This window comes from Pristiophorus japonicus, chromosome 26 (assembly GCF_044704955.1).
Source record: "Pristiophorus japonicus isolate sPriJap1 chromosome 26, sPriJap1.hap1, whole genome shotgun sequence".
Taxonomy (NCBI): domain Eukaryota; kingdom Metazoa; phylum Chordata; class Chondrichthyes; family Pristiophoridae; genus Pristiophorus; species Pristiophorus japonicus.
Genome location: NC_092002.1, coordinates 19,955,842 through 20,100,020, shown reverse-complemented (window position 1 = coordinate 20,100,020; position 144,179 = coordinate 19,955,842). Strand labels below are relative to the sequence as shown.

General features: G+C 48.3%; 2 protein-coding genes across 2 annotated transcripts in view; both read right to left on the bottom strand.

The window, feature by feature from the left end:
* Positions 1–8,190, bottom strand: part of capns1b (calpain, small subunit 1 b) — a 33,686-nt gene extending 25,496 nt beyond the window's left edge. The window contains exons 1-3 of the mRNA XM_070867622.1: positions 8,103–8,190; positions 7,554–7,675; positions 467–485 (exon numbers count right to left, since the gene is read on the bottom strand). Coding sequence (XP_070723723.1) covers positions 467–485; positions 7,554–7,639 — 105 coding nt within the window. The 5' untranslated portion in view covers positions 7,640–7,675; positions 8,103–8,190. The remainder of the gene's footprint in view (positions 1–466; positions 486–7,553; positions 7,676–8,102) is intronic.
* A 57,254-nt stretch (positions 8,191–65,444) lies between these two features.
* Positions 65,445–134,356, bottom strand: LOC139239049 (homeodomain-interacting protein kinase 4-like). The gene is made up of 3 exons (XM_070867554.1): positions 133,840–134,356; positions 97,428–98,581; positions 65,445–65,516 (listed from the first exon to the last, which is right to left on the bottom strand). Exons 1-3 carry the CDS (start codon positions 134,354–134,356, stop codon positions 65,445–65,447), a joined length of 1,743 nt encoding a protein of 580 aa, XP_070723655.1.
* Positions 134,357–144,179: the final 9,823 nt, after the last annotated feature.

Here is a 144,179-nt window from a genome sequence, read left to right as displayed (position 1 = left end):
CACCACTGACGACTGATGCAACAGTGTCCCCCACGGTGCACAAACCCTATAAAAAAGGCGGCCAGTCACCCCAGCTGTTTAATCCCGGAAGTCTTCTCCACTTCGAGGCATCCCGGATCTCCTGAAGGCACCGGCTCGTGCTGGGACACGAGCCCTCAGGCACTGGTTACCCTCCGATAACTCAACCACCGGCCTGCTCTTCATGGTCAAGCATCGACAGTGGGTAGTGATGGCTTCAGTCACTTGCACGTTAAGGGTCACGGGACAGGAAGCAACAATCCTGGCCGATTTTCCCACTACCATCCCAGGGCACTGAAGACAATTGTTTACCACGCCCATCTGAAGCAGAATCAGAGGTTACAGCAAACCTCAACATAAATTACACTTAAAAAAAAAATATATATATTTTACTTTGTGCAGATTTGATTGGCTTAAAAACAGTAAAGAAGATTCAAGAGATACTTACTGGGCCTGTTGCCATGTTTCTGAGGTGCGGTTGGGGAGGTGGGAAAAAGAGAGAGAGAAAAAAAGATATAATTTAATGCTGTAATCTTCAGTTACACATCTAAGCAGATTTTAAATGTGACAATTTAAGCATAGAATGGCCTGTTTCTGTGCTGCACATCCAGCCCACTTTATGCTGCACACAAACCTCCTCCCACTCTTTACTTCACCGCAACCCATTGACACCGTTCCCCCTCGTGAGTTCTATAGGCAGATGTGCTGACGGAGCCCCCTCAAAGATCAGCTTGTCCAACAAATACAAATAATGTGAAACATTAATGCAGCAAATGCTGTGGCTCAGTGGGCAGCACTCACGCCTCAGAGTCAGAAGGTTGGGGGTTCAAGTCCCACTCCAGGGACTGGAGCACAAAAATCCAGACCGACACTCCAGTGCAGTGCTGCACTGTCAGAGGTGCTGTCTTTCGGATGAACCAGTGTTATAAAGCAAGTATCATCTGACTTGCCAAGAGCATTCCTGTCTGCACTCTCAATTGGAGTAAAAGATCCCACGGCACTATTTCAAAGCAGCTGGGGTCCTGGCCAATATTTATCCCTCAATCAACATAACAAAAAATATGATCTGGTCATTATCATATTGCTGTTTTTGGGAGCTTGCTATGCACAAATTGGCTGTGGTGTTTCCCACATTGCAACAGTGACTACACTCCAAAAGTTCTTCATTGGCTGTAAAGCGCTTTGAGATGTCCGATGGTCATGAAAGGCGCTATATAAATGCAAGTCTTTCTTTTTTCTTTCAAATGGCCAGAGATGATGTTTTGACTTTGCTAAAACCAACGTTTAGACTGTGCATCTGAACTATAGAGTTTTATTTATATATTTAACAAAAGTTCAACATTGCAAGATACACATTCAGGATAGATACTCTGCAGAGAATGGAGAGATTAATGGGTTGGTGATATTAATTGTACCAATTGAGAGTTTATAGGACACAAGCCGCGATGCTCAGGGCAACAGCAGCAATGTGATAGCATGTAAAGCACAGTGAATTATTACACTGCGAAGGTGAAGCAGTGTCCCTTTTAAAGTCACAAAGTCAAAACTACCGTTCAGTAAACACTGTTTGAGGTCAGTTTAATTGCTGTTTGGTGTAAGTTTCCAGATTACAAGTTTCTTGTAAGTTTTAGGCTGCAGGTCAGAAAAATAAATGAAATACTGGCTTTTTAGAAAGAAGTACGATTGCAGACATTCTGGCTCCTGTCAGTCCAGGTGCTTTGTGTCACTGGGTGAAATTTCTTTGCACGCCACAAATAATTTGTTTTAAAACTTTTGTTTTGAAGTGGGACTGAAATTTGCATTAAGGCAGGCAGTCACAACTTAAGCTACATATATTATTACAAAATGTAAAGCATTTGGATACTGAATTTACTTTGGCAGTGACAGGTTTAACTGCAACAGCTTAACAAGTTAAATGAGAATATGAAGTTGGAGTTTTCTATTAGGAGGCTACAATGACTATCTTTCTCCAGTCACATTCCAACTAGTATAGTAGGGCTGCCACCACTCCAGGATTGCCCTGGAATCTCCAGAAATTATAGACTAACCTTTGGGACACTGCTGAAAGAAAGATTATAGGGGCAATAAAGTGCTTATTTTATATAAAGACCTTTATTTATTGGTTTTTAAAAAATATATTGGACACGAGGGACGAAATGGCTGTTTGGCTGAGTCAGGAATCATCCAATCGGGTAAGAGACTGTTCGCTTTCTGATTGACCTGGGAAGGTAGGGCACCGAGGATGGACATGTTGGACGACCAATGGCAGGTGTGGGGGAGGGGCAATTGGAGGCAAGTGGTCACATGATGGCACCTCCAGGAAAACAACCAACCAGAGTTGGTAAGCGCAGGTACAGGCCAATGTGTTTTCCTGCTCACTGCTTGACCAGACCATCGCAAGCAATCCTTGGGAGAGAGAGAGAGAGAGAGAGAGAGAGAGGAGGAGAGGAGGAGAGGAGAGGAGGAGGTAATGAAAAAAAAAAAATGGTAAAGGGGAGAAAGACTGCAATTCAACCAACTGAGCACGCTCCATAGAATCTACCCCAGTGTCAACTGGTCAAAAAACAAAATCCACATCTGCAGGAACCAGTTCTGTGAAACCCAACACAAGTGGGACGTCTCCAGGGTGGAAGTGAAGGAGAAAGTGGAGAGTGCGTTTTGGAAAATTGTTCAGTCCCTCTCAGTACTGCACTTCAGTGTTAGCTTAGATTTGATGCTCAAGTCTACCAACTGAGCCAGACCCGATACCTTGTAGAGTGATTGCTATTGAATTCCAACAGCCTCCCATATGGCTCTCGCCTTGAGCGAGGAGGTTGTGGATTCAAGTCGCCCTTCTGAGGTTTTAGCACATCATCTGGGAGAATCGAGGGATATGGGGATCGGGCAGGAAAGTGGAGTTGAGGTAGAAGATCAGCCATGATCTTATTGAATGGTGGAGCAGGCTCGAGGGGCCAAATGGCCTACTCCCAATTCTTATGTTCGTATTTAGGCTGACACGATAATCGGAGACCCAGTCTGCCCTCTCAGGTGGACATAATACCATGGCACTATTTGAAAAGCAGGGGAGTTCTCCCCGATGTCCTGGCAAATGTTTATTCCTCAACCAATGTTCCCTTTAAGCTGCACAGCACTGTGGAGGTCCCGTGCAGCCAGTGAGTTTGGTTTTGAATGCATCAAGCAGTCCATTAAAAAGAGGGAACATTGCCCTCAAACAACACTGCTAACTGCAGATTATCCGGTCACCACCATATTGCTGTTTGTGGGATTTTGCTGTGTATACATTGCCAGCGGTGATGCCCACATAACAGGGCGACTTACACTTCAACGGTAATCCATAGGCTGTGACTCAGAGGCCATGACAGGCATGTGTCTTCATTCCTCCACCCACCAAAAATCAATGATATTAGCAACACGCAGTTTCTACAGTTCGATTGGACGTTTGAATTTGCAAAGAGATTTGGTACGTTGGCAGCATTTTATTAGTTACACACAAAAGGTTGTGCTTATTTACAGATGCAAAAAAAAACCTTCCAGCTACTTGATGCTGGGTGCTTCTGATCGGCAGCCTCAAACCTACAAGCATTTTCCAAAGCTGCACAGTTCCCTCACAAAACAACGAAACAGATTAGACAATGGTCACTTAATTATATTTTAAAAGGACACGCATCCACCTCAGCTGATAACTTTGTACACTATGTGGCAGAAAGTGCACAGCTTTATAAAGCAATGGATTCTCTGCCTTATTTTGAGCAATGACAAGTGCTGTGCCAAATTCCCAGTGACAATGCTGCCTGGACTTGTTCTCCCAAGGTGGTGTGGTGCAAGTAACCGGAGGGAAGGGCTAGGCAGCTAACTTACAATGAAATGCAGAGGAACCAACCCCGTTAAAAACCACTCCCACCGATACTCTCTGGGAGGATTTTGCAAGAAGCATCACTGACGAGGGGGCTCAGTTATTTAGCACGCACAGCTTCAAAGTTTGGCACAAAGACAGGAAAGTCCCAGGGTGGAGGGGGCAGAGGTCAATGACTTTCCTGCCAATTTCCTCACTTCCTCTCCAGCACTACCCTCCCTGTGCTCTGTCCAAGTGGCTGTTATTCAACTGTGAACCCCCAAGAGCAAGTGGCAACTATTGTCAGAGCCCAACATTAGAAAATAGATGCAGGAATAGGCCATTCGGCCCTTCGAGCCTGCACCACCATTCAATAAGATCATGGCTGATCATTCACCTCAGTAACCATTTCCTGCTTTCTCTCCATACCCCTTGATCCCTTTAGCTGTAAGGGCCACATCTAACTCCCTCTTGAATATGTCCAACGAACTGGCATCAACAAATCTCTGCAGTAGAGATTCTATAGGTTAACAACTCTCCCAGTGAAGAAGTTTCTCCTCATCTTGGTCCTAAATGGCTTACCCCTTATCCTTAGACTGTGATCCTTGGTTCTGGACTTCCCCAACATCGGGAACATTCTTCCTGCATCTAACCTGTCCAGTCCCGTCAGAATTTTATATGTTTCTATGAGATCCCCTCTCATCCTTCTAAACTCGTGAATACAGGCCCAGTCGAGCCTGTCTCTCCTCATATGTCAGTCCTGCCATCCCGGGAATCAGTCTGGTGAACCTTCACTGCACTCCCTCAATAGCAAGAACGTCCTTCCTCAGATTAGGAGACCAAAACTCAACACAATATTCCAGGTGAGGACTCACTAAGGAACTGTACAACTGCAGTAAGACCTCCCTGCTTCTATACTCAAATCCCCTAGCCATGAAGGCCAACATACCATTTGCCTTCTTCACCGCCATCACAAGCGCGCTTCCCTTTGGGAGCAGGCCGGGGGGGGGGGGTGGGGGGGGGGTTGTCACAACATAGTGAGCAGGAACCCTGGCTGAATTCCCCCCCCCTCCCTCCTCTACTGTGAGACCCTGAAGCTAATCACAGGAACCCTACTGTCACCCAAGCCAAGATCAGTTAATTGTAAAAGATGAGGATTAGTCCTGGGATCTCTGTGGTCTGAAGCAATCAGTGCCATGTTAGGAAGGGCATCCACCCAGTGTAGGCCAAGATCTTTCACAGCAACAGGATATCCCAAAGCCCTTCACAGCCAATGAAGTACTTTTGAAATGTAGTCACCGTCAATATCTTTTGGGTGCGTTGCCCCTTTAATGGACTGCGTGGCCCATTCAAATTCTTGCGGTTTTTTCCATTTACAGCTGGTGTGCAGCTTAAGGGGAACAGTGGCCACTGTTATAATGTAGGAATCATGGTAGTCAATATGCAAACAGCAATGGGAAAATAACATGGTCAATTTTTTTTTTTATAAATGAAGTTTATTGAGGGATAAAATACCAGGGAAAACATCCCTTCTCTTTGAAATAGTGTCATGGGATCTTTTTTGTCCATCTGAGAGCAGACGGGGACCTCTGTTTAATGTCTCAGAAAGACGGCATCTCCGACAGTGCTGCACTCCGTCAGCCTGGATTTTGTGTTCAAGTCTTTGGAGTGGGACTTGAACCCACAACCTTCCGACTCAGAGGTGTAAAGCTACCCACCGAGCCACAGGCAATGCTATTTTCTCCTTCACTGGGTCCTTTACTATGCCTCATGTACTATTCATCTACCAGGGGGCAACCTCCCCTATGCCTTCTCCAGTGTAGCTTTGCATCCAATCACCGGAACGTGTAGGAATCGTCAGAGTTTGATCATCACTCTCTTCTCATGGGAAAGAGCCCGATTTTAACATACAGCCACAACCTAGAACTCAGCACAGATGTAAACATAGAAATTAGGTGCGGGAGCAGGCCATTCGGCCCTTCGAGCCTGTACCTCCATTCAATATGATCATGGCTGATCATGCAACTTCTCTCCATACCCCCTGATCCCTTTAGCCGTAAGGGCCACATCTAACTCCCTCTTGAATATATCCAACAAACTGGCCTCAACAACTTTCTGTGGTAGAGAATTCCACAGGTTCACAATTCTCTGAGTAATTGATCCCACGACACTATTCAAAGAGCAGGGGAGTTCTCGAACCCCCAGTTTCTGGCCAATACTTATCCCTCAGTAAGACAGATTATCTAGCCATTATCACATTGCTGTTTGTGGGAGCATGTGGTGTGCAAAATGGCTGCCGCATTTCCAACATTATAAACAGATGCTATATAAAAGACTTGCATTTATATAGCGCCTTTCATAAACACCAGACATCTCAAAGCACTTTATAGCCAATGAAGTACTTTTGAAGTGTAGTCACTGTTGTGATGTAAATATTTATTTATGGGACTGTATGAAAAGCTGCAGCAAATTACTTGATACCCAGTGAACTGTTCACCTGGGCAAGTGATTTGGTGACAAAATGTTGAATCCTATCCACTGTCTCCATTTAAAAGTCACAACAGAACTTCACCACACAGGAGATATTCCACACACTGCTTCTGCCCAACAACCCCCAAGCCAGAAAAAACACAGAGCATGAAGGAGATTAAATGAACAGTGACATTAAGAGACAGCTTTCTGCCTCTTCCTCCCTTCCCCACCCCCAGGCCAACTTCCCCCCCCCCCCCCCCCGCTAAATACTGTGTCCTTTGATTTGTGGACCGCAAGGGGTTAACTATAAGTAAACCATGGAAATGAACCGTTTTTAATGTAACAAGGAGCAGACATTTGGTGTTTGCTGAACTCCTTAGTCAGTTGGTCAAGGGAGGGACTGGAGTGCATCATGGCCAGAAACCAAATTTTAATTTGATTTATTAAGATACCTTTAATTTGGTTAATTTACATGTTTTATTGGTTGTGCCTCTTTATAAAGCTGGCACTGGCTTGACTTTAAATGCCTGCATTTTTTTTTAAATCAGCTAGTGAATTAATTGGACTAGATGATAGGAAGGGTCTTGTGGCCATCGTCACAGAATTCCACATGACAATATATTTCAGGGCAACTGAGCCCTTTGGACAAACCAGAAGTCTTTGACAGGGAGATTATTGCCAGTATGCAAAAGCTCACGATCTGGATGAGGAAATACAATGATAGGGACGTTGTAACGCCCTGGGTTAATGGGCCGGCTATTGTATGTACACTCACTCCCTACCAACAGGGTTCAGCCTCACTCGAGAACAGGAATAAAGCCGCGGCCTGCTTTAAGCCGCTGAATTGTCCGACAAATCCTGGTTTTGAAGCTACTGACGGAACTACCTTAACCGGAATCTTAACAACCTGTTCAGCAACCCCTTTGAGCAACTTATGCATAGTTTGAGAGCGAGTTGGCGAACCACGCCCGTTGGCCAGTGAGCAGAAAGGGAATAGGATTCAGACAAGTTAAAGTTCAGACAATATTACAAGTTAACACGCAATCCTTCAAAATAAGTGAGCCTGGATTTGTGACTTTTAAATTAAGCACTTTAAAAATAAGATAAACGAAAGGGAGCACTCAATGTTGCACAAAATGACAGGGGGAAGAGGAAACAAACTGGTTTAAAGCTAGGGGCGCGGCCCGGTCATTTTTTTTTAAATCCAAGGAGGTTCAACCAAATACATTACTGGATAACGCCGGACAGTCCTTTCATCAATTGGCCCGCCAGGCTGCTGCCGCCTCCTCCTCCCAAAAATTGTTTAATGGCAAACATGGTGAATTTGGAGATTCGAGTGGAGTGCAAGGAAAGCTGCAAGAGAACGAGAGAGAGAGAGCGCAGGTTAATTACAGCGTAACCGCAAGCCCGAATCCGCGTTAGTTTCAGGCCTGGAGACTGGATACAATGTTTCACTCCCCGTCAGTTTCAGGCCTGGAGACTGGATACAATGTTTCACTCCCCGTCAGTTTCAGGCCTGGAGACTGGATACAATGTTTCACTCCCCGGCAGTTTCAGGCCTGGAGACTGGATACAATGTTTCACTCCCCGGTAGTTTCAGGCCTGGAGACTGGATACAATGTTTCACTCCCCGTCAGTTTCAGGACTGGATACAATGTATCACCCGCGAGATACATTATTTCAGAGAATTCTAACCCACCCCTCCACTGCTAATAAACCCGTGTTCAGTTCCTGAAATACTGTCCGGGGATTGTAAAGTAACCGAAAGAGCTTTCCTTACCGACAGGGATCCGACTCGCTGCAAATGGCGCAGTCTCTAGCTTTCTGCAGCCGGATTTGTGAGTGCAAAAGCTGTCAGTCCAGTTCTGCTTCCCCACCCATTTGACGATGCTGGAGGAACCAGCACCGCTGGGTCCTAGTGCGCCTTGGGTTGACTGCTGCGTGAGACAGATTGCGGGGGCCCCATTTAAACCGCATAGAGCTGTCATTTACTTTTGAGGATGCGATATATCAAATGCAAAAGTGAAATACTGCTGATGCTGGAAATCTGAAATAAAAACACAAAAGTCTGTAAATGTGGGTCACAAGTCCCTCTCCAAGGACTTGAGAGCACATAAATCTAGGCTGACACTCCCAGTGCAGTGCTGAGGGAGCCGTCTTTGGGATGAGACATTAAATCGGGGTCCCGTCTGTCCTCTCAGGTGGATGTAAAAGATCCCATGACACGATTTCGAAGAAGAGCATGGGAGTTAACCCTGGTGTCCTGGGCCAATATTTATCCCTCAATCTGGTCATTATCACATTGCTGTTTGTGAGAGCTTGCTGTGCGCAAATTGGCTGCTGCGTTTCCCACATTACAACAGTGATGACACCCAAAAAGTACTTCATTGGCTGTAAAGCACTTTGAGACGTTGAGTGGTCCAAGGTGCTATATAAATATAAGTCTTTCTTAAATACTCAGCAGGTCAGGCAGCATCTGTGGAGGGAGAAACAGAATTAACGTTAACTCTGTTTCTCCCTCCATAGTTGCTGCCTGACCTGTTGTGTCTTTACAGCATTTTCTAGATATATTAAATGATTTACTGCCTTCGTGGGATCATTGGACTAAGAATGGAAGAACATTTGGGAGGGTGCTGAGCACCTTGAGTCTTGTCACCGAGAGCATGCAGAAAGCAAGCACAGGCAGCGGAAGGAGCGTGCGGCAAACCAGACACCCCACCCACCCTTTCCTTTAACCACTGTCTGTCCCACCTGTGACAGAGACTGTAATTCCCAAATTGGACTGTTCAGTCATCTGAGAACTCACTTTTAGAGTGGAAGCAAGTCTTTCTCGATTTCAAGGGACTGCCTATGATGATGATGACTTGCTCGTGTGCCTTACCTCATCTCTTCAAACCATCTCAAAGCACTTTACATACAATGTCTTACTGAAGACAGTAGGGATTAAAGGTAGTTACAGACTGACAGAAGGTGGGACGTGATGTTCCATAAGGATTGGTGCTGGGACCACTGATGTTCACCATTTACATAAACCATTTTTTTCAGGAATTCGAAGTACAATTTCAAAATTTGTGGGTGACACCAAATTAGGAAGTGTAGTTAATGCAAAGGAGGACTGCAACAAATTATAGAAAAATATTAATAAACTTGCAGAATGGGTGTTTAATTGGTAAATGAAGTTCATTATAGATAAGTGTGAGGTGGTACAGTTTAGTAGGAAGAATAAGAGGTCACATAATCCTTGGAATGTGTCTAAATGGGGAATTGCAGAAGAGGGATCTGGGGTTATAGATACACTGATCACTAAAAGTAGTGATGCAGGTTAATAAGGTCAATCAAATAATCAAACCAAGCATTGGGGTTCATTTCTAGAGGGATAAAATTGAAAAGCAGAGAAGTTATGTTCATTGTACAGAACCTTGGTTAGATCACACTTGGAGCACTGTGCACAGTTCTGGTCTCCATATTATAAAAAAGAATATAGTAAACACTGGAAAAGGTGTACAGACCATTTACCAGAATGATACCACAACTGAGAAGTTGTACCTTTCAGGAAAAATTGAACAGGATTGGGGTTCTTTGCTCTAGAAAAGAGAAGACTGGAGGGGGTTGGGGGTGACCTGATAGAGGTCTTTAAGATTATGAAAGGGTTTGACAGGGTAGATGTAGCGAAGATGTTTCCACTTGTGGGAGAAAGAGTCAATAACTAGGAGCTATAAATATAAGATAGTCACTAATAAATTCAATAGGGAGTTCAAGAAACCTCAAGAGTGCTGAGAATGTGGAACTCGCTCCCACAGGGTGTCGTTGAGACAACTAACATAGATCCGTTTAAGGGGAAGCGAGATGAACACACGAGGGAGAAAGGAATAGAAGGATATAGAAACATAGAATGTCGGTGCAGGAGTAGGCCATTCAGCCCTTCGAGCCTGCACCACCATTCAATATGATCATGGCTGATGGGGTTAGATGAAGAGGGATGGGAGGAGGCTCATGCAGAACATAATCACTGGCATGGATCACTATTGGGCTGACTGGCCTGCCTCTGTGCTGTAAATACAATGTAATACTATGCTATGTAGGCAGATACAGCACCTGTTCTGCGGAGACCAATAAGCGGAATAGCCAATGAATGTTTTATTGGCACTTCTGGTTGAGGGAGGACTGTTGGCTGAGATACCAGAGGCAACTCTCTGCTCTTTGTAAAGTGCTATGTAATAGTTAACGTTAATCTAGAGCATCGAAATGGATGGACAGACATCAGTTTAAAATCTGATCCAAAGGCCGGTAACTCTTACTTAAGGTTGCATAATTGCACCAAGTACTAACTCGCACCAAGTCCCGTTCATTCATCACCCCTGTATACACACTGACCTAGGTTGGCTGTCGGTCCAGCCAAGCCTCAAGTTTAGAATTCTAATCCTGTTTTCAAACCCCTCTGTGGCCTTGCTCCTCCCTATCGCTGCAACCTCCTCCAGCCCTAAAACCCTCCGAGAACTCTGCACTCCTCCAATTCTGGCCCCTTGCATATCCCCGAGTTTCATTGCCGCAGCAGTGTTCCCGTTAACGGTCTGGAGGTCCTGTGCAGGCTGCTTGCCAGCTTCACAATAGGAAAAACCACGCACGCTGGGAAATTTGAATGGGCTGTGCAACCCCTTAAGGGGGGCTGAGCACCCAAAATAAATTAAAAGGTACATTGGGCTCCACCACTGATGGCCGTGCCTTCAGCTCCCTAGGCCCCAAGTTCTAGAATTCCCTCCCTAAACCTCTCCGCCTCTCGCTCCTTCTTTAAGACACTCCTTAAAACCTACCTCTTTGACCAAGCTTTTGATCCCCACTTCTGATATAGCCTTATGTGGCTCGGTGTCAAATTTTTTGATTTCAATTGTACATCCCTGTCTGGAGTAAAAATAAAACAGGGAAGGTGGCTCAACCGTGGCTAATAAGAGAAATTAAGGATAGTGTTAAAACCAAGGAAGAGGCATTTAAATTGGCAAGAAAAAGTAACAAACCTGAGGACTGGGAGAAATTTAGAATTCAACAGAGGAGGACTAAGGGTTTAATTAAGAGGGGGAAAATAGAGTACAAGAGGAAACTTGCAGGGAACATTAAAACTGACTGCAAAAGCTTCTATAAATATGCGAAGAGAAAAAGATTAGTGAAGACAAATGTAGGTCCCTTGCAGTCAGATTCAGGTGAATTTATAATGGGGAACAAAGAAATGGCAGACCAGTTGAACAAATACTTCGGTTCTGTCTTCACGAAGGAAGACACGAATAGCCTTCCGATTGTACTAGGGGACAGTGGGTCTAGTGGGAAGGAGGAACTGGAGGATATCCTTATTAGGCGGGAAATTGTGTTAGGGAAATTGATGGGATTGAAGACTGATAAATCCCCGGGGCCTGATAGTCTGCATCCCAGAGTATTAAGGAAGTGGCCCTGGAAATAGTGGATGCATTGGTGATCATTTTCCAACTGTCTATCGACTCTGGATCAGTTCCTATGGACTGGAGGGTTGCTAATGTAACACCACTTTTTAAAAAAGGAGGGAGAGAGAAAACGGGTAATTATAGACCGGTTAGCCTGACATCAGTAGTGGGAAAATGTTGGAATCAATCATTAAGGATGAAATAGCAGTGTAATTGGAAAGCAGTGACAGGATCGGTCCAAGTCAGCATGGATTTATGAAAGGGAACATTAAAACTGACTGCAAAAGCTTCTATAAATATGCGAAGAGAAAAAGATTAGTGAAAGGGAAATCATGCTTGACGAATCTTCTAGAATTATGAAAGGGAAATCATGCTTGATGAATCTTCTAGAATTTTTTGAGGATGTAACTAACAGAGTGGACAAGGGACAAGAGATGTGGTGTATTTGAACTTTCAAAAGGCTTTTGACAAGGTCCCGCACAAGAGATTGGTGTGCAAAGTCAAAGCGCATGGTATTGGGGGTAATGTACTGAAGTGGATAGAGAACTGGTTGGCAGGCAGGAAGCAGAGAGTCAGGATAAATGGGTTCTTTTCAGAATGGCAGGCAGTGACTAGTGGAGTGCCGCAGGGCTCAGTGCTGGGACCCCAGCTCTTTACAATATATATTAACGATTTGGATGAAGGAATTGAGTGTAATATCTCCAAGTTTGCAGATGACACTAAACTGGGTGGCGATGTGAGCTGTGAGGGGGATGCTAAGAGGCTGCAGGGTGACTTGGACAGGTTAGGTGTGTTGGCAAATGCATGGCAGATACAGTATAATGTGGATAAATGTGAGGTTATCCATTTTGGGGGCAAAAACACAAAGGCAGAATATTATCTGAATGGCGGCAGGTTAGGAAAAGGGGAGGTGCAGTGAGACCTGGGTGTCATGGTTCATCAGTCATTGAAGGTTGGCATGCAGTACAACAGGCGATGAAGAAGGCAAATGGTATGTTGGCCTTCATAGCTAGGGGATTTGAGTTTAGGAGCAGGGACGTCTTACTGCAGTTGTACAGGGCCTTAGTGAGGCCTCAACTGCAAATATTGTGTTCAGTTTTGGTCTCCTAATCTGAGGAAGGACGTTCTTGCTATTGAGGGAGTGCAGCGAATGTTCATCAGACTAATTCCAGGGATGGCTGGACTGTCATATGAGGAGAGACTGGATCGACTGGGCCTTTATTCACTGGAGTTTAGAAGGATGAGAGGGGATCTCATAGAAATGTATAAGATTCTGACGGGACTGGACAGGTTAGATGTGGGAAGAATGTTCCCGATGTTTGGAAAGTCCAGAACCAGGGGACATAGTCTTAGGATAAGGGGTAGGCCATTTAGGACTGAGACTCAGAGAATTGTGAACCTGTGGAATTCCCTGCCGCAGAGAGTTGTTGATGCCAGTTCATTGGATATATTCAAGAGGGAGTTAGATATGGCCCTTACGGCTAAGGGGATCAAGGGGTATGGAGAGAAAGCTGGAAACGGGTACTGAGGTGATGATCAGCCATGATCTTATTGAATAGCAGTGCAGGCTCGAAGGGCCGAATGGCCTACTCCTGCACCTATTTTCTATGTTTCTATGTTTCTATGTTACGTTCCTGCAAAACGCTGGGGACGTTTTACATTAAAGGTGCTATATAAATGCAAGTTGTTGTTGTTGTTGTTGCACCCTCAGTATTGTCCTGCCTGTCAGCTGAGTTCGAGTCACAGAAATTGGTGAGTTTGGTGGAGAACAACATTTGTTGGACCTTTATGGTCACCTTTGACATAGCGGCTATATATGTGCCGCAAATTGCTAGAAACTCGATCCAATAACGTGGCAGCAATATTTGTGTCACATCTGAGACCTCATGAACATCTTGTCCCAATGGTCTATCTCCCTGATCAATGAGGTAAAAGGATAGAGGGAAAGACGGAGAAGGAAATAAGGTGAATTAGAGCGAAACGAAATCTAGACAGAAAGAGGAGTAAAGAGAGGGAAAAATTGAGAGTGGATTTAGAGACAGAGATAAAAAAGAGAGAGAAAGGAAAAGTAAGAAAAAATAAATCAAAGAACAAGCAGAAGAAATTAACATGTAACCCAGTTGTGCTTGGGAATAGCTGAATTGGTTCTTGAGAAGTTAATGAGTGATTGGCGAAATAAGCTTGTGAAATGTGCAAACAATTCTTGACCCGTGAAGTATTGAACCAGCAGCCCTACCCATCATGGGAACTCTGGGACTGTTTTCATAGGATCTAGATGATAAAAGACCAAGGCCTATCTAATTCGCCTTCTACCTTCCTGGTAGTCACATGCAGAGAGCAGAAAACAAGCGCAGGCAGCGGAAGGAGCGTGCGGCAAACCAGCCATTCCACCCACCCTTTCCCTCAACCACTGTCTGCCCCACCTGCGACAGAGACTGTAATTCCTGTATTGGACTGTTCAGTCACCTAAGAAATCACTTTTAGAGTGGAAGCAAGTCTTCCTTGCTTTTGAGGACTGCCTATGATGATGAGTCATATGATCCAATGATAATGGCATTGTTCACCAATCACGGCAGTCAATCTCGATCAATGAGTTGACAACAGACCCGGACGTGACACGTGGAAACCCCCCAATGGTGGCGAGATTTGGGAACCATAGGTCCGAAGTACCTTTTTCCTCCTGAACACCCGACACTCACTGCACGTCAAGTCTCGAATTACTCAGATACTGTGTCCCCAAAATTATATTTTCTGAAAGAACTCGATCTAGTTTGCATTTGGAGGAGTGACCCTCTTCTGAGTGTCGAAACAGCTTTGCGACTTGAAAATTAGTGCCTTAGAATTGTAGAAATTTACGGCATTCGTCCCATTGTGTCTGCACCAGTCGCAAAAGAGCCATCCAGCCTAATCTCACCTTCCAGCTCTTGGTCCGTAGCTCTGTAGGTTACGGCACTTCAAGTTCTGGAATTCCTTCAAGAGGAGGCCAAGTACTTTTAAAATGCGATGAGGGTTTCTGCCTCTACCACCCTTTCAGGCAGTGAGTTCCAGATCCCCACCACCCTCTGGGTGAAAAGAATTCTCCTCAACTCCCCCCTAATCTTTCTACCAATTACTTTAAATCTATGCTCACTGGTTATTGGCCTTCCGACACTAACAGGAGTATGGAAGGCAAGACATGCACAAAAATACCTCGAGGACAGATCAAAAGAACACAAAAACCTCTCGGAACAATTTACTACCTGCTGGAGTGAAACTCCACAACTCATTGTTCTCTTTCTGGGCCTTTAAGGTTGAGTGACCATAAATCAGCACCATAAATCACGCCATTACCAGGGTCCACTATGACATTAGTTACCAGCCTAGGCTGGAATCATTTGTAATAACGCTATCAATCCAGCAATGTCACGATTGCCATGACGTTCAATTAGGAGCCTTGCGGTGAGAAAAGACTTTTATCGGGCTCCCTCTCTGGGGTCACCCAGGCGTGGACAAGATCGGGAATGGAAGGCAGGCAGAGGGAACCCCCACCCTACCCTTCTCTGTGTTTCCCCCCCCTCCACCCCTGCTACCTCCCCCCCCCCCCCTCCATACCCTGCTGCTGATGGGGTGCATCCAGTCCGGGTCTCCTTGACCAGGCCCAGGAATAGGCCCACATGAAGATTGGCAGCTATACCTGCCAAAACGTTTGAGTAGAATTTGGCTTTCCAATGTCGCTTGCCGTCCAGAGGTCCCCAGTAGAGGACTCTATATGAGGGATTGGTGCGTGCTGCACAGAGCAGTCCTGACAAAATGATTGGTAAGTCACTTCACAGATTCTGGGGCCATCTGTAACCTCCCTGAACACTCGCAGCCTTCCGTGAGAGGTGGGCACCGGAAGGACTGGAGTGCATCATCACACCCGGCAACCAAATTTTAATTTGATTTTAAATGTCTAAAGTTTAATTTCTATAATTTGTGTTTTAGTGCCCTCAAAATAAAGGGAAAAAAAGGGGGCACTTGAAAAGTTTTTGGAGTGTTTCCCCTCCCCCTCTTTAATCAGGGGGCACTTAATTATTAGTTCACAACAAAAGAGTTGTAACCTCCGTGATCGGCGGGCACCGCAGAGACTGCTGTATATTGCCAATTCAGGGAATAATGATCTTATTTGGTTTAATACGTTGCCTTTGTGGTTTTTAAATTTGGGTATTTATTGGTTTTGCTCCTCTAAGAAAGGGACACTTTTGTCAGGGCCTGATTGGTCCGATCACAAGAACAGAATGTGAGTTTCCTGACTGAGTCAATCAGAAGTGATGCCATGAGGTTGATTCTGGTGTATGATTGGTCCTTGCATCTGCATTCTGGTCTGTGGGATCTGAAATCACAACAGAAAGTTGCTGGTAACACTCAGCGGGTCAGGCGGCATCTGTGGAGAGAGAAACAGAGTTTCAGGTCGATGACCTTTTGTCAGAACTTGATTCTCGCAGATGCTGCCTGGCCTGCTGAGTATTTCCAGCTTTTTCTGTTTTTATGTCAGATTTCCAGCATCCGCAGTGTTTGGCTTTTGTCTGTGGGAGCTGATTGGTTTACGTTCTAGGATATAAATCGTTGATGGGGCAGTGGCCTTTCGTTTTAGGAACGAGAGGACGAGAGGAAGCCATTCAGCTCCGAGAGTCTATTCTGCCATTCAATTAGATCATAGCTGATGTCCACCTCAACTCTAATCGAACTGGTGGAAGGGAACGGATTGTACAACATCTAACACCACATTCACACAATCGAAAGTGCCTTGAAATTCCCGAGTACTCGCATTAGTATATGAATGCTTAAAGCACTCTTACTAAATTCCCTGATCCACTGTGTCCATGGAAGTATAACTCCATTTACAATGCACTGAGTAACACCTTGAGCAGTGCAGCAAAGAATTTCAAACCAGCACTCGAAGTGTTCATATTCACACAGCATTACTTCAAGACCTAGGTTTTGAAGCAATAGTGAGGTGGGAGCAGGCCTTTATCAGCAGTGAATCAGCCTTATGGTATGTTTGTGTAGGCGGGCACACCTTTCTGGCAACTACTCATTACTGGCGACTTATTTGAGTGCTTCAGTGTGACTCCCCATTCAATTCTTTAAACTGCACAAATACAGCACATCCTCCTGTTACCCAACAGAGGCACAAACACATCAAGATTCGTCAACATCTACAGTTTCCATGCAACCATCATCATAGGCGGTCCCACGAACGAGGATGACTTGCTTCCACATGGGTTCACAGGTGTTTCAATGAAGGACCCGATGTTCCAGTCCTGAACTCCAGTTGAAGGGGTGGAAGATGCCTGTGCGTGGATTTTTTTAACGTGGGGTGACCGTTGCACACCAGCCACCACACGGGCTTGACAGAGCTAGGCCTTGGTCCAGTGGCAAAGGTTACCCAGGATGACTGGAGACCTGCTCTGCTGCACGGACCTAGTGCGCACAAATATCGCAGTGTGGGCTGGGCCCGTGCTGCCCCTGGGCCCTCGGCTCTTCTGGGCCCCGTACCCTCATCTGCCGCACTGATCTCTCGCCACTCCTCCGCCACAAACATTCGCCACAGAATACACCCCCGGCCTCTTTTTTTCCCTTCCCTTCTTTCGGTCGCCGCATCGCTGCTTGACTGGCTCGCATGTCCGTCCATAACTGGCTCGGGGCGGAGCAGACACCGACCGAGGTGGCTCTCGCAACCACCAGGATGGCATTTTATTTATTTATTGTCATTTTGCAGGCTATCATCTTGTTATCCTATGGCCTCTCCTCCCTCCCTATCGCTGTAACCTCCTCCTGACCTACAACTCTCTGAGATCTCTGCACTCCTCCAATTCTGGCCTCTTGAGCATCTAGCATTTTATCATTCCACCATTGGCGGCTGTGCCTTCAGCTCCTTGACCCTAAACTCTGGAACTCCCTCTCTAAATCTCTCAGCCTCGCTCTCCTCCTTTAAAACGCTCCTTAAAAACTACCTCTTTAACCAAGCTTTGTGTCATGTATTTAACCATCTTGCAATGACATAGTCATGTAACTGTAACTCATATACACTGTACCTGTACCCTAGAAATGCACACCCTGACCACAGGGGGTGAACTTGCGGGAGACGCTCCTCACCTGGGTTTCCAGGTATGAAAGGGGAGGTCCCACCCAGGGTCAGGACTCCTTGGTGCTTGCAGTAAAGGTGAAGGTCACAGAGTGACCGTGTCTAATATATCTATGCCTCGTGTGAGTTTGTAGTAAGGTGCAGGGACACTACATTTGGCGACGAGAAACGGGAATCAACGAACTACGAGGATGGCCACCAGTAGCACAGAAGAACGTTACTCTGTGGGTGAGGACTGGGACGACTTCGTGGAAAGACTCCAGCAGCAGAGCTTTGTCACAAAGGACTGGCTGGAAGAGACAGCGGCTGACAAGCGGAGGGCGCATCTACTGACCAGTTGTGGTCCACAGACGTATTCGCTGATGAAAGACCTGCTCGCACCCCAAAAGCTGGTGGACAAGTCCTTTGAAGAGCTCAGCCAGCTCAGATCAGTGAGCATCTCAAGCCGGCGAGTAGCATACACATGGCCCGGCACTGGTTCTACTCTCACCGACGTCGGGAGGGACAAAACCTCTCGGACTTCGTGGTGGAACTGCGGCGCTTGGCCAGTCTCTGTAAGTTCTCCGATGCCTGGAGAGGGGGAGATGTTAAGGGACTTTTTCATCGAGGGCATTAATCATGCCGGCATTTTCAGGAAGCTCATAAAGACTGAGGACTTGACTTTAGAAGGTGCGGCGTTGATAGCTCAGACCTTTATGGCAGGGGGAAGAGGAGACCAAGCTAATTTATGCACGCAGCCCTGATCCAAACATGGCGACAGAACAGGGAATTAACATGGTGAACACGGCTCGGGACCCTGCAGGCAGGCAAGGGCATTTCGAAACTGCCCAGGCAGCAACAGGCCCTCGGGTGAGCCTGCAACAAGGACAATAGAAAGGGGATTGGCAATTCACGCCATCTCGAGGAACAATGCATCCCGCGATGGGACCATTAACACCCACCATCAGAGTGCTTAGAAGCAGCCAAATGGGCAATCAGAGAGGAATGCCTGGTAATAGTCCTTTTGTTAACAGCAATCTCAATCTCAGCTCATGCTGGAGGTGCGGGGGTAGACACACTGCGAAAAGCTGCAGGTTCCAGCAATATACCTGTAGGATTTGTAATGTCAGTGGACACTTGGCCAGGATGTGCAAAAAGGCAGTAGCGAGGCTAATCTGCGAGACAGAGGAACCAGACGAGGGGTCTGCAATGCAGGATGAGGCTTGGGAAAAAGCCATAGATGCTGAAGTTCAGCGGGTTCATGTGGCTGACGTCCACAGCTCATACACTAAAACGCCATGATGATGAAAGTCTTACTGAATGGCATCCCGGTGCACATGGAGCTGGATACAGGAGCTAGCCAGTCACTCATGAGTGCCCAACAATTTGAGAGACAATGGCCACACAGAGCTAGCAGGCCCAAACTGGAACGCATTGACACGCAGCTACGGACATATACCAAAGAGATCATCCCAGTGCTGGGCAGTGCAAACTTGGTGGTAACACATAATGGATCACAGAACCGGCTGCCACTCTGGATCATTCCGGGAAATGGCCCCGCGCTTTTGGGGAGGAGTTAGCTAGCTGAGATGAATTGGAAATTGGGGGATGTGCACGCCATTTCATCCGTGGTGCGAAGTTCATGCTCACAGGTCCTGCAAAAATTCGAGTCACTGTTTCAACCTGGTGTCAGAACGTTCAAGGGCACTAAAGTAGTGATACGCATCACTCCGGACACCAGACCAGTGCACCACAAAGCCAGAGCGGTGCCGTATGTGATGCGTGAGAAAATTGAATGTGAACTGGACAGGCGGCTCAGAGAGGGCAAAATTTCGGCCGTTGAATTCAGCGACTGGGCAAGTCCCATCGTTCTCGTCCTCAAAGCAGATGGCTCGGTCAGGATTTGTGGCGACTACAAAGCCACCATCAACCGAGTATTGCTGCAAGACCAATACCTGCTCCCGAGAGCGGAGGATCTTTTTGCCACGCTGGCAGGTGGCAAGCTGTTCACGAAGTTGGACCTCACCTCGGCCTACATGACTCAGGAACTGGCTGAAGAATCCAAGCTTCTGACCACCATCACGACGCACAAGGGATTATTTGTCTACAACAGGTGTCCGTTTGGTATTCGTTCGGCAGCAGCTATCTTTCAGCGAAACATAGAAAGCTTGCTCAAATCCATTCCTGGAACAATCGTATTCCAAGCTGACATTCTCATAACGGGTCGAGACACCGAAGAACACCTCCACAACCTGGAGGAGGTGCTACGCCGACTGGACCGGGTAGGCTTGCGGCTGAAAAAGGCCAAGTGTGTGTTTTTGGCTCCAGAGGTCGAGTTCCTGGGCAGGAGGGTTGCCGCAGACGGGATCCGGCCCACCGAATCAAAAACGGAGGCGATCCGCCGGGCGCCCAGGCCCGGCAACACGTCGGAGTTGCGATCATTCCTGGGACTTTTGAACTATTTTGGGAACTTTCTGCCGAACTTAAGCACATTGTTGGAGCCATTACATATGCTCCTGCGTAAAGGTTGTGAATGGTTTTGGGGGGACTGTCAAGAATGGGCTTTCAATAAGGCGAGGAACCTGCTGTTGACTTTGTATGACCCCTGTAAAAAACTGGTCTTAACATGCGATGCGTCATCCTATGGGGTTGGGTGTGTGTTGCAGCAGGGTAACGATGACGGCTGACTCCAACCAGTGGCTTACGCTTCCAGGTCGCTCTTGCAGGCAGAGCGTGGATACGGCATGGTCGAGAAGGAAGCACTCGCGTGTGTTTACGGTGTGAAAAAGATGCACCAGTACCTTTTTGGTAGACAGTTCGAGGTAGAGATGGACCACAAGCCGTTAACGTCCTTGTTGTCCGACAGCAAGGCTGTCAACGCCAATGTGTCAGCTCGCATACAGCACTGGGCCCTCATGCTGACTGCGTATGACTACACCATACGGCACCAGCCAGGCACCGAAAATTGCGCTGATGCGCTCAGCAGGCTCCCACTTGCCACCACCGAGGGGGCGTCGGAGAAGAGCGCCGAGATGGTCATGGGCCTTGAGGCTTTTGACACTGTGGGCTCCCCCATGACAGCCCGCCAGATCAAACTCTGGACCAATAGGGACCTCCTCCTATCCATTATAAAGAAGTGTGTCCTGACTTGGGCGGCCGCGCATAGGGCGTGCCCTGAGGAGGTCAGACCGTTTCAGAGATGGATGGATGAGCTCTCCATCCAAGCCGACTGCCTGCTATGGGGCAGCTGGGTAGTCATGCCCCAGAAAGGCAGGTAAGCGTTCATCAGGGAACTCCACAGCGAGCACCCTGGCATTGTGTTAATGAAGGCCATTGCCCGGTCACATGTATGGTGACCGGGGATTGACTCAGACCTGGAACACTGGGTTCGCAGGTGCACGCCGTGTGCCCAACTGGGCAATGCCCTCAGGGAAGCCCCACTCAGCCCATGGCCTATTCACGTAGACTATGCGGGCCCGTTCATGGGGAAAATGTTCCTGATCGTTGTCGATGCATACTCGAAGTGGATCGAGTGCATCATATTGAACTCATGCACGACATCCATCACCGTGGAGAGTCTGCGTACGGTTTTCGCGACCCACGGCTTGCCGGACAGCCTGGTCAGCGATAATGGCCCTTTTTTCAAGAGCCATGAATTCCAGGAGTTTATGACGGGCAATGGTATCAAGCACGTCCGGACAGCGCCGTTCAAGCCGGCCTCCAATGGCCAGGCGGAACGGGCGGTCCAAGTCATAAAACAGGGCACGTTACGCATCCAAGGACCCTCTCTTCAGTACCGCCTATCGCGCTTCCTGCTGGCCTACAGGTCCTGCCCATACTCGCTCACGGGAATCCCGCCAGCGGAACTCCTCATGAAATGCATGCTCAAGACGCGGCTGTCCCACATTCACCCAGCCCTGGCAGACATTGTTGAGGGCAAGCGCCAGTCCCAAACCGAGCTCCATGATCGAAACTCAAGGGGGAGGTGTATAGAAAGGGATGACCACCGCGGTATTTGTTCTTAACCATGCTTTGGGACCCAAGTGGCTTGAGGGCACAGTAATTGGCAAAGAAGGGAATAGAGTCATGGTGGTCAGACTAAACAATGGGCAGATATGCCGCAAACACTTGGACCAAGTAAAGAAAAGGTTCAGCATAGACACGGAGAAACCTGAAGAAGAGCATTAGATGGCACCCACACCACTGCCAGCGGACGGGCAACAAAGACAGTCCTCAGCATATACAGTCCCTGCGGCCAGCCCGGACAGGCCGGAATCACCTCAAGTGACAGAGACGCATGCCAAGGCTCAGCCACCAGAGCCACAACTGCGGCGCTCCACGAGACAGCGTCGACCACTTGACAGACTTAACCTCTGAAACTAAAAGACTTAAGGGGGGAGGAGATGTTATGTAGTTAACCATCTTGCAATGACATAGTCATGTAACTGTAACTCATGTACACTATACCTGTACCCTAGAAATGCACATCCTGACCACAGGGGATGAACTTGCGGGAGACACTCCTCACCTGGGTTTCCAGGTATAAAAGGGGAGGTCCCACCCAGGGTCAGGACTCCTTGGTGCTGGCAATAAAGGTGAAGGTCACAGAGTAACCGTGTCTGATATATCTGTGCCTCGTGTGAGTTTGTACTAAGGTGCAGGGACACTACACTTTGGGTCACCTGTCCTAATGGGTCCTTCTGTGGCTTGGTGTCAAGAAATTTTGTCTCAATATGCTCCTGTGAGGCCATTACAGCCCGCAAAAGGAGCTGGACAGTAAAGGGTTAATTCAGACAGTGCAGTCGAAAACCACAAACTCTCAAGAGACTGGACAATCCACAATGGCACAGATTGCTATCCAGGAAATTCCCACCTCCCCGGGTCTGTATGGGCAAGATTGCGGCATTTACCCATCTCTTACTCAGCAAATGCCCACCGAAAATCTGGAAGCCTCGGGACCGAGGCCACTCTGGATTCTGGGTATTTCTGGACTTCGGAATGTCTTTCCAACGTCCCGAGTCCTGGGCCCAGGTTTCGATATTTCTGGATTTTGGGATGTCATTTTGTGGTCCTTCGGAACGCCTTGCTGTGAGCCCTTGACTGCTCTCCCTCTCGTTTTTTTGTTAATCTAAAGTCAATTGTATCTGTTTCAAGCTAGTCTGATGTATTGCATTGTTTTGCCTTGCTGAAACTGATTGGACAGGCTACCTGTATTCCTTTTCAACAATAACTATCCACAGTAGCTTTTAGGATCTTTGCAAAACAAAATTCACAAAGCAAGTTTGGAATTGCATCTAAATCTTGCACCTCCAATTCCTAATTTAAAATATTTTAATCAGATATTAATACTGTACAGCATGTGGGAACCAATGGCTTTATCCTTCACTATTTTGACACCAAACAGATACCTGTACATGGAATACAGGTGTCACTTACTTGTTCTTCTTGTGTGCAGTACTTTAGATTTGTCGTTACTGTACAGTATTACATTTCAGCCTTCAATTATCTGCCTAGATGCATATTTTATCTGAGCTGCCTATAATTTCTGAGCTGCCTCTTCTGATACATACACTGTCCTTTCCTAGTTTGCTACCATCTTCAAATATGAAAAGGAATGTACTCAAGGTATGAAATATAATAAATAAAGGGTTTTATTTGTTAAACAGTACAGGCATGAAATATAAAATCATAAATTAAGGCTATTATTTGGTAAACAGAGTACCTGTACAGGTACAGGTATGAAACAGAATCTACTTCTTTTTCGGCAGTCCCTCAGAGTCGAGGATGACTTGCTTCCACACTAAAGATGAGTGCTCAGGTGACTGATGGGTCCAATGCGGGACCTACAGTCTCTGTCACAGGTGGTTGGAGGTACGGGTGGGTGAGATGCCTGGGTCATGCTTGACGTAGAGGGCTCAGCTATGATGCCTGGGGCTGATGATGGGCCAGCAGTAGGATTATCAAATGTGGAAATTGCTGCTGTAACTTGGAACACAGAAAATAGGTGCAGCAGTAGGCCATTCGGCCCTTCGAGCCTGCACCACCATTCAATATGATCATTGCTGATCATCCAACTTCAGTACCCCATTCCTGCTTTTTCTCCATACCCCTTGATCCCTTTAGCCGTAGGAGCCATATCTAACTCCCTTTTGAATATATCTAATGAACTGGCCTCAACAACTTTCTGTGGTAGAGAATTCCACAGGTTCACAATTCTCTGAGTGAAGAAGTTTCTCCTCATCTCAGTCCTAAATGGCTTATCCCTTATCCTTAGACTGTGACCCCTGGTTCTGGACTTCCCCAACATCGGGACTATTCTTCCTGCATCTAACCTGTCCAGTCCCGTCAGAATTTTATATGTTTTTATGAAATCCCCTCTCATTCTGCTAAATTCCAATGGTAATAAGCCTGTCGATCCAGTCTTTCTCCATATGTCAATCCTGCCATCCCGGGAATCAGTCTGGTGAACATTTGCTGCACTCCCTCAATAGCAAGAATGTCCTTCCTCAGATTAGGAGACCAAAACTGAACACAATATTTCAGGTGAGGCCTCACCAAGGCCCTGTACAACTGCAGTAAGACCTCCCTGCTCCTATACTCAAATCCCCTCGCTATGAAGGCCAACATGCCATTTGCCTGCTGTACCTGCATGCCAACGTTCAATAACTGATATACCATGACACCCAGGTCTCGTTTGTCCTAAAAGGTCCCCTTTTCCTAATCTGCCGCCATTCAGATAATATTCTGCCTTCCTGTTTTTGCCACCAAAGTGGATAACCTCACATTTATCCACATTATACTGCATCTGCCATGCATTTTCCCACTCACCTAACCTGTCCAAGTCACCCTGCAGCCTCTTAGCATCCTCCTCACAGCTCACACCGCCACCCAGCTTAGTGTCATCTGCAAACTTGGAGATAGTACATTCAATTCCTTCGTCTAAATCATTAATGTATATTGCATGCTTCAGGTTTTGAGCCTTCTGCTGTGACATCTTTTGAAACATATTGTCTAGTGATGTTTGTTTAAATTATTTGGGCTTTTCTTTGACTAATTTTCCCCGAATTCAACAGACCTGCAGTATTTCCTCTTCACTTATGTAGCTTCGTTGCTCTAAGGCATTAATGAATTCTTGACAAAGATTGATTGCTTTGTCAATCGGCACTTTTTCAACTTGATCACAGGCATCAACATCTGCATTGTCATCCTCACTGCTTTCATCCTTTTCTTCTGGATGCAAAACCATCTGCATAATTTCTTCATCTGTCACTGCATGCACAATGGGAGCATCGTTGTCTATGGCCATGACTTCTTCGACATCGCCCTCATTCAATTCCTGCGCAGCTTCGCAAGTCAGCCCCCTTGCATAATCTAAAAGTTGAGCAATCAGTGCTTTCTCCCTGGACACACGAAAGACTTGAAAGTCCTGAGGAGTATCATTAGCATCATCGTCAGCAAACATAGTTGCTGGCCAGAAGTTATGCCAAGCATGGACCAAGGTTATCAAGTTCTATGCATCCACAGCTGCCCAAGTGGCATCCTTCACAAGAACACAAGGTCACCAGAAATAGGAGCAGGAGTTGGCCATTTGGCCCCTCGAGCCTGCTCCACCATTCAATAAGATCATGGCTGATCCGATCATGGGCTCAGCTCCACTTCCCCGCCTGCTCCCCATAATCCTTTATTCCCTTATCGCTCAAAAATCTGTCTATCTCCGCCTTAAATATATTCAATGACTCAGCCTCCACAGCTCTCCAGAGTAGAGAATTCCATAGATTTACAACCCTCAGAGAAGAAATTCCTCCTCATCTCAGTTTTAAATGAGCAGCTCCTTATTCTGACCCTAGTTTTAGTTTCCCCTATCAGTGGAAACATCTCTCTACATCCAACTTGTCTAGCCCTCTCATTATCTTATATGTTTCGATAAGATCGCCTCTCATTCTTCTGAACTCCAATGAGTACAGACCCAACCTTTCACAGAGAAACCTTTTGAGAACACTGTTATTCCCATGCCTCTGTTCACAGCATTAAGCAAACACCTCATAAGCTCGATTTTTTAGAGATACTTCATCAAACTCAAAATTCCTTTGGTCCATTGGCTGTCCACAATCTATATTAATGAATTGGAAGAAGGGACCGAGTTTAAAATAGCCAAGTTTGCTGACGATACAAAGATGGGAGGAAAAGCAATGTGTGAGGAGAACACCAAAAATCTGCAAAAGGACATAGACAGGCTAAGTGAGTGGGCAAAAATTTGGCAGATGGAGTATAATGGAAAATGTGAGGTCATGCACTTTGGCAGAAAAAAATCAAAGAGCAAGTTATTATTTAAATGGAGAAAGATTGCAAAGTGCGGCAATACAGCACCTGGGGGTACTTGTGCATGAAACACAAAAGGTTAGTGTCATGTATGTAATCTTTATGTAACAACACTGCAATACTGTATATACGTAAGAAATGCACACCTTGACCACAGGGGATGAATTTGTGGGAGACACTCCTCACCTGGTCATCCAGGTATATAAAGGGAGGTCCCACTCAGGGTCATCACTGCTTGGTCCTGTGAATAAAGATTCAGGTCATGGAGTGACCTTGTCCATAGAATGTGCCTCGTGTGGATTTGTGGTATTGTGTAAGGACTTTACATTGGCAACGAGAAACGGGAATCAACGACTCACGAGAATGGCCACCGGCAGCACAGATGAATGGTACTGTGTTGGTGAGTACTGAGAAGATTTCATTGAGAGGCTCCAGCAGAGTTTTGTCACGAAGGACAGGCTGGGAGACGCAGCGGCTGACAAGCGAAGGGCTCATCTACTGACCAGCTGTGGACCTAAGACTTACGCGCTCATGAAAGACCTGCTAGCACCGAGAAGCCGACGGACAAAACCTTTGAAGAGCTCAGCAAACTAATCGGTGAGCACCTCAAACCGGCGAGCTGCGTACACATGGCCCAACACAGATTCTATACACACCGACGTCGGGAAGGACAAAGCATACCGGATTTCGTTGCTGACCTCTGGCGCTTGGCCAGCCTCTGTAAGTTCACAGATGCCTGCAGGGGGGAGATGCTAAGGGATTTCTTTATTGAGGGCATCGGTCATGCTGGGATTTTCAGAAAGCTAATTGAGACCAAGGACTTGACTTTGGAAGCGACGGTGTTGATGGCTCAGACTTTTATGGCGGGGGAGGAGGAAACCAAGATAATATTCGCGTGCAATTCTGCCTCCAACGTGGCGATGGATCAGGGAGTCAATATCATAAACGTGACACAGAGCCCAGCAGGCAGGCAAGGGCAGTTTGACACATCCCAGGCAGCAATAGACCCAAGAGTAAGTCTCCAACAGAGACAATGACAGGCTGAACGGACATTTACGCCCCCCCCCCAGTGGACAATGCGGCCCAGGCTGGGGCCATTGACACCCACTAACAGGGTGCTCAAGAACAGTCAAAGGGACAATCAGCGAGGAATATCTTGGAACAGTTCTTTTCTTCACAACAATGGGAATCTCAGTTCATGCTGGAGGTGTGGGGGCAGACATGCTGCCAGGACTTGCAGGTTTCAACCATTCATCTGCAGAAATTGTAACCTCACTGGCCATTTAGCCAGAATGTGCAGAAAGCCTGTAACCAGGCTAATAAACGAGGTGGATGAACCAGATGAGGGGTCTGCAAGGCAGGATGACGCTTGGGGCAAATCAATAGACGCTGAAGTTCAGCGGGTTCATGTGGCAAACATTCACAGCTCATATACCAAAACGCCACCTACGATGATTAAAGTCCTATTAAACGGCATCCCTGTATGCATGGGGCTGGACACGGGGGCCAGTCAGTCACTCATGAGTGTTCAACAATTCGAAAAGCTGTGGCCACTCAAAGCCAGCAGACCCAAACTAGAACGGACGTACACCAAAGAAATCATTCCAGTGCTAGGCAGTGCAATGTTGGCGGTCACACACAATGGATCGGTGAACCGGCTGCCGCTCTGGATTGTCCCGGGCAATGGTCCCGCACTGTTGGGGAGGAGCTGGTTAGCTGCGATGAACTGGAAATGGGGGGATGTGCATGCCATGTCATCTGTGGAGCGAAGTTCATGCTCACAGGTCCTACAGCAATTTGAGTCACTATTTCAACCTGGCGTCGGGACATTCAAAGGTACCAAAGTAGTGATACACATCACCCCGGACGCCAGACCACTGCACCACAAAGCCAGAGCTGTGCCGTATGTGATGCGGGAGAAAATTGAAAGCGAGTTGGACCGGTTGCTGAGAGAGGGCATCATCTCGCCCATTGAATTCAGCGACTGGGCGAGCCCCATCGCTCCTATCCTAAAAGTGGATGGCTCGGTCAGGATCTGTGGCGACTACAAGGCCACTATCATTCGGGTGTCCCTACAATACCAATACCCGCTCCCGAGAGCAGAGGACCTTTTTGCCACACTGGCAGGCGGCAAGCTGTTCACCAAGTTGGACCTCACTTCAGCCTACATGACCCAAGAACTGGCCGATGAATCTAAACTACTGACCACCATCACCACGCACAAGGGACTGTTTGTTTACAACAGGTGTCCGTTCGACATTCGATCAGCAGCCACGATTTTTCAAAGAAACATGGAAAGCCTGCTCAAATCCATTCCTGGAATAATCGTATTTCAGGACGACATCCTCATCACCGGTCGTGACACCGAGGAACACCTCCACAACCTGGAGGAGGTGCTACGTCGACTGGACCGGGTAGGGCTGTGACTCAAGAAATCGAAGTGTGTGTTTTTGGCTCCCGAGGTCGAGTTTCTGGGCAGGAGGGTTACTGCAGATGGGATTCGGCCTACCGAATCCAAAACGGAGGCGATTCGACAAGCGCCCAGGCCCTGCAACACATCGGAGTTGCGTTCATTTCTGGGACTCTTGAACTATTTCGGGAACTTTATGCCGAACTTAAGCACATTGATGGAGCCGCTGCACATGCTCCTGCGTAAGGGTTGTGATTGGTTTTGGGGAGACTATCAGCAATGGGTTTTCAATTGGGCGTGGAACCTACTTTGTTCAAATAAGTTGTTGATCCTGTACGACCTCCGTAAGAAATTGATTCTGACATGTGATGCATCGTCCTATGGGGTTGGGTGCGTATTGCAGCAGGGTAATGCTGAGGGCCAACTACAACCTGTGGCTTATGCCTCCAGGTCGCTCTCTCAAGCTGAACAGGGATATGGGATGGTTGAGAAGGAAGCACTCGCATGTGTCTTTGGGGTGAAAAAGATGCATCAGTACCTTTTTGGCAGGAGGTTCGAATGAGAAACAGACCACAAGCCGTTAACATCCCTGCTGTCAGACAGCAAGGCTGTCAATACCAATGCGTCAGCTCGCATACAGCGATGGACTCTTACGCTTGTTGCGTATGACTACACCATACGACACCGGCCCGGCACCGAAAATTGCGCTGATGCGCTCAGCAGGCTTCCACTGGCCACCATCGAGGGGGCAGCGGAGCAAAGCGCTGAGATGGTCATGGCTGTCGATGCCTTTGACAGTGCAGGCTCCCCCATCAAAATCTGGACCAACAGTGATCACCTCCTATCCTTGATTAAGAAATGTGTCCTGACTGTGGATTGGGCGCCCGCACACGGAGCATGCCCTGAGGAGGTCAGACCGTTTCACAGACGGATGGATGAGCTCTCCATCCAAGCCGACTGCCTGCTATGGGGCAGCTGGGTAGTCATGCCCCAGAGCGGCAGGGAAGCATTCATCAGGGAACTCCACAGCGAGCATTCAGGCATCGTGCGGATGAAGGCCATTGCCCGGTCACATGTGTGGTGGCCGGGAATTGATTCAGACCTGGAACACTGTGTTCGCAGGTGCACAACTTGTGCCCAGCTAGGTAATGCCCCCAGGGAGGCTCAGCTCAGCCCGTGGCCCTGGCCCACCAGGCCACGGTCACGTATTCACGTAGCCTACGCGGGCCCGTTTATGGGAAAAATGTTTCTCATTGTGGTTGATGTGTACTCGAAATGGATTGAGTGCATCATTTTGAATTTGTGCACGACATCCACCACCGTGGAAAGTCTGCGCATGGTTTTTGCTACCCACGGCTTGCCGGACATCCTTGTTAGTGATAATGGCCCATGTTTCACAAGCTACGAATTCCAGGAGTTCATGTCGGGTAATGGCATTAACCATGTCAGGACAGCACCATTCAAGCCGCCTCCAATGGCGGAACATGCGGTCCAAATCATAAAGCAAGACATGCTCTGGATTCAAGGACCCTCCCTTTAATGCCGCCTATCACGCCTCCTGCTGGCCTATAGGTCCTGACCGCACTCGCTCACGGGGGTCCCGCCCGCGGAGCTACTCATGAAACGAACACTCAAAACTCGGCTGTCCCTCATTCATGCAGTCCTGTCCGACATTGTTGAGGACAAGCGCCAGTCCCAAAACGAGTACCATGACCGAAATTCAAGGGGGAGATGTATAGAACTTGATGACCCCGTATTTGTTCTCAATCACGCTTTGGGGCCCAAATGGTTTGAAGGTACTGTAATAGACAAAGAGGTGAATAGCGTCATAGTGGTTAAACTTAACAATGGGCAGATATGCTGCAAGCATCTGGACCAAGTAAAAAAAAGGTTCAGCATGGACACTGAGGAACCTGAGGAAGATCATGAGATGGTATTCACACCATCGCCAGTGAACGAGCAACAAGAACATTCAGCAGCATGCATAGTCCCTGCGGTCAGCCCGGACAGGCCGAATCACCACAGGTGACAGACACTCTTACCGAGGCTCAATAACCAGAGCCTCTACTGCGGCGCTCCACGAGATACCGCAGACCACCCGAGAGACTGAACTTGTGGGAGACACTCCTCACCTGGTCACCCAGGTATATAAAGGGAGGTCCCACGCAGGGTCATCACTTCTTGCTCCTGTGAATAAAGGTTCAGGTCATGGAGTGACCTTGTCCATAGAATTTGCCTCGTGTGGATTTGTGGTATGGTGTAAGGACTTTACAAGGGGGTTTTCTTGTGAGGAAAGGTTGAGTAGGTTGGGCCTCTACTCATTGGAATTCAGAAGAATCAAAGGTGATCTTATCATAATGTATAAGATTATGAGGCTTGACAAGGTGGATGCAGAGAGGATATTTCCACTGATAGGGGAGACTAGAACTAGAGGGAAAATCTTAGAATAAGGGGCCGCCCATTTAAAACTGAGATGAGGAGAAATATTTTCTCTCAGAGGGTTGTGGATCTGTGGAATTCGCTGCCTCAGAGAGCTGTGGAAGCTGGGACATTGAATAAATTTAAGACAGAAATAGACAGTTTCTTAAGCGATAAGGGGATAAGGGGTTATGGGGAGCGGGCGGGGAAGTGGAGTTGAGTCCATGATCGGATCAGCCATGATCGTATTAAATGGCGGAGCAGACTCGAGGGGCCGTACGGCCTACTCCTGCTCCTATTTCTTATGTTCTTATGTTCTTATCAGTGATGTAACATTTGGAGGTAAGTAGATTCCGTGGACATTATCCTTTACTAAAGGTTAGCATCAGGATGTGCTTAGCAATTGTTTAGCAGCAAATATATTTTGCATTTTTTTTCCAAGGCCAGCTTCCGTGCAGTGAGCACGTGCCTGAGGGACAAAATTCTTCTCAAACCAGTTCAGAAAGATTACCCTGGTTACCCATGCTTTCTTATTGGCATAATAATGCACTGGCAATACTCTCAAATCCTTGTAACATCTTGGATGCTGGCTTCTCCCAATGACCATAAGCTTACACTTATGTGTCCCAGCCACATTTGCAGCAGCAAGCACAGCCCACCTATCCTTGGCGTCTTTTAGAACTGCTGGCTGCGTTTCTTCTGCTGCTGCTAATGTCTTTTGCGGTACGTAGTGCCAAAACAGTGCTGTCTCATCAGCATTGTACATTTGCTCAGGCGAAAGGTTTTCATCAGCAATTAGTTTGCTGAACACATCGATATAATTTTCAGCTGCCTCATGATGTGCTGAGGGTTTCTCACCACACACTTTCAGTTGCCTGATGCCATGATGCCTTTTGACTTTGGCTAGCCAACCAGAAGAATACTCGCAGTTTCAATCCCCAGTTGTGCTTGGGATATTTTAGATTGTTGCACCATCATTGGGCCAGACAAAGGAACCTTTTCACTTCGCCTCTGACACCACCATTCCATCACTGCTCGATCCACATCATCACATCTCGGCTTATGCGTACTTTTTCTCTTACTCATTTCCTTATGAACATCACTTTCTGCATAAAACTTCAAGAGCTATTCGTTCTGTTTTCTGATATCATTGATGGTGGAGAGTCTAACACCATACTCCTCACTCAATCTTCTCACTGAAGCACCTCTATCTAATCTCTGGAGTAACTCCACTTTCTTAGCAATTGACAATGAACGATGCTTCCTCTTTGCTTTACCTGAACCCATTGGTGTATCTGTTGGCCTTTTTGACATGTTTGCAATGACGCAACACAAATTCACAATCTGTACCTGTGCAGACCTTTAAATCAGGAAAAACACCACAGCGATTGAGTCAGGTTGGGTCAGGTCTGACCAGGGGATGTAGGTGGGTCAGGTGGGGTAGCCCTATAATGTTTAATGCCACTAAAATATTTACAAAAATGCTGACTTTAAAAGTGCATGTACAGGTGCAGGTATTTTTTACTACAGGTACAGGTACAATCATGAACACTTAAAATCGCAATCGGCTCGGGTGAGGTTCGGTGAGGTCGGCTGAGGCCAGGTGAGGCCGGGTGGGCTCCGCTCAGGGTCATGGGGCTTTGCGATCCAATTGCAGCTCGCGATTTGCAACATGCGTGTCCGGGTTTTCGGAACTGCCGTTTGTAGAGTTTCGCCAGGTATCTTGTGCCTGCGGTTTTAGGCAGACTGTCGATGTACAAGGCTGGGGGTGCCGTGGTCTGCAGTTTAGACACGCCCGTGTTCTGGCCGAGGGAAGGGGCCCTGCGTGCGGACCCAGGAGCAGCGGTGCCTGTGAAGACCCGGAAGAAGAGGTCGGGTTGGAGTTTTTGTTTTTTCCTTTCTGTGGTGTCTGAGTTCGATGTTTGGATTGTCCCTGGGCCTGGCTGGTGGCAGTAAGCGCTTTGGCAGGGTGTCTGGATTCCGCAACATTTTACCGATTCTGGACAATCCTGCCACGGATAGTCCCGGAGTTCGGATTCGGGAACATTACGGATTCCAGAACTCCATATTCTCGACGCTGTACCTGGATTTACTTGTTCCATTCCCAAGTCTATCTTCCATCCCTCTGTCGGCCTTCTTGACAATGGTTACAATGACAAACAGCACAAATTCACAATTTGTACCTGTGCAGACCTTCAAATCAGGAAACACACCACAGCGATTGAGTCAGGTTGGGTGGGGTCTGATCATGGGATGTAGGTGGGTCAGGTGGGGTAGCCCTATAATGTTTACTGCCACTCCATGCGAGTACTCTTCTAGTTGGCTAGCCAAATTTAAAAGGCGTCATGGCATCAGGCAACTGAAAGTGTGTGGTGAGAAATCCTCAGCAGATCATGAGGCAGCTGAAAATTATATCGATGAGTTCATCAAACTAATTGCTGATGAAAACCTTTCGCCTAAGCAAATGTACAATGCTAACGAGACAGCACTACGTACCAAGGCTGAAATGTCTGGTCACTCGGGTCTTTCCTCACGTCTCACACCAGGGGTCAGGGTCAATCTCGTAGCTCTTCTCCAGGGTTTGAATGTCTTCCATTTCTTGGTGAACTGGACACAGTGCTCACGGTGCGGTCTGACCAGAACCCTGTACAGTTTGATGACCAATTGTAACGCTACAGGCCATCAACCAGTATTCAACTGGTCAGTTCCCCACTGTTTCAAACTGGACAGGGACAGTGAGCCTCAAATCTTCACCTGTGGAGACGTCATGTCCACAACAAATGTCCTTGTGGAAAATACAAACCACATCATTGCTCTGTACCTACAAGCCCCTCCGTTGGAGAGCAGTGTGAAGCAGTGGAAGGATTCATGGGCTGATTAACAGTCTGACAGGCCGTGATGTAAACACTCCTTCTGTGGCTGTGACCATCTTTACACCAACGGCTAGGGAGGGTTAGTCCTGTCTGGCAGGAGGAGTTTATCGACTCCCACAACCCGTGCGATGAGCCAGTGGGGCACCCGCACCCACAGGACACCAGTATCATGCTGGATGTCAACCCAGAATTCAGTGCCGGTCTCCACTGCCCGGGACGGTTTGGAGCTCCAGGATCAATATTGGCCAGGACACCGGGGAGAACTCCCCTGCTCTTCTTTGAAATAGTGCCACCTGAGAGGGCAGTCGAGGCCTCGGTTTAACGTCTCATCCGAAAGGCGGCACCTCCAACAGTGCAGCACTCCCTCAGCACTGCACTAGATTGTCAGCCTAGATTTTTATGCTTAAGTCTCTGGAGTGGGACTTGAACCCACAACCTTATAACTCAGAGGCGAGAATGCTGCCTACTGAGCCACGGCTGGCACTGAGTCCATGTGGCTAAAGTAGTGTTGCCTTGGCAACAACTATGCCCAGTGAGTGATCTCTACTGGACAACACTGGGCTAAGTCAAAGGCTTGCTCCTCTCATCATTGAATCATGTTCATGAGCGAAATTACCTTATGCCCTCCGCACTTTACCTGCTGCTGGTGACAATGCTGTAAGGTGTCTGGAATTAAACATACGCTAAATCGTGGTTTCCTCTGATTGACTTTACTGTTTGGACTGTGTGAGTTCATCATTCTTCATTGGTTAAGCCTCAAGATTCCTCGGTCTATTTTAGCTTCACCCTCAGCTATTTTTTAGATTGAGTAGAATGGGCCTATAGTCTCTAGAATTTAGAAAAATGAAAGGTGATCTCATTGAAACATATACGATTCTGAGGGGGGATTGACAGGGTAGATGCTGAGAGGTTGTTTCCCCGGACTGGAGAGTCTAGTACTCGGGGGCGCAGTCTCAGGATAAGGTGTTGTCCATTTAAGACTGAGATGAGGAGGAAGTTCATCACTTCAAGGGTGGTGAAACTTTGGAATTCTCTACCACAGAGGGCTGTGGATGTTGAGTTTTTGAGTATATTCAAGGCTGAGATCGATAGATTTTGGACTCTGAGAGAATCAAGGGATTATGGGGATCGGGTGGGGCAGTGGAGTCAAGGTCGATGACCAGCCATGATCTTATTAGGCTTGAGCAACTCCTGCTCCTAATTCTTATGTTCTCATGCTCTTAGCACATGCGCGGAGAACATTTCTCCGTCCTGTCTGCATTAAATTCCATCGGCCACCATTCCGCCCACTTCCATCTTTTATCTAACTCAGTCTGTCATTTCTGAGCTGCCCCCCCGCCCCACCCCCCCCCCCCCCCCCCAGCAGGAACCCTGAGCCTGGGTGATCATATCCTCGATGAGGTCAACGTCCCCAGTATCGAAGCACTGACCACGCTTGATCAGCTCTGCTCTGCAGGACACATTGTTCGCATGACTGACACAAGACTCCCAAAGCAAGCGCTCTACTCGGAACTCCAAAGTTGGGCAGAGGAAACATTACAAGGACTCACTCAAAGCCTCCCTGATAAAGTGCAACATCCCCACTGACACCTGGGAGTCCCTGGCCAAAAGACCGCCCTAAGTGAAGGAAGTGCATCCGGGAGGGCGCTGAGCATGCCGAGAGTATGCAGAAATCAAGCGCAGGCACTGGAAGGAGCATGTGGTAAATCAGTCCCGCCCACCCTTTCCCTCAATGACTGGCTGTTCCATCTGTGTCGAAGAAACACCTCAGTACAGCAGTTCAAAGGGGCAACGACTACGAAGCAGGTAGCTGGGACCCAACACCTTCCCTAGCTCCATGAGCCTACAATCGACAATAGCAGCAACTGGCTGGATGGGTGATTGTATGTCTTCGATCAATCTCTAAGAAGTCTTGTTCTGTAATTTTTAGTTGGTTTTTGTGTAATAAACTAACAGTTGGGTTTAAGCCTAAGCTTTTCATTATGTTGAGTCCTTCCTGTAGTTCCCGAGATCTATGAACCAAAGTAGAGTCGAAAACAAATACCCTACCTAAAATGGTGACCGCGGCAGGACCTCGGAGTTTGGAATAGGATCACGGACACAAATCAAGGGCAAGAAACACTGGGGAAGCTTGGTTAAGTCTCAGGTATCAAAGTAATCACAGGTAGTCTGCGAAGGAGACTCAGGGAGAACAAAGTAATCTCAAGGGTGACTAGGGTAGCCAATGAGCTCAGGCTGAGTAGGGTAGCTACCGAGAAAAGTAATCGCAGGTAATTTCACGGACTGCCAGAGCAACCGGAAGAGAGAAACAGTCTCGGATAGGCTGGAGTAATCTCGGGTTGACTAAGGTAGTCACAGAGAAGGGTGAGATAATTGTAGTGTACGGAGAAAGAGTCGGACTGAACACTGTGAGCTCAAAGTAAAGTGTGACCTTAGTCTTTTATTGCAGGTCTCCAGAGTGCCTCTCCAACCTGTGAAGCCTCCTTAAATACCTGTGCTCCCAAGGGATTATGAGATCCCTTGGGACTCCGGGGAATGAGTCCTCTGGTGGTTGTACAGAGTATATACAAGTCCCGATACATAACAGTAATCTCAAGGGTGGCTAGGGCAACCGGAGGAGAGAAACAGTCTCGGACAGGCTGGAGTAATCTCAAGTTGACTAGGGTAGCCACAGAGAGAAGCCAGAGTAACTGTAACCGCAGATCACTGCGAGGTGGTCTCAGGGGAGGCCAAGGTAGTCAGGGATAATTTCTCAGCCAGAGGCACTGGAAATGGACTCACCGCAGCAAAATGCGGTAGAGCCAGTGGCTAAAGAGTAGTTGTAGGCAGTCCATGGAGGCTAAGGTAACTGCATATATATGCAACAAACTGGACAATTCGGAGCCATGGGCATGAGAAATGCTACACTCTGGGGATCCGCAGGAAAAAGCTGCAGAGTGGACAGTTAGTAGTAATCACAAAGGGTCAAAATAGAAGGTGATTTGTCTCATGTGCCTGCAGAAGCAAACGCAACTGTTGAGGGAAAAGGTAGGATAGATGGAAGATGAGAGTAGGGAATTAAAAGGTGAGATAAGCCATTTGAATAGAGAAAAGTAAGACCAGGGTATTAAGGAAGAATTAGCACATAATCACCTAGAATATTTGCAATGTCAGGTGACTGAGTGCAAAAGATAGCAGCAGGCGTACATCGAGCAAAGTGAAAGGCACTTCGAGAGAACCAAAGAAGCAGAAGAACAGCTAAGAAAGATAAAAATAGCATATCAGATAGCGCAGAAACAGGGTTACGAGAGGGCAGATCACGGACCTTGTAAAGAAAAGATCCGCCGGTTAACGGCAGAGCTAGACGGGGCCAAAGGGATGGTTTGTCTCATGGCACCTGTGGGGGAGGCGAGGAAGTTTGGGACTCAGAAGGGAAGGAGTCAGACGATGGGCCCCAGTATAGTGAGCATCGGTCGGCTCCCGAGGCACTGGGACCCCCGAAACCGATGTGTCCCTTGAGACAGCGGAAATTCGGCTCACCCCCACCAAATGGTGGTCCGGCACCATTACAGAGTGACTATGTGATCCCATACATGCCGCTTCAGCTGCAGGAGATGCTGACGGCTATGGCAAAATTAAAGCAAGGAGGGGATGCCTCCGTTCATTTTGCCAACATAGAGCAGATAGGGGGTATCAATAACTGCAGCGAGGAGGAGAAAGTGAAGTTAACACTGCTCTCTCTGGAAGGGAAGCCATATCAGAGTTTGTCAACGGCCACCAAGTTAGGGGGAGGAACCCCACAGGGCTTAAAGGGGGAAATTGTGGCAGCATTAGGGTATAGTCAAGGTAGTCCATTCTGGCAGGTAGATCAGACTAGGCAGCAAGTAAACGAATCACCCGATACGTTTGCAGATAGACTGTGGCTTATTTATTTAAGGGCCACTGAAGGAAATCTGATATGGGCAGGCTTAATACCCAGAAACCATTGGTTGAGAACCATAATGGCCAACAGTTTGCCACGGCTCAGAGCAAAGGTCAAAGCATGGTTTGACCCAGATGATCCCCAAAATACTGAGGCAGGGGTATGGAGAAGATTGACTCTAGCATATAAAGTCCAGACAAGGGGAAGAGGAGAAACCAAAGGGAAAGTGCACAAAGTAAGAGGAGATGTTAGGGCAAAGAGAGAATGGAGACAAGAGGGAGGTAATGTGGGTCGATCCAAAGAGTGTTTTAACTGTGGGAAGTTGGGACACTGAAGCAAGGATTGTAGACTCTCGAGAGGAGGGAAGCCAGGTTATGAGGGTGCCGAGGCAGAAAAGGATCAAAGGAAGGTAGCCGACGACCCAATACAGGTTTTAGTGGCTGCATTACAGCAAGTTATGAGCAAGGGAGGAGGAAAGCTGGACGCTGCAGTGGGTGAAAAGAAACCCAATGCGTTGGCACCCCCATTTTGACGTTGCGCCCAGCCAGAGTACCTGTGTCCGCTCATCTACAATGAGTGTGGCAGGCCATGTGTAGATGTAAAGGTGGAAGCCATTAGGGGAAGGTATCTGGTAGATACAGGAGTCTCTAGCATGGTTGTCCACTCACTAAATCCGACCACTTCCCCATGGTCGAGCGAAGTCCCATTTACACTGGCGGGTTTTACGGGTAATGAGCAGGCTGGGGCAGTGACCATAGAATTAGGACCTAACACAGCAAAGTGGGAATGCATTTTAAAGAAATGGGAACAGCCCGGTTTGTGAGTTCTCGGGGCCGACTGTATGTTGGCACACCATGCCATAGTGGATATGAAGAATAATTGTCTATGGGGGCAGTTGATGCAGATAGGATAGAGGAGATTATAGTGATTCCCAGGGACAGTACAGATAAAGGCAGCACCTGCACAATGAATCCGAAAGGGAGTTATGACTTAGAAAGATTTGTCGATAACATTCTGGCCAGGTATCAAGGGCATGTACGGGAGAACATAGATGCATTTGCAACGCACAAGCATGATTACGGGAGAGTAACTGGGATAGAGGTGAAGGTAGATGGGGACCCGATGACACGGCCCCAGAAACAGTATAATTTTCCCCGGGAAGCAGAAAAGGATTTGGAAACTGTTATAAATTCCCTGGTGGAGCAAGGTGTGTTAAGAACCATAGCCACACACATAAATTCACCCCTATGGCCAGTAAAGAAGCCCGATAACTCATGGAGGGCCACGGTAGATTACCGAGTACTGAATAAAAATATTCCAGCCTGTGCACCCACCGTAGCAGTGGTAGCAGATTTGATAGGGAGTATCTCTGCGGCCGCAACAACCTTTTCCATGTTGGATATTTCAAACGGGTTTTGGTCCATTCCCCTGAGACGGGAGGACCAGTATAAATTTGCCTTTATCTTTAAGGGTCAGCAGTACATGTGGACCTGGCTTCCACAAGGGTTTCACAACAGTCCCTCATCTTTCACCGGAGTATGGCCGAGGCACTAAAAGGTTTTAGTCAGTTGAACCGGTTGGTCCAATATGTGGACAACCTGTTGTTATTCTCCGAAAGTGCGGAGGACCAGGGGCCATTATTGAGTGAATTGCTGCATTTGTTAAAAGAAGCAGGTTTTAAGGTGAATCCGAAGAAAGCTCAAGTCGGCCAAGAGAAGGTGCAGTTTCTAGGATTGACCATTGGAGCAGGAGAGAGCTATAGATGGAGCTAAGAGAAAGGCAGTCCAGGAACTACCCATTCCTAAGGACGTGTCTGGGGTAAGGTCTTTCCTGGGAATAACGGGTTACTGCAGGGAATTTATCAATGGATATGCAGCCATGGCAGCTCCTTTGTTGAGGCTTCTTCGGAAAGAAATAGAGTGAGAGTTGTCAGGAAACGTTCATTCGTTTAAAGGTGTTGGACGACACCAGCGTTGGGAGCAATAAATGGGGACCAGGACTTTAGTCTGGAGGTAGTAGCTACTGGGGACAGTTTGAATGCAGTGTTACTCCATGAGTGACACGGCAAGCTGAGACCAGTGGCCTATGCCTCCCGAGTTCTCACAGAAGTAGAAAAGAGCTTTTCGAATTGTGAGCGACATCTATGAGCAACGTTTTGGGCAGTAAAACATTTTCGGTCGCTCACAGGGTTAGCTACAGTGACTCAGAGAGTTGTGAGCGTGTGGAATTCTCTACCACAGAAAGTTGTTAGATCTATTCAAGAGGGAGTTAGATGTGGCTCTTACAGCTAAAGGGATCAAAGGGTATGGAGAGAAAGCAGGAATGGTGTACTGAAGTTACATGATCAGCCATGATCATATTGAATGGTGGTGCAGGCTCGAAGGGCCGAATGGCCTACTCCTGCACCTATTTTCTATGTTTCTATGTTTCTATGACTCTACTGGCCTGTCACACCCTGACACAAATGTTACTGGACGTTAGGATGAAAGATGGGACAGTGAGCAGTAACAGGATTGTCTGCTGGACATTGTTGCTTACTCAGTTAGACCTGAAGGTCGAAAGGCTAGGAGAACCAAAGCTAGCCCCGAACCTGGTTTATCCGGGAGCAGCTCACTGTGTTCAGTGGAAGGAGTGTGGGATGTAGATGTAGGATTTCGAGCAGGGGAACATACAACAGGCAGAGACATTTATGTAGATGGGTCTAGTTCAGTGACGAATGGAAAGAGAAAAACAGGCTGTGGGATTTACGATCCAGAGGCAGGGATAGAAAGGGCCAAAAAAGCTCGCCAATGCTAAGTGCACAACAGGCCGAACTGGGTATGTGGTCACACAACCTAGTGAATTCCAACTCCCTATACGATATGTTCAAACTCCATGTTCACTTGTAACTCCTGTACAGAGTATTTAGTAATATGGGCTAGGCGAGGGTTTAAGTCCTCAGACGGGAAGCCGTTGGTGACAGCTCCTTTGTTAAAAGTATGGATGTCACAGCTAGGGACCAGAAGGATTACTACATCCAAAAGGTCAAAGCACACTCTAAGACAGAGCCCAAGTGGGAAGGGAATGAGAAAGCTGACACACTGGCCAAAACAGGGGCAGAAGAAGGGACACCTTGGGACCCATATCAATGTGGACAGATCATGGCTGTAACAGGCAGAGAGAGGCCCAAAGAAGTCCCATTGCTGCCTGATTTAAAACGGGCTCAGCTACGAGATGCAGACCTTAGAGTGGCGATTAGAGACAAGGTAGACGGGAAGCCTGCAGCGGGACCTTTGCGAGCTGCAGATGTAGCAGTAATACAGGGAATGCTATTTAAAGGAGACCGTTGGGATCGTACCTGGGCAGTGCAGGGAAGAATTCTTGCAGCTAGCTCAAGGGGGTCCAGGGGCTGGACATCCAGGGTCAGAAACGGCATGGAATAAAGTGGTGGCCTGGGCTTAGAAACGATGTAAAGGATTATTGTCAGAATTGTCTAGTATTGACGCAATCCAGACCCCCACCGGAGGAAGGGTCCGTTGGGACACAGGAGGAGGGTAGAGGGGCCATGGCAGTCTATACAGATAGATTTCATTGGGTCACTGCCCCCTCTCAGGCAGACACAATAAATATTGCCTGGTGTCAGTAGATCTTTTCACAAAATGAGTTGAAGCTTTTCCTTGTAGGGCGGCTGCCGCAGTAGTCACAGCAAAGGTTCTAGTGCGAGAAGTATTTTCTCGATGGGGATTGCCCCTGATAGTGAAATCAGATCAATGGACTCATTTCACCAGAGTGGTAATGCAGGCCACCCTAAAGCTGTTAGGAATACAGGGAAAATGGCATGTGGCATATAACCCCCAATCGTCAGGTCCAGTAGAGAGGACAAACCGGATCTTAAAAGAGAGGCTTAGGAAGGAGATAGGAGATACTCCAAAGAAATGGGATGAGATCCTATGCCGAGTACTGATGAATCACCGAGCCAGTCTCTCTAAAAGTACGGGACACTCCCTGCATGCGCTGATGACAGGGAGACAAATGAGGACTCCGACTCATATATTAGCACCAGTCCTGACCGAAACGCAGGTTAAAGAGGTCACATGGGACAGATTTGTCAGAGATATGTGTGATACACTGAAGGGGCTGCATTGGGAAGCAGCTAACAATATGGGCAGGCAGCACCAGCAGAATAAACTGCTGCTGGAACCCCGGATTACAAAGGAATGGAGGGTAGGGGATCAGGTGATGGTCCGGGATTATGCCAGAGTAGGGGCATTTGAACCATTGTACAAGGGACCATATAACAGAGGAGACAAGGCAAGCCCTATGGTCTATGTGATCCAGCTGCCAAAACAAATAAAGTGGTTTCATATAAACCAATGTAAGCTGTACAACCCTGGAGAAAAAAGTAAAAATCAGGCCAAGGCCCAAGGAGCTGTGATGACTTTGATTAATGTAAGCCTTCCACCCATGCTGTGGGATGATGATGATGGAGACGTAAGGGACGGAGCATTAAGACAGAGTGGTCGGGTGTCGCGACCTAGGGTGCCCTGGACGCCTCCTACAACTCCATCCCGAGCCAACGAAAGCCCAAACATCGGGATAAAGGAAGAGGAAAGCAGTGAACGAAATCATGTAAATGTACGTATGTGTATAACTGAAGGAGGACCTGTGAGGGGAAGTCCCCTCACAGAACAGGGTTATTTCTTTCATTTTGTCTTTATAGAAGCGAAGCAAGCCGGGGATACGAGATGAGGTGGGCATTGTGGATGAGCATGTGGATGACCCTGATTATAGCAGGATGGGGAGATCGGGAGACATTGAGACATTCCTTACATACGGGAGTATGGGAGGAACCGGCCCCACCGTAACTCAAGGGGAAGCGATACGGAGCAACAAGGGCACAAACACCCACGCTCACACTGGGAGTTGGCCAGGGTGGTTAGGGTCAAGTTCGACCAAGTACTCCAGACAAACCCAGGGTAAACTTGGGGAGGTATCAGTGTCCTGCCCAAGGGTAAACATCACGACCAGAAAGGTACGGGTGAAAGAGGGTAGACGAGTTTGTCTGGAATGTAAAGGAAGTACCCCCATGGGAGGGTGGTGGTGGTTACGGAAAACAGACAGGAGGAAAATTAATGCATCAACAGAATGGGAGAAATTGGGTAATAGTTCAAACAGGCGGACCACAGGAACAAAAGAAGGGGCGAAATTGTTGGGAGTGTCATGTATCTCACACCACTGTATATAACTGTATCTTACCATGCTATACATGACTGTAATTAGATATGACCTACATACCTTACCACCAGGGGTGCACTTGCAGGAGACACTGCACACCTGTCCCACACAGGTATATAAAGGCAGGTCTCAGGCAAGTGTGGCATTCCAGAGCTGTGAAATAAAGGTGCAGGTCCTGCGTGACCTTGACTTCAGCATGTGCCTCGTGTAAGTCTGTACTGCAGGGTCAGGACTTTACAGTGGCGACGAGTTACGGGATCACAGAATCCACAGAATGGCTACCAATGGCTTAGATGAGAAATACAAGGCTGGAGATAATTGGGAGGACGTTATAGAAAGGCTCCAGAAAAATTTTGTAACCAAAGACTGGTTGGGCGACAATAAGGCAGACAAGAGAAGAGACCATCTCTTGATCAGCTGAGCTGTGGCTCGAAAACATACGCCTTAATGAAGGACCTGGTGGCACCCAAGAAACCAGCAAGCAAGTCGTTTGAAGAGTTGAGCACACTGGTGAGAGACCACCTGAAGCCAGCGAGCAGCCTACACATGGCCAAACACAGGTTCTACAACTACAGACACTGTGTGGGCCAGAGCATACCCGACTTCGTGGCGGAACTTCAGAGGCTGGCTAGTTTATGTGAGTTCTCCGATGAACTAAGGAGAGAAGTACTGAGAGACTTTTTCATTGAAGGAATAGGCCATGCAGGCATATTCCGAAAGCTCATAGAGACCAAGAACTTGACCCTAGAGGCAGCAGCACTGGTCGCACAGACATTCTTGGCAGGAGAAGAAGAAACGAGGTTGATCTATACTGCGGGTACGACAACGAACGAAACATCGAAACAAGGGGTTCACAGCGTGAAACAAGCTGCTACCCCCACACACATACAAAGGCAGGAGAGCAGGCCTTCAACAGCAGGCAGTGGTGCCAGAAGCCATCAAGGGCCACATGAACGGCCGTTCACACCTCATCAACCCACAAAGCGAGCAATCAACTACAAACTGAGAGAAGCTCAAGAGAGATCAGCCAGACACAGCTCATCCTTCGGAAAAAATGGAAGCGGTCTGTGCTGGAGATGTGGGGGTAGGCACTCATCAAGGGGGTGTCGGTTTCAGCATGCCATTTGCAGAAACTGCAACTATACAGGGCATCTGGCTTGCATGTGCAGAAAAACAGCAGCTCGGCTGGTATACGAATCTGAAGGGTCGGAAATCAGACCAGAAGAAGGTGGGGACAGTGCCCGGGACACCGAGGTACAGCAGGTCAACATGATCAATGTCCACTGTTCTTACAACAAGACGCCTCCAATAATGATGAGGGTCCTACTCAATGGGATACCCGTCAACATGGAACTGGACACGGGAGCGAGTCAATCTCTCATGAGCATCCAACAATTTGAACAGCTGTGGCCGCACAAAAACAACAGACCAAAACTCACAAGGGTCAACACCAAACTAAGGACCTATACCAAAGAAATCATCCCATCCTTGGCAGCGCCATGCTCTCAGTCACACACAAAGGGACGGTGAACCGACTTCCCCTGTTGATTGTCCCCAGAGATCTCCCAGCACTGTTGGGGAGAAGCTGACTGGCAACACTAAATTAGAAATGGGACGATGTTCACGCCATGTCGTCAGAGGAATGGACCTCCTGCTCAACAGTTCTAAGTCGATTTGAACATCTCTCTCAGCCAGCTGTGGGCACCTTCAAAGGGGCTAAAGTTAAAATCTACATCACACAGGATGCTAGACCGGTCCATCACAAGGCTAGAGCTGCGCCTTATGTGAAGAGGGAAAAGATTGAACATGAACTGGACCGGCTTCTGCGGGAAGGCATTATCTCACCCGTGGAATTTAGCGACTGGGCAAGTCCCATCGTCCCCGTCACGAAGCCTGATGGATCCGTACGAATCTGTGGGGATTACAAATCTACCATAAACAGAGTCTCCCTACAGGGCCAATACCCACTGCCCAGAGCGGAGGACCTATTTGCCACATTGGCTGGAGGAAAACTTTTCTCGAAACTAGATCTCACATCTGCGTATATGACTCAAGAACTGACCGAAGAGTCTAAGCTACTCACCATCATCAACACACATCGAGGCCTTTTCATGTACAATCAATGCCCATTTGGCATCAGGTCGGTAGCTGCTATATTCCAGCTCAACATGGAGAGACCGCTCAAGTCCATCCTGGGGACGGTTGTGTTTCAAGATGATATACTCATCACGGGCAGGAACACCGACTCACATCTCCGCAATTTGGAGGAAATACTAAAGCGATTGGATTGGGTAGGCCTAAGAGTTAAGAAATCCAAGTGTCTGTTTCTCGCGCCCGAGGTTGAATTTTTGGGCAGAAGGATTGCCGCTGATGGAATCCGCCCAACAGAGTCCAAAACCGAAGCAATTCGTCTGGCACCCAGGCCCCGCAATGTTTCGGAACTGCGCGCCTTTCTCGGGCTACTCAATTACTTTGGGAACTTTATGCAGAACTTAAGCACACTGCTGGAGCCTCTCCATGTGCTACTCAGAAAGGGGTGCGATTGGTTTTGGGGGGACGCCCAAGAACGCGCCTTCATAAAGGCACGCAACCTTCTATGTTCCAACAGTGTTTTGGCTTTTTTTGACCCAGGTAAAAAGCTAGTTCTCACATGTGATGCGTCAGCGTACGGGGTCGGGTGCATTTTACAGCATGTCAATGGTGCAGGTAAATTACAACCCATTGCTTATGCCTCCAGGTTACTTTCACGGGCGGAGCACGGGTACGGTATGGTGGAGAAGGAGGCGCTCGCGTGCATGTACGGTGTCAAAAAGATGCACCAATACCTTTTCGGGGCCAAGTTCGCGTTAGAAATCGACCACAGACCCCTCACATCCCTGCTATCCGAGAGCAAGGCAATAAACGCCAATGTCTCGGCGCGCATCCAATGGTGGGCACTCATGCTGGCGTCTTACGATTACACCATAAGGCACAGACCAGGCACAGACAAATGTGCCGACGCGCTTAGCAGGCTACCCCTGGCGACCACGGAAGGGTCCGACGAACAGGACTGTGAGATAGTCATGGTTAACAATGCCTTTGAGTCCACAGGTTCGCCCATGACGGCTCGCCAAATCAGAGCCTGGACAACCAGCGACCCCACGTTATCCTTAGTCAAAAATGTGTCCTAATCGGTGACTGGACAGAGGCTCACAATGCCTGCTCCGAGGAGATCAAACCTTTCCATAGGCGCATGCATGAACTATCATTACAGGCAGTCTGCCTGTTGTGGGGTAGCTGAGTAGTCATGCCTTTGCGAGGCAGAGAGGCATTTGTCCGGGAGCTCCACCGCGAGCACCCGGGGATCGTTCTCATGAAGGCCATAGCCAGATCCCACGTCTGGTGGCCTGGCATTGACGCGGACTTGGAGCTCTGCATCTGATGGTGCACCATTGGTGCCCAATTCAGCAATGCCCCCAGGGAGGCCCCCTGAACCCCTGGCCCTGGCCCACCAAACCGTGATGCTGGCATACAGATCTCGTCCGCATTCATTGACTGGGGTTCCCCCCGCGCAACTATTGATGAAACGGACCTTAAAGACTAGGCTCTCGTTAATCGTCCCAGACATGCATGGAATTGTCGAGGCAAAGCGCTTGAAGCTAACTGAGTACCATGGCTGAAATTTGAGGGGGAGGTGGAATGAAATAGGGGACAAAATGTTTGTGCTAAACTATGGCAGGGGTCCCAAATGGCTTGCAGGGACAATAACAGGCAAGGAAGGAAACAGGCTACTGGTTGTACACATGGACAATGGCCAAACCTGCCGGAGGCATGTAGACCAAGTCAAAAGTAGATTAATTGATAACACTGCAGAACCAGAGGCAGACTACAATGTGGAACTCACACTACACCTGGTGGACAGACAGAGGGAACAACTTGAGGAAAGGGCAATCCCAACAGACAGCCCAGGCAAGATACCAGCAATCATACTGAGCGAAACAGACAGCCCACAAGAGATACCAGCAATCACACAGAAAGAAAAACAGGCACCAAGGCAAACAATTGAACCACAACTAAGACGTTCCAAGCGAGAGCGTAGACCACCTGAGAGATTGAATCTATAAAGACAATAAGACCTTGGGGGAGGGTGATGTCATGTATCTCACATCACTGTATATAACTGTATCTTACCATGCTATACATGACTGTAACTAGATATGACTTGTAACCACAAGCATACTTTACCACCAGGGGTGCACTTGCAGGAGACACTGCATACCTGTTCCACACATATATATAAAGGCAGGTCTCAGGCAAGTGTGGCATTCCAGAGCTGTGAAATAAAGGTGCAGGTCCTGAGTGACCTTGACTTCAGCATGTGCCTCGTGTAAGTCTGTACTGCAGGGTCAGGACTTTACAGGAAGAAATGGTGGAAGGAGGAACAAGGGATTTATGTCTGTGGTTGGATCAAGCCACAAGTGCAGAGGAGGTGTGGCGATTGTTTTTAAATGACGGGTATCAATTGGACGCAGGGTTTTGATTCTTGTGTGACCTTGAACCCTCCAAAAGCAGTCAATGGAACCGAGCTGATCGGGAGCAGATTAAAATCTCTCCCTAAAATACTGGAGATTCCAAACCAAGAAGTTCCATGGCCTGTTCTAACACCCAGGCCTAAGAATAAGCTGGTGTTAATCCCAACAGGGAAAATGTTGTATCATACTGTGTATTATGAAGTAGCGGCGGTTATTCTGAATTTAACAGAGTTACAATTACCCCGGTGGTGCCCGCCAGAAATGGAAAAATGATATGAGTTAAGAGAAATGTTTAAGCAATTCTATTGCTTATGAATTATGGGGACGAAAGTCAGGGGGCGGCGTACAAACTGATAAGCAACAGCCAGACGGGCTGGGGGAGATGAAAAAGGGGACTGATGAATGATGTGGCTACGGCGTTTAATACAGGGACATCACTAGTCAATAGTGTGGACAACGCGCAGTTACAAGTCCAAGTAAATATCTTAAGGGACCAGTTAAAGAAAATACTGGAGGAGCATAAAGAGTCACAAACTACAGGAAGACCAGGTAATGACAATCCATTTGAAGGAGATGATAGCTGAGGTGGAGACACACGCTCAGACCATCCATGCTTTAATAAAGGAGGGTAGAAATGCATCAGCTCAAGCTGCTCAGAATGACGTGTGTGTCATGTACGGGGCTTGGTTGTTAAATGAAGGACGCAGTAATTTAGAGGATTTAAAACAAGGCCATGTACCATTGTGGGTAACTAACAAGCACCTAAAAGGTTTCAGTGTCTACAATAACCTCCTGCATTTGTGACAGCTACGGTCAGCCTCCGAAGCGTACCCAGTCCCGATCAACTGCGGTCAGAGTGAACAGTCTATAATGGGGATAGTGCTTAGAATACCGGTGATGGGTCAGTCACAATGACCCGTACCGGTATACCGGGTGGAAAACATTGGGGTAATTCAGAACGGGGTACATGTGAAACATCATAAAACCCCTCAGTATATGGTGAAATTGGGAGACTCAATAACCGGTGCTAGTCTGGAGGGATGTCAGAGAGGAGGTACACATGTGGTATTGTGCCCCTATCATCTGAATCCGTTCGACCGGCCGGTATGTGTGTTCACATATGGAGACGGGCAGCCTATAAGCTGTATCATGGAAGTGACGGCTCACGACCATGTCCCGCACCAGGTTGCGTACATGGGGAACGGGACATACTGTGTCACCACCAGCGAAAGTCGGTATAGAGTACACCAGGACACTTGGTTCCCAGTGAAAGATTCTGCCTTTTACTTCAAACCCCAGGTAGAGACACAAGTAGCACAAGAAAGGATAATTCCTATCTCAGACCACCAACATATCAGTATTACAGTCAACGATACTTTACTGAACCTCCAGGGATACATATCGCATTTTGGATTCGATTTCCTGCTGTTACCTGATCATTTGACTGAACTATTAAAGAACATCGAGCTATCCCACAAACATTATTACACATTGCACCAAAAGAACAAAAATGTAAGGGAGGAAATCGAGGAAATGATTGCCCCTCCACGGTGGGATCTGGGACTCAATATTGAGATCCCCCCCTGGGTTCGAATCGTATCACACTTGTGCGTAATTGTACAGTTGGTAATAGTGTTGTATCTATTCAACATGTCCTGTAAATTAAAGCAAAAGATGAGGGAAGGGAATCATGAAGGGTTATTAAAATGAACCAAAGCCAAAGTGTTTGTAAAACTGAAGTCAGATGGATTAACGTTGTTTTGTTGTAAAAAGTATGTAAAATCTTCTGGAATTTTTTGAGGATGTTTCCAGTAAAGTGGACAAAGGAGAACCAGTTGATGTGGTATATTTGGACTTTCAGAAGGCTTTCGACAAGGTCCCACACAAGAGATTAATGTGCAAAGTTAAAGCACATGGGATTGGGGGTAGTGTGCTGACGTGGATTGAGAACTGGTTGTCAGACAGGAAGCAAAGAGTAGGAATAAACGGGTACTTTTCAGAATGGCAGGCAGTGACTAGTGGGGTGCCGCAAGGTTCTGTGCTGGGGCCCCAGCTGTTTACATTGTACATTAATGATTTAGACGAGGGGATTAAATGCAGTATCTCCAAATTTGCGGATGACACTAAGTTGGGTGGCAGTGTGAGCTGCGAGGAGGATGCTATTAGGCTGCAGAGTGACTTGGATAGGTTAGGTGAGTGGGCAAATGCATGGCAGATGAAGTATAATGTGGATAAATGTGAGGTTATCCACTTTGGTGGTAAAAACAGAGAGACAGACTATTATCTGAATGGTGACAGATTAGGAAAAGGGAAGGTGCAACGAGATCTGGGTGTCATGGTACATCAGTCATTGAAGGTTGGCATGCAGGTACAGCAGGCGGTTAAGAAAGCAAATGGCATGTTGGCCTTCATAGCGAGGGGATTTGAGTACAGGGGCAGGGCGGTGTTGCTACAGTTGTACAGGGCCTTGGTGAGGCCACACCTGGAGTATTGTGTACAGTTTTGGTCTCCTAACTTGAGGAAGGACATTCTTGCTATTGAGGGAGTGCAGCGAAGATTCACCAGACTGATTCCCGGGATGGTGGGACTGACCTATCAAGAAAGACTGGATCAACTGGGCTTGTATTCACTGGAGTTCAGAAGAATGAGAGGGGACCTCATGGAAACGTTTAAAATTCTGACGGGTTTAGACAGGTTAGATGCAGGAAGAATGTTCCCAATGTTGGGGAAGTCCAGAACCAGGGATCACAGTCTGAGGATAAGGGGTAAGCCATTTAGGACCGAGATGAGGAGAAACTTCTTCACCCAGAGAGTGGTGAACCTGTGGAATAAATATATTCAAAAGGGAGTTAGATGAAGTCCTTACTACTCGGGGGATCAAGGGTTATGGCGAGAAAGCAGGAAGGGGGTACTGAAGTTTCATGTTCAGCCATGAACTCATTGAATGGCGGTGCAGGCTAGAAGGGCTGAATGGCCTGCTCCTGCACCTATTTTCTATGTTTCTATATGGAGATTTGACTGAAGACTGCAATACACCCAAAAAGGCTCAGGGAAAAGAAGAAGAAGCCACCTAGAGTAATGTCTCTGAGTTTATAACAAGAGACATTAAAGGGGGAAGTGTAAGGTTACACATTTCGTGATCAAGGCACAGCAAGAGGCCATGGACTAAAGTGGTTTAAAAGAAAACCTGTGGGACTGTTGGGCAGGAGAGAGAGCGCCAGGCTGGGGCAGGTGGTGACTCATAACTGATTAATGCGATTTCTGCGGTCAGGATCGAGACCCGATTAAACATCGAGACAAAGGGTTTTGATACAATCAAACAGAGAAGCCCATGGATTAATTGGGCAGAGAAGAAAAAACAGTTCCCTATGGAGATTACAAGTCTGTGAAAATCCAGGACCACAAAGGATCCCACAAGGCGTGCATTTTTGGATAGCGGGGCACTAAAGATAAGGAGTTATCTTTTGCCCTGTCGATTCAATGTGCAAATTGTGGCCATCTGAACCGATCCAGACCCATCATCACAGCTACCAAGACTCATCCAGATGCAGTAACTGAAAGCAACCCAGCTGGAGACTTGTATAATCGAATGGGTATATATGAAGGAGCTCACAGAAGTAAAAGGACTCAGAACAACAGGTTGAACAATATGTCAGAACAACACCAAAGGAGAACAGGTCAAAGGAACAATGAGCACGAAGGGGAACAACGGAAAGAAGACCAAGAAAAGAGAAACAATGAGAAGAAAACACAAGCAGAAGAAGCAGGCAGCAGGGACCCACAATCTTCCCTAGATCCACGAGCCTACAATTGACAGCAGCAGCAACTGGCTGGATGAGCGATTGTATGTCTTCGTCCAATCGCTAAGAAGTCTTGTTCTGTCATTTTTAGTTGTTTTTTGTGTAATAAACTAACAGTTGGGTATAAGCCTAAACTTTGCGTTACATGGAGTCCTTCCTGTAATTCCCGAGGTCGATGAAAATAGAGTGGAAAATGAACATGCTACAGTATAATGGGTGCTGTAATGGGCACGGTATAATGGATGCGGTAATGGGCACGGTATAATGGGTGCGGTAATGGGCACAGGGTAATGGGTACGGTATAATGGGCACGGTATAATGGGTGCGGTAATGGGCACGGTATAATGGGTGCGGTAATGGGCACGTTATAATGGGTGTGGTAATGGGCACGGTATAATGGGTGCGGTAATGGGCACGGTATAATGGGTGCTGTAATGGGCACGTTATAATGGGTGTGGTAATGGGCACGGTATAATGGGTGCGGTAATGGGCACGGTATAATGGGTGCGGTAATGGGCACGGTATAATGGGTGCGGTAATGGGCACGTTATAATGGGTGTGGTAATGGGCACGGTATAATGGGTGCGGTAATGGACACAGTATAATGGGTGCTGTAATGGGCACGTTATAATGAGTGTGGTAATGGGCACGGTATAATGGGTGCTGTAATGGGCACGGTATAATGGATGCGGTAATGGGCATGGTATAATAGGTGTGGTAATGGGCACGTTATAATGGGTGTGGTAATGGGCATGGTATAATGGGTGCAGTAATGGGCACAGGGTAATGGGTACGGTATAATGGGCACGGTATAATGGGTGCGGTAATGGGCACGGTATAATGGGTGCGGTAATGGGCACGTTATAATGGGTGTGGTAATGGGCACGGTATAATGGGTGCGGTAATGGGCACGGTATAATGGGTGCTGTAATGAGCACGTTACAATGGGTGTGGTAATGGGCACGTTATAATGGGTGTGGTAATGGGCACGGTATAATGGGTGCGGTAATGGGCACGTTATAATGGGTGCGGTAATGGGCACGGTATAATGGGTGTGGTAATGGGCACGGTATAATGGGTGCAGTAATGGGCACAAGGTAATGGGTACGGTATAATGGGCACAGTATAATGGGTGCGGTAATGGGCACGGTATAATGGGTGCGGTAATGGGCACGGTATAATGGGTGCTGTAATGGGCACGTTATAATGGGTGTGGTAATGGGCACGGTATAATGGGTGCAGTAATGGGCACAGGGTAATGGGTACGGTATAATGGGTGCAGTAATGGGCACGGTATAATGGGTGCGGTAATGGGCACAGTATAATGGGTGCGGTAATGGGCACAGGGTAATGGGTACGGTATAATGGGTGCGGTAATGGGCACAGGGTAATGGGTACGGTATAATGGGTGCAGTAATGGGCACGGTATAATGGGTGCGGTAATGGGCACAGGGTAATGGGCACGGTATAATGGGTGCAATAATGGGCAAGGTATAATGGGTGCGGTAATGGGCACAGTATAATGGGTGCGGTAACGGGCATGGTATAATGGGTGCAGTAATGGGCACAGTATAATGGGTGCAGTAATGGGCACAGTATAATGGGTGCGGTAATGGGCACAGTATAATGGGTGCAGTAATGCCAACATTCGCTGTCTGGGCTCACACACTTAGGTAAGGTATCAGGGGATTTCGGCACGAGCACCACCATCTCCCAGCGAGAGTCAGTGCCATCAAAACTGGCAAAACAAATCGTGTGGTCAAGCTGCCTTTTCGGGGGCAGTAACCTCGCCCAACACAACCTTGGAACGTGGACCCGAGGGAAGATTATTCAACCCAACAAACCTGATAGATTTTCAAACAGTTTTATTAATAATACAGAATACACAGAGTGCATTTCAGCTTTTAACACTGAAAAACTGGATAACAGATCAAAGCTTTTTTTGACAAACCTCCCCAAAGTTTCGGAGTGTCGCGGAGGTCAATTGCAGAAAATGATTTGCTAAACGTTTATTCTCAATCACAGAAAGACCCCTCGGATGTCTGAATTCCTCTCTGCTCCACTCTGACATTACCTGGCTACCCACCCTTTTGTTTTCAGGCCTGGCATATTTCGGCACAATATATATATTTTTAAATGGCTTTCATTCAATCCGAGTTAGAGATGTACATTTTCACACTGCTTTATTGTAAATAAAATGATGCCTAGAGATGTGGATTTAATGGCAGTTTATTTTGTGGCAAAGACGCAAAGCATTTGTCACATTGAAAAATCATTTGAAGTTTTTTGATTGGCAGAGGGCGCTCTTTACTAGGCTATCTGGGCAAGGAAATTAATGCTGGTTTTCCATGTGAACATAATTCTGGTAACTGTTACTTCGGGGCTGTATTTCTTCGTATTCAATGGAGACCGAATCCGTGCTGTCTGGACTCCATGTCTCACTGCCATTATTTAACCATTCGTTGTCGTAATTGTCGGTGTGCTTGGAATCCTGTTGGCTTGCTTGTGCTCTCTGGGAAGAATAATAAACAGGCGGAGGTCAATTCGTGCGGAGAGCACTCATTTCTAACTATTCGTGAAGTCTCGCGTAAATTATATATACTTGATATACATAAATGATATTTTTATGCCCAGTGGCAGCACGGGCCCAGCCCACACTGTGCGATATGTGTGCACACTAGGTCTGTGCAGCAGAGCAGGTCTCCAGTCGTCCTGGTTAATCCTTGCCACTGGATAAAGGCCTAGCTCTGTCAAGCCCGGGTGGTGGCTGGTGTGCAATGGTTACCACGCGTTAATAAAAATCCACGCACAGGCATCTTCCAGCTCCTCAATTGGAGTTCAGGACTGGACCATCGGGTCCTTCATTGAAACATCTGTGAACCCATGTGGAAGCAAGTCATCCTCGCTCGAGGGATCGCCCATGATGATGATGAAATGATATATATAAGTGCTAAATTATTTACTTCACTGCAAGGAGTATCGGGAGTAAGGCAGATGAGCTGAGAGCACAGACAAACACTTGGGTGTATGATATTATAGCTATTACTGAGACATGGCTAAAAGAAGGGCAGGTATGGCAGCTCAACATTCCTGGCTACACGGTTTTCAGACGAGATAGAGAGGGGGGTAAAAAAGGAGGGGGGGTTGCAGTATTGATTAAATAAACAATTAATGCTGTGAGGAGGGATGATATGTTCGAAGGATCATCAAATAAGGCTATATGGGTTGAATTGAAGAACAAAAAAGAGTGGATCACACTACTTGGAGTGTCCTATAGACCTCCAAAGAGTCAGAGCAAGAGCAAATATATCGGCAAATTTCTGAGAAGTGCAAAAACTATAGGGCAGTAATAAGGGATTTCAACTACCCTAATATTAACTGGGATAAAATAAGTGTGAAAGGTAGAGAGTGTGTGGAATTCCTAAAATGGATTCAGGAGAACTTTTTTAGCCAGCCCAACAAGGGAGGGCATAGTTCTGGACTTAGTTTTAGGGAATAAAGCTGGGCAGGTGGAAGGGGTATCAGTGGGAGAGCATTTTGATGCTAGTGATCATAATTCAGTTAGACTTAGGGTAGTTATGGAAAAGGACAAAGATGGACCAGGAATAAAAGTTCTCAATTGGGGAAAAGCCAACTTTGCTTAGCTGAGATGGGATTAGCCAGTGGACTGGAAACAGCTACCTGAAGGTAAATCAGTGTCAGAGCAGTGGGAGGCATTCAAGGAGGAGATCCTGAGGGTACAGAGCAAGTATGTTCCCTTAAAGAAAAAGGGTGGGGCTAACAAATCTCGAGCCCCCTGAATGCAAGGATAAAGAAAAAAAGGGAGGCTTATGACAGATATCGAGGGCTCAGTGCTGCGGAAACTCCAGAAAGTGCAGGGGTGCATTTAAGAAGGAAATTAGGAAAGTAAAGAGAGAGCATGAAAAATGTTTGGTAAGTAAAATCAAGGAAAACCCAAAGATGTTTTATAACTACATTAGGAGGAGGTAACAAGGAGGGTCGATGAGGGCAGTGCATTTGATGTAGTGTATATGGATTTTAGCAAGGCTTTTGATAAGGTCTCACATGGCAGACTGGTCACGAAAGTAAAAGCCCATGGGATTCAGGGCAAGTGGCAAGTTGGATCCAAAATTGGCTCAGAGGCAGGAAGCAAAAAGTAATGGTTGATGGGTGTTTTTGTGGCTGGAAGGCTGTTTCCAGTGGGGTTCCGCAGGGCTCAGTAGTAGGTCCCTTGCTTTTTGTGGTATATATCAATGATTTAGACTTGAATGTAGCGGGTATGTTTAAGAAGTTTTCAGATGATACTAAAATCGGCTGTGTGGTTGATAATGAAGAAGAAAGCTATGGTGTGCAGGCAGATATCAATGAACTGGTCAGGTGGGCAGAACAGTGACAAATGGTATTCAATCCAGAGAAGTGTGAGGTAATGCATTTGGGGAAGGATAACAAGGCAAGGGCATAGACATTAAATAGTCGGACACTGAGAAGTGTAGACCTTGGAGTGCAAGTGCACAGATCCCTGAAGGTAGCAGGCCAAGTGGTGAAGAAGGCATATGGAATACTTGCCTTTATTAGCCGAGGCATAGAATACAGGGGGGTTATGCTTGAACTGTATAAATCACTAGTTCGGCCACAGCTAGAGTACTGCGTGCATTTCACGTCACTACATTACAGGAACGATGTGATTGCACTGGAGATGGTACAGAGGAGATTTACGCGGATGTTGCCTGGAATGGAGAATTTTGGCAAGGAGGAAAGATTGGATAGGCTGGGTTTGTTTTCTTTGGAACAGAGGAGGCTGAGGGGAAACCTTACTGAGGTATATAAAATTATGAGGGGCCTGGATAGAGTGGATAGGAAGGACCTAGTTCCCATAGAAGAGGGGTCTATAACCAGGGGGCATAGATTTAAAGCAATTGGTAGAAGGATTAGAGGGGATTTGAGGGCAAATGTCTTCATCCAGAGGGTGGTGGGGGTCTAGAACTCACTGCCTGAAAGGGTGGTAGAGGCAGAAACCCTCACCACATTTAAAAAGTACTTGGATGTGCACTTGAAGTGCCGTAACCTACAGGGCTACGGACCAAGAGCTGGAAAGTGAGATTAGGCTGGGTAGTTTTTTGTCGGCCGGCACAGACACGATGGGCCGAAATGGCCTCCTTCCGTGCTGTAAATTTCTATGGTTCTAAATAAAAACCGAAAATGCTGGAAATATTCAGTGTAGGGTCAGGAGCGGGGGCTGGGGGGAGGGGGGGCAGTAAAGAACAAAAGGGAAGGTCTGTGATAGGGTGGAAGACAGGAGAGATTAAGAGACAAAAGGGATGATGGTGCAAGACAAAATGAGATGGTAATGGGACAAGTAAAGAAATTAAAGATGAGTCTAGATCGAACGTAAATGGAGATGGAAGAATCGTCATCAACAGCTGCCGTGGGAATGAGAAGAAAAAACAGAAAAAAAGAAAAAAAATAGGGACAGGGGTTACGGTCTGAAATTGTTGAACTTGATGTTGAGACCAGAAGGCTGTAAAGTGCCTAAACAAAAGATAAGGTGCTGTTCCTCGAGCTTGCGTTGAGCTTCACTGGAACAGTGCAGGAGGTCGAGGACGGAGAGGTCAGAGTGGGCCTGGAGCGGGGAATTAAAGTGACACGCGACTGGCAGCTTGCGTTCACGCTTACGGACCGAACGGACGTGCTCTGCAAAGCGGTTACCCAATCTGCGTTTGGTCTCCCCAATGTAGAGGGGAAGGCAGTGAAGCCTGGTGCCCGTCCGTCACACCTCAACTTGACTGTCCGAGGGCGCAACCTATGTGTCGCCCTTGCACCTGATTGGCTCCGACGTCATATTCATAAAAACTTCAATAAATCACAAATGATCAATTGTTAAATATGATTTTTTTCTTAAAGCCAGTCGTCCCTTGCTGGATTCTTCCGACCTGTATACTCCGGCCTTGCCTCGAGGGAGGAGCCAGGAATTTATCCGCAGCTGCTAATCTAAAAGACAGGCTTGCATTTATATAGCTCCTTTTACCACCGGATGCGCTTTACAGCCAATGAAGTACTTTTTGAACAGTAGTCATTGCTGTAATGTAGGAAACGCAGCAGCCAATTTGCACACAGCAAGCTCCCACAAACAGTAATGTGATAATGACAAGATAATCTGTTTTAGTGACGTTGGTTGAGGGATAAATATTGACCTAAGAATAAAGGGCTCAGTTTTCCCTGTTTTCCAGTGTACAGCTTCATTACGTGAGTAGATGCGCCAGGAAAAAATCTTCGTTGTTTCCTCGATGTTTGGCCTCTAGTCTGCAGCCATGCAGCATGGCCAGTCGCCTGGGGGGGGGGGGGGGGCGGTGGGGAAGGGGGGGGGGGTTGGAGCCTGCGGTCTGCGCTGGAAAAGGTGCCGGGACTTCTGCGCATGCGCGGTAGAAAAAAAGTGACGTTCCTGACGTCTCTGAAATGGCCGTGCATGCGCAGTCGCGCTCCGAGTTGGCACACCAGAGGATTAGAAGGGCTTAAGTCCACAAGAGGAAGGTATTATTTACTTATTTAATAATTGATATTTGTTCTTGCATTCAGCTTTGAAGTGGCCCCCGATACCGGCCCCTCCACCCCTCACCCCCAACCCCAGCTTCCCGCTCTGTTCTCCCGCCCCTAGCCCAGGCCGAGTGGCCTCCCAGTGCGCTCCCCTACCCCTAGCCCAGGCCGAGTGGCCTCCCGGTGCGCTCCCCTACCCCTAGCCCAGACCGAGTGGCTTCCCGGTGCGCTCCCCTACCCCTAGCCCAGGCCGAGTGGCCTCCCAGTGCGCTCCCCTACCCCTAGCCCAGGCCGAGTGGCCTCCCAGTGCACTCCCCTACCCCTAGCCCAGGCCGAGTGGCCTCCCAGTGCGCTCCCCTACCCCTAGCCCAGGCCGAGTGGCCTCCCGGTGTGCTCCCCTACCCCTAGCCCAGGCCGAGTGGCCTCCCGGTGCGCTCCCCTACCCCTAGCCCAGGCCGAGTGGCCTCCCGGTGCGCTCCCCTACCCCTAGCCCAGGCCGAGTGGCCTCCCGGTGCGCTCCCCTACCCCTAGCCCAGGCCGAGTGGCCTCCCGGTGCGCTCCCCTACCTCTAGCCCAGGCCGAGTGGCCTCCCGGTGCGCTCCCCTACCCCTAGCCCAGGCCGAGTGGCATCCCGGTGTGCTCCCCTACCCCTAGCCCAGGCCGAGTGGCCTCCCGGTGTGCTCCCCTACCTCTAGCCCAGGCCGAGTGGCCTCCCGGTGCGCTCCCCAACCCTAGCCCAGGCCGAGTGGCCTCCCGGTGCGCTCCCCTACCCCTAGCCCAGGCCGAGTGGCCTCCCGGTGCGCTCCCCTACCCCTAGCCCAGGCCGAGTGGCCTCCCGGTGCGCTCCCCTACCCCTATCCCAGGCCGAGTGGCCTCCCGGTGCGCTCCCCTACCTCTAGCCCAGGCCGAGTGGCTTCCCAGTCTGCTCCCCCTCCCCTAGCCCAGGCCGAGTGGCCTTCTCCCTCCTGATCCCAGCATCTAACTACACCTGAAAGGCTTCCCCCAACCCCCCCATCTCTCGCTTCCTCCCCCCACCTCTCTCTCCCCCTCTCTCTTACCTTTCCTGCTGCTGCTGTCCGGGCATCTGCTGTACTTACCTGCGCCAGTTTCCTTACCTGCGCCAATTTCTTTAACTGTCGGCAAGGGTTTTCTCGAGTGGCCACATATGCTGACGTAAGTAGAAATGGAGTAACTATTAGCTGGCCAAAGTTCCCGAAATGGCCAGAATTGGCGTAGGTGGGTAACACCCCCTTTTGAGCAAAAAAAACTTACCTTAAAAAAAACGTAACTAAGTCAGTTATGCTGGTGCAAATTGATTGGGGAAACTGGGGATTTTTAAGTTTGGCCAGAAAAAGCAGCCTACTCCAAAAGAAATGGAGCAAATACTGGGGACAATTGAGGCCAAAGTGAGGAGCATGTACTCATTGTTGTAAGGTAAGAAACGCAGCAGCCAATCTACCCACGGCAAGCTCCCATAAACAGCAATATGATAATAAATCGATAATCTGTTTTTAGTGATGCGCCTGGGAGAACTACCCTGCTCTTTTCAGAATCGAGCCACGGGATCTTTTACATCCACCTGAGGGAGCAGGCGGGGCCTTGGTTTAACGTCTCATCTGAACGACAGCCCCTCTGACAGTGCAGTGCTCCCTCGGCACTGCACTGGGAGTGTCAGCCTGGAGTTATTTGCTCAAGTCTTGGAGTGGGACTTGAACCCACAACCTTCTGACTCAGAGGTGAGAGAGTGCTGCCCACTGAGCCACGGCTGACACAGCAACGAAACTTAACTCAGAACAACAGCGTCTCCTTGGTAACCACGCTCAGCCATTGCTCCATATACACGGCCACGCTACACGCGGGCACTTGCAGCCGTCGGCATGGACGGAGTGGGTACTATTGTGTCCTTAGATGATCTAACAATGACTCCACGAGGCAGCGAGTTGTACTTGAACTGTAGTGACCTTAGTCCTTTATTAGTTAACTCCAGAATGAGGATCACACCTGGTGGCCTGCCTTTTATTCTAGGCCAGGCAGACCTGTACAAGTAACCTACAAGTCTCCCACTGCTGTGCCCTCTGGTGGCACACTTTGATATAGTACCAACAGTGGCCATGTAAGATACATGACATCACTCCCCCCTGAACCCTTAGTGCAAATCGCCTCTGTATTAACTATGCTCTGCGCTTAGCTCTATATGGATTCTGTCAGGTGGACCTCTGACGGGCCGGCTCAACCTTGGGTGGGTAGTTGGTGCAGTAACATGCTGATGGTTGCTGTTTGTTTGTGTGTGTGTTCCTGACCACTCTATTCTCCACCCCCCTCCCACGTTGGTATGGCGGGGGCTCCTGACATTCATGTACTTTCAAGTTCAGGTAAGTGGGTTTTGCATTTTTTTTGTGTGTGGTTCTGTGGTGCGACAAGAGCGTTAGATGCTTTGTCGATGCGGTGACTGGTGCGTAACAACAAGCTAGTTTCAGAGCTGCTGGATAGTGTCCCTACAGTCTGGTAGTGGTTCAGTGTCCGGTGCTGGCAATGGGAAGCCGGTTGGCTCAGGTAGCCTGCTCTCGGGGCTCTTGCCGTGGTCCCTAGCAGCAGGCAGGTTGACAGATGTCTGTGAGCCCCCCCACCGTCCTTTCTTTACGCTCTGGGTCCCAGCTGCTCCCTGAGGAGCTGTCGTCTAGCAGTGCAGAGGGAACTGCTGACTCGCTGGCCTGAGCGTCGCTTGGTTTGAGATCCTGGTGCTTGTTCCCTCTGGGGTAACAGTGGTGGGTGAGCCCACATCGAGGGGTATGGCCTTAGTGCAGTCTGCTCCTTCCGGCTCGTGGCCGTTGGTGCCATCGGTTGCCTGAGAGATGGAGCCGACCCAGGGCATGGTATCACCACCGGTGCCTTTGCCCTGCTGAGGTCGCTGGCTTCGTAGCTCGTGTGTGTTGGCTGCTTGTGACCACACTTCATGGTGCCTGACTCTGGTCTCCGGGACTCAGGCTACAGCATTGGGTAGCTTGCTGGACCTGTGTGCACCCGATGTGTGTCTGCCCACTGCATTGGCTGCGTGCGGTGGGAATCCTGCCTCGCACAGCTTTTCCTTACTTATGATGGACACTTTAAGGGTCCGATCACGATCGTGCGACTGTTCCTCGCTGGTTGCATGTATACAATTCCGATTATCAGTTACACATTTCACATGGTCAGTTACATGCATCACATAGTCCGTTACTCTTTTAGTCTCTAACTTTCAATTCTTGTTACATTTCTTAATTGTGTGGCACTGTCCCTTTAATTGTAGTCCGTTGCCGGTCTCCTTTAAGAGGGCCTTGCTTGCTTTACCCCAAACCGCTTCTCCGTTTGGTGCCACGTGTTGCTCCATCAGCGCTGCCCCTCGTGGTCTGGCCACCGCCGTCTTTATCTTCAGCACATCGCCTCGAGGTGCGGGCGCCATCTTTTCTTCGTCCACGATGTCGACTGCGGTGATCCTCTTCTCCCCGGGTTCTGCCTCGGCTGTTGGTAAATCGCTGCTGGATCAGATTTTCTCCAACCTGAGTCCTGCCACTGTAGCCTGGAAGGTGCGTTCGGGTCGGTCTCTGCTGGATCATCTCCACGCAGTCGTGCTGAGTGGTCTGTGTCTCGGGTGCCGTGCTGGTCAGCTCACTGGTGCCGGGTCCACCCTCAGGTGAGGGCTTGCTTTGCCTCTGAGCGCAGAGGACTTCGATCGCTGGAGGGGTGAAATCTTCCCACTTCCACTGGATCTTCTCCATCCACCTTCTGCTGAGCAGCGTTGGTCCATCACCTGCAACAATCCACAGAGATACCTTCTGCACTGCGCCATCATGGAGTACCTTTACATTCACACTACCAACGACTGGGATGATTTCATTGGTGTAGATGTGCAGCTTTGCCTGAACCGGGGCCAACTCGGGTCGTTCAGCCGGATTGTCCCATAGCCTCTCAAAGGCTCCTTGATTCATCACTGACTGGCTCACCCCCGTGTCCACTTCCATGAAGACTGGACTTCCCTCTATCTTGACTTCCATCTTCAGCGGGGAACACTCGGTGGTGCAGGTAAACATGCTATGTACCTCCCCGTGGGACTGGTCCGCCTCTCTGTCGAACAATTCATAATCCACGCTGGATTCATGGCCATCTGCAGACTCCTCATCGACACAGTGAGTCCTATTTCTCTTGCACATTCACTGGAGGTGGCCCTTTGTGCCACAGCCTTTGCAAACATAGTCTTTAAAATGGCACTAGTGCCCTGTGATTCCCTCCACAACGCCAGCATGGAGCTACTCGGTGAGCCCCCCTTGGCGGACTCTGAGTTAAAGGACTTGAGGGCCTGTTCTCTCTTCCCTGAGAGGATTCGCGCTCTACAGTCCAACTCCTGAATGGTGCCACTCTGTGCACAGAACCTGCCGGGTTTGAGTCCTGAGGGTGAGACATCACGCAGGTCGAGGTCATGAATGCCTGGCTCACGGAGTTGGCCTTCTGCAGTGTGACTGTGGTATCCGCCGACCGTAGCTAATGAAGAAGGCCCTCACGGCCAATTCCAATGACAAAAATGTCCCGCAGCGCTTCGTTGAGGTGGGTGCTGAACTCACACGGTGCTGCCAGCCTTCTGAGGTCTGCGGCGTATTTCGTGATTTCCTGGCCTTCGGGCCGTCGGTGGGTGTAGAACCGGTGTCTGGCTGTGAGGATGCTCTCCTTGGACTTGAGTTGCTCCTGGATCAGGGTTGCGAGCTCCTTGTACGTCTCGGTCGTTGTCTTCACTGGTGCCAGCAAGTCCCTGACGAGGCCATAGCCGTGGGCCCACAACTGGTTAGCAGGATAGCGCGGCACTTATCAGTCAGTGCGGCCGGGTCATCTCCTGCCAGGTCATTTGCTCTGAAAAGTGTTCTAGCCTCTCCACATAGACGTTCCAATCATCACTATCGGCGAACTGCTGCAGTATACCAAGGGTAGCCATTTCCGCATGTAAGTTCGTATTCTCGTCGCCAGTTATTGTGTCCTTAGATGCTCCAACAATGATTCCACGAGGCAGTGTGTTGTACTTGAACTGTAGTGACCTTAGTCCTTTATCAGTTAACTCCAGAGTGAGGATCACACTTGATGGCCTGACTTTTATACTAGGCCAGGCACACCTGTACAGGTAGAAAGAGAGAAACATAGAAATTTACAGCGCAGGAGGCCATTTCGGCCCATCGTGTCTGCGCAGGCCGACAAAGAGCCGCACGGCCCTTGATCAGCAGCCCTAAAGGTTACATATAAACCTATGAACAATGGCGGAAAGGCAAAGAGCACCCAGCCCAACCAGACCGCCTCACACAACTGCGACACCCCTTACACTGAAACATTCTACACTCCACCCCAACCAGAGCCATGTGATCTCCTGGGAGAGACAAAAAACAGATAAAAACCCAGGCCAAATTTGGGAGAAAAAAAATCTGGGAAAATTTGTCTCCGACCCATTCAGGCGCTCGAAACTAGTCCAGGAGATCACCCTGGCTGTATTCTATTCCCTGCAGTACTTACCATTATATCTGCGCCGTCCAACACAAGGTCATCCAGTCTAATCCCAATTACCAGCTCTAGGTCCGTAACCCTGCAGGTTACGGCACTTCAAGTGCCCATCCAACCCTCTCTTAAAAGTGGTGAGGGTATCTGCATCCACCACTCTTCCAGGCAGCGAGTTCCAGATCCCCACAACACTCTGCGTAAAGAAGCCCCCACCACCGCCTCAAATCCCCTCTAAACCTTCCACCAACCACCTTAAAACTATGCCCCCTCCTAATAGACCCCTCCACCAATGGAAATAGACCCTTACTAACCACCATGTCCAGGCCCCTCAATATTTTGTACACATCAAAGAGGTCTCCTCTCGACCTCCTCTGTTCCAGTGAGAACAAACCCAGCCTATCCAATCTGTCCTCATAACTAAGATTCTCCATTCCAGGCAGCATCCTAGTAAATCTCCTCTGCACCCTCTCTAGTGCAATCACCTCCTTCCTATAATTCGGCGACCAGAACTGCACGCAGTACTCCAGCTGTGGCCTAACCAAAATATTATACAATTTAAGCATAACCTCCCTGCTCTTATGTTCTATGTCTCGGCCAATAAAGGCAAGCATTCCGTATGCCTTCTTAACCACCTTATTCACCTGGCCTGCTACTTTCAGGGATCTGTGGACAAGCACTCCAAGGTCCCTCTGTTTATCTACACTATTAAGTGGGCTACCGCTTAATGTGTATACCCTTTCCTTATTAGTCTTTCCAAAGTGTATCACCTCACACTTCTCTGAATTAAATTCCATTTGCCACTGCTCTGCCCATGGTAACCTACGAGTCTCCCACTGCTGTGCCCTCTGGTGGCACACCTTGATATAGCACCAACAGTGGCCATGTAAGATACATGACAGGTACATAAGAACATAAGAACATAAGAAATAGGAGCAGGAGTAGGCCATACGGCCCCTCGAGCCTGCTCCGTCATTTAATACAATCATGGCTGATCCAATCATGGACTCGGGTCCACTTCCCTGCCCGCTCCCCATAAGCCCTGATTCCCATATCAGTTAAGAAACTGTCTATTTCTGTCTTAAATTTATTCAATGTCCCAGCTTCCACAGCTCCCTGGGGCAGCGAATTGCACAGATTTACAACCCTCTGAGAGAAGAAATTCCTCCTCATCTCAGTTTTAAATGGGCGGCCTCTTATTCTAAGATTATGCCCCCTAGTTCTAGTCTCCCCCATCAGTGGAAATATCCTCTCTGCATCCACCTTGTCAAGCCCCCTCATTATCTTATATGTTTCGATAAGATCACCTCTCATTCTTCTGAACTCCAATGAGTAGAGGCCCAACCTACTCAACCTTTCCTCATACGGATAACTCATACAGATAACTACAATACCCAGCGGGCTGCTGTTCTGTGGCTGAGGGGGTGAGGTTGGGACTTTGAAGAGGTGAAGCTGTGAAGCAATTGCAGCCCACCCTTTTTTCCTGAAGCTCACAACACCATGGGAAGGTGGTTTTGATTTTTATTGCCCCCAAAACGTACCTCTGGTTGGCCGCGGCAGGGACTGCATTGCGTGGTGGTTGCCCTGGGCACCAGGTGAGGGGTGGTGATAGCGGGGAGGAATTTTCAATAAGATTTTTGTAAAGCTGTTCCAGATGCATTAATATAGTTTTTGTCAAGAGCTGTGACCTGTTAGTGATTAAGTAAAGCTTAATGTTTATCAACCAAAAAATAGCAACTCCTGATTTATTACCAAATCCCCAACACTTTTTAGAGTTTGTCTCATGATTTATGAGAGGGCAGAGGTGGCATTACTGCATGTGCGAGATTTGAGATTATGGGGAGAAATTCATTTCCGCCCCTTTTGGGGGCGTAACATTTGAGAGGCGGGAGAATTAGCGGCAAGCGCGAAAGTTTGCCCCCTCTCAAAACATTTGGGTTACCACCTCCGGACGGAAGTGGAGTGCGAAAGCAGACGTTGCCACGTCTAAAGGCTCTGCAAATTAAAAAGGACCTCCCTGGACCAGCAGAGGGCAGTATAGAGCGATCGCGGCCAGGATTTCCTGCAAAGAAAACTGAGCGGCAGCGGGAAAACCAAGGAAACTTGCCTTGGTCTCCTCGCCGTTAATCATTGCGTTGCCCCCGGTAATGGTCGGCCGCCCGATCCACGCCGCCGGTGTTTTTCGCCCGGCGCGGCTGCAGGGGGGCGAAACTCAATTTCAGGGCCCGGGGCACTAACGGGGCCATGCGCACGGCGATGATGTGACGGTCTCAGGGAGCGGGTGATCGGGGCGCAACGCCATAACACTGCTGCTAAACTGCCTGCCCAATATGGCGGGAGTCACTGTTAGCGCCAAGGCCGAGCGGTAAGGCATTTGCTGAGGAGGCGCAGAACCATTGATATTCGCACCCTGTGCATTTTACCAGCACTACTGCCATTGAAAGTACAAACATGGACATGGCTGAGAGACACAAGCTTCACACCGAGACAATGGCCTCTCTGCAGCATCTTCTGAAGTAATATTTGCTTTTGGATGGGTTTCATTCTGTATTTAAAACCACGGAGACTGGGATCCAAGCCACAAAGGTCCATGAGCAAGAAAAGGCAATGGAGACCACTTTACAGCTGGTGACGTTCCACCTGGAGAAACTGGAAGTCAGTAATAAGATGCCATCACATAACTTGGTGACTATTATTGGATGTGTGGGGCTTCAATGTGCAGATCCATCGCATGTTGTAAGGGAGGCGGCCATTAAAAGCTTGTATGGATTGCTTTATATCCAGTTACACCTTGAAGGGTTTTCTGTGGGTTATCAGGATAAGGAAGTGGAGCATCTGCAAGCCATCAAAGGCGGATTAAACCAATTTACCAGTCAGGCCCTCTTTCAAACGTGTACTGCTGTTGGTACAGTTCTATCTAAATGTATAGCTCATGAACACTCTACTCTTCACCATCTTTAAAGGGCTGACAGACAAACAACGGAACATTTCCTGCACAGCTTCTATTATGACAAATGTCCTCATTACAAAACATGGAGCCACCCTTGCAGACGTTCGTAGATGCTTTCAAGATGTTTCAAGAGCTTACCTTGGAGGAGACCACCCTGGATTATGAGAACTATTTAAGCAACATCTCCAGGCACATTGCCAAAGACTTCCCCGACCAGATCACTTTGCACATAAGGAGCTGTGCCACCTTCTTCAGGAATGTGCTAAATGAGGGTTGCATTTTAATGGGGCAGGTGAGTTGGGGGCTCCGAGGAGAACAGGTTGCACGCAGGCACTGCCGACACTCTGCAATCATTAAATAAGAACAAAAGAACATAACAAATAGGAACAGGAGTAGGCCAGACAACTCCTCGAGCTTGCTCTGCCATTCAATAAGATCATGGTTGATCCGATCATGGACTCAGCTCCACTTCCCCGCCCGCTCCCCATAATCCCTTATCCCCTTATCGTTTAAGAAACTGTCAGTTATGTATCTGGACTTGTATATACTCTGTACAGCCACCAGAGGGCTCATTCCCCGGAGTCCCCAGGGATCTCATAATCCCTTGGGAGCACAGGTATTTAACAGTGCTTCACAGGTTGGAGAGGCACTCTGGAGACCTGCAATAAAAGACTACGGTCACACTTTACTTTGAGCTCACAGTGTTCAATCTGACTCTTTCTCCATACACTACAACTGGCGACGAGATACAGAAAGCGAACCTAATGATGCAGAGAACAGTGGGCATCCTGGAGAAATTCTCGGAAGGAGATGATTGGGAAACTTTTGTGGAGCGAGTCGACCAATACTTCGTGGCCAACAAGCTAGATAGGGAAGAGAGCACTGCCAACCGTAGAGCGATCCTCCTCACCGTCTGTGGGGCACCAATGTATGGCCTCATGAAGAATCTGCTCACTCCAGTAAAACCCACGGAGAAATCGAACGATGATTTGTGCACACTGGTCCGAGAGCATTTGAACCTGAAGGAAAGCATGTACCGGTTCTACACCTACAAAAGATCTGAAGGTCAGGAAGTGGCGAGTTATGTCGCCAAGCTAAGACACCTTGCAGGACATTGCGAATTTGAAGGACATTTGGAGCACATGCTAAAAGACTTTTTTGTACTTAGCATTGGCCACGAAACCATACTTCGCAAACTTTTGACTGTAGAGATCCCAACCTTGAGTGAGGCCATAGCGATAACCCAGGCATTCATTGCCACCAGTGACAATACGAAGCAAATCTCTCAGCACAAAAGTGCTGCTATAAGTACGATGAACAAAATGATGTTGTTTTCGAATCGTAACGGACAGGGCAGATCACACATACCTGCAGCTACACGTCCGCAGATGTCTCAGAGTCCACCATCAAGGGTGATGAATGCAAGGCCATTAACACCTTGTTGGCGCTGCGGGTGTGACCATCATTTCCATTCATGCCGATTCAAAGGATACATTTGCAAGGGATGTGGAACAATGAGACACCTCCAACGAGTGTGCAGGCGAGCTGCTAAATCTGCAAACCACCACGCTGCAGAGAAGGACAGATCCACGGAGGATCACGATGAAACAGAACCTCTGTTAGAGGAAACAGAGGTACATGGGGTGAACATATTCACCACGAATTGTCCCCTGATAATACTGAATATTGAACTAAATGGACTCCCGGTGTCAATGGAGCTGGACAAGGGCACGAGCCAGTCCATCATGAGCAAAAAGACTTTCGAAAGGTTGTGGTGCAACAAGGCCTCAAGGCCAGTCTTAACTCCAATTCGCACGAGACTAATGACTTACACGAAAGAACTGATTCCTGTAATCGGCAGTGCTACCGTAAAGGTCTCCTACGATGGAGCGGTGCACAAGCTACCACTCTGGGTAGTACCGGGCGATGGTCCCACGCTGCTTGGCAGGAGCTGGCTGGGAAAGATATGCTGGAACTGGGATGACATCCGAGCGCTATCGCCTGCTGATGACACTTCATGTGCCCAGGTCGTAAACAAATTTCCTTCACTGTTCGAACCAGGCATCGGGAAATTCCAAGGAGCAAAAGTGCAGATCCACCTAATTCCGGGGGCGCGACCCATCCATCACAAGGCGAGAGCAGTACCGTACATGATGAGAGAAAGGGTAGATATCGAGCTCGACCGGCTACAAAGAGAGGGCATCATTTCCCCGATCGAGTTCAGCGAGTGGGCCAGTCCTATTGTCCCAGTCCTCAAGGGAGACGGCACCGTCAGAATTTGTGGCGATTACAAAGTAACTATCAATCGTTTCTCCATGCAGGACCAATACCCACTTCCAAAAGCCAATGACTTCTTTGCAACGCTGGTGGGAGGAAAGACTTTCATGAAGCTGGATCTGACTTCAGCCTACATGACGCAGGAACTGGAGGAATCATCGAAGGCCCTCACCTGCATCAACACGCACAAAGGTCTTTTTGTTTATAGCAGGTGCCCGTTTGGAATCCGATCAGCGGCGGCGATATTCCAGAGAAACATGGAAAGTTTACTGAAGTCGATCTCGCACACCGTGGTCTTCCAGGACGACATCTTGGTCACAGGTCGGAACACAGTCGAGCATCTGCAGAACCTGGAGGAGGTTCTTAGTCGATTCAACTGCATGGGGCTCAGGGTAAAATGCTTGAAGTGCGTTTTCCTGGCACCTGAAGTGGAGTTCTTGGGAAGGAGGATTGCGGCGGACGGCATCAGGCCGACCAACGTGAAGACGGGAGCAATCGAGAACGCACCGAAGCCACAGAGCGTGACAGAGCTCCGGTCGTTTCTGGGACTCTTGAACTACTTTGGTAACTTCTTACCGGGTCTCAACACCCTGCTAGAACCACTACTTGTCTTACTACGAAAAGGGGGCAAATGGGTTTGGGGCAAAAGTCATGAAAATGCCTTTGTAAAAGCGAGAAAATTGTTATGCTCAAACAAATTGCTTGTGTTGTATGATCCATGTAAGCGTTTGGTACTAGCATGTGATGCGTCGTCATATGGCGTCGGGTGTGTATTGCAACAAGCCAATGATTTCAGGAAACTGCAACCGGTTGCTTATGCATCCAGGAGTCTGTCTAAGGCTGAGAGAGCCTACAGCATGATTGAAAAAGAAGCGTTAGCGTGTGTCAATGGGGTAAAGAAAATGCATCAATACGTGTTTGGGCTAAAATTCGAATTAGAAACTGACCATAAGCCACTTATATCCCTGTTTTCCGAGAGTAAAGGGATAAATGCCAATGCAACCGCATCCAGAGATGGGCGCTCACGTTGTCGCATACAACTACGCCATCCGCCACAGGTCATGGCACATAAAACTGCGCCGATGCTCTCAGTAGGCTACCATTGCCCACCACGGGGGTGGAAATGGCGCAGCCCGCAGATATAGCCATGGTTATGATAGCATTTGAGAATGAGCAATCACCCGTCACTGCCCGGCAAATCAAAACCTGGACAAGCAAGGACCCCTTATTATCTCTAGTCAAAAGTTGCGTGCTTCACGGGAGCTGGTCCAGTGTCCCAGTGGAAATGCAGGAAGAGATAAAGCCGTTCCAGTGGCGCAAAGATGAAATGTCTATACAGGCAGACTGCATTCTGTGGGGCAATCGAGTAGTGGTCCCCAAGAAGGGCAGAGACACCTTCATCAATGACCTCCACAGTACCCACCCAGGCATCGTAATGGTGAAAGCGATAGCCAGATCCCATGTGTGGTGGCCCGGCATTGATGCGGACTTCGAGTCCTGCGTTCACAGATGTAATACATGCTCGCAGTTAAGCAATGTACCCAGGGAGGCACCGCTAAGTTTATGGTCTTGGCCCTCCAAAGCGTGGTCTAAGGTACACGTCGACTATGCAAGCTCGTTCTTGGGTAAAATGTTCCTTGTGGTTGTAGACGTGTACTCCAAGTGGATTGAATGTGAGATAATGTCGGCAAGCATGTCCGCTGCTTCCACCGAAAGCGTGCGGGCCACGTTTGCCACACATGGCTTACCTGATGTCCTGGTGAGCGACAATGGGCCATGTTTTACCAGTGCTGAGTTCAAAGAATTTATGACCCGTAACGGGTCACATCTGCCCCGTTTAAACCAGCGTCCAATGGTCAGGCAGAGAGAGCAGTGCAAACTGTTGTGTCCTTACACACTACAGCAAATCAACACGAGGCACATTACTGGAGACAAGATCACTCTGTGACCTATACCTTTATTCACAGGACCAAAAAGTGATGACCCTGCGTGGGACCTCCCTTTATATACCTGGGTGACCAGGTGAGGAGTGTCTCCCACAAGTTCACCCCCTGTGGTCAAGGTGTGCATTTCTCAGGTGTATACAGTGTTACAGTGTTGTTACATAAAGGTTACAGTTATGTGAGGTTACAAACATGACATCACCTCCCCCCAACGTCTTTGGGTCAAAGATTGAGTCTTTCAGGCGGTCGACACTCTCTCATGGAGTGCCGCAGTTGGGGCTCTGGTTGTTGAGCCTTGGCATGCGTGTCTGTCACCTGTGGTGATTCCAGCTCGTCCGGGCTGACCGCCGGGACTGTGCATGCTGCTGACGGTTCTTGTTGCTTGTTCTCTGGCAGTGGTGTGGGCAGCATCTCATGATTTTCCTCAGGTTCCTCAGTGTCCATGCTGAACCTTTTTTTTTTACTTGGTCCAGATGCTTGCGGCATATCTGTCCATTGTTGAGTCTGACCACGATGACCCTATTTCCCTCTTTACCAATTACAGTACCCTCGAGCCACTTGGGCCCCATAGCGTTATTAAGAACAAATACAGGGTCATCGATTTCTATCCATCTCCCCTTTGAGTTACAGTCGTGACACTCATTTTGGGACTGGTGCTTGCCCTCAACAATGTCTGAAAAGACTGGATGAATGAGGGACAGCTGAGTTTTTAGTGTACGTTTCATGAGTAGTTCTGCTGGCGGGACTCCCGTGAGCGAATGCGGTCGGGACCTGTAGGCCAGTAGGAGGGGCGATAGACGGTATTGAAGGAAGTTCCTTGAATCCGGAGCATGCCTTGCTTTATGATTTGGACCACACATTCCGCCTGGCCATTGGAAGCCGGCTTGAACGGCGCTGTCCTGACATGTTTGATGCCATTACCCGACATGAACTCCCGGAATTCATAGCTAGAGTAACACGGGCCGTTGTCGCTAACTAGGATGTCTGACAAGCTGTGGGTCGCAAAGACCGCACGCAGACTCCCCACAGTGGTGGATGTCGTGTACGAATTCAATATGATGCACTCGATCCATTTCGAGTACACATCAACAACAATGAGGAACATTTTTCCCATGAACGGGCCCGCGTAGTCTACGTGAATACGTGACCATGGCTTGGTGGGCCAGGGCCACGGGCTGAGTGGAGCCTCCCTGGGGGCATTGCCCAGCTGGGCACAGGTCATGCACCTGCGAACACAGTGTTCCAGGTCTGCATCAATTCCCGGCCACCATACATGTGACCGGGCAATGGCCTTCATAAGCACGATGCCTGGCTGCTCGCTGTGGAGTTCCCTGATGAATGCTTCTCTACCCCTCTGAGGCATGACTACCCGGCTGCCCCATAGTAGGCAGTCGGCTTGGATGGAGAGTTCATCCATCCGTCTGTGGAACACGGAGCCTCCTCGGGGCAGGCTCTGTGTGCGGGCGGCCAATCCCCAGTCAGGACACATTTCTTAATCAGAGATAGGAGGGGATCTCTGTTTGTCCAGGTTTTGACCTGGTGGGCTGTGATGGGGGAGCCTGCGCTGTCAAAGGCATCAACAGCCTTGACCATCTCCGCGCTTTGCTCCGCTGCCCCCTCAGTGGTGACCAGTGGAAGCCTGCTGAGTGCGTCAACGCAATTTTCGGTGCCGGGCCAGTGCCGTATGGTGTAGTCATTCGCAGCCAGCGTGAGAACCCATCGCTGTATGCGAGCTGACGCATTGGCATTGACAGCTTTGCTGTCGGACAACAGGGATGTTAACGGCTTGTGGTCCGTTTCTAACTCGAAACTTCTGCCAAAAAGGTGCTGGTGCATCTTTTTCACCCCGTAGACACATGCGAGTGCTTCCTTTTCAACCATCCCATACCCCTTTTTGCTTGGGAGAGCGACCTGGAGGCATAAGCCACAGGTTGGAGTTGGCCCTCATCATTACTCTGCTGCAACACGCACCCAGGATGATACATCGCATGTCAAAACCAATTTCTTACAGGGGTCGTACAGGGTCAATAACTTATTAGAACAAAGCAGGTTCCACGCCCAATTGAAAGCCCGCTCCTGACAATCCCCCCAAAACCAATCGCAACCCTTACACAGGAACACGTGTAGCAGCTCCAGCAATGTACTTAAGTTCGGTAGAAAGTTCCCGAAATAGTTCAATAGTCCCAGAAATGAACGCAACTCTGATGTGTTGCCGGGCCTGGGCGCACGACGGATCGCCTCCGTTTTGGATTCGGTGGGCCAGATCCCGTCTGCGGCAACCCTCCTGCCCAAAAACTCGACCTCTGGGGCCAAAAACACACACTTGGACTTCTTTAGTTGTAGGCCTACCCGGTCCAGTCGGCGTAGCACCTCCTCCAGGTTGTGGAGGTGAACTTCGGTGTCTCAACCCGTGATAAGGATGTCGTCCTGAAATACGATTGTTCCGGGGATGGATTTGAGCAGGCTTTCCATGTTCCTCTGAAAGATAGCGGCTGCTGAACGAATGCCAAACGGACACCTGTTGTAGACAAACAGCCCCTTGTGCGTGGTGATGGTGGTCAGTAGCTTGGATTCTTCGGCCAGTTCCTGGGTCATGTAGGCTGAAGTGAGGTCCAACTTCATGAATAGCTTTCCGCCTGCCAGCATGGCAAAAAGATCCTCCGCTTTCGGAAGCGGGTATTGGTTCTGAAGGGACACTCGATTGATGGTGGCCTTGTAGTCGCCACAGATCCTGACCGAGCCATCCGTTTTTAGAACAGGGGCGATGGGGCTCGCCCAGTCACTGAATTCAACGGGTGAAATGATGCCCTCTCTTAGCAACCTGTCCAACTCACTCTCAATTTTCTCCCGCATCACATGCGGCACAGCCCTGGCTTTGTGGTGCACTGGTGTGGCGTCCGGGGGGATGCGTATCCTTACTTTGGTGCCTTTGAAAGTCCCGACGCCAGGTTGAAATAATGACTCGAACTTTTGCAGGACCTATGACCATGAACTTCGCTCCACAGATGAAATGGCATGCACATCCCCCCATTTCCAGTTCATCTCGGCTAGCCAGCTCCTTCCCAAAAGCGCGGGACCATTTCCCGGGACAATCCAGAGTGGCAGCCGGTTCTGAGATCCATTATGTGTGACCACCAACATTGCACAGCCTAGCACTGGGATAATCTCTTTGGTGTACGTCCATAATTGCGTGTCAATGCGTTCTAGTTTGGGTCTGCTAGCTCTGAGTGGCCACAGTTTCTCGAATTGTTGGACACTCATAAGTGACTGGCTGGCTCCTGTGTCCAGCTCCATGTGTATCGGGTGCCGTTTAACAGTACTCTCATCATCATAGGTGGCGTTTTTGTGTATGAGCTGTGGATGTTTGCCATCTGGACCCGCTGAACTTCAGAATCCATTGCTGTGTCCCAGGCATACCCCTGCCTTGCAGACCCCTCTTGTGGTTCATCCACGTAGACCAGCCTTGCTGCGGGCTTCTGCACATCCTGGCTAAATGTCCACTCAAGTTACAATTTCTGCAAATTAATTGTTGAAACCGGCAGGTCTTCGCAGCATGTCTGCCCCCGCACCTCCAGTATGAGCTGAGATTGTTGTGAACAAAAGAACTGTTACCAGGCATTCCTCTCTGATTGTCTCTCTGATTACTCTTGAGCACTCAGTTTGTGGGTGTCAATGGTCCCATCCCGGGACATATTGTCCGTTGTGATGGTGTAAATGTCCGTTCAACCTGCCATTGTCTCTGTTGCAGACCCACCCAAGAGTCTGTTACAGCCTGGTTGGTGTCGAACTGCCTGCGGGGTTCTGAGTCGCGTTTGCCATGTTAACACCCTGCTCCATCGCCACGTATATGATCTTGGTTTCCTCCTCCCCCGCCATGAAGGTTTGAGCCATCAATGCCGCTGCTTCTAAGGTCAAGTCTTTGGTCTCAATTAGCTTCCTAAAACTCCTGGCATGACCAAGGCCCTCAATGAAGAAATCCCGTAACATCTCCCCCCTGCAGGCGTCTGTGAACTTACAGAGGCTGGCCAAGCGCCGAAGGTCCGCAACGAAGTCCGGTATGCTCTGCCCTTCCTGACATTGATGCGTATAGAATCAGTGTCGGGACATGTGTATTCTACTTGCCGGTTTGAGGTGCTTACTGATTAGTTTGCTGAGCTCCTCGAAGGTCTTGTCTGCCGGCTTCTCGGATGTGAGCAGGTCTTTCATCAGCGCGTACGTCTTAGGTCCACAGCTGGTCAGTAGATGCGCCCTTCGCTTGTCAGCCGCTGCCGCTCCCAGCCAGTCCTTCGTGACAAAGCTCTGCTGGAGCCTCTCAATGAAATCGTCCCAGCCCTCACCAACACAGTACCATTCCTCCGTGCTACTGGTGGCCATTCTCTTGAGTCGTTGATTCCCGTTTCTAGTCGCCAAATGTTGTGTCCTTACACACTACAGCAAATCAACACGAGGCACATACTGTACCTTTATTCACAGGACCAAGAAGTGATGACCCTGTGTGGGGCCACCCTTTATATACCTGGATGACCAGGTGAGGAGTGTCTCCCATAAGTTCACCCCCTGTGGTCAAGGTGTGCATTTCTCAGGTGTATACAGTATGCAGTGTTGTTACATAAAGGTTACAGTTATGTGAGGTTACAAACATGAGACAAACCATCAAGCAAGGCTTGAAGAGGGTAGCTGAAGGCTCACTGCAGACTCGCCTATCCCGAATTCTGCTTAGCTACCGCACGAGACCACACTCACTCACTGGGATCCCACCTGCTGAACTGATCATGAAAAGAACACTTAAGACAGGGCTCTCGTTATTTCACCCTGATCTACATGAACAGGAAGAGAGCAGGCGGCTTCAACAAAGTGTATACCATGATAGCGCAAGTATGTCACGCGAGATTGAAATCAATGATCCTGTATTTGTATTAAATTATGGGCAAGGTCCCAAGTGGCTTCCCGGCACTGTCGTGGCCAAAGAGGGGAACAGGGTGTTTTGGGTCAAACTTTCAAATGGACTCATTCACAGGAAACATAGAAACATAGAAACATAGAAAATAGGTGCTGGAGTCGGCCATTCGGCCCTTCGAGCCTGCACCACCATTCAATAAGATCATGGCTGATCATTCCCTCAGTACCCCTTTCCTGCTTTCTCTCCATACCCCTTGATCCCTTTAGCCGTAAGGGCCATATCTAACTCCCTCTTGAATATATCCAATCAACTGGCATCAATAACTCTCTGCGGTAGGGAATTCCACAGGTTAACAACTCTCTGAGTGAAGATGTTTCTCCTCATCTCAATCCTAAATGGCCTACCCCTTATTCTAAGACTGTGTCCCCTGGTTCTGGACTTCCCCATCATCGGGAACATTCTTCCCGCATCTAACCTGTCCAGTCCCGTCAGAATCTTGTAAGTTTCTATGAGATCCCCTCTCATCCTTCTAAAATCCAGTGTATAAAGGACCAGTTGATCCAGTCTCTCCACATATGTCAGTCCTGCCATCCCCGGAAATCAGTCTGGTGAACCTTCACTGCACTCCCTCAATAGCAAAAATGTCCTTCCTCAGATTCCGAGAACAAATCTGAACACAATATCTGAACACCAAGGCCCTGTACAACTGCAGTAAGACCTCCCTGCTCCTATACTCAAATCCCCTAGCTATGAAGGCCAACATACCATTTTCCTTCTTCACCACCTGCTGTACCTGCATGCCAACTTTCAATGACTGATGAACCATGACACCCAGGTCTCGTTGCACCTCCCCTTTTCCTAATCTGTCGCCATTCAGATAATATTCTGCCTTCGTGTTTTTGACCACAATATACTGCATCTGCCATGCATTTGCCCACTCACCTAACCTGTCCAAGTCACCCTGCAGCCTTTTAGTGTCCTCCTCACAGCTCACACCACCACCCAGTTTAGTGTCATCTGCAAACTTGGAGATATTACACTCAATTCCTTCATCTAACTCATTAATCTATATTGTAAAGAGCTGGGGTTCCAGCACTGAGCCCTGTGGCACTCCACTAGTCACTGCCTGCCATTCTGAAAAGGATCCGTTTATCCTGACTCTCTGCTTCCTGTCTGCCAACCAGTTCTCCATCCACGTCAGTACATTACCCCCAATACCATGTGCTTTGATTTAGCACACCAATCTCTTGTGTGGGACCTTGTCAAAAGCTTTTTGAAAGTCCAAATATACCACATGTTCTCCCTTGTCCACTCTACTAGTTACATCCTCAAAAAATTCCAGAAAATTTGTCAAGCATGATTTCCCTTTCATAAATCCATGCTGACTTGGACCGATCCTGTCACTGCTTTCCAAATGCGTTGCTATTTCATCTTTAATAATTGATTCCAACATTTTCCCCACTACTAATGTCAGGCTAACCGGTCTATAATTACCCGTTTTCTCCCTTCCTCCTTTTTTAAACAGTGGTGTTACATTAGCTACCCTCCAGTCTATAGGAACTGATCCAGAGTCGATAGACTGTTGGAAAATGATCCACTATTTCTATGGCCACTTCCTTAAGTACTCTGGGATGCAGACTATCAGGCCCAGGAGATTTATCGGCCTTCAATCCCATCAATTTCCCTAACACAATTTCCCGCTTTATAAGGATATCCTTCAATTCCTCCTTCTCACTAGACCCTTGGTCCCCTTCGTGAAGATAGAACCAAAGTATTTGTTTAACTGGTCCACCATTTCTTTGCTCCCCATTATAAATTCACCTGAATCTGACTGCAAGGGACATACGTTTGTCTTCACTAATCTTCTTCTCTTCAGATATCTATCGAAGCTTTTGCAGTCAGTTTTTATGTTCCCAGCAAGCTTCCTCTCATACTCTATTTTCCCCCTCCTAATTAGATCCTTTGTCCTCCTCTGCTGTATTACAAAATTCTCCCAGTCCTCAGGTTTGCTGCTTTTTCTGGCCAATTTATATGCCTCTTCCTTGGATTTAACACTATTCTTAATTTCCCTTCTTAGCCACGGTTAAGCCACCTTCCCAGTTTTATTTTTACTCCAGACAGGGATGTACAATTGTTGAAGTTCATCCATGTCATCTTTAAATGTTTGCCATTGCCTATCCACCGTCAACCCTTTAAGTATCACTCCTCAGTCTATTCTCGCCAATTCACGTCTCATACCATCGAAATTACCTTTCCCTAAGTTCAAGACCCTAGTCTCTGAATTAACTGTGTCACTCTCCATCTTAATAAAGAATTCTGCCTTATTATGGTCCGTCTCCCCAAGGGGCCTTGCACAACAAGATTGTTAATTAGTCCTTTCTCATTACACATCACCCAGTCTAGAATGGCCAGCCCTCTAGTTGGTTCCTCGACATATTGGTCTGGAAAACCATCCCTAATACACTCCAGGAAATCCTCCTCCACCATACTGCTACGAGTTTGGTTGGCCCAGTCAATATGTAGATTAAAGTCGCCCATGATAACTGTTGTACCTTTTATTGCACGCATCCCTAATTTCTTGTTTGATGCTGTCCCCAACCTCATTACTACTGTTTGGAGGTCTGTACACAACTCCCACTTGCGATTTCTGCTCTTTGGTATTCTGTAGCTCTACCCATACAGATTCCACATCATCCAAGCTAATGTCCTTCCTTACTATTGCGTTAATTCCCTCTTTAACCACAAACGCCAGGAAACACTTGGACCAAATCAAACTCAGATTCACGGATTACCCTGAGCAACCCACCTTTGACCCTACCTTTTTTGATCTCCCAACACACACACCAGTGGCAACTGACATCATGGTTGACCACGAAGCAGAACCCATCATCCACAGCAGCCCTGCAGGGCCCAACACACCAGGCAGCCCAGCAAGGTCAGGTGCACAGCAGCCCAGCGACGGCCCAACAAATGGCTCAACAACACCAGCCTTCACACCGAGACGATCAACCAGGGCAAGAAGGGCCCCAGATCGACTCATGTTGTAAATAGTTACACTATTGACTTTGGGGGGGGAATGTTGTTATGTATCTGGACTTGTATATACTCTGTACAGCCACCAGAGGGCTCATTCCCCAGAGTCCCAAGGGATCTCATAATCCCTTGGGAGCACAGGTATTTAAGAGTGCTTCACAGATTGGAGAGGCACTCTGGAGACCTGTAATAAAAGTCTAAGGTCACTCTTTACTTTGAGCTCACAGTGTTCAGTCTGACTCTTTCTCCATACACTACATTGTCTATTTCTGTCTTAAATTTATTCAATGTCCCAGCTTCCACAGCCCTCTGAGAGAAGAAATTCCTCCTCATCTCAGTTTTAAATGGGTGACCCCTTATTCTAAGATCATGCCCTCTAGTTCCAGTCTCCCCATCAGTGGAAACATCCTCTCTGCATCCACCTTGTCAAGCCCCCTCATAATCTTATACGTTTCGATAAGATCACCTTTCATTCTTCTGAATTCCAATGAGTAGAGACCCAACCTACTCAACCTTTCCTCATAAGTCAACCCCCTCATCTCCGGGATCAACCGAGTGAACCTTCTCTGATCTGCCTCCAAAGCAAGTATATCCTTTCGTAAATATGGAAATCAAAACTGCACGCAGTATTCCAGATGTGGCCTAACTAATACCCTGTATAGCTGTAGCAAGACTTCCCTGCTTTTATACTCCATCCCCTTTGCAATAAAGGCCAAGATTCCATTGGCCTTCCTGATCACTTGCTGTACCTGCATACTATCCTTTTGTGTTTCATGCACAAGTACCCCCAGGTCCCGCTGCACTGCAGCACTTTGCAATCTTTCTCCATTTAAATAATACCTTGCTCTTTGATTTTTTTCTGCTAATGTGCATGACCTCACACTTTCCAACATTAGACTCCATCTGCCAAATTTTTCCCCACTCGCTAAGCCTGTCTATGTCCTTTTGCAGATTTTTTGTGTCCCACTCACACATTGCTTTTCCTCCCATCTTTGAATCATCAGCAAACTTGGCTACGTTACACTCAGTCCTTTCTTCCAAGTTGTTAATATAGATTGTAAATAGTTGGTGTCATGTATTCAACCAGCATTGTAGCCCATGTATAATCTGACCTAAGTTGTACACTGTGAGAACACTGACCACTAGGTGGTGAAATTGTGGGAGACACTCCTAACCTAGACCTTCAGACATAAAAGGGGAAGCTCCACCCATTTCCAGCACTTGAGTGCTAAGGAATAAAGGACAGGTCACAGACTGACCTTCTCTCAAGCATGGACCTCGTGTGCATTTATACTGTATAGTAAGGACGTATCAATGGCGACAAGAAACTGGGATTTAAACCACGCGAGCATGGCCACTAGCAGAACAGACGAGAGATACTGTGTTAAGGAATGGTTGGGACAGAGATTCAACATTGTTAAAGCAGCACACAGTTCTCCAGGCAGACAAGGGCAGTCGGGCATGCCCCAACATGTAGTCGAACCCAGAGGGGGAGTTCGACAGAGATAATGGCAAGCTGAACAGCGATTCACGCCATTGCAAGGGACAATGCGGCCAGTAATGGGGACATCAACACCTGTTAATGGTGCACTCAAGGACAATAACAAGGGCAGTCAGGGACGATCGACTAGCAAGGGAACTTTTGTTTCAAACAGCAGCTCATGCTGGAGGCGTGGAGGCACAAACTCAGCTGGAGTTTGCAGAGATGAGCAAAATACCTGCAGAAATTGCAGAAATGAACGCTGGGGGAAATCGCTGGAAGCTGAAATTCAGCGAGTTCATGTGGAGCACGTATACAGTTCATACACCAGGACGCCACCGATAATGATGAAAGTGCTTCTCAATGGCATCCCAGTATCAATGGAGCTAGACACGGGGGCCAGCCAGTTCCTGATGGGTATCAAACAGTTCAAAAAGTTGTGGGCGTCCAAGGCCAGGAGGCCAAAATTATCGCCGATTGACGCACAGCTACGGACTTACACAAAGCAGATCATTCCGGTGCTCGGCAGCGCCATGGTAGTTGTGACCCACAAAGATTCCGAGAACAGACTGCCACTCTGGATTGTCCCAGGGAATGGTCCCGCACTACTGGGGAGGAGTTGGTTTGCTGTAATGAACTGGAAATGGAGCGATGTCAATGCAATTTCCTCTGTGGAGCGAGTATATGCTCACAGATCCTGGACAAATTTAACTCATTATTTCAACCCGGCATTGGCACTTACATGGGGGCCGAGGTAGTGATTCACATAAACCCGGACGCCAGGCCAGTACGCCACAAGGCCAGAGCGGTGCCGTACGTGATGCGGGAAAAGATAGAAGGCGAATTGGACCGCCTGCTGAGGGAAGGCATCATCTCGCCAGTCGAATTCAGTGACTGGGCGAGCCCGATTGTGCCGGTGCTCAAAGCGGATGGGTCGGTCAGGATATGTGACGATTACAAGGCCACCATCAATCGGGTGTCACTCCAAGACCAGTACCCGCTACCGAGAGCAGAGGACCTCTTTGCGACGCTATCCGGTGGCAAACTTTTTTCAAAATTGGACCTGACCTCAGCTTACATGACCCAGGAGCTGGCGAGTGAGTCGAAGAAGCTGACCACCATCACGACAGACAAGGGGTTGTTTGAGTACAACAGATGTCCGTTCGGGATTCGCTCGGCCGCCGCGATCTTCCAACGAAATATGGAAAGCCTCCTCAAGTCGATTCCAGGGACGGTGGTTTTTCAGGACGACTTCCTCATTACGGGTTACGATACTGAAGAACACCTCCACAACTTGGAGGAGGTACTACGCAGACTGGACCGGGTAGGGCTGCGACTGAAAAAGGCGAAGTGCGTCTTCCTAGCTCCAGAGGTAGAATTCCTGGGGATAAGGGTAGCGGCAGACGGGATCAGCCCTACTACGTCCAAGACGGAAGCGATCCAGAGAGCACCCAGACCTCGTAACACAACGGAGCTGCGTTCGTTCCTGGGGCTCCTGAACTATTTTGGTAAATTTCTTCCCAAATCGAGCACGCTGCTAGAGCCGCTACACGTGCTCCTACGCAAAGGTCGCGAATGGGTCTGGGGGGACAGCCAGGAAAGGGCTTTTAATAGAGCACACAATTTGTTATGTTCCAACAATCTGTTATCACTATCTGACCCATGTAAGAAACTTGTGTTAACGTGCGATGCATCGTCCTATGGTGTCGGGTGTGTGTTGCAGCATGTCAATGCCAAGGGTCAGTTACAGCCGGTAGCAGGCAGAAAGGGGCTACGGGATGGTAGAAAAGGAGGTGCTCGCATGTGTATATGCGGTAAAGAAAATGCACCAGTACCTGTTTGGCAAGAAATTTGAGCTGGAGACAGATCACAAACCCCTAACGTCCCCTTTTGGCCGACAACAAGGCCATAAATGCAAACGCATCGGCCTGCATACAGAGGTGGGCACTCACGTTAGCCGCCTATGACTACACAATTCGGCATAGACCGGGCACCGAAAACTGCGCCGATGCACTCAGCAGACTCCCACTAGCCACACTGAAGGGGCTACCGAGCATGCTACTGAGATGGTCATGGCTGTTGAAGCTTTCGGAAGCGAAGGCTCACCCGTGACAGCCCGTCAGATTAAAGTCTGGACAAATGGAGACCCGCTATTGTCTCTAGTCAAGAAATGTGTCCTGAATGGGGACTGGGCAGCCACGTACAGGGCATGCCCTGAGAAATTTAAACCATTTCACAGGCGCAAGGATGAACTCTCGATTCAGGCCGATTGCCTACTGTGGGGAAACCGCATAGTCATGCCCCAGATGGGCAGAGAGGTGTTCATCAGAGAACTCCTCAATGGGCACCCGGGCATTGTCACGATGAAGGCAATTGCCAGGTCACACGTTTGGTGGCCAGGGATAGACGCAGATCTGGAACTTTGTGTTCGCAGGTACAACACGTTTGCCCAGCTGGACAATGCGCCCAGGGAAGCCCCCCTTAGCCCCTGGCCATGGCCTGCCAAGCCTTGGTCACGCATCCATATGGACTACGCAGGTCTTTTCATGGAGAAAATGTTTTTGATTGTAGTAGATGCCTACTCCAAATGGATCGAGTGTAACATTTTAAATTCAAGCACATCCTCTGCCACGGTAGAAAGTCTACGAGCAATGTTCGTCGCCCACAGTCTACCAGACATCTTGGTCAGCGACAATGGGGAAGCAGTAGCGGGACATTCGGAAAAGCATGATTCAATCAAGCAGAGTCAACATGGTTTTATGAAAGCTAAACCGTGTTCGACAAATTTGCTGGAGTTCTTTGAGGATGTAACGAGTAGGGTGGATAAGGGGGAACCAGTGGATGTGGTGTATTTGGATTTCCAGAAGGCATTCGATAAGGTACCACATAAAAGGTTACTGCACAAGATAAGAGCTTATGAGGTTGGGGGTAATATATTAGCATGGATAGAGGTGATAATCTCGGGATTACTGCCAGTGCCAAGTACTAGTGGGGATAGAAATAGGAAGGCTCGTCAGATAAATACGTGGCTGGGGCATTGGTGTAGGAGGGAGGGCTTTAGTTTCCTGAACAATTGGGACCGCTTCTGGTGTGGGTGGGACCTGTACAAGTTGGACAGGTTACACCTCAACAGAGACGGGACCAATGTTGTCGCGGGTGGTTTTGATAGTATGGTTGGGAGGGCTTTAAACTAGCTTGGCAGGAGGATGGGAACCCAGGAGAGGGCTCTGAGCTAGTTAGAGTGGGTGAGAGCTCAGATGAACAGGACCCCAAGAATGAATGCAAAAGGCAGGAGGAAACAGAGCAGCGTAGCACTGGGGTAAGTGTAAACCACAAGGTGATAGGAAGGGACAATATGTATGAATATAAAGGGGCTGCAGGAGGGGTCAAAACTAAAAATCATGGTTTAAAAACTAGTATTAAAACACTTTACCTAAACGCACGTAGCATTCGAAACAAAGTAAATGAGTTACAAATGGGTATGATTTGGTGGCCATTACAGAAACGTGGTTGCAGGGTGGCCAAGACTGGGAATTAAACATACAGGGGTATCTGACAATTCGGAAAGATAGACAAGAAGGGAAAGGAGGTGGGGTAGCTCTGTTAATAAAGGATGATATCAGGGCAGTTGTGAGAGACGATATTGGCTCGAATGAACAAAATGTTGAATCATTGTGGGTGGAGATTAGAGATAGTAAGGGGAAAAAGTCACTGGTGGGCGTAGTTTATAGGCCCCCAAATAATAACTTCACGGTGGGGCGGACAATAATCAAGGCAATAATGGAGGTATGTGAAAAAGGAACGGCAGTAATCATGGGGGATTTTAACCTACATATCGATTGGTCAAATCAAATCGCATGGGTAGCCTTGAGGAGGAATTTATAGAATTCATACAGGATTGTTTCTTAGAACAGCATGTTACAGAACCTACAAGGGAGCAAGCTATCTTAGATCTGGTCCTGTGTAATGAGACAGGAATAATAAACGATCTCCTAGTAAAAGTTCCTCTTGGAATGAGTGATCACAGTATGGTTGAATTTGTAATACAGATTAAGGGTGAGGAAGTAGTGTCTCAAACGAGCGTACTATGCTTAAACAAAGGGGACTACAGTGGGATAAGGGCAGAGTTGGCTAAAGTAGACTGGGAGCACAGGCTAAATGGTAGCACAATTGAGGAACAGTGGAGGACTTTTAAGAAGCTCTTTCATAGTGCTGAACAAAAATATATTCCAGTGAAAAAGAAGGGCGGTAAGAGAAGGGATAACCAGCCGTGGATAACCAAGGAAATAAAGGAGAGTATCAAATTAAAAACCAATGCGTATAAGGTGGCCAAGGTTAGTGGGAAACTAGAAGATTGGGAAAATTTTAAACGACAGCAAAGAATGACTAAGAAAGCAATAAAGAAAGGAAAGATAGATTACGAAAGTAAACCTGCGCAAAACATAAAAACAGATAGTAAAAGCTTTTACCGATATATAAAACGGAAAAGAGTGACTAAAATAAACGTTGGTCCCTTAGAAGATGAGAAGGGGGATTTAATAATGGGAAATGTGGAAATGGCTGAGACCTTAAACAATTATTTTGCTTCGGTCTTCACAGTGGAAGACACAAAAACCATGCCAAAAATTGCTGGTCATGGGAATGTGGGAAGGGAGGACCTTGAGACAATCACTATCACTAGGAGGGTAGTGCTGAACAGGCTAATGGATCTCAAGGTAGACAAGTCTCCTGGTCCTGATGAAATGAATCCCAGGATATTAAAAGAGATGGCGGAAGTTATAGCAGATGCATTCGTTATAATCTACCAAAATTCTCTGGACTCTGGGGAGGTACCATTGGATTGGAAAGCAGCTAATGTAACCTCTCTGTTTAAAAAAGGGGGCAGACAAAAGGCAGGTAACTATAGGCCGGTTAGTTTAACATCTGTAGTGGGCAAAATGCTTGAAGCTATCATTAAGGAAGAAATAGCAGGTCATCTAGATAGGAATAGTGCAATCAAGCAGACGCAGCATGGATTCATGAAGGGGAAATCATGTTTAACTAATTTACTGGAATTCTTTGAGGATATAATGAGCATGGTGGATAGAGGTGTACTGATGGATGTGGTGTATTTAGATTTCCAAAAGGCATTCGATAAGGTGCTGATAAAGAATTCAAACAGGCTGCATTTAGACAGGCTGTGAAAATTCACAGACAACAAGTCAGAGATGCTACGTGAGTGGTAGCATGTTGCATTAAGTCATCAATCAACTTGACATTTAGGACCCTTGGGTAGCGAGCCAATTAAAAGGTTAAAAGACTATTAATTGAGTCAATAAGGTCAAAGAAGGCGAGTTCTTTTCTGTAAATTGATCCAGGTATAAGTACAGCCATTTTGACCATGTGGTCTCAGAAGGACAAAGACCTGGCTTAAAGCCAGAAGCTTGTTGCTCTCTGCCAAAAATAAAGTGACATTAAAACTACAATCGGAGTTCGTATTTCATTGGAAATTAAGAGATCAAACAATTTTGGCGTCACGAACATGATCGCTGAGGAAAGAAACTGAATTTTGGACATCGGACCTACATACTGAGGTAAGGACACCTCTTTTTAAAAAAGTCCTCGGTCAAAAGTCTAAATTCGCCTCTCCTTCTACGCGATTCTGAAAGCCTCCGGTTTGCGAATCCTCCGGTTGGTAGTCGGCTCGAGGTCCCATAGACGTCTAAACTTCGGCGGTGTGTTAGTTAATTAATCACTGACCTATTGATCGGCTGGAAAGCCTACAACTCGAGACCCCAGTAAAGAAATCAGTATTATGGCAGCAGGAGATAAGAGCAAAGTATTGGCTACAACTGTTAAAGGTGGGCAGGCACCACCTGAAGTTTCGCTAGATTTAATTCTCGAACAGTTGAAAGAATACATAGAGCAACAATTCAATTTATCTAAAACCTATATTAAGATCGAACAAAAGTACGGAACCTCCAAAAGACAATGGTCCTTGGACGAGATTAAAAAGGTCTGGGGAAAAATGACCTGTATGAAAAATAAGGAGCGAACTAGATGGTCCCTAGCGGTTATGGGAAAGATCCGAAACCGGAATGAAATTATAATGCGTTCCCAACATGATCGAGAACTGACCAGTACAAAGGATCAATTGCAAGCTGTTTGTGCACAGGTGCGACAGAAAAAACTTGAACTTGAAAAGCTGAAAGCGGAAGTTAGAGATTTTAAAGGTGAAATTAAAGAATGGAAAAAATCATTAGGTCAGGAGACAGTAATAGGAAAAGGAAAATGTATCGGTCATTTCGCAGGGTACCCATGTTTGGATAAATTAAAAGCGCAAACCCGAAGACACGACCGAGGAATAGATACGATTTCTGAATCCTCCGACGATACAGAGTCGGAGGATGAAGAATTAGGGGTGCGCTTTGCCCCGTTTAAAAAAAGACGAGTTGTAGTCAAATCAGAAGAAACTGTAGATGAGGGCGGAACCAAAAAAACGAGGAAAAGGGTGTATGCAGAATACTTATTTCATGATCCAGCAGACCCAGAGAAAATTGATAAATGGTCCAAGGAATTGCCCAATCCAAAGAAAGGGGGAGTAAAAACATGGGACCAATTGGACCGCTTAAGAAATATATATCAACTTCATCCCTGGGACGGAGTGCAAATTTTGACCATAATGGTGCCATAAACACAGGGAAGAAAATTGCACGACAAGGTAGAAGAAGTTTTGGGGCAGGATGAGCAAGAATTAAACGCAGGATTGGAGGCGATTAAACACTGGCTGCAAGCCTTCAGTCCAACTAAGACAGACTGGGGAAAAATTGCAGCCTGCCAACAGAAAGGAACAGAGGAGGTCCTGGAGTACGACGAGCGGTTTAGATGCATGTGGCTAGAACATTCGGGTATGAATAATACGGATGAGGAAATGGATGGACAAGTGTTTGGACCCCTGAAAGCAGCTTTCGTGGCAGGTCTAAAGCCAGAACTGTCCAAAATGCTTAAGGTAGTGTTACCGGACTGGGAAGGTAGAGGAACTACCTTTCCAGCATTGGTGGATCGATGTAACCAATTAGACCGGGATATGGGAGCTAAAGTCCGAGCTGTACAGGCTATGGGATGGAAATCCTAGGATTCCGATAAACAGTCATTCGGAAAATTACCGGGAAAATTTCATTATTGTGGGAAAGAAGGTCACCGGGCCAAGACGTGCAGGGCAAAACAGCAAGGTCGCGGCTGGGGAAGAGGACGCAACCAGGGATACAATTCAGCCAACAAGACAGACTTGTCACGAGATAACGACCTCATAGAAGCATTTAAGCGACTGACAATACAACAACAGAAGGAGTTACTTGGGATAGCAAAAAACGATTATAGCCCACCCTGGCCCCCCTCCTCGCATTAAAACAACAAAGGGGAGATGGGCTATATATAACTGTGAGGGTGGGCGATAAGGATGTGGACTGTCTTTTAGAATTAACATGCTGACCCCTACAATATGGAGACTTTTTGCCATTGGATGGTAGGGCACGTACAGCCTATGGAGTTGGGGGCCATAAAATGGAAATTAAAAGTACAACACCGGTACTTATAGGGCTGGGTCCAGATGAGCTAACCACGTCGGTCTGGATAGGCCCAGTAGATCAACCCCTTTTGGGAATGGACGTTCTAATCCAAATAGATTCATCGTTGCATTTCGAGGATGGTCGGGTGACATGGTCAATTAGAACTTTGAAGAAAGAAGAATTGAAGGAACACCCGATATGGGCTAAAGATAAGAACGATTGTGGCCTACTCCAGATGGAGCCTGCGTCATTTACCGGGACCAAGCCTCCATGCACTAAACAGTATCCCATCAGTCCAACTGCCATCGCAAGAATCTTACCGGTTATTCAGCAATTGGAGAAACAAGGGGTGCTTATTAAAACGCATAGCTCCTCCAATAGCCCCGTGTGGCCGGTACAGAAATCTAATGAGACTTGGCGTTTGACTGTCGATTATGGGAAAGCTAACCAGTGTATTGATCAAAAAGCTCCTTTGGTCGCAGATCCCTCCACCATTTTTAATGCCCTCAAACCGGAACATAAATATTTCTCGGTTATAGATATGGCCAACGGATTTTGGTCGGTGCCTCTGGCACCGGAGGTTCGACAGTGGTTTGCTTTCACGGTCCAAGGACAACAGTATACTTGGACCCGGTTACCGCACGGTTTCCACAACAGCCCTACGGTATTCCACATGGCTTTACAAAGCCATTTGCAAGAATTACCTCTCCTGTCATCCACAGTCATCCAATATGTAGACGATATCTTGCTAGCTTCAAACACGGAAGAACAGCATGAACAAGATTTACGAGCTTTGCTGGATCACCTTCAGCTGAAAGGACATAAAGCCAGCATCGACAAAGCACAAATATCCCAAGAAGAGGTTGTATACCTGGGACAAAAGATTTCACAAGGAAAGAGAGAACTTACCCAGGATAGAACTGCAGCCATTCGGGCTGCTAAAAAACCCACTACTATTCAGCAACTTGACACGTCCTTACTACACAGTATAAATGCACACGAGGCCCATGCTTGAGAGGTCAGTCTGTGACCTGTCCTTTATTCCGTAGCACTCAAGTGATGAAGGTGGGTGGAGCTTCCCCTTTTATACCTGAAGGTCCAGGTTAGGAGTGTCTCCCACCTAGTGGTCAGTGTTCTCAAGGTGTACAACTTAGGTCAGTTTATACATGGGTTACAATGCTGGTTGAATACATGATATCACCTCCCCCCCCCCAAAGTCTTATTGGGATCACAGGTTGAGTCTCTCTGGTGGTTTACACTCCCTTGTAGAGCGCCTGAGTTGGGGCTCCGGTTGTTGGGCGCTGGCCTGAGTGTCTGCTGTTTGCAGTGCCTCAGGCCTGTCCGGACTGCCCACAGTGACTGGGCTCTCCGCCCTTTGGTTCCGGTGTTCGGTCACCTGTGGTGGAGTGAACTCTACATAGTGTTCTTCCTCTGCTTCTTCTAAGGGGTTGCTGAACCTCCATTTTGTTTGATCCACATGTTTGCGGCAGATTTGTCCATTGGTAAGTTTAACTACCAGAATCCTATTTCCCTCTTTGGCAACCACAGTACCTGCGAGCCATTTGGGCCCTGCAGCGTAGTTGAGGACAAAAGCAGGATCATTTACATCAATACATCGCGCCCTCGCATTCCTGTCATGGTAGTCATATTGTGACTGGCGCCTGCTCTCGACAATTTCTTTCATGGTGGGGTGTATAAGGGATAATCGGATTTTAAGCATCCTTTTCATTAATAGCTCTGCGGGTGGAACCCCTGTGAGCAAGTGTGGTCGGGATCTATAGGCCAACAGGAGGCGTGATAAGCGGGTTTGTAGGGAACCCCCTTGGATTCTGAGCATCCCCTGTTTGATTATCTGCACTGCTCGTTCTGCCTGGCCGTTTGAGGCCGGCTTGAACGGTGCCGTTCTAACATGGTTAATTCCATTGCCTGCCATGAAGTCCTGGAATTCAATGCTTGTGAAGCACGGGCCATTGTCGCTGACCAAGATGTCTGGTAGATCGTGGGCGGCGAACATTGCCCGTAGACTTTCTACCGTGGCAAAGGATGTGCTTGAATTTAAAATGTCACACTCGATCCATTTGGAGTAGGCGTCTACTACAACCAAAGACATTTTCCCCATGAAAGGACCTGCGTAGTCCACATTGATGTGTGACCAAGGCTTGGCGGGCCATGGCCAGGGGCTAAGGGGGGCTTCCCTGGGCGCATGGCCCAGCTGAGCACACATGTTGCACCTGCAAACACAAAGTTCCAGATCTGCGTCTATCCCTGGCCACCAAACGTGTGACCTGGCAATTGCCTTCATCGTGACAATGCCCGGGTGCCCATTGTGGAGTTCTCTGATGAACACCTCTCTGCCCATCTGGGGCATGACTACGCGGTTTCCCCACAGTAGGCAATCGGCCTGAATTGAGAGTTCATCCTTGCGCCTGTGAAATGGTTTAAATTTCTCAGGGCATGCCCTGTACGTAGCTGCCCAGTCCCCATTCAGGACACATTTCTTGACTAGAGACAATAGCGGGTCTCTATTTGTCCAGACTTTAATCTGACGGGCTGTCACGGGTGAGCCTTCGCTTGCGAAAGCTTCAACAGCCATGACCATCTCAGCACCATGCTCGGTAGCCCCCTCAGTGGTGGCTAGTTGGAGCCTGCTGAGTGCATCGGCGCAGTTTTCGGTGCCCGGTCTGTGCCGAATTGTGTAGTCATAGGCAGCTAACGTGAGGCCCACCTCTGTATGCGGGCCGATGCGTTTGCATTTATGGCCTTGTTGTCGGCCAAAAGGGACGTTAGGGGTTTGTGATCTGTCTCCAGCTCAAATTTCCTGCTAAACAGGTACTGGTGCATTTTCTTTACCGCATATACACATGCGAGCGCCTCCTTTTCTACCATCCCGTAGCCCCTTTCTGCCTGGGACAGACTCCTGGAGGCATAAGCTACCGGCTGTAACTGACCCTTGGCATTGACATGCTGTAACACATACCCGACACCATAGGACGACGCATCGCACGTTAACACAAGTTTCTTACATGGGTCATATAGCGTTAACAGATTGTTGGAACATAACAAATTGCGTGCTATATTAAAAGCCCTTTCCTGCTGTCCCACCAGACCCATTCGCGACCTTTGCGTAGGAGCACATGTAGCGGCTCTAGCAGCGTGCTCAATTTGGGAAGAAATTTACCAAAATAGTTCAGGAGCCCCAGGAACGAACGCAGCTCCGTCGTGTTACGGGGTCTGGGTGCTCTCTGGATCGCTTCTGTCTTGGATGCAGTAGGGCTGATCCCGTCTGCTGCTACCCTCATCCCCAGGAATTCTACCTCTGGAGCTAGGAAGACGCACTTCGCCTTTTTCAGTCGCAGACCTACCTGGTCCAGTCTGCGTAGCACCTCCTCCAGGTTGTGGAGGTGTTCTTCAGTATCGTAACCCGTAATGAGGATGTCGTCATGAAAAACCATCGTCCCTGGAATTGACTTGAGGAGGCTTTCCATATTTCGTTGGAAGATCGCGGCAGCCGAGCGAATCCCGAACGGACATCTGTTGTACTCAAACAACCCCTTGTGTGTCGTGATGGTGGTCAGCTTCTTCGACTCACTCGCCAGCTCCTGGGTCATGTAAGCTGAGGTCAGGTCCAATTTTAAAAAAAGTTTGCCACCGGATAGCGTCGCAAAGAGGTCCTCCGCTCTCGGTAGCGGGTACTGGTCTTGGAGTGACACCCGATTGATGGTGGCCTTGTAATCGGCATATATCCTGACCGACCCATCCGCCTTGAGCACCGGCACAATCGGGCTCGCCCAGTCACTGAATTCGACTGGCGAGATGATGCCTTCCCTCAACAGGCGGTCCAATTCGCCTTCTATCTTTTCCCGCATCACGTACGGCACCGCTCTGGCCTTGTGGTGTACTGGCCTGGCGTCCGGGTTTATGTGAATCACTATTTTGGCCCCCATGAAAGTGCCAATGCCGGGTTGAAATAATGAGTCAAATTTGTCCAGGATCTGTGAGCATGATACTCGCTCCACAGAGGAAATTGCATTGACATCGCCCCATTTCCAGTTCATGACAGCAAGCCAACTCCTCCCCAGTAGTGCGGGACCGTCCCCTGGGACAATCCAGAGTGGCAACCTGTTCTCCGAATCTTTGTGGGTCATGACTACTGTGGCGCTGCCTAGCACCGGAATGATCTGCTTTGTGTAAGTCCGTAGCTGTGCGTCAATCGGCGATAATTTTGGTCTCCTGGCCTTGGATGCCCACAACTTTTCGAACTGTTTGATACCCATAAGGGACTGGCTGGCACCCGTGTCTAACTCCATTGATACTGGATGCCATTGAGGAGCACTTTCATCAGTATTGGTGGCGTCCTGGTGTATGAACTGTATACGTGCTCCACATGAACTCGCTGAACTTCAGCTTCCAGCGATTTCCCCCAGTGTCCATTTCTGCAATTTCTGCAGGTATTTTGCTCATCTCTGCAAACTCCGGCTGAATGTATGCCTCCACGCCTCCAGCATGAGTTGCGGTTTGAAACAAAAGGTCCCTTGCCAGTCAATCATCCCTGACTGCCCCTGATTTTGTCCTTGAGTGCACCATTAACAGGTGTTGATGGCCCCATTACTGGCCGCATTGTCCCTTGCATTGGCGTGAATCGCTGTTCAGCTTGCCATTGTTTCTGTCGAACTCCCCCTCTGGGTTCGACTACATGTTGGGGCATGCTTGACTGCCCTTGTCTGCCTGGAGAACTGTGTGCTGCTTTAACAATGTTGAATCTCTGTCCCAACCATTCCTTAACACAGTACCTCTTGTCTGTTCTGCTAGTGGCCATGCTCGCGTGGTTTAAATCCCAGTTTCTTGTCGCCATTGATACTTCCTTACTACACAGTATAAATGCACACGAGGCCCATGCTTGAGAGAAGGTCAGTCTGTGACCTGTCCTTTATTCCTTAGCACTCAAGTGATGAAGGTTGGTGGAGCTTCCCCTTTTAATATTGATGGTCCAGGTTAGGAGTGTCTCCCACCTAGTGGTCAGTGTTCTCACGGTGTACAACTTAGGTCAGTTTATACATGGGTTACAATGCTGGTTGAATACATGACAGAACTAAGATCTTTTTTGGGATTGTGTAACTTTAACAGAAATTGGATTGACTCCTTCACACAGCTTGCTCAGCCACTGAATGATATTTTAAAGGGGAAACGTGCCTCTAAAGAAGCCATCACCCTCACTAAAGAACAGCAAGAGGTCTTCCTGAGTTTGAAAAAGGCTTTGTGTTCGGCTCTGGGAATCCCCGACAGTGGTAAGCCATTTACCCTGTTTGTCCATGAGAAAGAAGGATATATGACAGCTATACTGACACAAGAACATGGGGATCGGCAAAGACCTATTGGCTATTATTCGGCAAAACTGGATGCGGTAGCCCTCGGATGGGGAAGTTGCCTAAGGGCCATGGAAGCTACATGTCGAGCGGTAATGACCACTGCGGGTCTAGTCCTCGACCAAAAGCTGATTGTCAAGTGTCCCCACACTGTACACACTTTGCTGTCTATGAATAGAATGTCTCAGGTGATGGCAGCTAGATGGACCCGCTGGACAGCAGTTTGGGAAGCTCCTAATCTCCATATCTTCCGGGCCAGCCCGGTTAATCCCGCAACTATGTCAGAATCGAGGGAGCAAGAGGGGGGAGAATGTGAAGAGCATGACTGTGTGGAGATTTTAAAAGAAACAGAAGAAGCAGCCTTAGCAGCAGAGGAGCCTCTACACAACCCAGACCTCATCCTGTTTACAGATGGTTCCTCCTTTGTTGACAATGGTACCAGAAAAGCAGGATGGGCAGTTACAATCTTATATGAGGGTAGTGGCAAAAGGATGTTTACCCTCAGGAACGTCAGCACAACAGGCCGAGTTATGGGCCCTGTCAGAAGCATGTCGAATAGTAGGACAGACAGCTAATGTCTACACAGATTCGCGTTATGCTTTTGGAGTCGCTCACGACTTTGGTCTGTTATGGCGGAAAAGAGGATTCCTCACTGCTGCTGGTACACCTATCCGAAATGGAAAAGAAGTCCGAGACTTACTAGAGGCCATACAATTACCTCAGGAAGTGTCCATCCTGAAGTGTAAGGCCCATACCAAGGAAAATACCACAGAAGCTCAGGGAAATGCCCTAGCTGACCAGGCAGCTAAAGATGCCGCCTCACAGGGCGTTCCTCCAGAAGAACCAACACAGATGTGCAGATTGAAAGCACTCAGGACTCTGACACGAGACCTTCAAACAATGCAAGGCGAGTGCTCCCGAGAGGAAAAATGGACATGGATTGAGGCAGGAATTAAGCTATGCGAAGATGGTGTCTGGAGACAAAGAGTTACCGACAAGCCAGTCGCGCCACAAGCACTTATGCCTTTTTTAGCCCAACAGATCCACTCGTGGGGACACTTGGCCTCACAACAGATGACAGCATGGTTCCAGAAAAGCTGGTGGGGTCGGGGATTTAAAAAACATGCCCAGCTGGTAACAGACCGCTGTGTGGTCTGCCAGAAAAATAATTCTGGACCCATCACGGTAATGCCCCAACTGAGGCCCCCTGCCCCTGTCGGACCATTCCAGCATCTGCAGGTTGATTATATATCTCTCCCTCCATGCCAAGGATACACTAACATTCTTGTCATGGTCGACAGATTCTCTAGATGGGTAGAAGCTGTCCCAACGAAAAGAGCCACAGCCAATCACACTGCAAAGGTCTTGTGTAAGGATTACATTCCCCGATGGGGAGTCCCGAGTAGCATTGACTCAGATCAGGGGACACACTTCACAGGTGCTGTCTGCCAAGAAGTCTGTAGGTTACTGAACATTACGTGGGATTTACACTGTCCTCATCATCCACAATCATCAGGACAAGTAGAGCGAATGAATCGAACTCTGAAACAACAGCTTGCCAAATATCACCAAGAAGGAACACCATGGCCCCAGGCACTACCAATAGTGCTATGTAGCATTAGGGCAACCCCGAACAGAACTACAGGTCTAAGCCCATTTGAAATTATAACAGGAAGACCCATGTCGCTGCCAGGAACTATCGGTTTACGGAAAGTTGATGTTCACTTAATGAGTGACACTTTGTTATCATACTGTCAGAACTTAACGAATGCTATTAGTTCTGTTTCCCGACAGGTATTGGCAGCTTGGGGTAATCCACCCGAAGGAGGACATGACATCATCCCGGGAGTCTGGGTGTATGTGAAAAAGTTGCATAAAGAACCTTTGTGTGCCAAGTGGGAGGAACCTTATCAAGTGTTATTGACCACCCAGGCAGCTGTTAAAGTCCAAGGAAAGAAAGCCTGGATCCACGCTTCACACGTTAAACGAGCACCCGTAACTGAAGCTGAAATCTAATAAGGACAATTACTTTTTGCGAAAATGTATAAATTTACTGTATTATTGATTGTAGGCATTCTAGGCATAGGCCCACTTCTTACTAGCCGACCTTCTGCACCAAAGGGAAATAGTAGGGTAGCAAGGGAATCCATTACATGGCATCCGTTGTGGAACGGGTAGCCAATGGACCTCCCTGCTTTTGTACTCCATCCCTCTCGCAATGAAGGCCAACATTCCATTCGCCTTCCTGATTACATGCTGCACCTGCAAACTAACTTTTTGGGATTCATGCACACGGACCCCCAGGTCCCTCTGCACCACAGCATGTTGTAATTTCTCCCCATTCAAATAATATTCCCTTTTACTGTGTTTTTTCCCAAGGTGGATGACCTCACACTTTCCGATATTGTATTCCATCTGCCAAACCTTAGCCCATTCGCTTAACCTCTTTGCAGCCTCTCTGTGTCCTCTACACAACCCGCTTTCCCACAAATCTTTGTGTCATCTGCAAATTTTGTTACACTACACTCTGTCCTCTCTTCCAGGTCATCTATGTATATTGTAAACAGTTGTGGTCCCAGCACCGATCCCTGTGGCACACTACTAACCACCGATTTCCAACCCGAAAAGGACCCATTTATCCCGACTCTCTGCTTTCTGTTAGCCAGCCAATTCTCTATCCATGCTAATACATTTCCACTGACTCCGCGTACCTTTATCTTCTGCAGTAACCTTTTGTGTGGCACCTTATCGAATGCCTTTTGAAAATCTAAATACACCACATCCATCGGTACACCTCTATCCACCATGCTCGTTATATCCTCAAAGAATTCCAGTAAATTAGTTAAACATGATTTCCCCTTCATGAATCCATGCTGCGTCTGCTTGATGGCACTATTCCTAGCGAGATGTCCCGCTATTTCTTCCTTCATGATAGTTTCAAGCATTTTCCCCACGACAGATGTTAAACTAACCGGCCTATAGTTACCTGCCTTTTGTCTGCCCCCTTTTTTAAACAGAACGCCCATTTAAAACAGAAATGAGGAGGAATTACTTCTCTTAGTGGGTCGTGAATCTTTGGAATTCTCTGCCCCAGAGAGCTGTGGAGGGTGGGTCATTGAATATATTTAAGGTGGCGTTAGAGAGATTTTTGAGCGATAATGGAGTCAAGAATTATGGGGAGCGGGCGGGGAAGTGGAGCTGAGGCCAGGATCAGATCAGCCATGATCTTATTGAATGGCAGAGCAGGTTCGAGGGGCTGAATGGCCTACACCTGCTCCTATTTCTAATGTTCTTATGTTCTTATGTTCCTATGAAATCCGGCACCTACTCAGTAGGCCGAATAGCCTCCTGTGCTATTCTATGATTCTATAATGTTACACCTATTCAATTACCAGTCCTGTTTAATGCCAGTGTGTTGACTACCCACTGCTATAATATTGGCAAATCCAGTAAAGGTGGCAAAATGAAAGCTTCTGAAAGCCCGGGGAGAAATTGGCCTGGTTTGTGCCTCCTGCAGGGGGCGGTAACGGGGAACCTGCGAACTCGCCTGGCATTTTTGCAAGTGCTAAGAATTACTGCCTTGATCTTTTGCACCCCGTAGATCGTTACTTCATTCGGTGTGCAGCGCCCCGTTACCGTCCCAGACACAATATTCACTCCCTCCCCCTGTAGCATCGCCGGGCGACAACAAAGGCACCTGCAGGATGTATTGTCACCTCGGTCGACAGCTTGGGGAGCACTAATTAAAGGCAGTTGTGGTCATGTAGGGCAAAATGTAATTCCCTTCCCAGTCTGGTGATTCCTGCTTTCTCTATCCCCCAGGATTGCTCAGCCCTGCGCTCTCTGAGTGCTTGGGGCTGCTCTGCGCGTATCGCAGGTGCCGTCGCCCAACTTCCACAGCCTTGGGCTTCAACCAACGCAGCATTGGCCCTTCCCTTTAAGGGAGGGAAGAAGCCTGTACAGGCAGCAGCGCTGCACTTTGCTCAGCGCTCTGCCGAAACCGCCCCCCCCCCTCAGTCCCTTTAGAGCTCTAAGGGAAGTGGTTAACGCCTGACTTCGTGCCCCACTTCAGTCTTGGAGTGCTAACGCAGAGGAAGTGCATCCAGGAGGGCGCTCAGCACCTCGAGTCTCATCGCCGAGAGCATGCAGAGATCAAGCGCAGGCAGTGGAAGTAACGTGCGGCAAACCTGTCCCACCCTCCCCTTCCCTCAACAGCTGTCTGTCCCACCTGTGATAGGGACTGTGGTTCCCGTATCGGACTGTTCAGCCGCCTAAGGACTGATTTTTAGAGTTGAAGCAAGTCTTCCTCGATTCCGAGGGACTGCCTATGATGATGATGAAAGGGGACGGTCTCGGCACAATCCAATCTTTACCGCCCGCCGATACTTTTGCGCTGCCTGAAAAGTTACCGGCCCAAACGGGGCGCCGCGCAATGTCTAGCCCTTAAGTCCCTGGCTCCTGGATCCCAATCCCAAACCTCTGGCCGGTTCTGCAGTACTTATGCACTGCGCCCGTGCCAATGAAGCACTCGGTTCAAAGTGTGTAGCATTTGGATGTCACCTCAGCGGCCCGACAACACAACGCGGCCGCCTCGTGCTTTCTCCGGGGCTTACCTCGGAGCCTGAAGGTTCCTTGGCGGTCAAGGCCTCATCGGGCCTCTTTGCTTCTTGCGCCGAGGATGAGGGCGCTGAGAAGATGGCCTCCGCGTCTTCCTCCTCCCAGTTGATGATCTCGGCGGGAGGCTCCTGTCCGAGCAGGGTCACGTTGCCAAACGTCGGGTCCGACTTGGAATGGCGAGGAGCCTTGCGCTGCTTCATTCCGCACCGGCTGGCGTAGTAGCCCGTGACTGGCTCTTTCCTGTGCCGGTGGGCGGGGTGGCTGGACCGGTAGCACGCCCCCTGGTGGTACGAATGGGGCAGGCACGTGGCAACCCCAGCCTTTGAGGTCGAAGGCTGGTGTCCCGCTTTCCCTGCTCCCTCAGGCCACATGTTGCGGCCGACCTCCCGGCCTGGCTCCTCTATGGTCAAGCTGTCCATCTTGTCGATGGCCCGCTGCATGGAGCTGATGCTGGGGATGTGGTGGGCCTGCCGGCACTCGTAGTAGTCGGAGTTGGTGTAGTAGGCCTCGTCCGCCAGGTTGTAGTAGTGCCGGTTGGCCAGGACACGCCGGTCGCAGTTCAGGGCCGCGTTCAGACCTTCGATTGACAGGTCGTAGTACTTTGTGTGCTCGTGCGTCATTTTGAGCTGCTGTATGGTGACAAAAGGGTGCTTGAGCGCCGCACTGGGTGTGATTCGTTCGTGGGAGTCCAAGGTGAGCATCCTTTTGATCAGCTCCACCATGTTCTTGCAGTCGTGGAACTCGGCAATGACCTCGTCGTCCGGGAAGACAGTCTTGGTGATGTTGATGGTCTCCAGCTGGTCCAGGGACTTGAGGATGTACTTTCTCCGCTCCAGCGGCTGCACCATGGTCTCCGCCTGGTAGTCGGCGGCACACTTGAGCTGCCACTGGTGGGACGAGTGCTGCCGGGGGTTCCGTCGGAAGAAGTGGCTGGTCTTGGTGGCTGCGTTCAGCAGGTGGTCCTTGGGCAGCCCTTGGGTCTCCACGATGTACCGGATCTGGTCATACTCGCAGTTGCCGGGGTAGAGCGGCCAGCCCAGGTACAGCTCGGCCATCACGCAGCCGAGGGACCACATGTCCACCTTCTCGCAGAAGGGCAGGCCCAAGAGGATCTCTGGCGAGCGATAAAACCTGGACTGGATGTACGGCTCTGCGGGGAAGGGGAAAGGGCACCGGTTAGTTGGCAGAAATTAAAAGTCCCAGATCAGAGCTGTGCAGCTTTCCAATGTGCGACACGAGATAAAACTTGTCTACCAGACACGGCAACAACATTTATAGAGCACCTAAAATATCCCGCACAGGAGCGTTCTCAGACAAAATTTGACACCGAGCCGCATAAGGAGTTATTGGGACAGGTGACCCAAAAGTTGGTCAAAGAGGTAGGTTTTAAGGAATGTCTGAAAGGAGGTGAGAGAGGTGGAGAGTTTAGGGAGGGAATTCCAGGACGGGAGAAGTTTACAGATAGATAGAGGGCGCAGATCTCAAGTATTAGCAGCTGGGTGAAAGCTTGCCTTCTGCTGTGTTATGCTGGAGAGGAGATCGGAAGGGAGTAGAATGAAACAGGAGTGAGAACTTAATAAATGGGATTGTTCACTGCGGCTGTTAGAAGACACTAAAAACATCCTAATTACTGATAATCAAGGAGCTAGTGGGAGGCGGGGGACTTAAAACAATCACCATCACCAGAGATAACGGGCTAGACTTTCCCAAAAGCCCCTCAACGCCCGATTGCCCACTGAGAAGAACCACTAACGTTCGGTGAGTAATGCTGGCGAGAATCACCATTGTTATGTTTAAAGTAATTAAAAGTAATCGCCCGGCTAGAATATGGGCGTTGCACACTCATTGTCGGCGGTTTTCTTGGCGGTTAAGTGGAAAGTTAGTAACATGGTTAGTTACCGGAATGGACGGTAAAATTTAGTCCCAGACTGCGGTTGGGCCTAGGGAGGGGGGGAAAACTTAAAAAAAAAATGTCAGTGAAAGAAAAATAAAACATATAAAACATTCCCAAGACACTTTTATACCTAATCACTGCTTAAATGTTTTTTCTAAATAAATAAAGAACCTTTAACTTACCTTCCTTTGCAGAGTACTCACCTACCGCCCTGTATGAGCAGCTTTTACAGGGAGGGTCTCTTGGCGATCTGGACGCCGGCGGATGAGGCCAAACTCACGCCCTGGCGGTTGTTCTCGGTGTTGCACGTGGGCGGTTTGGTCCCGGCGGGCGACTTCACATGTGGGCGATACCATGAAAAAACTTAAGGGGAAACTTTCGCCAAGCAGAAAAACAGCCGTACCGCCGAGAAAATCGGCGACAATGAAGGCGGAAGTCTAGCCCAAGGAGTTATTGGGACAGGTGACTCAAAAATTGGTCAAAGAGGTAGGTTTTAAGGAATGTCTTGTAGGAGGTGAGAGAGGCGGAGAGTTTAGGGAGGGAAGTCCAGAGCTTAGGGCCCAGGCAGCTGAAGGCACAGCCACCGATGGTGTGGTGAAGGAAAACTAGGGGGAAGCCAGTATTAGAGGAGCGCAGAGATCTTGGAGGGGTGTAGGGCTGGCGGGGTTTACAAATAGATAGGGGCGCAAATCTCAAGTATTAGCAGCTGGGTGAAAGCTTGCCTTCTGCTGTGTTATGCTGGAGAGGAGATTAGAAGGGAGGAGAACATAATAAATGGGATTGTTCACTGGGGCTGGTGGAAGATACTAAAAACTACCCAAAATCTGATAATCAAGGAGTTAGTGGGAGGGGAGGGGGGGAGGACTTAAAACAATCACTATCACCACAGATAAAGTACTAGAGATAAAGCGTGGAGGCATGCGAGCTGGAGCGGGCGACGGCAGCGAAGAGTGACAACAGCAAGGTCCAGGTCGGTGATTGGAGCGTGGGCAGGTACAGCAGGAGTGGCGAGAGACTGTGGAGGGATGTGATCGGGGCCCAGGGGAGGCGTGAGTTCGGGGCCACTGGCCCAGGGGCAGCACGGGCCAGCCCACATTGCGATATCTGTACGCACTGGGTCCGTGCAGCAGAGCTGGTCTCCAGTTGTCTTGGGTAACCCTTACCACCGGACCAAGACCTAGCTCTGTCAAGCCCGTGTGGTGGCTGGTGTGCAACGGTCACCCCACGTTAAAAAAATCCACGCACAGGCATCTTCCACCCTTCAGGATGTAGTTCGGGTTCTTCTTTCGAAACACCTGTGAACTCATCCTTTTTTTTTGGCGTGGAAGCAAGTCATCCTCATTTCGAGGGACAGCCTATGATGATGATGATGATGATGATGATGACTAGGCAAACTAATGGGACCAAAGGTGGACAAGTCCCCTGGACCTGATGGCCTGCATCCCAGGGTCTTAAGAGAAATGGCTGCAGGGATAGTGGATGCATTGGTTGTAATCTACTAAAATTCCCTGGATTCTGGAGAGGTCCCAGCGGACTGGAAAATTGCAAATGTAACACCCCTATTTAAGAAAGGAGGGCGACAGAAAGCAGGAAACTATAGAGCAGTTAGCCTAACATCTTTCGTTGTGAAAATGCTGGAGTCCATCATTAAGGAAGTAGTAGCAGGACATTTAGAAAAGCAAAATGCAGTCAAGCAGAGCCAGCATGGTTTTGTGAAGGGGAAATCATGTTTGACAAAGTTGCTGGAGTTCTTTGAGGTTGTAACAGAGTGGATAAGGGGGGACCAGTAGATGTGGTGTAGTTGGATTTCCAGAAAGTATTCGATAAGGTGCCACATAAAAGGTTACTGCACAAGATAAGAGCTCATGGGATTGGTGGTAATATATCAGCGAGGATAGAGGATTGGCTAACTAATGGAAAACAGAGAGTCGAGATAAATGGGTCATTTTCAGGTTGGCAAACTGTAACTAGTGGGGTGCCGCAGGGATCAGTGCTGGGGCCTCAACTATTTACAATTGATATTAATGACTTGGATGAAGGGACCGAGTGTAACGAGGCCAAATTTGCTGATGATACAAAGATAAGTGGGAAAGCAAGTTGTGATAAGGTCGTAAAGAATCTACAAAGGGATATAGATAGGCTCAGCGAGTGGGAAAAATTTGGCAGATGCAGTATAATGTGGGAAAATGTGAGGTTATCCACTTTGGTAGAAAAATAAAAAAGCAATTTATTATTGAAATGGGGAGAGATTACAAAATGCTGCAGTACAGAGGGATCTGGGGGTCCTTGTGCATGAAACACAAAAAGTTAGCATGCAGGTACAGCAAGTGATCAGGAAGGCAAATAGAATGTTGGCCTTTATTGCAAGGGGGATGGAGTATAAAAGTAGGGAAATCCTGCTCCAACTGTACAGGGCATTGGTAAGACCACACCTGGAATACTGGGTACAGTTTTGGTCTCCTTATTTAAGGAAGGATATACTTGCATTGGAGGCAGTTCAGAGAAGGTTCACTGGGTTGATTCCTGAGATGAAGGGGGTTGTCATATGAAGAGAGGTTGAGCAGATTGGGCCTCTACTCATTGGAGTTTAGAAGAATGAGAGGTGATCTTATTGAAACATATAAGATTCTGAGGGGACTGGACAGGGTAGATGCAAAGAGGATGTTTCCCCTCGTAGGGGAATCTAGAACTAGGGGGGCATAGTCTCAGAATAAGGGGTCACCCATTTAAGATAGAAATGAGGAGGAATTTCTTCTCTCAGAGGGTCGTGAATTCTTGGAATTTTACTACCCCAGGGAGCTGTGAATGCTGGGTCATTGAATATACTTAAGGCGGAGTTAGACAGATTTTTGAAAGATAAGGGAGTCAAGGATTATGGGGAGCGGGCGGGGAAGTGGAGTTGAGGCCAGGATCAGATCAGCCATGATCTTATTGAATGGTGGAGCAGGCTCGAGGGGCCAAATGGCCTACTCCTCCTATTTCTTATGTTCTTATGTATGCAGCCTGGACATAGGGACAGGATTAGGCCATTCAGTTCCTCAAGTCTGTTTCGCCTGTCTGGAGTAAAAATAAAATGGGGAAAGTGGCTCAACCGTGGCTAACAAGGGAAATTAAGGATAGTGTTAAATGCAAGGAAGAGACATATAAATTGGCCAGAAAAAGCAACAAACCTGAGGACTGGGAGAAATTTAGAATTCAGCAGAGGAGGACAAAGGGCTTAATTAAGAAGGGGAAAATAGAGTACGAGAAGAAGCTTGCTGGGAACATAAAAACTGACTGCAAAAGCTCCTATAGATATGTGAAGAGAAAAAGATTAGTGAAGACAAACATAGGTCCCTTGCAGTCAGATTCAGGTGAATTTATAATGGGGAACAAAGAAATGGCAGACCAATTGAACAAATACTTTGGTTCTGTCTTCATGAAGGAAGACACAAATAACTTTCCGGAAGGACTAGGGGACCGAGGGTCTAGTGAGAAGGAGGAACTGAAGGATATCCTTATTAGGCGGGAAATTGTTTTAGGGAAATTGATGGGATTGAAGGCCAATAAATCCCCGGGTCCTGATAGTCTGCATCCCAGAGAACTTAAGGCAGTGGCCCTATAAATAATGGAAGCATTGGTGATCATTTTCCAACAGTCTATCGACTCTGGATCAGTTCCTATGGACTGAAGGGTAGCTAATGTAACAGCACTTTTTAAAAAGGAAGGGAGAGAGAAAGCGGGTAATTATAGACCGGTTAACCTGACATCAGTAGTGGGGAAAATGTTGGAATCAATTATTAAGCATGAAATAACAGCGCATTTGGAAAGCAGTGACAGGATCGGTCCAAGTCAGCATGGATTTATGAAAGGGAAATCATGCTTGACAAATCTTCTGGAATTTTTTGAGGATGTAACTAGTAGAGTGGACAAGAGAGAACCAGTGGATGTGGTGTATTTGGACTTTCAAAAGTCTTTTGACAAGGTCCCGCACAAGAGATTGGTGTGCAAAATCAAAGCACATGGTATTGGGGTTAATATACTGGATAGAGAACTGGTTGGCAGACAGGAAGCAGAGTCGGGATAAATGGGTCCTTTTCAGAATGGCAGGCAGTGACTAGTGGAGTGCCGCAGGGCTCAGTGCTGGAACCCCAGCTCTTTACAATATACATCAATGATTAGGATGAAAGAATTGAGTGTAATATCACCAAGTTTGCAGATGACACTAAAGTGGGTGGCGGTGTGAGCTCTGAGGAGGACGCTAAAAGGCTGCAGGGTGACTTAGACAGGTTAGGTGAGTGAGCAAATGCATGGCAGATGCAGTATAATGTGAATAAATGTGACGTCATCCACTTTGAGGGCAAAAACGCGAAGACAGAATATTATCTGAATGGCAGATTAGAAAAGGGGAGGTGCAACGAGACCTGGGTGTCATGGTTCATCAGTCATTGAAAGTTGGCATACAGGTACAGCAGGCGGTGAAGAAGGCAAATGGTATGTTGGCCTTCATAGCTAGGGGATTTGAGTTTAGGAGCCGAGAGGTCTTACTGCCATTGTACAGGGCCTTGGTGAGGCCTCACCTTGAATATTGTGTTCAGTTTTGGTCTCCTAATCTGAGAAAGGACATTCTTGCTATTGAGGGAGTGCAGCGAAGGCTCACCAGACTGATTCCCGGGATGGCAGGACTGACATATGAGGAGAGACTAGATCAACTGAGCCTTTATACATTGGAGTTTAGAAGGATGAGAGGGGATCTCATAGAAACATAAAATTCTGACAGGACGGGACAGGTTAGATGCGGGTAGAATGTTCCCGATGTTGGGGAAATCCAGAACCAGGGGACACAGTCTAAGGATAAGGGGTAAGCCATTTAGGACTGAGATGAGGAGAAACTTCTTCACTCAGGGAGTTGTTAACCTGCCGCAGAGAGTTGTTGATGCCAGTTCATTGGATATATTCAAGAGGGGGTTAGATATAGCCCTTACGGCTATACGGATCAAGGGGTATTGAGAGAAAGCAGGAAAGGGGTACTGAGGGAATGACTCGAAGGGCCGACTGGCCTACTCCTGCACCTATTTTCTATGTTTCTATGTTTCTATGCCATGGCTGATCTGTATCTTAACTCCATTTACCCACATTGGCTTTATATTGTTTAATGCCCTTACCCAACAAACATAAAATCATATCACAGAAGAAGGCCATTCGGCCCGTCGAGCCCGTGCCGGCTCTCTGCAAGAGCACTTCAGCCAGTCCCACTCCCCCGCCCTTTCCCCGTAGCCCTGCAAAATGTTTTCTTTCAAGTACTTATCCAACTCCCTTTTGAAAGCCACGATTGAGTCTCCAGCACCCTCTCAGCAGCGCATTCCAGATCCTAACCACTTGCTGCGTAAAAAAGTTTTTTCCTCATGTCGCCTTTGGTTCTTTTGCCAATCGCCTTAAATCTGTGTCCTCTGGTTCTCCACCCTTCCACCAATGGGAACAGTTTCTCTCTATCTACTCTGTCCAGACCCCTCATGATGTTGAACAGTTCTATCAACATCTATCAATCTCATCTGAAATTTTCAATTTACCGGGGCCGCCCCCCCCCCAGCCTCAACAGCTTTTTGGGGGAGAGAGTTCCAGATTCCCACTGCCCTTTCTGTGAAGAAGTGCTTCGTGACATCACCCCTGAACGGCCTCGCTCTAATGTTAAGGTTGTGGACTCCTCCACCAGAGGAAATAGTTTCTCTATCCACCCTATTGATTCCTTTGATCATCTTAAAACCTTGATGAGATCAGCCCTTAATCTTCTATATTCAAGGGATTACAAGGCTAGTCTGTGCAACGTGTCCTCATCAGTTAATCCCCTAATAGGTTTGAGACCTGAGTGAGTCTATCGCAGAGACGCACAGCTGGCCAGACCTAGATCCCCACAAGCTCTCTACATTACAGGACTCGTTGTCAGACCAAGGGGAACCCAAATGTCTTCTCCTGCAGAGGCAATTAAACTGGGCAGGGCGGGGTGGGACGGGGAGGGGAGGGGGTGCTTTGGTAGGGCACTCGGTTGCAACATGCCTGGTCATTATTGCACATGCCCGAATCTCCACCAGAAATAGGGGTGGCGAAAGAACTGACAAGCAGCTTCCATGTAACGTGTGAAAGTGAGCGTGATGACGCCACACATCCAAATCCTCAACATTTGTGCCTTACTTGTCCTGTGTGTAAATGACAATTGTATAACACAGGGGGACTTCCACATGTGGATATGAACAGCTGGGCTTGCACAGGTGGACATGCACAGGTGGACTTGCACAGGTGGACATGCACAGGTGGAATTGCACAGGTTGTAATTTACCAAAATTCCCTGGATTCTGGGGAGGTCCCAGCAGATTGGAAAACTGAAAATGGAACGCCCCTATTTAAAAAATGAGGCAGAAAAAAAGCAGGAAACTTTTAGCCTACCATCTGTGGTTGGGAAAATGTTGGAGTCCATTATTAAAGAAGCAGTAGCAGGACATTTGGAAAAGCAAAATTCGGTCAGGCAGAGTCAGCATGGATTTATGAAGGGGAAGTCATGTTTGACAAATTTGCTGGAATTCTTTGAGGATGTAACGAACAGGATGGATAAAGGGGAACCAGTGACTGTGGTGTATTTGGACTTCCAGAAGGTATTTGACAAGGTGCCACATAAAAGGTTACTGCACAAGATAAAAGTTCACGGGGTTGGAGGTAATATATTAGCATGGATAGAGGATTGGCTAACAAACAGAAATCAGAGAGTCGGGATAAATGGTTCATTCTCTGGTTGGCAATCCATAACTAGTGGTGTGCCGCAGGGATCAGTGCTGGGGCCCAAACTATTTACAATCTATATTAACGACTTGAAAGAAGGGACCGAGTGTAATGTAGCCAAGTTTTCTGACGATACAAAGATGGGAGGAAAAGCAATGTGTGAGGAGTACAGAAAAAATCTGCAAAAGGACATAGACAGGCTAAATGAGTGGGCAAAAATTTGGCAGATGGAGTATAATGTTGGAAAATGGGAGGTCATGCACTTTGGCAGAAAAAAATCAAAGAGCAGGTTATTATTTAAATGGGGAGAGATTGCAAAGTGCTGCAGTACAGCGGAACCTGGGGGTACTTGTGCAAGAAACACAAATGCAGGTACAGCTAGTGATCAGGAAGGGCCAATGGAATCTTGGCCTTTATCGCAAAGGGGATGGAGTATAAAAGCAAGGAAGTCTTGCTGCAGTTGTACAGGGTATTGGTGAGGCCACACCTGGAATAGTCCGTGCAGTTTTGCTTTCCATATTTACGAAAAGATATACTTGCTTTGGATGCAGTTCAGAGAAGGTTCACAAGGTTGATTCCGGAGATGAGGGGGTTGTCTTATGAGGAAAGGTTGAGTAGGTTGGGCCTCTACTCTTTGGAATTCAGAAGAATGAGGGGTGATCTTATCGAAACGTATAAGATTATGAGGGGGCTTGACAAGGTGGATGCAGAGAGCGTGATTCCGCTGATGGGGAAGACTAGAACTAGGGGGCATAATCTTAGAATAAGGGGCCGCCCATTTAAAACTGAGATGAGGAGAAATTTCTTCTCTCAGAGGGTTGTGGATCTGTGGAACTCACTGCCTCAGAAAGCTGTGGAAGCTGGGTCATTGAATAAATTTTAAGTCAGAAATAGACGGTTTCTTAAATGATAAGGGAATAAGGGGTTATGGGGAGCGGGCAGGGAAGTGGACCTGAGTCCATAATCGGATCAACCATGATCCTATTGAATGGTGGAGCAGGCTCGAGGGGCCGTATGGCCAACTCCTGCTCCGATTTCTTATGTTCTTATGAATTGCACAGGTTGAATTGCACGGGTTGAATTGCATGGGATAAAGGATGAATTGCACAGGTTGAATTCCATGGGTGGAATTACACAGGTATCAGAGCGGCTGTTTGGCTGATGACAGCTGTCTGATAGATCGCCACATCAGCAGGGGAAGCGCTGCAAGACCCATGCAGTCAGCAGAGTAACCATCAAGCGCACGGTCAGAATACTAATAGTTCAGTCCTGATTGAGTGTCATAGATCGTGGTGTTTCACTTGAACACTCATCCACTGAACATTTTGGGAAAACCCAGTATTGACATTTGATACGAAACATTAAATTGGTGCTGCAGTACTGGGCTTCAGCCAGCAGATGGGGCAGCTGACGTGCTTGAGGATTGCTGACATCAGGGAGCAAGTGGCTCTCAGGTCCAGTGACTGCCAATGGTGACAGGAGCCAGTACTGCAGCAACACTCTTGGTTTTACACCGCCAACACAACCCGTACTTATATAGCACCTTTAACATAGTAAAGCGTCCCTGAGAGCTTCATATGGGTCGCACCCAAGCACCCGTGCATGGGAAGAGGAGGGGGCCATTCAACCCTTCGAGCCGGTTCCACCTTTAAATTCGATCATGGCTGATCTGCAGCGCAGCTCCACCTACCTGCCTTGGTTCTGTATCCCTTACTGCTCTTGTCTAACATTCATCTATAAATCTTAGTTTTGAGATTTTCAATTGACCCTCAGCCTCCACAGCTTTTTTTTGGGGGGGTGGGGGGAATTCCAGATTCCCACTACTCTCCGTGTGAAGAAGTGTTTCCTGATTTCATTCCTGAACGGCATGGCTCTAATTTTGAGGACTGCCCCACTGGAGGAAAGAACATCTTTCTATCTGCCCTAGACACCTTGAATCATCAATTAGTTCACCCCTCAATCTTCTATACTTGAGGGAATACAATCCTTGTCCTTGTAACCTCTTGACTACTTTCTGCATGGCTGAGAGGCTCTGTGGTGCAATCCAGACCAAACCCTGGCCCCACCTGGTCTCAGTTGTCCAGCACCAATGCACCAGGTGCAGGGGGTTAAGCGTTGTAGTTCAGTGTTGACAGACGTTGGGATTATTTCGTTATACAGATGGCGATCAACATCTGGAGCCGGTTACCAAGACATAATTAATGTAACAGTTTGATGCTTGTTGTGTATGGAGAAAGAGTCAGACTGAACACTGTGAGCTCAAAGTAAAGCGTGACCTTAGTCTTTTATTGCAGGTCTCCAGAGTGTCTCTCCAACGTGTGAAGCCTCCTTAAATACCTGTGCTCCCAAGGGATTATGGGATCCCTTGGGACTCAAGGGGTTGAGCTCTCTGGTGGCTGTACAGAGTAAATACAACCGGTTTGGCGGGACTGACATATCAAGAAAGACTGGATCAACTGGGCTTGTATTCACTGGAGTTCAGAAGAATGAGAGGGGATCTCATAGAAATGTTTAAAATTCTGACGGGTTTAGACAGGTTAGATGCAGGAAGAATGTTCCCAATGTTGGGGAAGTCCAGAACCAGGGGTCACAGTCTTAGGATAAGGGGTAAGCCATTTAGGACTGAGATGAGGAGAAACGTCTTCACCCAGTGAGTGGTGAACCTGTGGAATTCTCTGCCACAGAAAGTTGTTGAGGCCAATTCACTAAATATATTCAAAAAGGAGTTAGATATAGTCCTTACTACTAGGGGGATCAAGGGGTATGGCGAGAAAGCAGGAATGGGGTACTGAGGTTGCATGTTCAGCCATGAACTCATTGAATGGCGGTGCAGGCTCGAAGGGCGAATGGACTAATCCTGCACCTATTTTCTATGTTTCTATGTTTCTATAACAACACAAAGTCAATAGTGTAAGTATTTACAATGTGAGTCGATCTGTGGCCCTTCTTCCCTGCTTGATCGTCTCGGTGTGAAAGCTGGTGTTGTTGAATCATTTGTTGGGCCCTCGCTGAGCTACTGTGCACAGCCAGATAGGGGATGGGTGACCAACAGGAAGAGCAGTGGAAGGAAGGTAGAGCAGGGGTCCCCTGCGGTCATCTCCCTGCAAAATAGATACACCGCTTTGGATACTGTTGAGGGGGATGACTCATCAGGGGAGAGCAGCAGCAGCCAGGTTCATGGCACCGTGGGTGGCTCTGCTGCACAGGAGGGCAGGAAAAAGAATGGGAGAGCTATAGTGGTAGGGGATTCTATTGTAAGGGGAATAGATAGACATTTCTGCGGCCGCAACTGAGACTCCAGGATGGGATGTTGCCTCCCTGGTGCAAGGGTCAAGGATGTCTCGGAGCGGGTGCAGGACATTTTGAAGGGGGAGGGTGAACAGCCAGTTGTCATGGTGCATATAGGTACCAACGATATAGGTAAAAAAAGGGACGAGGTCCTACAAGACAAATTTAGGGAGCTTGGAGTTAAATTAAAAAGTAGGACCTCAAAGGTAGTAATCTCAGGATTGCTACCAGTGCTACATGCTAGTCAGAGTAGGAATAGCAGGATAGCTCAGATGAATACGTGGCTTGAGGAGTGGTGCAGAAGGGAGGGATTCAAATTCCTGGGACATTGGAACCGGTTCTGGGGGAGGTGGGACCAGTACAAACCGAATGGTCTGCACCTGAGCAGGACCGGAACGAATGTCCTAGGGGGAGTGTTTGCTAGTGCTGTTGGGGAGGAGTTAAACTAAAATGGCAGGGGGATGGGAACCTATGCAGGGAGACAGAGGGAAGCAGAATGGGGCAGAAGCAAAAGATAGAAAGAAGTAAAGTAAAAGTGGAGGGCAGACAAACCCAAGGCAAAAAGCAAAAAGGGCAATATTACAGCAAAATTCTAAAGGAGCAAAGGGGGTTAAAAAGACAAGCTGAATGCTCTGTGCCTCAATGCGAGGAGTATTCAGAATAAGGTGGACGAATTAACTGCGCAGACAGCAGTTAACGGATATGATGTCATTGGCATCATGGAGGCATGGGAACTCAATATCCAAGGGTCTTCAACATTCAGGAAGGATAGACAGAAAAGAAAAGGAGATGGGGTGGCGTTGCTGGTTAAAGAGGAAATTAATGCAATAGTAAGAAAGGACATTAGCTTGGATGATGTGGAATCTGTACGGGTGGAGCTATGGAATACCAAAGGGCAGAAAACGCTAGTGTGAGTTGTGTACAGACCACCAAACAGTAGTAGTGAGGTTGGGAACAGCATCAAACAAGAAATTAGGGATACGTGCAATAAAGGTACAGCAGTTATCATGGGCGACTTTAATCTACATATTGATTGGCCTAACCAAACTGGTAGCAATGCGGTGGAGGAGGATTTCCTGGAGTGTATTAAGGATGGTTTTCTAGACCAATATGTCGAGGAACCAACTAGAGGGCTGGCCCTCCTAGACTGGGTGATGTGTAATGAGAAAGGACTAATTAACAATCTTGTTGAGCGAGGCCCCTTGGGGAAGAGTGACCATAATATGGTAGAATTCTTTATTAAGATGGAGAGTGACACAGTTAATTCAGAGACTAGGGTCCTGAACTTAGGGAAAGGTAACTTCCGATAGTATGAGATGTGAATTGGCGAGAATAGACTGAGGAGTGATATTTAAAGGGTTGACGGTGGATAGGCAATGGCAAACATTTAAAGATCACATGGATGAACTTCAACAATTGTACATCCCTGTCTGGAGTAAAAATAAAACGGGGAAGGTGGCTCAACCGTGGCTAACAAGGGAAATTAAGGATAGTGTTAAATCCATGGAAGAGGCATATAAATTGGCCAGAAAAAGCAACAAACCTGAGGACTGGGAGAATTTTGTAATACAGCAGTGGAGGATAAAAGGTTTAATTAGGAGAGGGAAAATAGAGTATGAGAGGAAGCTTGCTGGGAACATAAAAACTGACTGCAAAAGCTTCTATGATATGTGAAGAGAAAAAGATTAGTGAAGACAAACGTAGGTCCCTTGCAGTCAGATTCAGGTGAATTTATAATGTGGAACAAAGAAATGGCAGACCAATTGAACAAATACTTCGGTTCTGTCTTCACGAAGGAAGACACAAATAACCTTCCGAATGTACTAGGGGACAGTGGGTCTAGTGAGAAGGAGGAACTGAAGGAAATCCGTATTAGGTGGGAAACTGTGTTAGGGAAATTGATGGGCTTGAAGGCCAATAAATCCCTGGGGACTGATAGTCTGCATCCCAGAGAAGTTAAGGAAGTGGCCCTAGAAATAGTGGATACATTGGTGATCATTTTCCAACATTCTATCGACTCTGGATCAGTTCCTATGGACTGGAGGGTAGCTAATGTAATTCCACTTTTTAAGAAAGGAGGGAGAGAGAAAGCGGGTAATTATAGACCGGTTAGCCTGACATCAGTAGTGGGGAAAATGTTGGAATCAATCATTAAGGATGAAATAGCAGCGCATTTGGAAAGCAGTGACAGGATTGGATCAAGTCAGCATGGATTTATGAAAGGGAAATCATGCTTGACGAATCTTCTGGAATTTTTTGAGGATGTAACTAGTAGAGTGGACAAGGGAGAACCAGTGGATGTGGTGTATTTGGACTTTCAAAAGTCTTTTGACAAGGTCTCACACAAGAGATTGGTGTGCAAAATTAAAGCACATGGTACTGGGGTTAATGTACTGATGTGGATAGAGAATTGGTTGGGAGACAGGAAGCAGAGAGTTGGGATAAACGGATCCTTTATAGAATGGCAGGCAGTGACTAGTGGGGTGCAGCAGAGCTCAGTGCTGGAACCCCAGCTATTTACAATATACATTAATGATTTGGATGAGGGAATTGAGTGTAATATCTCCAAGTTTGCAGATGACACTAAGCTAGGTGGCGGTGTGAGCTGTGAGGAGGATGCTAAAAGGCTGCAGGGTGACTTGGACAGGTTAGGTGAGTGAGCAAATGCGTGGCAGATGCAGAAAAATGTGGATAATGTGAGGTTATCCACTTTGGTGCCAAAAACACAAAGGCAGAATATTATCTGAATGGTGGCAGATTAGGAAAAGGGGAGGTGCAATGAGACCTGGGTGTCATGGTTCATCAGTCATTGAAAGTTCGCATGCAGGTACAGCAGGCGGTGAAGAAGGCAAATGGTATGTTGGCCTTCATAGCTAGGGGATTTGAGTATAGGAGCAGGGAGGTCTTACTGCAGTTGTACAGGGCCTTAGTGAGGCCTCACCTGGAATATTGTGTTCAATTTTTGTCTCCTAATCTGAGGAAGGACATTCTTGCTATTGAGGAAGTGCAGCGAAGGTTCAACAGACTGATTCCCTGGATGGCAGGACTGACATATGAGAAGAGACTGGATCGACTGGGCCTGTATTCACTGGAGTTTAGTAGGATGAGAGGGGTCTCATAGAAACATAAAATTCTGACGGGACTGGACAGGTTAGATGCAGGAAGAATGTTCCCGATGTTGGGGAAGTCCAGAACCAGGGGACATAGTCTAAGGATAAGGGATAAGCCATTTAGGACCGAGATGAGGAGAAACGTCTTCACTCAGAGAGTTGTTAACCTGTGGAATTCCCTACCACAGAGAGTTATTGATGCCAGTACATTGGATATATTCAAGAGGGAGTTAGATGAGTTAGATATGGCCCTTACGGCTAAAGGGATCAAGGGGTATGGAGACAAAGCAGGAAAGGGGTACTGAGGTGAATGATCACCCATGATCTTATTGAATGGTGGTGCAGGCTCGAAGGGCGGAGTGGCCTACTCCTGCACCTATTTTCTACGTTCTATGTTTCTATGTATGGCTTTGCTGGGCTGCCTGGTGTGTTGGGCCCTGCTGGGCTGCTGTGGATGATGGGTTATGCTTCGTGGTCAACCGTGGTGTCGGTTGCCACTGGTGTGTATGTTGGGGGATCAAAAACGGTAGGGTCCAAGGTGGGTCGCTCAGGATAGTCCTTGAATCTGAGTTTGATTTGGTCCAAGTGTTTCCGGTGAATGAATCCATTTGAAAGTTTGACCCGAAACACCCTGCTCCCCTCTTTGGCCACGACAGTGCCGGGAAGCCACTTGGGACCTTGTCCATAATTTACTACAAATACAGGATCATTGATTTCAATCTCGCGTGACACATTTGTGCTATCATGCTATGCACTTTGTTGAAGCCGCCTGCTCTCTACCTGTTCATGTAGATCAGGGTGAACTAACGAGAGCCTTGTCTTAAGTGCTCTTTTCATGAGCAGTTCAGCAGGTGGGATCCCAGTGTGAGCGAGTGGGGTCTCGTGCGGTAGCTAAGCAGGACATTGGGTAAGCCATGAGTGGCAAACATGGCCCGCAGGCTTTCAGTAATGGCAGCGGACGTGCTTGCAAACATTATCTCACATTCAATTCACTTGGAGTACGCGTCTACAACCACAAGGAACATTTTACCCAAGAACGGGCCTGCATAGTCGATGTGTACCTTAGACCACGGTTTGGAGGGCCAAGACCATAAACTTAGCGGCGCCTCCCTGGGTACATTGCTTAACTGCGAGCATGTATTACATCTGTGAAAGCAGGACTCAAAGTCCGCATCGATACCGGGCCACCACACATGGGATCTGGCTATCGCTTTCATCATTACGATGCCTGGGTTGGTACTGTGGAAGTTATTGATGAAGGTGCCTCTGCCCTTCTTGGGGACCACTACTCGATTGCCCCACAGAAGGCAGTCTGCCTGTATGGACATTTCATCTTTGTACCGCTGGAATGGCTTTATCTCTTCCTGCATTTCCACTGGGACACTTGACCAGCTGCCCTGGAGCACATAGCTTTTGACTAGAGATAATAAGGGGTCCTGGATTGTCCAAGTTTTCATCTGCTGGACAGTGACGGGTGATTGCTCACTCTCAAACGATAACCCTGGCTAGATCTGCAGGCTGCGCCATTTCCACCCCCGTGGTGGGCAATGGCAGCTTACTGAGAGCATCAGCGCAGTTTTCTGTGCCTGGCCTGTGGCGGATGGTGTAGTTGTATGCGGACAACGTGAGCCCCCATCTCTGGATGTGGGCCGTTGTGTTGGTATTGATCCCTTTACTCTCGGAAAACAGGGCTATAAATGGCTTATGGTCAGTTTCCAATTCGAATTTTAGCCCAAATAGGTGTTGATGCATTTTCTTTACCCCATAGACACACACTAACGCTTCTTTTTCAATCATGCTGCAGGCTCTCTCAGGCTTAGACAGACTCCTGGATGCATAAGCAACCAGTTGCAGTTTCCCGAAATCATTGGCTTGTTGCAATACACACCCGACGCCATATGACGACGCATCACATGCTAGTACCAAACACTTACATGGATCATACAACACAAGTAATTTGTTTGAGCATAACAATTTTCTCACTTTTACAAAGGCATTTTCTTGGCTTTTACCCCAAACCCATTCGCCCCCTTTTCATAGTAAGACATGTAATGGTTCTAGCAGTGTGCTGAGACCCGGTAAGAAGTTTCCAAAGTAGTTCAAGAGTCCCAGAAACGACCACAGCTCTGTCATGTCTTGTGGCCTCGGTGCGTTCTCGATTGCCTCCGTCTTCACGTTGGTGGGCCTGATGCCGTCCGCCGCAATCCTCCTTCTCAAGAACTCCACTTCAGGTGCCAGGAAAACGCACTTGGAGCATTTTAACCTGAGCCCCACGCGGTTGAGTCGACTAAGAACCTCCTCCAGGTTCTGCAGGTGCTCGACTGTGTTCCGACCTGTGACCAAAATGTCGTCCTGGAAGACCACGGTGTGCGGGTCGACTTCAGTAAACTTTCCATATTTCTCTGGAATATCGCCGCCGCTGATCGGATTCCAAACGGGCATCTGTTATAAACAAAAAGACCTTTGTGCGTGTTGATGCAGGTGAGGGCCTTCGATGATTCCTCCAGTTCCTGCGTCATGTTGGCTGAAGTCAGATCCAGCTTTGTGAACATCTTTCCTCCCCCTAGTGTTGCTAAGAGGTCGTTGGCCTTTGGTAGTGGGTATTGGTCCTGCAGGGAGAAACGATTGATAGTTACTTTGTAATCGCCACAGATTCTGACGGTGCCGTCTCCCTTGAGAACTGGGACAATAGGACTGGCCCACTCGCTGAACTCGATAGGTGAAATGATGCCCTCGCTTTGCAAGCAGTCGAGCTCGATCTCTACTCTTTCTCTCATCATGTACGGTACTGCTCTCGCCTTGTGATGGGTCGCGCCCCCAGTATTAGGTGGATCTGCACTTTTGCTCCTTGGAATTTCCCGATGCCTGGTTCGAACAGCGAAAGAAATTTGTTTAAGACCTGGGCACACGAAGTGTCGCCAGCGGGCGATAGCGCTCGGACGTCATCCCAGTTCCAGTGTATCTTTCCCAGCCAGCTCCTGCTGAGCAGCGTGGGACCATCGCCCAGTACCTCCCAGAGTGGGTAGCTTGTGCACCGCTCCATCATATGAGACCTTTTCAGTAGCACTGCTAATTACAGGAATCAGTTCTTTAGTGTAAGTTCTTAGCTTCATGCGAACTGGAGTTAAGACTGGTCTTGAGGCCTTGTTGCACCACAACCTTTCGAAAGTCTTTTACCCATGATGGACTGGCTCGCGCCCGTGTCCAGCTCCATTGACACCGGGAGTCCATTTAGTTCAACATTCAGCATTATCAGGGGACAATTCGTGGTGAATGTGTGCACCCCATGCACCTCTGCCTGCTCTATCTGAGGCTCTGGTTCATCGTGATCCTCCGTGGATCTGTCCTCCTCTGCAACATGGTGGTTTGCAGGTTTAACAGGCTTAGCAGCTCGGCTGCACACTCGTTGGAGGTGTCCCATTGTTCCACAGTCCTTGCAAAAACACTCTTTGAATCGGCATGAATGGAGACGATGATCACCCCCGCAGCACCAACAAGGTGTTAATAGCCTTGCATTCATCACCCTTAATAGTGGACTCGGAGTCATCTGCGGATGTGCAGCTGCAGGTATGTGTGACCTGCCCTGTACGTTATGATTCAAAAACAACATCACTTTGTTCACAGTGCTTGTAGCAGCACTTGTGTGCTGAGAGATTTGCTTCGTATTGTCACTGGTGGCAATGAACGCCTGGGCTATCGCTATGGCCTTACTCAAGGTTGGGGTCTCTACAGTCAAAAGTTTGTGAAGCATGATTTTGTGGCCAGTGCCAAGTACGAAAAAGTCTCTGAACATGTGCTCCAAATGTCCTTCAAATTCACAATGTCCTGCAAGGCGTCTTAGCTCAGCGACATAACTCGCCACTTCCTGGCCTTCAGACCTCTTGTAGGTGTAGAACCGGTACCTCGCCATCAGAACGCTTTCCTTCGGGTTCAAATGCTCTTGGACCAGTGTGCACAAACCGTTTCGCTGGAGTGAGTAGATTCTTCATGAGGCCATACGTTGGTGCCCCACAGATGGTGAGGAGGATCGCCCTTCGTTTGGTAGCGCTTTCTTCCCCATCTAGCTCGTTGGCCACAAAGTATTGGTCGAATCGCTCCACAAAATTTTCCCAGTCATCTTCCACCGAAAATTTCTCCAGGATGCCCACTGTTCTCTGCATCTTTGGGTTCACTATCTGTATCTCGTCACCAGTTGTTGTGTATGGAGAAAGAGTCAGACTGACCACTGTGAGCTGAAAGTAAAGTGTGACCTGAGTCTTTTATTGCAGGCCTCCAGAGTGCCTCTCCAACCTGTGAAGCCTTCTTAAATACCTGTGCTCCCAAGGGATTATGGGACTCCAGGGAATGAGCCCTCTTGTGGCTGTACAGAGTAAATACAAGTCCACATATATAACAATGCTGCAGTGGGAAGCCCGTTCGGTTGATATTCTGGAATAATGAGACCAAATGGTCCCATTGGAAGAAGAATAGGAGGAGGCCATTCAGCTCCTCTGTGAGAAAGAAAGAAAGACTTGCATTTATATAGCACCTTTCATGACCACCGGACATCTCAAAGTGCTTTACAGCCAATGAAGTACTTTTGGAGTGTAGTCACTGTCGTAATGTAGGAAACACAGCAGCCAGGTTGCACTCACTAACAGCAACATGATAATGACCAGATAATCAGTTTTTTTATAATGTTGATTGAGGGGTAAATATTGGCCCCAGGACACCGGGGATAACTCCCCTGCTCTTCTTCAAAATAGTGCCATGGGATCTTTTACATCCACTTGAAAGAGCAGATGGGGCCTCGGTTTAACATCTCATCTGAAAGTCGGCACCTCCGACAGTGTAGAGCTCCCTCAGTATTGCACTGGAGTGTCAGCCTAGATTATTTTGTGCTCAAGTCTCTGGAGTGGGACTGTGAACCCACAACCTTATGACTCAGAGGCGAGAGTGCTGCCCACTGAGCCACAGCTGACACTGTAAGGGACAGGGTGCACAGAGATCTAGATGAGTTGGTGGTTGTGTCGGGTGGAGAGCGGGAGGGCAGTGAGGAAATATTTGGATAAATCGGAGGTGCAGGTGAAGGAGGAGGGTGAGATACAGATGGAGATGGTCAGCTTGAACCTGTGCTCAGCATCGAACAGGACACCAAGGTAGGGTACTGTTGTGTGCATCCATGTGAGCAAACCAGAGGGGAGATGAAACCAGGCATTGAATTTCCTCCCTGTAGCACCAGGGGCCCACACATCTATTCCAAGCACCCTAGAGACAAGCTGCCTATGGATAGTGTAATTAGGGGTATGGTAGCATAGTGGTTATGTTGCAGGACCAGTAATCCAGAGACCTGGACATGAGTTCAAATCTCACCATGGCAGCTGGGGAATTTAAATTCAGTTAATTAAACAAATCTGGAATTACAAAAGTGAGTGTCAGTAATAGTGACCATGAAACTACTGGGTTGTTGCAAAAACCCATCTGGTTCACTAATGTCCTTTAGGGAAGGAAATCTGCTACCCTTATCCGGTCTGGCTGATATGTGACTCCAGACCCACAGCAATGTGGTTGATTTTTATCTGCCCTCTGAAATGTGCCAACTTGCTACAACAAAGTCAGCACTGTGGGAATACCTTCACCACACGGACTGCAGTGGTTCAAGAAGGCAGCTCACCACCACCTTCTCAAGAGGAGTTAGGGATGGGCAATAAATGCCTGCCTTGCCTGTGATGCCCACGTCCCAGGAGCGAATAAATTAAAAAATTGCTGGATGCTCACGCTCATTATGGCAACAAGCCTTATGTTGCAAGATTCAGTGGGCTCCGGGTCAACCTTGAATTGTGGTAAATCACACCATAATTCTTCTATTAGCTCGGGAGTCAGATAAATAACACAGATCTAGGCTACTTTATACACTGTCACAACTTATTTACCGATATAGATGTGGTCAGATTAGCAGCAACGCAACTAAGCAAGATTTGCACTTTGCACAAACTAGGCTGATTGTTCATAAAGCAAGGACATTCCTTGATTCCTGCGATCCTTCTCAGCTCGGTCTCAGACAATGAATCATTCCTGATCCTGCTCCACAGGACGAGGTGTGCCTGGGCAGCCCATCCATTGTTTGCAGTATTTGTTGAGTGATCTGGTTCCAGGCCCACTTATGGTGCTGATACAGCACCTGCTGTGGGGAGGAGGGGGCTAGTGGGTGAGGGGGTCACTCGGCAAACTGTCACAAGTCAAACTAAGAACAGAAGATCAAACTAAGATCAGCCATGATCGTATTAAATGGAAGAGCAGGCTCGAGGGACCGTATGGCCTACTCCTGTTCCTTATAAGAACATAAGAATTAGGAACAGGAGTGGGTCATAAGGCCCCTCGAGCCTGCTCCACCATTCAATAAGATCATGGCTGATCATCGACCTCAACTCCACTTTCCCGCCCGATCTCCATATCCCTTGATTTTCCATGAATCCAAAAATCTATCTATCTCAGCCTTGAATATATTCAGAGACTCGGCATCCACAGCAACCTGGGGAGAGAATTCCAAAGATTCACAACTGCCTGAGTGAAGAAATTCCTCCTCATCTCAGTCTTAAATGGCCTTCCCCTTACACTGAGACTGTGACCTCTGGTTCAAGACTCTGTAGCCACGGGAAACATCCTCTCAGCATAAGAACATAAAAAATAGGAGCAGGCCATACAGCCCCTCGAGCCTGCTCTGCCATTCAATAAGATCATGGCTGATCTGATCATAGACTCAGCTCCACTTCCCCGCCCGCTCCCCATAACCCCTTATCGGTTAAGAAACTGTCTATTTCTGTCTTAAATTTATTCAATGACCCAGCTTGCACAGTTCTTTGAGACAGCAAATTCCACAAATTTACAACTCTCTGAGAGAAGAAATCTCTGTTTTAAATGGGCGGCCCCTTATTCTAAGATCATGCCCTCTAGTTCTAGTCTCCCCCATCAGTGGAAACATCCTCTCTGCATCCACCTTGTCAAGCCCGCTCATAATCTTAGATGTCTCGATAAGATTGTAATGTCCTTACTCAATGGCACAAAACCCACACGAGGCACATTCTATGGACAAGGTCACCTTACGACCTGAACCTTTATTCACAGGACCAAGAAGTGATGACCCTGCGTGGGACCTTCCTTTATATACCTGGATGACCAGGTAAGGAGTGTCTCCCACAAGTTCACCCCCTGTGGTCAAGGTGTGCATTGCTTAAGTATATACAGTATTGCAGTGGTATTACATAGAGGTTACATACATGACATCACCTCCACCCCACCCCCCCCAAAGTCTTATTGGGATCATAGGTTAAGTTTTTCAGGTGGTCTATGCTCCCTCGTGGAGCGCCGCAGTTGGGGCTCTGATTGTTGAGCCTTGGCATGAGTGTCTGTCACCTGTGGTGATTCGGCCTGTCCGGGCTGACCGCCAGGACTGTACATGCTGCTGAATGTTCTTGTTGCTCGTTCACTGGCGGTGGTCATGATCTTCCTCGGGTTCCTCAGTGTCCATTTTTTTTTACTTGGTCCAGGTGCTTACGGCATATCTGCCATTGTTAAGTTTAACCATGATGACCCTGTTCCCCTCTTTGTCTATTACAGTACCCTCAAGCCATTTGGGCCCCACGGCATGATTGAGGACAAATACGGGGTAATTTATTTCTATACATCTCTCCCTTGAATTTCGGTCATGGTACTCATTTTGGGACTGGCGCTTGCCCTCAACTATGTTGGTCAGGACTGGGTGAATGAGGGACAACCGAGTTTTGAGTGTTCGTTTCATAAGTAGCTCAGCGGGCGGGACCCCCGCAAGCGAGTACAGTCGGGACCGATAGGCCAGCAGGAGGCACGAAAGGCCGCATTGAAGGGAGGGTCCTTGAATCCTGAGCATGCCTTGTTTAATGATTTGGACCGCACATTCCGCCTGGCCATTGGAGGCCAGCTTGAATGGTGCTGTCCTGACATGGTTGATGCCATTGCCCGACATGAACTCCTGGAATTCGTAGCTCGCGAAACATGGGCCATTATGGATTTGGTGGGCCGAATCCCATCTGCAACAACCCTCCTGCCCAGGAACTCAACCTTAGGAGTCAAAAACACACATTTAGACTTCTTGAGTCGCAGGCCTACCCGGTCCAGTCGGCGTAGCACCTCCTCCAGGTTGTGGAGGCGTTCCTCGGTGTCACGACCCGTGATGTCATCCTGAAATACGATCGTTCCAGGAATGGATTTGAGCAGGCTTTCCATGTTTCTTTGAAAAATCGCGGCCGCTGATCGAATGCCAAACGGGCACCTGTTGTAAACGAACAGTTCCTTGTGCGTAGTGATGGTGGTCAGTAGTTTAGATTCGTCGGTCAGTTCTTGGGTCATGTAGACTGAAGTGAGATCCAACTTGGTAAACAGCTTGCCATCTGCCAGCGTGGCGAAAAGATCCTCCGCTCTCGGGAGCGGGTATTGGTCTTGTAGGGACACCCGATTGATTGTAGTCGCCACAGATCCTGCCAGAACCATCCGATTTTAGGACGGAAATGATGGGGCTCGCCCAGTCGCTGAATTCAGCGGGCGAGATGATGCCCTCTCTCAGCAAACAGCCCAATTCGCTCTCAATTTTCTCTCTCATCACATACGGCACCGCTCTAGCTTTGTGGTGCACTGGTCTGGCATCTGGGGTGATGCATATCACTACTTTGGTACCTTTGAACATCCCGACGCCAGTTTGGAATAGTGACTCAAATTGTTGTAGGACTTGTGAGCACGAACTTCGCTCCACAGATGACATTGTGCGCCATCCCTCCATTTCCAGTTCATCTCAGCTAACCAGCTCCTCGCCAACATGCGGGACCATTGCCCGGGACAATCCAGAGTGGCAGCCGGTTCACTGATCCATTGTGTGTGACTGCCAACATTGCACTGCCTAGTACTGGAATGATTTCTTTGGTATACGTCCATAGTTGTGTCTCAATGCGTTCTAGTTTGGGTCTACTGGCTTTGAGTGGTCATAGCTTTTCGAATTGTTGAACACTCATGAGTGACTGGCTGGCCCCCGTGTCCAGCTCCATGCGTACAGGGATGCCGTTTAATAAAACCTTCATCACCATTGGTGGCGTTTTGGTATATGAGCTGTGAATGTTTGCCATATGAACCCGCTGAACTTCAGCATCCATTGATTTGCCCCAAGAGTCATCCTGCCTCACAGACCCCTCTTCTGGTCCATCCGCCTTGTAAAGTAGCCTGGTTACATACATGACAAAGATCACCTCTCATTCTTCTGATTTCCAATGAGTAGAGGCCCAACCTACTCAACCTTTCCTCATAAGTCAAACCCCTCATCCCCGGAATCAACCTAGTTAACCTTTTCTGAACTGCCAAAGCAAGTCAGGCAGGAACAGTATAAAAAGAGGGGACTTGGTGCAGTCTTGCTCAAAGTGCAGTGGCAGGTCAGAGTGCAAAGGTAAGAATTTGGTAAGTGGGAGCAGGAGGTGTTGCATTGTTTTCCCCACTAGTGCTGACTCCCTGACCTGGGAGGTAAAGAAAACTAAGTGTGACGTCACGGCAAGAGGTTCGGGGATGTCGGAGCGGCCTATAAAGGCCCAGCTGGTGCAGTTGCAGCAGGGAGAGAAGGCAAAATAAAAGTAGAAATAAATCAAACTGTGACGTCACAGCCAAGGGGGTAAATGATTGGCTGGTGATTGGTGAGTAGTTTTTTTTTCTTCTTTTCTTTATCAGTAAGTAACCTTTAGCATTATTGTTGTCAAATTAAGTTAATCTAGGGGTTAAGTTATGGCAGGAGACCTCGGACATATGTTATGCTCCTCTTGTACTATGTGGGAAGTCAGGGATGCTTCTGGTGTCCCTGACGACTACATATGCGGGAAGTGTATCCGGCTGCAGCTCCTGACAGACCGCATTGCGGCACTGCAGCTGCAGGTGGATTCACTCTGGAGCATCCACGATGCTGAGAATGACGTGAATAGCATGTTTAGTGACTTGGTCTTACCGCAGGTAAAGGTAACACAGCCAGATAGGGGATGGGTGACCAACAGGAAGAGCAGTGGAAGGAAGGTAGTGCAGGGGTCCCCTGCGGTCATTCCCCTGCAAAACAGATACACCGCTTTGGGTACTGTTGAGGGGGATGACTCATCAGGGGAGGGCAGCAGCCAAGTCCATGGCACCATGGGTGGCTCTGCTGCACAGGAGGGCAGGAAAAAGAGTAGGAGAGCTATAGTGGTAGGGGATTCTATTGTAAGGGGAATAGATAGACGTTTCTGCGGCCACAACCGAGACTCCAGGATGGTATGTTGCCTCCCTGGTGCAAGGGTCAAGGATGTCTCGGAATGGGTGCAGGACATTTTGAAGGGGGAGGGTAAACAGCCAGTTGTCATGGTGCATATAGGTACCAATGATATAGGTTAAAAATGGGATAAGGTCCTACAAGACAAATTTAGTGAGCTAGGAACTAAATTAAAAAGTAGGACCTCAAAAGTAGTAATCTCAGGATTGCTACCACTGCCACGTGCTAGTCAGAATAGGAATCGCAGGATAGCTCAGATGAATACGTGGCTTGAGGAGTGGTGCAGCAGGGAGGGATTCAAATTTCTGGGACACTGGAACTGGTTCTGGGGGAGGTGGGACCAGTACAAACCGGAAGGTCTGCACCTGGACAGGACCGGAACCAATGTCCTAGGGGGAGTGTTTGCTAGTGCTGTTGGGGAGTGGGTAAATGAATATGGCAGGGGGATGGGAACCTATGCAGGGGGGCAGAAGAAAAAGATAGAAAGAAGAAAAGTAAAAGTGAAGGGCAGAGAAACCCAAGGCAAAAAGCAAAAAGGGCCACATTACAGCAAAATCCTACAGGGCAAAGTGTGTTAAAAAGACAAGCCTGAAGGTTCTGTGCCTCAATGCGAGGAGTATTCAGAATAAGGTGGATGAATTAACTGCGCAGATAGCAGTTAACAGATATGATGTAATTGGCATCACGGAGACATGGCTCCAGGGTGACCAAGGCTGGGAACTCAACATCCAGGGGTATTCAACATTTAGGAAGGATAGACAAAAAGGAAAAAGAGATGGGGTAGCGTTGCAGCTTAAAGAGTAAATTAATGCAATCATAAGGAAGGACATTAGCTTGGATGATGTGGAATCTGTATGGATGAAACTACGGAATACCAAAGGGCAGAAAACACTAGTGGGTGTTGTGTGCAAAACAACAAACAGTAGTAATGAGGATGGGGACAGCATCAAACAAGAAATTAGGGATGCGTGCAATAAAGGTACAACAGTTATCATGGGCGACTTTAATCTACATAGTGACTGGGCTAACCAAACTGGTAGCAATACGGTGGAAGAGGATTTCCTGGAGTGTATTAGGGATGGTTTTCTAGACCAATATGTCGAGGAACCAAATAGAGGGCTGGCCATCCCAGACTGGGTAATATGTAATGAGAAAGGACTAATGTTGTGCGAGGCCCCTTGGGGAAGAGTGACCATAATATGGTAGAATTCTTTATTAAGATGGAGAGTGACACAGTTCATTCAGAAACTAGGGTCCTGAACTTGGGGAAAGGTCACTTCGATGGTATGAGATGTGAATTGGTTAGAATAGACAGGCGAGTGATACTTAAAGGGTTGACAGTAGATAGGCAATGGCAAACATTTAAAGATCACACGGATCTTCAACAATTGTACATCCCTGTCTGGAGTAAAAATAAAACGGGGAAGGTGGCCCAACCGTGGCTAAGAAGGGAAATTAAGGATAGTGTTAAATCCAAGGAAGAGGCATATAAATTGGCCAGAAAAAGCAGCAAACCTGAGGACTGGGAGAATTTTGTAATACAGCAGAGGACAAAGATAATTAGGAGGAAAATAGAGTATGAGAAGAAACTTGCTGGGAACATAAAAACTGACTGCAAAAGCTTCTATAGATATGTGAAGAGAAAAAGATTAGTGAAAACAAACGTAGGTCCCTTGCAGTCAGATTCAGGTGAATTTATAATGGGAACAAAGAAATGGCGGACCAGTTAAACAAATACTTTGGTTCTGTTTTCACGAAGGAAGGCACAAATAATCTTCCGGAAATACTAGGGGACCGAGGGTCTAGTGAGAAGGAGGAACTGAAGGATATCCTTATAAAGCGGGAAATTGTGTTAGAAAAATTGATGGGATTGAAGGCCGATAAATTCCCGGGGCCTGATAGTCTGCATCCCAGAGTACTTAAGGAAGTAGCCATAGAAATAGTGGATGCATTGGTGATAATTTTTCAACATTCTGTCGACTGTGGATCAGTTCCTACGGACTGGAGGGTAGCTAATGTAACACCACTGTTTAAAAAAAGGAGGGAGAGAGAAAACGGGTAATTATAGATTGGTTAGCCTGACATCAGTAGTGGGAAAAATGTTGGAATCAATTATTAAAGATGAAATAGCAGCCCATTTGTAAAGCAGTGACAGGATCGGTCCAAGTCAGCATGGATTTATGAAAGGGAAATCCTGCTTGACAAATCTTCTGGAATTTTTTGAGGATGTAACTAATAGTGCGGACACGGGAGAACCAGTGGATGTGGTGTATTTGGACTTTCAAAAGGCTTTTGCCAAGGTTCCACACAAGAGATCAGTGTGAAAAATCAAAGCACATGATATTGGGGGTAATATACTGACGTGGATAGAGAACTGGTTGGCAGACAGGAAGCAGAGAGTCGGGATAAACGGGTCCTTTTCAGAATGGCAGGCAGTGACTAGTGGAGTACCGCATGGCTCAGTGCTGGGACCTCAGCTATTTACAATATACATCAATGATTTAGATGAAGGAATTGAGTGTAATATCTCCAAGTTTGCATTCGACACTCAGCTGGGTGGTGGTGTGAGCTGTGAGGAGGACGCTAAAAGGCTGCAGGGTGACTTGGACAGGTTAGGTGAGTGGGCAAATGCATGGCAGATGCAGTATAATATGGATAAATGTGAGGTCAACCGCTTTGGGGGCAAAAACATGAAGACAGAATCTTATCTGAATGGCGGCAGAATAGGAAAGGGGGAGGTGCAATGATTCATGGTTCATCAGTCATTGAAAATTGGCATGCAGGTACAGCAGGCGGTGAAGAAGGCAAATGGTATGTTGGCTAGGGGATTTGAGTATCGGAGCAGGGAGGTCTTACTGCAGTTGTACAGGGCCTTGGTGAGGCCTCACCTGGAATATTGTGTTCAGTTTTGGTCTCCTAATCTGAGGAAGGATGTTCTTGCTATTGAGGGAGTGCAGCGAAGGTTAACCAGACTGATTCCCGGGATGGCGGGACTGACATATAAGGAGAGACTGGATCAACTGGGCCTGTATTCACTGGAGTTTGGAAGGATGAGAGAGGATCTCATAGAAACTTACAAGATTCTGACGGGACTGGACAGGTTAGATGCGGGAAGAATGTTCCCAATGATGGGGAAGTCCAGAACCACGGGACACAGTCTTAGGATAAGTGGTAGGCCATTTAGGACTGAGATAAGGAGAAACTTCTTCACTCATAGAGTTGTTAACCTGTGGAATTCCCTGCCGCAGAGAGTTGTTGATGCCAGTTCATTGGATATATTCAAGAGGGAGTTAGATATGGCCCTTGCGGCGAAAGGGATCAAGGGGTATGGAGAGAAAGCAGGAAAGGGGTACTGAGGGAATGATCAGCCATGATCTTATTGAATGGTGGTGCAGGCTCGAAGGGCCGAATGGCCTACTCCTGCACCTATTTTATATGTTTCTATGTTTCTATATCCTTTCGTAAATATGGAAACCAAAACTGCACACAGTATTCCAGGTGTGGCCTCACCAATACCTTGTATAGCTGTCGCAAGATTTCCTTGCTTTTATACTCCATCCCCTTTGCAATAAAGGCCAAGATACCATCTACCCTGTCAATCCCCTTCAGAACTGTCACACGTCACACGTCACTGTGGAAACTCCGCTGCTCTTCTTCGAAATAGTTAGCGTGAGTTCTTTTACGTCTACCTGAGAGAGCAGACAAGGCCTCGGTTTAACGTCTCATCTGAAAGACGGCACTTCCGACAGTACAGCACTCCCTCAGCACTGCACTGGGAGTGTCAGCCTGGGTTTTTGTGCTGAAATCTCTGGAGTGACTCAGTCTACCAACTGAGCCATGGGGTGGGAGGGCACAAAGTGGGCGATTACCCTCAAAGAGGGGGGCAGGAACGGGGGTAGAATCCCAAATCCACAAGGTTTTGAATCCTAATTACTTTGGGGCTATGTTTGAGAGTGTTCCTTAGCTACGGTGACAATTCCAGCCAACGGGCCATCCAGTCGGCTGAGTGGCAAGTACTGTGGGATTCAACCAAGAATGAGAGACTCCTCATCTGATCTTCCCGCCCCAGCAGGCCTCTGCCAGTTTCCTGTGTTTGCCAACAGGAAATTCAGTCACCAGTCTCTCATGGCACATACATAAGAATTATTCCCTGTGCACATAAGAGACAGGGAGAAGGCCGAAGACCTCAAGGAACAATGTTCCCTCTAAGGTGCCTGAATGTGCGGCAGTGCAGTAATCTGTATGGTCCCCCGCAGGCCACTTGCAGCTTCTTACATTGGAAATATCGCGCATGCCCAGAAATTTAAAGGGACCATGCGCTGAAAAAAACAGGCCACCAAGAACAAAGCGCAGCTTACAGAGAACATTGCCAAGGAAGTCCCTAAATTGCAAAATATTTTCCTTTATAGTTCAAAAGTGTGGCTGCAGATCAGTTTTTACACTTAAGTATACAAAGCGATAATGACTTAAAATTGCTACATGTTTCCCTCAAGCCTGGGATTCATAGACATCATGGGCTAGATTTTACACTTTTGTGCATATCGCCCAAAAATGGGCGTTATTTCCGGCGTGGACGGTAAAAATGGGTTTTCAGATCGCCGACTTTTCGCCCATTCTCAAAGCACCTAGTCTCCATTTTTGAAATTGGCCGTAACTGCGAGCGATATGAAATGGGCAGTAGCGTTAAATCTCGCTGACCTTCTGCCGTAAAGTGTTGCCGTCCTTAGCAACGGCATGGCACTGCTTGATTCCTGCGATTCAGGAGGTCAAGGGTCATCATGACCTGCGCAGAAGAGGAGGCAGAGAGAGGGAGCTGAGAGGGACTAAAGGCGTGTCTGGGTGTGGTGTGACTGCTTTGGGAGGAAGGAGGGAGAGTTTAGAGCTTTGCAGCAAATAGCATAACAAAAAGTAGCTGTTACCAGCCACATATTTGATCTAATTTGGCCTACAATGGAGGGAGAGGAGGAGGCATCACAGCACGCTGTGGAGACTGATGCTGGAGAGAGCAGTGAGGTGGGAAAGGAGCACATTGGAGGACGCAAAAGAGCCAGGAGGTTCTCAGACGAGGCAAATGACTCTCTCCTGCAGGAGGCCGTGTTACTCTGGGGTGATTTGACCCAGGGAGGGCGTGGAAAGCCCACCCCAAAGGCCTGCCAGAAGATATGGGCCAAGATAGCAGAGGTGGTCTCGTCGGCAACCAACGAGGTGCGTGAGGGCAACCAGTGCCGCAAACGATGGAACGACCTTGTGGGATCCTCAAGAGTAAGTATTACATTGATTTACATGTACTTATGCAATTATATAATTTGATTTGTAACAGTCATGAGTGACTATCAGCAGATGTGAGGTCTTTCACTTTTACTGGGAATGTTGTCAAAGCCTACGGTCATGGTGCATGTCTTTAGGAAAAGAATGATAATTATTATAATAAGCATGATTACATCTGTCGGTTATGTGTTGTATCAGTCTCTGTGACAGTACCTAGCAATGATATCACACAATGATCTCATGCCATGTCGTCCTGTCACCTTTTACAGAAGAAGCTATCGACGATGAGGTCCGTGCAGAGGCGAACGGGTGGGGGGCCACCAGTCCCAGCGACATCACTGAGATGGAGGAGCGGGTGCTCACACTCGTGGGGTAGCACACCCAGACAGCCACGGATGCATCTGCAGACTCTGAAGTGATGTCACGTGAGTAAAGCTTACACCATTGCGTGATGTAAAGTCAATAGATGCCACACCTACTCATATCCGAACAATCATATGTGATGATGATTTCTAAAATTGCTCTGGAAATAATGCTGGCCTAATGAAAATCATTGCAATGCAAATGTGTTGATGGTCATGAACTGTGATGTCTGCGATGATTTTGAAAGCAGTGGTGCTTTTGTCGTGCATATGCTGTGAGTAGCGCTGGACTCACCTTGTCACTCTAGCACCCCCTTCTCCTCTAATAACCTCATTTGTGTTTTGCAGCTCAGCCAGCAGCGCGTCCTCAAGGCAAGACCACAGAGGCCAGAAGGTGGGGACGCAGGGCCAGACTCACCAGATGATCCTACATCTGCTGCTGAGGAGCTCCGATACTCACCTGTCAATCCGTTGGGTGAGAGCGCGGACTTCGAGGAACCTGCTCCAGAAGCCATTCTACCCCAAGGCCATCTAGTGCTCCTCCAGTCATTCCCGCCTCCACTCTGGAGGTACCGGGCCCAAGCACCTCGTCACAGGACATCCCATTTGTCCCCAGGCTGGCGCCGACCCCGTGGAGGCCTCGTGGACGCGGCAGGTCTGGTCCACGAGCGCCACATGAGAGCGGAGAGATGGTACAGTTGTCCAGGAGGACTGTAGACATTGGTGACCAGCTCATTGAAGCATTGGGGGGCATATCCTGACAGCTGGCCACCATGACCGCATACATTCCACGGATGGCAGAGGCCCTGGATGCGATAGCCAGGAACACTGCTGCCACAGGCCTCCCAGTGGTCCCCGAGCACGGCACTTCACCCCTAGGTTCTGCACCACCACTGCGAATGACAGATGAGAGCAAGGACCAAGATCCTGCTTCTGCATCAGAGAATGTTGCCCCTCGGCACCCCCTGCTCCCGTACCCGTGCAACCACCGCCTCTATCTTCATCTCCCCCTAATGAGGCACTGCCTGAGGAGCTCCTCAGCCAGGCGCCATGGAGCGAGGAGGGGAAGGGGTAGAGGTGGGGAGAAGAAGGGGAGGGGGGAAGGAAAGTGAGGTGCATGTTCGCAGATGATGGCTGTGTTATATCTTCATCTGGGTGTATGCAATTTGTTGTAATGTATGGGAGCTGGGGACCACGCTCCTGCTTTGCCTTTGTATTCTGTGTTGCTGGGCATGTTGAACATTTGGTTGCTGTCAATGGTGGAAAAAGTAGGGTGTGGGCGGGGGTTGGGTGTTTTTGCCTGTGATACTTATGATTTCAGACCAATGTTGGTATAAAAAATTTTTTATTGAACATAACCTTTTGCGCATTGTCTCAGATAACTGGACCGTTACACATTGGTGATTCCTTAACACGAAAAGGTTAAATAAAACTTAACTTCAATCAACGTAAACTTTAACTGGCACCAAGGTGATGGGCACCATTGATGTCAGAGCTGCACACACACAGCAGTGTGTCAGTGTTGTCACTCACACCAACGTTCTTTCAGGCAAAGCGTTCAGATATCAGCTCCTTACGTAAGAGTCTTGCAGCTATGTAGCCACCACGGGCCCTTTCCTGCGGTCTGGAGGGGGTCGTGGGCGTGGTTGCATAGCCCTAGGTCTCCATTGTCTGGCCCTAGGTCAGTGTCCAGCCCCTCGTCGTCCTCTTCCTCTCTCTCCTGAGGTGGAGCATCAGTCCCTTCTGACAATTCTTGGCCCCTCCTGATAGCCAGGTTGTGCAGCAGCGAGCGCAGGACCACAAATTTACCTACTTGCTCAAGGTTGTATTGTAGCTCCCCTCCTGAGTGGTCCAGACATCTGAAGCGCTGCTTAAGCACAGTTATTGTTTTCTGGACCACATTGCGTGTGTCTCTGTGGCTCTGGTTGTATCGCTTCTCGGCCTCGATGTGGGTGTTACGCAGGGAGGTCATCAGCGAGATGGGTAGGCCATATCGGTTATCACCAAACATCCAGCATTGTCCTTGTGGTTGACTCTTAAAGATGTCAGAGACAGCACTCTCACGCAGGATGTGAGACTCAGCGAAGGTGCCCGGACATTTGGCTGTTATTATGATCTGGTTGTGGTCGACAACTAGTTGGACCTTCAGGGAGTGAAATCCTTTTCTGTTACGAAAACGCTCCGGGTCCTGAGAAAGTGACTGCATGGTGATGTGAGTGCACTGTATTTCTCCCTGCACCCTGGGGAATTTAGCAATGTGGTAGAATGCTCCAACCCTGTCAGTCTGAGCCTCCGTGGTCATGGGGAAGCTGATAAAGTCCATCCTTCTCGTGTACAGGGCCTCCGTGACCTGTCTTATGCAACGATGGGTGGCATGGTGAGACAGAGGGCAAATCTCGACCACGAAGGCCCGAAAGGATCCGGACGCATAGAAAGACAGTGCTGCAGTGACATTGACCTCGACCGACACTGATGTCCTGATGGCAGGCTGCATATGTGGCCTGATGAGCTCACATATTGCATTGATCACCACCTTGCGGAAGCGCAGTCTCCGAAGGCAGGTGTGCTCGGACACGTCAAGGTAAGACCTCTTTTCCTTGTACGTGAGGGGTGTGTATGGTCTAGCCCTCCTCCTCATTCCTGCACGTCTTAAATTGGGGACATAATGATGTGCATCACACATTGAGCCATCTGCACTCTGCAGCATCTGTGTGTTAATCGATGCAGGCTGAGAAATGGCTGGCCCCATTGCAATAAAAGTATAATAGCGATTGATCAGAAGCAATAATTTCCTCACTAAAATACACCCCCAATAGTCCAGAGTCTGAAAATATGTCTGTTGAGATGGTCATTTCACCTGAGAAGAACTCCAAAGTCAATGCAAACTCCTCCGAAGTTGAAGCAGACCTTTTGAATGAAGCGACCTGCGATTTAAAAAATGACAGCCACACTGCTGGCTTTAGTTCAGAACAGTTCCACTTCTTCTGGGCGGTTTTTTGGGCGGGCGATAGTGTGGGCGATATGGGTGCGAGGTGGTGAAAGTGACAGTGGGCGATCTCCTGGCCGTTAGTTTCGGCAAATGTGCTCTTTATGACAAAAAAATGGGCGGGCGGTATTATTTTTTCTCGGCGTTCAGCACACGGGGAAAGTAACGCTCGGCAATAAGTGCCGAAAAATGACCATCAGTTTCCATTTTGTGGCTAACTGGGCGATATCTGGGCGTTGTACGTCATTTCAGCGGCAAAATGGGCGTTAAGAGGGCGTTAAGCATTCAAAAAATGAGCAAACTCTAGCCACATGTCCAAGACATTTGAACACTCTCTGTCAAACTGCATGCATTAACAGTTCAAACATGTCCATCCAGTCATCAGTAAGATTCATGGAACCGTGGGCATTTACAGCACAGAGGGAGACCATTTGGCACTTTGTATCTGGACTGTGTTTTTGCGAAAACATTCCCAAACTAATCCCAGTGCCGCACTCTCTCCCCATAGCCCTGTATCAATCCCCAAACTAATCCCACTGCCCCACTCTCTCCTCATAGCCCTGTATCCATTCAATACTAATCCCACTGCCCCACTCTCTCCCCATAGCCCTGTATCAATCCAAAACTAATCCCACTGCTCCACTCTCTCCCCATAGCCCTGTATCCATCCCAAACTAATCCCACTGCCCCGCTCTCTCCCCATAGCCCTGTGTCCATCCCCAAACTAATCCCACTGCTACACTCTCTCCGCATAGCCCTGTATCCATCCCCAAACTAATCCCACTGCCCCACTCTCTCCCCATAGCCCTGTATCAATCCAAAACTAATCCCACTGCTCCACTCTCTCCCCATAGCCCTGTATCCATCCCAAACTAATCCCACTGCCCCGCTCTCTCCCCATAGCCCTGTGTCCATCCCCAAACTAATCCCACTGCTACACTCTCTCCGCATAGCCCTGTATCCATCCCCAAACTAATCCCACTGCCCCACTCTCTCCCCATAGCCCTGTATCAATCCAATACTAATCCCACTGCCCCACTCTCTCCCCATAGCCCTGTATCAATCCCCATAGCCCTGTACCAATCCCAAACTAATCCCATTGCCCCGCTCTCTCCCCATAGCCCTGTATCAATCCCAAACTAATCCCACTGCCCAGCTCTCTCCCCATAGCCCTATATCAATCCAATAGGTAATCCCACTGCCCCGCTCTCTCCCCATAGCCCTGTATCAATCCAATACTAATCCCACTGCCCCACTCTCTCCCCATAGCCCTTTATCAATCCCCATAGCCCTGTACCAATCCCAAACTAATCCCACTGCCCCGTTCTCTCCCCATAGCCCTGTATCAATCCCAAACTAATCCCACTGCCCCACTCTCTCTCTATAGCCCTATATCAATCCAATAGGTAATCCCACTGCCCCGTTCTCTCCCCATAGCCCTGTATCAATCCCAAACTAATCCCACTGCCTCGCTCTCTCCCCATAGCCCTGTATCAATCCAATAGGTAATCCCACTGCCCCACTCTCTCCCCATTGCCGTGTGCCTTGCTCTGATTCAAATAATGCAATATTCTCTCTCAACCATTCTCAGTCACAAAGCATTCCCATGCTCCAATAACCTTTGTGTAAAGAGTTTGTCCTACTCTCGCGCACTCAGTCACAATTTTAAATTGACCTCTCATCAGTAACTGCTCAACCAGAAGAAATTGTCTTTCCTGATTCACTCATAATGTAAAAAAAAATTCTATTAGACCTCTTCTTAGCCAAGGTGTGCCATGCAGAATACGGCCGAGGTGAAGAGAAAAGACAAGCTATATCAAACAATAGTATTGAGGTAATGCCAAGTTTCGATCTTTAAAGGGCGTTGGATTGGAGGAGGCAGGGGCACTGAGATGGTGGGAAAGAAGTAGATAGAGTAGGAGGTGCGATGAGCTTTGATTTTAGCCTGTTTAAAGTGCATAATTTAAAAATTCTCATCCTTGTTTTCAAATCCCTCCTTGGCCTCGCCCCTCCTTATCTCTGTAATCTCCTCCAGCCCCACAACCCCCCGAGATCTCTGTGCTCCTCCGATACTGGTCACGTCTCCAATTTTAATCGCTCCACCACTGGCGGCCCTGAACTCTGGAATTCCCTCCCTAAACCTCTCCGCCTCTCGTTCCTCCTTTAAGGCGCTTTTTAAAACCTACCTCTTGTCATCTGTCCTAATGTCTCCTTATGAGGCTTGGTGTAAAATTTTGTTTGCGAGCACTCCTGTGAAGCCTTGGGGCGTTTTACTACATTAGCAGCGCTATATAAATGCAAGTTGTTGCTGTTGTTGTTGTAAGGCACTTGGAAATTCTTCCCCAGATCTGTGCACTGTTGGCACTGCCCAGGCTGGTACATCAGGCGTGATTACCATTCACGTCAAATGCCCACTCAAAGCACGGGCTAAGGCCAGTAATCAGGGAACCAGCACGCACTCCTACCTTTCACATACCGCACCTCATGAAATATGCTGGCGCATCCAAAATCGATCACTTTCACGCGGAAAGGGAATCGCTTCTGATCAATGATCATGATATTCTCTGGTTTGAGGTCGGCGTGAATGATTGACAGGTCCTTCATCTTCTGGAGCGCCCTCAGGACCTGGGTGGTAATAGTCCGAATGTGTCTGGCTGGGAGGAGGGCAAAATTGTTCTCCTTCTGGAACTCAAATATGTTCTGCTCCATCAGCTCGAACACCAAGTATGACTTGACATCGTCGTGGAAGCACTCAAAGAACCGGATGAAGTGGTATTGGTCAGGATCCACTGCTCCCAGCACACGCAACATTTTCAATTCGTTTTTGATGATTCTGGCTCGGTAGGAATCACTTTTCAGGATCTTGATGGCAACAAAATGGCCGGTGCTCCTCTTCCAGCACTTTGCCACCTCGCCAAATGTCCCCTTGCCCAAAATCTGAATAATGTCGTAAGTGTCTGTTTCAGAATGGATGACAGACATCTTCAAGGATCCCCTGGCCTGCGTCCTCTGCCTGACTGGAAGAGCAGCCAACTGGTATCCAACAATAGAAGCTTTAGGACCTAACAATGGGGCCATTGTTACCAAGCCAGGTTCTAGGGGCTTGATACCTGAGGGTCTCACAGCACGAGGAACATGTGCACAGGTACCCGACCGACAATGCAATGATTCCACCTCCAACGTCATCGCTAGCCAGCGTTCCCTCCTCACCTCGCAAAGTATCCACTAAGAGCTGCACCGTTCCAAAAAACAATCACTCCTGAGTTTCATTTATACTCAATACTGGTTAGCACATCCAAAACTTCTTAACTCCATGCGTTAGTGCCGTGCTCACCAGATCATTCCTGCCCTACCACCGAGACAGGCTGCAGAGGTAAGAAGGTTGATCGACGTATTAATGGGCCAGATTTTGCTGAAAGACGAAAAGAAGAAAAGAAAGATTTGCATTTCTATAGCGCCTTTCATAACCACTGGACGACTCAAAGCACTTGACAGCCAATGAAGTACATTTCGAGTGTCATCATCATCATAGGCAGTCCCTCAGAATCGTGGAAGACTTGCTTCCACTCCAAAAGTGAGTTCTCAGGTGACCGTACAGTCCAATACGGGAACCACAGTCCCTGTCACAGGTGGGACAGACAGTGGTTGAGGGTAAGGGAGGGTGGGACTGGATTGCCGCACGCTCTTTCCGCTGCCTGCGTTTGTTTTCTGCATGCTCTCGGCGACGAGACTCGAGGTGCTCAGCGCCCTCTCGGATGCTCTCCCTCCACTTTGGGCGGGCTTTGACCAGGGATCCCCAGGTGTCGGTGGGGATGTTGCATTTTATCAGGGAGGCTTTGAGGGTGTCCCTGTAACGTTTCCTCTGCCCACCTGGGGCTCGCTTGCCGTGTAGCAGTTCCGAGTAGAGCACTTGCTTTGGGAGTCTTGTGTCGGGCATGCGAACAATATGGCCCGCCCAACGGAGCTGGTCGAGTGTGGTCAGTGCTTCAATGCTGAAGATATTGGCCTGATCGAGAACACTGACGTTGGTGCATCTGTCCTCCCAGGGGATTTGCAGGATCTTGCGGAGACATCGTTGGTGGTATTTCTCCAGCGATTTGAGATGTCTACTGTATATGGTCCACGGCTCTGAGCCATACAGGAGGGCAGGTATCACTCCAACCCTGTAGACCAAAAGCTTGTGCCACTGTTGTAATGTAGGAAAGGTGGCAGGCAATTTGTGCACAGCAAGCTCCCACAAACAGCAATGTGATAATGACCAGATCATCTGTTTTTGTCAGGTTGATTGAGGGTTAAATATTGGCCCAGGACACTGGGAATAACTCCCCTTCTCTTTTTCAAAACAGTGGCATGGGATCTTTTACGTCCATCTGAGAGAGCAGATGGAGCTTCAGTTTAATATCTCATCCAACAATGCATCGCTCCCTCAGCACTGTACTGGACTGTCAGCCTAGATTTTTGTACTCAAGTCCCTGGAGTGGGACTTAAACCCACAACCTTCTGCCTCAGAGGCAAGGTGTGCTACCTACTGAGCCACAGCTGACACCAGCAGCTTCTGAACAAAGTATGCTGTTACTAATATGCAAATTGGCCAGCAACTTGCGGCAAGGAAGAACTACCCAGTGAATTGCAAATTGCTACAAGATTGCTGGATGATTCTCGCCACTCCGCCATTGGCCTTGGGAAACTGGCAGCTCACCATCAATCTCCCCGTCAGTTTTATGAAGTTGCTGCATTTAAACACTAATTGCCCGTTAAACGCGCCGCAGAAAGTCAAATCGAGTAATTATCAGCGTAGTTACCCTGTTATCAAAGTGTTAAGTGTTAATGACTGCCAATCAACCTCTCTGGCCCAGAAACTAAACTATTATAAGTGTGACGTCTCATTCCTTCAGCTTGTTAATTGTTTTAGGAATCTCTACTTATGCGGCTCGGTGTTCAAATTTTTGTTATCACATAATACTCCTGTGGAGCGCCTTGTGACGTTTCACCATGTTAAAGGCGCTATAGAAATACACGTTGTTGTTGTTGTCCCATGCATCCAATCCAACAACTGGCTCAGTTGGAAAGAAACATCAACTTCAAGGGTCAATGAACCTTTGAGATATGTTGATGGGAGTTCTCCATGTGGCTCAGTTGATGACTGAAGCAACCAGTGTGTGACTGACCCACCAGGAACAGGAGGGTTCCAGGTTTGATCCCAGGTCCGTGTCGAGAGAGCTCATCTGAGCGGGGGCTGGGGTAGGGGGGTGCAGACACTGGGTCTTTGAACTGGCCTCAGCAATCTTGTGAGTGAAGGCGAAAAATCAGCCAAGGTTCCTGCTCCTGATCACTGGCTATCCACCCACCCCGGAAACTGGGTGTGTGTGGACGTCAGGTGAGGACAGAATGAGGCTCATAGAATCGCAGAAGGAGGCCGTTCAGCCCATTGTGCCGGTGCCGGTTCTTTGAAAGAGCACTTAGTCCCACTCCCCTGCTCCTTCCACATAGTCTTGCAAATCTTTCTACTTCAAGTATTGGCCCAATTCCCTTTTGAAAGCTATCATTCAGCTGCTTCCACTGTCCTTTCAGGCTGTGTAATCCAGTGCTCAGTCATACGACATACATTGGATAACCAGGCCAGTTAGATAAGCTACTATTTTTTAAAATTCGGTCCTGGGATGTGGGCCTCGCTGGCAAGGCCGGCATTTATTGCCCATCCCTAATTGCCCTTGAGAAGGTGGTGAACCGCTGCAGTCCGTGTGGTGAAGGTGCTCCCACAGTGCTGTTAGGGAGGGAGTTCCAGGATTTTGACCCAGCGACGATGAAGGAACAGCGATATATTTCCAAGTCAGGGTGGTGTGTGACTTGGAGGGGAACGTGGAGGTGGTGGTGTTCCCATGCGCCTGCTGCCCTTGTCCTTCTCGGTGGTAGAGGTCACGGGTTTGGGAGGTGCTGCCGAAGAAGCCTTGGCGAGTTGCTGCAGTGCGTCTTGTAGATGGTGCACACTGCAGCCACGGTGCGCCGGTGGTGGAGGGAGTGAGTGTTGAAGGTGGTGGATGAGGTGCCGATCAAGTGGGCTGCTTTGTCCTGGATGGTGTCGAGCTTCTTGAGTGTTGGAGCTGCACTCATCCAGGCAAGTGGAGAGTGTTCCATCACACTCCTGACTTGTGTCTTGTAGATGATGGAAAGGCTTTGGGGAGTCAGGAGGTGAGACACTCACCGCAGGATACCCAGCCTCTGACCAGCTCTTGTCGCCACAGTATTTATGTGGTTGGTCCAGTTAAGTTTCTGGTCAATGGTGAATCCCAGGATGTTGATGTTGGGGAGTTCGGCGATGGGAATGCCACCTTGGGACGAACCCAACAATAATTAGTCCCATCCGAAAAGGAGGGAGAGAGGATAATACTGATGTTATTGTTAGAGATTATGGGCTCAATTTTCCCCAGTGCCGTTTTTTGGCATATTGCCAGAGTTACACCTGTTTTTTTGGCCCCGACTACTCCAAAAAACTAAACAGCAAGTTCCCCCATTCTATTGTTTGAAATTGGCGCTGCGCAGCCTGTTTTGTAGCTTCAGGGGGTGGAGCCTAATGTCTGCGCCAATAAAACAATGCCCTCCCTTTTGTATATGCGCGAAAAGCAAAAGGACGTTTTTGATGTGACTGCCATGGGCGCGCACGCCCAGTACAGCTTCCGGTCTGCATTCGGCCATTATTAAAGAGCCAGTTGTGTGTGAGAACTTTAATTCTCATTGGAAAAATCGGAGCTGCAATACAAGATGCAACGCAGCGCAAGGACCAAGAATTTCTTACAGGATGAAGTGGAGGCACTAGTTACTGTGATTGAGAACAGATGGCAGAAGCTGGACACTAGCAGAGGTCACATAAAAGTTCCACCAAAAGAAATGAAGGAACGCTGGAACCAATTTGCAGAAGATTACTGTGCAATGGTGAAGTGGCAGGACCTTGGTCAAGTAGTTAGTGTAAGTAATATTTTCATTTATTCAATGGAATTGCAATTGTAAATGTGACCATCTGAATTGGTCCCAGCCAGCAGAAAGACTCCCTCCCTAAAACATTACATTTTCATCTTTGCAGAGGAAGGTGGCACACAACAAAAGGGAAAGAACTCGAACAGGAGGAGGCCCGGCAAATCTGCACTCACTGACACCCTTGGAAGAGAGGGTCGCTTCTTTGAAGGGTCCTGCCTGGAGAAAAACAACCACCACTGCACAAGCTGGGCCCACACTCGAGGGCAAGTCCTGCAAATTCCACTGTCTGGCTTTGCTAAATGTTAAGTACTGCTCGGGCTAGCCATGCTTCGGTTCATGGGGATGACTCTCTCAGCTACGCTTCGATTGATGCAATGTGCTATCATTCATCATGGTCCTTCAAATCAGCCTGTGCTGTGTGAGCCTACTCATGCCACCCACCCTGCCCCCTCCTCTGCTCCTAACCATTTGTCTGTTCTGTTATATTTTGCAGAACTTGAGGCCAACCCTGACGATGCAGAAGAAGATTCAGATGCGGGCGAGCCTGAAGAGGAGAACATCTAATCCCACCTTCCAGACCAAGAGCATGGGGGTGAAGGGGAGGGGGAGAGGGAGGTGATGGATGAAGCCCCCATTGTTGTACTCACTCTGGAGGAGGTGCAGGTGCCGCCCATTGAGGTGCCAGCCCCTTTCCTGAGTGGTACGAGTCTTGTTGGGACATTCCATGCTTTCCCACAGTCCGAGCCAGGGGATCCCAGTGGGATGCAGCAAGGCACACCCAGGGCCCCACCGTCCGAGGATGCGGGTCCCAGTGGCATGCAACAGGGTGAAGAGGGGAAGGAGAGCTCGACAGCGCTCTCCTGAGGTTCAGATGAGGGCAGTGAGTGCGGAGAGCATTGACCTTACACGGTCACTCCTGGACACCATCAGTGGGGTGGATGATGAGGTATCGGGACTGTCGGGAGAAGTAACAACACTCTCACGAGAAATGGGAACACTGTCCAGGAGAGAATGTCTCAGGCAGCTGATACACAGTCCATTCACGCATTGCCTGGGAGGTCATGGGGAACTTTATGTGCATACAGTGCAGCAGTCATTTGCCGAATGCAGATATGTTTTGCATGTTGAGAAATGGCGCACACATCCTCAGTTGTGGCCTGGAATGATCCAGATGCATAGAATGAAAGTGCAGCTGTAACCTTCACTTAAACTGACAAAGCAGTCCTACTGATGCTTCTAGGGTGCAGGTCTGCTTTTACCAACTCACAGATCTCACTTACAACTTATTTGCGGAAACGCAGCCTTCTCACATGGTCTGCATCACTCAGGTGCAGGTACGAGCGCCTGTCTCGATATGCCCGACATGGGTAAGGCCTCCTGCCCATCATCCTACATGCTCTGAGGTTCCTCATGCGATGACGTCGAATCAATTGTCTCCTCCGCAGCACCATCATGCAGAAGGCTTACACAACGTATGACATTGTCTGTATTGCCCCCATGATTAAATTATACCTTTGCAAGATGCTCAACATGGCAAGCAGGACAAGCTTCTTTGTTCATTCTCTCCTCAAGGTCGACACCCAGGTCTGAGCATGCGCAATGATCGGGAAAGACCCCCCGCGCCCCCCCCAAACCCCCCCACCCCCGCCCCCCCTTGCCCTGAGCTTCATTTGATGCATAGTGGCATAGTGTAAGGCTTCTCTCGCCTTCCACAGCCAGTCCCCCTCCGCCTCACCCCTCACCTCTCCCGGGCTTCTTTTCAAGCTGAGCCCCGAGCCCCTGTGTCCGGGTGAAGGACCGATTCTGCCGGCCAATGTTCCGACCCGCGAGCCCGGTTTGGAGATGTTCGGTGGTGGCGCGGCACTTAAAAAAAATCTAAACTTTAATTCCACAAAACTTCCATTTTCTGCATTGTCAGTGTGAAAAATTTAAGCTTGATGATGCATATTTATGTGTTCTTGACTCCCTCCGAAACTACGCCTAAAAACAATGGTGTCTTTCTGCACCGATTTTTTTGATGTCCGCTGGTGTTTCTTAAATGCCCAGGAGGTTTTTTGGGAGTGGCCACATACGCCGTCCTGGGAGAAATGTAAGTTGGCCAAACTTGCATAATTGTGAAAAACTGGCACAGACATCAGGTTACGCCCCTTATGACACACAAAAAAAAAACGAACTTAAAAAAATTGTAGCTAACTGAGTTACGCTGGCGCACAACCTTTGGGGAAACTTGGATTTTTTCATTTAGGCCAAAAAAAGTAACACGCGGCAAAAAAAACGGGGCAAATCACCGGGGAAAATTGGGCCCATTGCCCCAAGTGACATCAGCTGCCTTGGGTTTTATATAGGAACAGGAGGAGGCCATTCAGCTCCTCGTGCCTGTTCTACCATTCAATTAGATCATGGCTGATCTGTACCTTAAGTCCATCTACCTGCCATGGTCCCATATCCCCTTACCTAACAACATTTATTCATCTCAGTTTTTACATTTCAATTGACCCCCCCAGCCTCAACAGCTTTTTGGGGGAGAGAGTTCCAGATTCCCACCGGCCTTTGTGTGAAGACGTGCTTCCTGACATCACCCCTGAACGGCCGGGTTCTAATGTTAAGGTTATAACAACATAAGAATTAGGAACAGGAGTAGGCCATCTAGCCCCTCGAGCATGCTCCGCCATTCAACAAGATCAGGGCTGATCTGGCCGTGGACTCAGCTCCACTTATGCCCCTTGTTCTGGACTCCCACCACCAGAGGAAATAGTTTCTCTTGCTCTTTCCTATCAGGTACTTTAATGTTCTTAAACACCCCAATTAGATCACTCCTTATTTTTCTATACGTGAGGGAATACAAGCCTAGTCTATGCAACCTGTCCTCCCAATGTAACCCTTTTGCCCCTGTGTCACTGCGGTGAACCTGGTGAATCACCCAATTAGTGAGGAGCTGTGCGGTGAATTTTTTTTCAGTTGTATCTTGAGTTGTTCAGCTTCAGGCAATCTGGCTTCAGACATTCCAGGGATTGGTCATGATTGGTCACAACCATGAACTGGCTCCTCATGGTGTAACGCAATGACCTACGGGCTTTGTTTATGTTCCGCTTTCTACACCTGAAGGCAGCATGGACTTCTCAACGAGTTAAAAAAGAAAGAAAGACTTGCATTTATATAGCGCCTTTTACCACCACCGGATGTCCCAAAGCTTTTTGCAGCCAATGAAGTACTTTTTGAAGTGCAGTCACTGTTGTAATGTGGGAAACGCGGCAGCCAATTAGCATACAGTAAGCTCCCACAAACAGCAATGTGATAATGACCAGATCATCTGTTTTTAGATGTCGGTTGAGGGTTATAAGATTGGCCAGGACACCGGGGATAACTCCCCTGCTAATCTTCAAAATAGTGCCGTGGGATCTTTTACGTCCACCTGAGAGAGCAGACGGGGCTTCGGTTTAACGTCTCATCCAAAAGACGGCAGCCCCCAACAGTGCAGCGCTCCCTCAACAATGCACTGGAGTATCAGTCTGGAGTGGGACTTGAACCCACAACCTTCTGACTCAGGGGCGAGTGTGCTGCCCACTGAGCCATGGATGACACCATGGACCAATTACCATTGTACCATCTCCGTGGCTGTCTAGTACGCTTCCCAATTTTTACCTCTCCAAGAGGTCTATAAGGCAATGACCGAGCCCATGAACAAGCCACCCAGTGCGGTTCTCCAGCTGTAGACCCCCAACATAGGAAGAGCGTAGCACAGGACCCTGATCCAACTGATCGAAGCACTTCCCAACATTTGGTTCAAGTGCAGATCGCATGTTCTCAGACCTGCTATTACAGTAGACACCTCAAGTCGCTGGAGAAATACCATCAACGATGCCTCCGCAAGATCCTACAAATCCCCTGGGAGGAGAGACGCAACAACATTAGCATCCTCGTCCAGGCCAACAACCCCAGCATTGAAGCACTGACCACATTTGATCAGCTACGCTGGCAGGCCACATTGCCAACATGCCAGACTCGAGACTCCCAAAGCAAGCGCTCTACTCAGAGCTCCATCACGACAAACGAGCCAAAGGTGGGCAGAGGAAACGTTACAAGGACACCCTCAAAGCCTCTCTGATAAAGTTCAACATCCTCACCGACACCTGGGAGTCCCTGGCCAAAGACCGCCCTGAGTGGAGGAAGTGCATCCGGGAGGGCGCTGAGCACCTCAAGTCTCATCGCCGAGAGCGTGCAGAAACCAAGCGCAGGCAGCGGAAAGAACGTGCGGCAAACCTGTCCCACCCTCCCTTTCCCTCAACGACTATCTGTCCCACCTGTGGCAGGGATTGTGGCTCTCGTATTGGACAGTTCAGCCACCTAGGGACTCATTCTAAGAGTTGAAGCAAGTCTTCCTCGATTCCGAGGGACTGCCTATGATGATGATGCTGAGACCTGCTATCAGAGGACATCCCAGCTTCAGATTGTAAAAGAGAAAAGAAAGGGTTGCATTTATATAGCGCCTTTCATGACCACCAGACGTCTCAAAGCGCTTTACAGCCAAAGAAGTACTTTTGAAGTGTATTCACTGTTGTAATGTCGGAAATGCGCACAGCAAGTTCCCACAAACAGCAACGTGATAATGACCAGATAATCTGATTTTAGTGATGTTGATTGAGGGTTAAATATTGGCCAGGACACCAGGGATAACTCCCCTTCTCTTCTTCGAAATAGTGCCATGGAATCTTTTACATCCACTTGAGAGAGCAGACGGAGCCTCGGTTTAACGTCTCATCTGAAAGACTTCACCTCCGACAGTGCGGCACTCCCTCAGCACTGCACTGGAGTGTCAGCCTGGATTTTTGTGCTCAAGTCTTTGGAGTGGGACTTGAACCCACAACCTTCTGACTCAGAAGGGAGTGTTCTGCCCACTGAGCCACAGCTGACAAATCCACAGTATCACAAATTACGAAACAACTCCAGCTTGCAATTGTATAGCTTCTGTAAAGTGGAGACATCTCCCAAGGCTTTCCCTCGTGGGGGAATCTAGAACTAGCGGGCATGGTTTCAGAATAAGGGGTCGCCCATTTAAAACAGAAATGAGGAGAAATTTCTTCTCTCAGGGGGTTGTGAATCTGTGGAATTCTCTGCCCCCGAGAGCTGTGGAGGCTGGGTCATTGAATATATATATAAGGCGGAGATTGACAGATTTTTGAACGATAAGGGAGTCAAGGGTCATGGGGAGCGGGCGGGGAAGTGGAGCTGAGGCCAGGATCAGATGAGCCATGATCTGATTGAATGGTGGAGCAGGTTCGAGGGGCCAAATGGCCGACTCCTGCTCCTATAGTGTAACAAAATTTGCAGATGACACTAAGATTAGTGGGAAAGCGGGTTGTATAGAGAGCACAGAGAGGCTGCAAAGAGATTTAGATAGGTTAAGCGAATGGGCTAAGGTTTGGCAGATGGAAAACAATGTCGGAAAATGTGAGGTCATCCACCTTGGAAAAAAAAACAGTAAAAGGGAATAAAATTTGAATGGGGAGAAATTACAACATGCTGCGGTGCAGAGGGACCTGGGGGTCCTTGTGCATGAATCCCAAAAAGTTAGTTTGCAGGTGCAGCAGGTAATCAGGAAGGCAAATGGAATGTTGGCCTTCATTGTGAGAGGGATGGAGTACAAAAGCAGGGAGGTCCTGCTGCAACTGTATAAGGTATTGGTGAGGCCGCACCTGGAGTACTGCGTGCAGTTTTGGTCACCTTACTTAAGGAAGGATATACTAGCTTTGGAGGGGGTACAGAGACGATTCACTCGGCTGATTCCAGAGATGAGGGGGTTACCTTATGATGATAGATTGAGTAGACTGGGTCT

Bases quoted from the DNA above. Each gene is read 5' to 3' on its own strand.
- LOC139239049 (XM_070867554.1), bottom strand. From the start codon at position 134,356: ATGTCTGTCATCCATTCTGAAACAGACACTTACGACATTATTCAGATT. The intron at 98,582-133,839 runs GTAGGAGTGCGT...CCTTCCCCGCAG, and splicing joins TGAGGTGCGGTATGTGAAAG to AGCCGTACATCCAGTCCAGG. The intron at 65,517-97,427 runs GTAAGCCCCGGA...GCCCCCCTGCAG, and splicing joins AGGAACCTTCAGGCTCCGAG to CCGCGCCGGGCGAAAAACAC.